This window comes from Apteryx mantelli, chromosome 1 (genome assembly GCF_036417845.1).
Source record: "Apteryx mantelli isolate bAptMan1 chromosome 1, bAptMan1.hap1, whole genome shotgun sequence".
In the NCBI taxonomy this organism is placed as follows: Eukaryota; Metazoa; Chordata; class Aves; order Apterygiformes; family Apterygidae; genus Apteryx; species Apteryx mantelli.
The window spans coordinates 184,353,507-184,467,784 of NC_089978.1; the positions used below are offsets into that span (position 1 = coordinate 184,353,507).

The 114,278-nt window shown below is 40.3% G+C and overlaps 1 protein-coding gene across 1 annotated transcript; it reads right to left on the minus strand.

Moving 5' to 3' along the window:
- Window positions 1-18,661: 18,661 nt before the first annotated feature.
- Window positions 18,662-113,909, minus strand: MSRB3 (methionine sulfoxide reductase B3). The gene is given in 8 exon segments (XM_067313933.1): window positions 18,662-19,606; window positions 24,603-24,700; window positions 60,744-60,772; window positions 74,390-74,467; window positions 76,240-76,348; window positions 89,979-90,105; window positions 113,702-113,813; window positions 113,815-113,909. Coding segments are annotated over 8 exon segments (813 nt in total). The 3' UTR covers window positions 18,662-19,441.
- Window positions 113,910-114,278: the final 369 nt, after the last annotated feature.

Genomic DNA, 114,278 nt, shown 5'->3' on the forward strand with positions numbered 1-114,278 from the left:
TCATCTGTTTATGCTTCTTTGGTTTATATTTCTTGGGACTGGGCTACGTGCCAGAGGGCTGGGGGCTGTAATTGGCAAACGCGCCCAGACCTGGGGACCTCAGCGGGACCCTCTGCAGCAGCCGCCCCAGCCCCATGCGGAAACGGGCACCCCGGGCCCTCCTGCCCCGGCACCTTTCCCGCGCCGCTCCAGTCCCATGGTGGGGGCTCAGAGGGGTTCGGGGCCTTGGGGGATAAGTGCTTGTTTTTTCCTCTCAGCCCTTTTTGCACTGGAACAACAGACTCAACATGCACATGTAAAGACATCCATATACACTGTTTATTCCACATTTTAACCAAAAAACGCACAGTACCACAGGCGAGCTCAATTAGGAGGCAAAGACAGCGATGGAGACACGTGTCTGCACTTGTTTCCAAAAAGTCCTGTTTTCCCGAACAGTTGGCACCCACCCCAGCCACGGGCAGCCTAGGGGATGTGCCGTGGCCGCCCCGTAGAGCTGGGTGTCCCGGAGAGTCGCCGCCGTGGGGCAGCCCCACCGCAGCTGCCAGTGGGGCCTGAAAAAAAAATCCAAATCCAATCCTCGTGCCTCTTCCCATCCCCACCGTCCGCGGCTCATCCCATAAGTCCTTGATATACAAAACTCACTGGGAATCTCCTACCAGAGACCTCAAAGCAAAAGACTCTTCAACCTAATGCCTGGTTCGGCTCCCCGGTTGCCTGCTCTCTGGCCCTGCCTCTCTCACCCCTGATCCTGGCTCCAAACAAAAAGCCATGAAAGCCTGCTAAAACCCTTCCTCCAGGGTGCTCCTTCCAAAAGTACAGTCACAGCAGCAGCCTACTGCTATTTATACAATCAGATCACTGAAGCTGAAGAAACGAAGCGACAGTGAAATTTTGGCTAAGCAGCTCTTAAAAACATTGGAAATAGGCTGGCTGCAAGCAAGAGCTCTCATTTCTCTCCCATAGAGGGAGCACAGCTTTTCCAGAAAATGCTGAAGCAGCTGCACTCCTATAGACATTGCAAGTTAGATGTCAAAGGAACTGGAAAATAGGCAAATGACGGCATATGCCTCCAGCTCAAGGGAGAGATTTTTTTCGAAGTGTTACTTTTGCCTGTCTGGTCTCCAGCTGGGATGCAGCAAGAATGGGGTGTTCTCAACATTGCAACACTTCTGCCAGGTGTTGTCAGCAGTCAGGAGGGTTCAGTTCAATATACTTAGGATGATTTTATTCTTGGCAAAGGAGTAAGTGTCTTTGAGCCCCTGCCCAAAGTTGCTGGGATCACTATGTACCTTTGCAGGCTATGGCATTTCCCTGCAAGCACAGGTCTGCCTGTGGCACAAAGAGAAACGTACCAAGGAAAAGGAAATGCAGAATGAACCTGGATAAGCCCAGGAATGTGCAGCCCTGTAACAGGGAAATGCACTTTTCTTGGCTGAATTTACTCTATTTCCTGATTAACAGGCAAATAATATCATGTTGCTTCTTTCTTCTCCAACCACTCATTCTCATTTCTCAGTCCCAGCATAGCCCTCCAGCCCCACTGTTCACACAGCAGAGCCATGTCTAGTCCTCAAGGGAGTGCTGCCAGCTTTAGCCTCAAGGCACAACCCAGCAAGCCATGGTGCCACGGTGAGGGGTCCCTTGCTGTTGCTGCTCTTCCCTCAGCTGGAGCCAGGAAGCCCCTTCATGCTGCTTCAGCAGCCGCTCTCACTGCGAGGAGTGCTGGAAGGGCACTGTCCTTGCCCTGCCTCGCCACTCTGTGCAAAGCCCTCTCAGCACATGTCTTCCACAGTCGGAGAGCCATGATTGCACCCAACCTATGAAGCAGTTGTGCTGCACTTCTGGTTAGGAATTGGGAGCCCTGGGGGGTTTTTCACTGTTCAGCTCCATTTCTCAGCTACAGCTGCATTTGTACAATGGTCCTGAAAGCCTGCTGTTGCCTTGAGTAGGTGGATGGAGTGAGAGGAAGCCAGAAAGACCTCCAAGGCACGAACTAGGTACCCTTGCCCTTGTAATATTTTCAACCTGTAACCACATCCTCTCAAGCTGTGACCTCAGCAGCTCTCATGGCAGAAACAGAGTGCTTCAGGCTCACTACTTGGGTGGCTTGTCCCTTGGGAAAGCTGACAGGACAAGTGAATAAGGGGCTGACAACATGGCAGTGCCACGTGTCCTCCTGAGGTACTTCGTCTTGTGTCTCGGCCTGACGTTGGGAGCTTGCCAGGATTGCCAGCTCTCCCAAGTGAAGCTTTAGCTGGGATTTTGACTTTCACCTTGACAGGGACCAGAGATCCCATCGTTCCTTCTGTACAAATGGACTTGCTGACACTAATGGTCTGGCAGATAACAATATGGGTCATTATACCCTGCTGGATTTCAGAGCACTTTAAGATTTTGTTGAACAAACATCACCTCAGAGCTCAGAAGACCATAAGAGGAAGCTGTGATGATCTAATCTGACCCCTTGCATGATTTGAGCCATCAAATGAATGAAACAGCTCCTCCTAACATCCCATAACTGGGAGAAATTCATCCAAAATCTCAATATGTAGCAGCCTGCTCATCTGGAGACAAATGTGTCTGTACTTTTTAAATGCCTCAAAGTTAAAAGCCCGTTCCACATGGGTGGAGATGATGAAGGATGTGCAGAACAGAAGTTGTAACTGGAAGGAACTCAGAGGCGTTATTAACTTCTGTGGCTCTCAACAAATAGAGAAAGGGCAATTCTGGAAGCAGGACTGTTATGCAAAGCTAAAAGGACAGTATATCTAGTTCAAAAGGGCAGATGAGTGCTTCTCAGTATGCTCTCTACCCTCCTGAAGACGTTTGCTTTGCTCCTTGTGCTTCCCCTCTATTTCTTTCCCCTCCGTTTCACACCATTTATACATTATGCATAGACTGGCAGCAAAACTGAAGCAATAAAAATCCTGTCACTGCAGAAATAGCTCTTACATTATGCTAGGTGGAGAAGAGTAAATAAAATGGGTAGCTGAGGGACTGCATTTGTCTGGGTTTTAGGTTCCTAAAAGGAATCTCAAATGCAACCAGCTCTTCTTTCCTTACATCTCAATGGCATAATACTCAAGTCTGGAAGAATATCTTGTAGATTCACCATGTGGTAGTGTGAGCAATGCAAATTCAATCCTAGTGCAATCAACTGCAACCAAAACTGCTGGTGTGTGTTCTCGTTACCATGCAGTGAGGCCAAGAAGTAAGATGAGGAGGCACAGTGAAAAGCACACTGCCTGTCGGTAGGAAGTCCACCTCACAGGCTGGGATGTCCCAGCTCATAAACTTTTGCAGGGAAATGATTTTCATCATGTTTAAAGTTGGTTGCACAGTGTGAATCCTCTTCCCCCTGTTTCGCTAGTATCATCAAATCTTTCAGCAAGAGCTTGGAGGCCTGCTCCCCATTTTGGACATGTTAAGTCCCATGAAAGTGGCAGAGATGGTTGAATGAGAGCAGGGTTGGCTGCGAGAGAGAAGTCTGATGCTTGATAGCTTAGCAATTTCTCCTTTCACCAGTCACTTTCAGGCAAGTCAGGGTGTTCCTATCTCTCAGATCTCTGTCTAAAAGCACAAGCTTCAGGTTGCTTAATATTCTGACTTTTGAGGGAAATTCAGATCTCTACAGGGGGATACATGTCTACAGAAACTCTTCGTAGTGTTTGACTCTTTGCAATATTTGAGTGGATTCAATTTTTCTCTGTCCTTTGAAAATAGCAACATGAGAAAGTGTGAAGCCTTACATATTTGATGATTATGAGGGGGATTTTTTTGGAGGAAAATTATTTCAGTCTGATTTTTCTCCATAATTTCTTATTTAACGCTGCATTCCTCAGTTCAGCTCTATTTAAACCAAAAGGGAAAACAAAAGAGATGGCCATTGTGCTTATAACAACACTTCAGAGAAGCAGTCCCTGGGAGAGGCAGGTGCTGGTGGCACCCACAGACCTGGGTTTGCCTCCACGTGTGGGGAGAGGCATGGCCTTTTTTACCCCAACAGTGACTGAGCTCCACCAGAGTCTGGCAATGCCAAGTCTATTAATATGAAAAATAAATCTCATACGAAATAAGTGCTTTCATGGATCATCTAGTAAATGGGAACATTTTTTTTATACCATATTGCACACTGGGAAATAAAAAGCAAACTACAATTGACAGTATGCATTGACAGTGCCCTCTCTATGGCAGATTTTATGTGTTTTCCAGAGTCTTTAATTCTCTTACTTCAGAGTCCTCCTCTCTGTGGATTTATGACATGTTTCCTGCCTCCCTCCTCCTCATCTATTCCCCCATCTCTCTTATTTGAACTACTTTAAAGTGACATGTTGACATATATCCATATGATGAAAACTAGCACATAGCTCCAGATGCAAAAGTATGCATTTCTCTGTGACTCAGAGATCCACAGACCAGTTAATACACTCAGCAAATGCCTGAAAGTCAATGCAGAAGACAGACAGTGGGAAGACAGTCAGGTGGGGAAAGGCCACAAACCAGGAGGTGGAAAGGTTTCCACCTGCTCAGATCTGGTCAGCACACAGATACTGCTCTTCTTGCGGGAGACCCCACGAGCGACGGGTGCTGCAACACCAGCAGACTTCCCTCCTCGCCCCGTCCTCGACTGGGTGGCTGCAGAGCTGAGCCCGGGCTGCCCTCACTTGCTCAGTCTTTCCAAACACACAAGAAAAACAGGCAAACTGTAAAATGTATGAGTCCATCTGTTTCCATTTATGTGGCTTTTAATTTTTTTTCCTTCTCACTGTGTTCCTCCTTCCTCCTCCAGTTTTACAGGCAAAGCTTACCACCCAAGAGCATCCGCGTTTATTAATAATTTGAGATGAAATCATGTGAAGCATGTTTTGAAGTCCTTGTGCTTCTCTCAGTGCACAGAACTTCTAAAAGTAGTGTGCGATCCTAGAGCTGCATACAGGCTCACAAATCAAGTACATCAAATGCTGTAGAAGATCACTTCCCTCCCCCACCAGTCCTCATCCACCTTCCCCTTCTAACCCAGGGAAGCTAACTGTGAAATCCTCTGTCTCAGATCCTCACTAAGAAATGTTATCTTAGGGCAGCCTCTAGACTCTCTACAAAAAAAACAAAAAACAACAACAACAAAAAAGTTTTATAAATACAGTGCTCCTTAGTGACTTCCTTGTCTGGGCAGCCTCTCAGGAACATGTCTTGACCACCAGAGACCACGTGTCCAGCAGAAACATCAGGGAGCAGCGAGTTGCCTGTTTCAGGGCAGAGGCTTTGGGAGGCTTCACAGTTTTAAGGGCCATGTTCACTTACCTTTGAAATGATGCAGTGGCTTCCTGTAGATTGAAGAGGCTACCTCACATGATTAGATCATTGTAGATCACTGCTGCCCACTTGTTCCTTGTTGGTACAACCATAAGTTAAAGTCTCAGGTGTTCTCCATGTAAACATGGAATTAGATGCAGAAAAGCTTTACAGTGCTAGAGTCTGGAGTTTCTGTATCCCATAATTATCACATTCAGGATGCCAGTGCCATGTAATGCCACAGCTATTAAAGCCCTTTCCCTATTGCTAGAGTAAGAAAAGAGTATTTTCAGCATAAAGCTCTTCAAACATTTATATGAAAATATATAGATCTGTTTGTAAACGCCCCTGCAAGAAGGTGTGAAAAAGGCTATTAAAATATTTTCCATTATTAGCATGACTTACAGAACTCACTATCTACTAACATTAGCACGGGAACATTTTTTAAAGAGGGCCCTTGAAAACCATTGCAAAACTTCAGTGCTGTGGGATCCAACCCTCACACACCTTTGCAAAGCATTGCGTATATTCGGATTAGTTTAAACATCTGCCAGCTGGGCTAGAAATATTCATTGATAAAAACAAAAACAGTGCAATGTGTTTTGGTCCTTTTATTTTGCAGTACAGACCAGCCATTATTTTAAAAAGATCAAGCACGCATTCCAGAGCTGTAAAGCGAATACAATGCTGGCATAGTCAGGTACAGGGATGACGTTCAGTGATTAATATGCTTGCTTAGGAAAAAAGGCTATGAGCATGGAACGGCAGTCCTTCAGCAAGGCTGGCACAAAGCTCACCAACATTTGTCCTGAGCCAACAGTGCTCAGCATCTCGCCAAATTACATTCCTCTCCTCAAGCCTTCAACACCCCTCTCACTTAGTCCCTCTCTCCCACCAGTGCCAGTGGTGGCTGCTTAAAGAACATTTGTAAGAAATGAGGAAACTTATCATCCTTTTTCCACTCTAACCTCCCAACTTCCAGCAGTCAGTGGCTTAGAGAATGTCTCAGCTCGTGTTTGCACCTGTATCACTGTTTTTAAATCGTTCATACCTGAATTTATGCTCCATAATTTTACCTAATCCCTTTGGAATTCATGTGTGCTTGTGTCCCCACAACATCCCACAGCAGTGAGTCCCACAGAGCAGCTCTGCGTTGGATGGAAAGGTCCTGCCTCTTGTTTCCACTAAACCTTCTTCTAGTGCTTGTACTGTAAGAAACAGTGAACCACTGTCCCCTAGCCATCTTCTCAGTATCATCTTGATTTAACAAATCTCACAGGAACCAGGCCATCTGTCAGGACACTTTGGCTTTTGACAAAGAAGCAGTTTGAGATGAAAACAGATAAAATCTTACTCTGATAGCTACACAGATGGGAAGCAGCCTGTTCATTTGAAAGTGTGAGAAACAAGCCTGCTGTACACAGAAAGGCAGATATTTGAATGATTTCTCAGGTTAGTCCCAGTCCCCCCAGGGCCCTGTTTGCCGCTGTTACACCAGGTCTAAAGGGCTTTGGAGCAGTTATTTTCAAAGGTTCCTTAACTCAGGTAAACCCACTGATGTGTTCCTGACCCAGAAAATACTGGTCCATTTAAATACAATAGCTTTGTTCTTAGCTCAGGTCCGAGCAAATAGTGCTTGGAGTTAAGCATATTAAAAAAACTAAGAAATGACAGAATGAGTGAGCTTCTAATTCTAGGGACATCTCATAGGAGTCCTGTCACCATCTAATGTCATTTGACTGCCAGCCAACACCTCTAATTCACAGGCAGTGTGTGTGTGGAGCCTCTCCTTTCCCAGCTTGGAAAGTGGCTGTGAGCACTCTGCTGCCAAGCTTCAGCCTTTGTCTTTTCTCTTAAAGATACTCAAACTTTCACAGCATACTTTTACTACCAAAGAACCAAGAATAAACCTACTTTCAAAGGAATCATAAAATCCAAGAGGTGAACAGTCTACCTGAAATCTCCTAAGTGCATCATGGTGGTAGTCACAGCTTTGTGAGGCAAAAGCTTCTTTCTTTCATGCTTCTTGGCCAACCGAAGTTAGATTGTTGTACACGTGTATTAATTCAGAGGGAAAAATTTCCAAAGGATTTTCTTATGTAGCCAGCAGGGTTTGTCTTTCCCGTGAGCACCAGATGGAGGGAAATGCTCAAGAGGTAGATGCTGATACCTACCCAGGATCATCAGTAACTGTGGGCTGGACCACACAGAGCTTATAGCGCAAATCTTTGCACAGCAGTGGCTTTCAGGTATGAATGGCTGAAGCCAGATAAAGATTTTTCACATCATGCAGACCTGATAGTATAGAGCTGGCATATGTCTGGAGTGCATGTACCTTTCTTGAACTCACTGAAGGGACACTCGCTTTTGCAATTAACACCAGGTTTACACTCTCATTGGACGCTTTCAAATTATCTTTCAAAATATCTTTCAAGATATTTTATTAGCATGAGGGAGAAGGGTTTTGCTAGCTCTTTATATAGATGGGTGAAAGAGAAGCAGAGGGTCTAAGGGTAAAGTTATGTCTTACAGCACGGCAACTTATCACTAACATTAGGAGTGACCTGTCCTCTCCCCTGTCCTCTCCTGTCTCCCTGGCCCTGCTCCTCCTTCCCTCTGCACTGGGCCACCAGATCAAGTGCTCATCTCACCACACTGGCGGGTCAGTTCAGCTCAGCTGTCCAAACGACTCACTCCTTTTTTGTGGGGTTAGTCTTCTGTGGCTTCAGAAAGCGAAATTGCTCAAAGTACCAGCAGGCTGGAAGAGGCAGGCGGGAGCGGGGGCAGGACAAGGGGAGCAGGACCTCCTGCTGACAGCCATAGGGAGGTGGTGCTCACTGCCCACACACTGATGTTTCACCCCGGGGTGAAGCTCAGCCTAAGCAAGGCCAATAGGGCAGATCTCCCTTTTCTTTCTCCCCTTCCCCTTCCCTTGCCCTTGCCTGCTCTCTTTCTTTTTCCTCTTCTGTCCTCTTGGGAAGAGGCCAGTCCTGCTCCAGTGCACACTTTGCCCAGTGACAGCCAGGCACTGGCAGGGTGTGTAGAGTTGTCCACAAGTAGGGCAGCCTGAATGGCACTCTTTGAATCATAAACTTTCATGTCTCTGGCAAATGGAAAAGCAGACATCGATCTATGATGAATATAGTGAGAATTGTATTCTATTTGGAAATAAGACATATATTACCTTGTACTGGATCAAATAACACGAAGAATTAAAATGGCTGTGCTGAATAATTGAGATCCCAGTTGTATAATTTTTCCTATCACTTTAAAGGCATGCCACTGAACCAGCAATATTCCACTAATAAAAAAAGTTTGTTCATAAAAAGAAAAAATATCAAAGACCCATCAGTGAATAGGAACATTAGAGAGAGAAGCAAAGTTTTCCCACTCCTCACCTTTTTGTGTGTGCAAGTACTACTTTATTAAGCTTTGATTCTTTTAAAAAATTACAAACACAAAGAAATTCATGACGAGCAGCTACCGTACTCCTCATGCAAGCACACCAGTTTTATGGTGAGGCTGATAACTTTCTCTTTACCCGTCCACTTCTGCGATGCAATGTACACTTGTGGTGCTGGGCTGCACTAAAGAATTAGCAAGTACCGGTAGGACTTGACCAGATAGTCAGAGTAACATCTACATCCAGTTGTAAATCTGGGGGGCCAGAATCAAAATATTTATAGGGTTCATGCTAATTCTATCTGAAGGGATCATTTTCTGATTCTAGGTGTTAGTAGACAGATTCCTTCCTAACGGGCCTGTTTGTCCCTAGTGCTGCACAAAGCAAGGGGTTGTAACCATACGCATATTTGAAGCCTCTGGGTCATATTACCAGTAGCTTGAAATTCAGACTACAGCCTCTTTTAAAAGATAGTATTTTTCCAGAAATGTTTATTTTAAATGTAGAGCTGTTATTGTTATTTCTTCTCAGTGGTGTAAAAGTCCAGTTGGAAGAGTTTTCTTTCCTCTGCATTGAGGTTGAAAATTCCTGGAAAGCCATGACAATATTCAGCATTCACGATTACGCAGACAGACATATTTCATGAAAATTGCATAGCCTTTTAATACAGAATTATGAATGAGCTCTAATGTTGAAATTATATTAGATTGAATTTCAGAACATATTTAACATATTTCCATACAGCAACCTTGGGATGTCTTTTCAATAACAGTGATTATTATGGGCAGGCTGTTTTTTATGAAAACATTTGTTCAGGGTGGACAAGGCTTCCTGAAAAATGTTGTACATCTTTATGGCTGACATTTTAGTTGTTTTGAATTAACTTTTTTCACAGCCAGAATGAAACGTTTCACCATATAATTCTTCATGCATGTCTTCAAACAAACCTGGAGCCTTTGCTGTGAATTTCTGAAACTGTAATACAATCTTGGGCATGAAAATGCTTTGTGAGCTGGAGGTGAGCATTTTATTCCAAGTTATCTTGTTACTCTCAAAATATAAATATTCTTAGCTAATGTCTGGCTTTTAAAAGCAGTGGTTCCCTCAGCTGATTCAAAGGCATTCTGCAAGTATTATCTTGTAAACAGTCCCAGGCTTCCTCTTTTACAGGCCTCATCCAGCTGACTGCTTGGCCCACTAATTGTGATAAGAACAAGCTGTTTGGTTCCTGGATGGAGTGGAATAGAGTTCAGATTTTTCTTTGCATAATGACAAACACATTGAAATTATACATTACCCAGGACAGCATATGCATTTGGAAAGCAAATGTTGGTGACTTACCTTTGTGATCCATCTGCCAGAGAGGTTTCCCTGACTCTCCTTGGCTGCCTGCGAACCCGGCAGGGTTTGAGGACAGGCTCCCAGACCAGGGGCTTAGTCCTGCCATTTTGCCCTTTCCTCCCTTGCAAAAACTGGCAGAGTTCGTATTTCTTTTTCCGGAGAGTCAGTGGTTTAAAACGTAGTTAATTCAGAAATGTATCCACTAGATAAGGCTCCAGGTAACTGAGCCTATGCGTAGCAGTTTAAATGCGCCTCTCCTAGGGCTGGTGGATTTGCTTCTCCACATTGACTGGCAGCTGTTATGAGCGCTTGGAGCATGGTGTTATACTGATGCTGCGCCTTATTTGCATTGGTGTAAATCAGAAGTAACTCTAGAAGACACTTAAGTTTTACCAATGCAAGGCACTGAAAGGCATTCCCTGAATCATTAGCAAGTTTGATAGCTCTCATTAGTCTCGTTTAGTCATTGGAGAAAAGAGATGTGTGTTTCCTGCATTGGTGGTCTAAATGCTCCCCTCACTTTTACACTCCTGGAAGAAATGTGTATTTTCAGGGGTAAAATAGTACTCCATTCACAGTATGCTTCTAAAATCTATATTATTCACCTTTTTCAAATGGTCAAAATTGTGTAACTGGATGCCACAGACTCTGTACTCCTAACACCTAATAGAGATTCTTTAAAGGGGTGTTTTGAAGACATTTGAAATAGGAAGCTATGTACTCTATCCTCACGGCTGTTGTGAAACTCTAGGTGAGTCTACATAGATGTGGATTTTTATTACAGTTTAACATTTCTAAACACCATTTTATTGGTTAAGAATGGGCTGAATCATCTAAAACTGACTTTTATTTTTGCCCTCTAATTTGACTTACAGAATATATCTACTAATTAAACATCGGCAGGAAACAAATGTCTTCACAGAGTGAAAGTAGCTATCTATGGCAATTTTGGTTTGTGGTGAAAAAGCAAGGATGAAAAAATCCACATACCAAAAGTCACATATATATTTAAACAATGTTATATACTCATGCATGGCCACCCAGATAGGGATGAATATGGCTGGAGACGCATGTTTTCTCCAGAATAAATTCAAGAACCTATAGGAGATGGTGACTTTTCAGCTGCACTGGGTTCTCATATGACAGCTCCTATACCCTTACCAAGAACTGCCTTGGCCAGCGAGCATCGAGAGGTGAAGCTGTGCGTCCCGCTTGGTCAATCCCTGCTCTGCAATGCAATTCAAAAGGGAAACAGAACAGTATACAAAAGCGCCTCCATTTGTACTAATAGTAGGAACTTTTCACACTGTTTTTTTTTTCTTTTCTTGACACTCTATATCAACATTTCAAAGATTCATTTCTTCTATTTTTTTCCACTAATGACTTAGAAGGAAAGCTGGCTTGGAGAAATCTACATAGCCTGAATAGTTCACCCAACTGAAAGATGAAATAAAACACCCAAAAAGCAGAGGAAAACCTACCATCCCACTTGGCATCTGGGTGTAGGAAAAGTGCTGCTCCTGTATGACCAAAATGCTTTTAGATACAACCCACTACTGGGCACTGTTTCAGCCTTTGGAGAAATCACTTTCCACTGTAAACATTGGCTGCAGTTAATGCAAAATATTTATTCCTCTCATTTGAGGATCTCCCACATGCTTTGAGGTATTTGAGTTCATAAGTAAGAATACCAAATATTATTCCTGTTGCATGTACGTCAGTCAGCTCTTGGACTCTCTCCCTCTATGTCATGGTGTCTGTAAGGATGAGTGAAGCTGCCCTTTGGCCAGGCTGGTGTTTGGTTTAAAACATTAGGTTTGGGTGTTGCTTTTAGGGTACCTCCCACCACTGCTGTCCTTGTTTTCCAAAGTAAACAGCCTCTGGCGTCTTGTGACCTGAACAGCCCCAAGTGTCTGACCTTGAAAAACAAAAAATATTTTATTTGAAAAGAAAATCTGCAATATAAATGATTTGAGGCACAGCTTTCCTTCCTCTGCAGGATGCTGGAATGCCCAAGCTCTGCTAGGAGCTGCTTACATGCCACAGAAGTACACTGGAACATATTCTCTCTCTAACGATATATTAGGCAATGATTTTGAGTTGGCAGATTACTAAAAGTTCTAGCCAAACAAAGATAAAATTGTAATTTCTCAACAGAGAATGCTGAATTCATGGTCACTTGTGACTGCTTAAGCTGGTGCTAGCCCGCAGGACTGAAGGTGATACTATGGAGTCAACAAATTCTAGAGATTGTTCAGAATTTGTTCAGATCAGGAAAAAAAGTTCAGATTTTTTTTCCTAGAAATTGTTCAAATTAGTAACACGATAAAATGATCAGTTTCCTCAAAATCCATACAGCAAGGCTGAAGCAGCAAAGGTGTATGAACCCATTGTAATTGTAAGAGTCTTCATCAGCATGTAAAGGAATATGTGAAAATGGGGCACTAATGCATGCATAGAGGCAACCTGGGCAACTGTCTCCCAGCACAGTGCAGGGATCAGCAGTGCTGTGCTTTAGGTGGGCAGATCTCTCCTCTGAGACTTTGGTCCACTGCCTTTAGGATTCTTATTCCTTGTACTTGCTATTTGGGGGAGTGGGATTTTTCCAATGCATCCTATTCCCACAGGAAGTTTTCAATGAGTGTTGAAAATGTTTTATCTCAAGTACTTTGAAGAATCTTACTCAATAGACCGTAGTCCTTTCCATCTCTTCGAATCTATAGTAGCTTTGTTTCACTGAAGTAAAGGCATTACATACCACAATGAAGTTAAGAATTTTCACACTGTTTCAGAGGCCTCTGCTATTTTAACTGTCCTGAGTTGACTGTGATCTGATCATGCCATGGTGGAAATCCATGCAATTCAAGATGAACAGGAGGGGCAAAGAGCAAGGGACAAAATGCAAATTCCTCTTTCCTCTTCCCCACTCTCTACTCTACCTTGCCACCTCTTTACTACTCTCTTTATACAAATGGATTGCCCCTACAGTGAGGAATTCAATCTCCTCATCAGTGCCAGCATTGCTGAGGCTGTCAAGGGTACTTGCACAATGATTTCTGTGAACTGGTACCAGCACCAAATTATTTCACAGAAAACAGTGAAAAGCTAAGAAATCACCAGGGATCCTGGCTGTTACAGACCCAGGCCAAAAATGAAGTGGTGTTCTGGAGGTGAAAGGATCTCTATGCCATTACAGACCTTCGAAGTTTCCCCGTCCCAAGGGTGTACTTTCATGGAAGAAAACCTGTTTCAGATCACACCAGATATTTTCTGCAGTGCCCAGCAGTTATACCTGAAGATGTTCTCCAGATGTTCATGTTTGTATGAAACATACAATAATAAAGCTGTAAACTGGAGGAGACAATACCCAGACTACAAGAAAAAGGCTTTTAGGGCGGCCTGGAAAAACATGAAAATTAACTAGCTCACACACAAAATCAACTTGTCCTCTTTAATGGGATGATAAAGACATATTTTATTTGCTTTTCCAAAGAACTGCTACTTTTCCCAGCCAGAGGGCACAAAAGATTTGGCAAGGTTCTTATATTACCATTAGGCGATTGTTTGTATTTTGGGGAACAGATATTCCTTCCACCTGGGCAGACAGGAAGTGAGAAGTACTGAGTTTGAGGCAGAATATGAAGCCACAGTTTAGACAGATTTTAGACTACAGTGAAAAGAAAAAATAATACATCGTTGTCTGGAATGCCAGCTGTCAAAAAAGAGAAGAGAAGAAAATCCTTGCAGCACCTCAAAATGTAAAGGTGATGGAAACAGACCTGTTGCATTAGGGAAGTAAAAGTTCCTGGCCAAAAGAAGAAGTCATACTGCAGGTATCATCTGCACTGAAACCATAAAGAGCACCAAATGAAACTGCCCTGGCTAAGACAGCTGCGGAGTGAAATGTCTTCAAGTGTTTTAAAGCTGTCTAATAAGAGAGGAATGAAACAGGAGCTTGAAACTGGAAGCCTTTTACTCTCCTATTTTTTGGAACAACTTCTTTTTCTACTGACCTGTGTTGGCTGGGCAAAAGGTCTGAGAAGGCTGGCAATAAGTTCTAGGCAGTCTCTGGGGAACGTTTCTGAGTGTACTATTTCTGCTTAATTTGGGTTGCTCAAGCAGGTTCTGATCCCAAAAACATGTGGACATGACTGAGACCTTTTTGCTTAGTGCATTTAATATTACACTGGTGGCCTGTATAAGCATTTCAGGACGCCGCATGCCTAACCTGCATGGAGTTTGGCTATTTCAGTGATTTCAGAGATTGTGGTGCATTTAGAAGCATTGTTTTGCATTATTTTTTTTTTTTAAGTGAATGTAAAGAAATACAGTCACTGACTGCTGTCATGGCTTTGATCTGAAAAGCATAGTCAGGCACTGTGATGTATCACTTCTCTTTATAACAAAGGGTGACCAAGCTAGACTGGAATGCAGCTATTCAGATACGCAGGATTAAACATTTTTGCAGGTTTATGGTGAGACCTGTAGTTTAATTTACCAAGGAGCTAAGCAACATTTTAGCTTTATCCTACTGAATTTGGAAGTTCATGAATTTGCTTCTACTGCCACTAAATACTCTGCCTTTTGTTCTGTTCACAAATGGATATAGAGCACACTGATTTTAATTCTTAATGTGCTGTCATTTGTGTTATTTCCACCCTTAACATCGCTTCAAGGATGGGAAGAGAGAAGGCATGATTTTGAAACTCTGAATTAGGACCAGAAAAGTCACTTATATTCTCTATTTCACATCGCCTCACAGACCACAGGTGAAGAAGCTGAGAACTGCTGGCCACGCACTGACATTAACTACAGCCATTTTGTAATATTCTGAACAGGAGGAAAAATGAATGTACGTCATGTATTCTGTCAGAGAAGGCCTAACCCCACAGCTGCCCTGTAGGCCAAACTGCTACCAAATTCAGCGGGGTAAATGGACAGCAGAGCAAGGCCAAGTGAGCTAAGAGTGAGACATTTCAGTACAGTCAGTGGAGTACCAACATCCACACTTGGTATCAGGTTTGTGACTATGGGTTCTTCAGTGTCATTCCAGTAGAAATGTTGACTTATTACGCTGTCTTATTTAACAGAGGGGGAAAAAAAAGCCATCCTTTGGGGTAAGGGAGGAAAGGAAGTAAAATAGAGCTTATCTAGTGCCAAGAAAGCTCCACTGTTGTCCTCTGTTAAGGTGGCAAGAATATGTCTCTTGCCTCATGCTAGCAAGTTGGGCAGGCCTGATCCCCTGGCTCGTTATTATCTCTGCCTTGTATTGGGCCACTGGCTGTACGGCTGGGCACTTCAGTTTTATCTTGCCTTTTATCCTGAGAGAAAGCTTTTAGACAAACACTGCTCACCCGCGAGTACAAATAAAGAGGCCGGTGCATTACCCCACAACACGGGCCTCTCTCCTTTCCTGGAGTGATGCATAAATCTAGCTGTCACTGTGTCACCATCTGTGTGGGGACGCATGCTGTAGCCACTGCGGTAGGGCCCCAGGTCTAACCAGTTTCACATACACACACCATATTTTCTGGTGTATGAGAGCTGATAGAGCTCACGAGTAAGGTTTATAGTTATGATGCCTTTAATACATGGAAGCCATGAAGCTACAGTAATAGCACAGTCACAAAGTGGTTAGTTAACTACCTTGTGTCGCTGATCCTGCCGTCGCTGCTTCTCACACTGTGGTCAAGGCACCTCTGGGAGCAGCAGCGAGAGCGATTTCTTACTAGCAGTCTCCCTGGTTTTGGAGCGGCGGCGCATATGTGCATCTTAGACACATGTCCGGGCCATACACTGGAAAACCCAGCTGGCTCTTGCTGCAAAGGCAGCAGCTCACTTGTAAGGGAAGCAAAACCAACGGCAACGCTTCGAACAGCAGCTGAGCCTTAGAGCAGGATGGGACCTCCCCCCTCCCCGCCCCCATGCCTTGTGCTGGGCCAGCAGCAGCCCAAAGGCTGCAGGCCACCTCGCGTCCTCGAGGGTCTGCCTGGAGGGCAGCACCAACCGGCCACAGGACCCCCAGCCCTGGGTCGCCATTTAGTTGGTACCACTTAGTGCCTCATTTCAGAAACATCAGATTATTACAGTTCTGAAATGGGTGACTGGGTGGAAGGCAAAGGGCTGGAAGGGATTCATTTTCTGTGCAATATTAAAGTGGTAAAATAAGTCTTCACTGTGTCAGCTGTCCGAGGATACCCTGTAATATTTGAGAACAGTTAGCACGTGAATGAATCTACCAGTAACTCCCAGGTTCCCAGGAACCTCCCTGGAGCCCTCCCTCGCACCCATCTTGTAAAACCTTGCTGTTGAGCTGATTCATCAAAGCACGTAAATCTGCTCCCAGTGGGGCATTACAAATCTGCGCTCTTAGACACCAGTCCTTGACACAACCCAAGTTTCCAGCCAACTCCTCAGCTGCAGACTAAGTCCAGGCACAGCAGGGCTCCTACAACATATGGGGGACCCACCAAGCCCCGCACCACATCCTTTGGAAGTGGCCAAAGATTTTTGCTAAGGTAAAAACCGAGCCCTTCTCTAAATATTTCCCCTATCTCAATTATACCTGGATCCTTAAAATACTCTCCCAGGGGCTGATAAGAGCAGGGAATCCTAGTGTCCTGCAGTGTTTTGCCCCTACTTCAGAAAGCTGCTTGAGATAAAGGGCTGGATATACAATATTCACAGTTCAGACTGTAAGTTAAGGGGAAGCAAGTGAAAGCAGCTCCCTAAGACATGCTGCAGCTAGGGGCACATCCATAAAGACAGATAAATGAGGAAAAAGAACAAAGTCATGCTTATTTATAAAGAAATTTATTTTATATTTGTGTACAACAAATATATGAAAACAAATTTAATTTGAAAAATGTATACTCGATTTCTTAAAAGTATTGAACTCTTTTAAGGAAAGGTTTATAGTTATTAAAAAGGTTCTGAAGGCTAAAATTATACTTGGATAGATACATGCCTGTGTACATATATATATATAAAAAACATGCAATTTTTTATATATATAATATATATAAATAATATGTGTGACTTTTACATGATATTTTAAGGTTGCTATTTAAACATCTGAGTAACAATAGAGAGAGATTATAAAATATAGTTTGCTATTTCTATATAATTTGCATTCAGTTTTTATAAGCATCTAGACAGTGCAAAATTTTAACATACAGAAATATTCTCTACATTGTGCTCAGCTCCCAACTTTCCTCTGTTATGACCACAACCAGACTGAACTAAATTTGGAGTGTTTAATACCAGCCCTTACTAGCATCTTCTAAGAGCAATAAAAGGAAATCTGTCTTACCTTGCACTGTGCTGTGGTATAGTTTGCACGCAAGAGAGAACAATGCATTTCCTATGTTAAATGGTCTAACTCCCAGAGATCACATACACCTCACCATATTGACTCATTTCACTGCACTCCATATCCTGCAAAAATAAATCTCCTGTAGGACAGCATACATTACTGCGTACTGAAGTTTAAGTAATATATTTCTTTAACATAAGGCAGAAATACACTGAAATTTGATAACACTTAAATCCAACAGCAATCTGGAATTAAACCACATTTATGTACCACATTTTTATAGATGCTGCCTTTTTTATGTTTATGTCAGAAAATGTGGTAGAGAAAACTCACTTTTCTTTAAATAAAGGCAGGGAATAAGAGCAGTCCTTCTGTAAGAAATTGCTAAAAAGCAATGGGACCAGGAGAAACTTGACTGCCTTGAAACACCAAAGGTCAGTCTGCCCAGCCTTTCCTGTTGCTGATGAGCAATTGCTTGCATGACATCTGGGGGAATACTCATGCGAAGAGGTGCTCGCTACCACAGAGCCTGAACGTTTTAGCTCTAAATATTTAGCCTCTTTATTTGCATCTATTCTATGTTAAGGCATTGTATGCGTTTTTTGTGCCTTCCTTATGATGCTAAAAAAGGCAATTTTGACCATTCTGTACGGTTTTACAGTAGCTCTATTTTAACTAAATGATGTTTGTACTTCAGGTAATATGTTTATTATCACTGACAAAAATCTCAGTCCTGCTTCCATTAAAATCAGTCATTGTTTTGCTCCTGCTGGAAAGAAAACTGGATCTAAATATGTCAGTCACAAAGTTTGCTAATACAAGTAAATACTATATCTGAAAAGTCACTCAACACTTAAAGGCAAAGTGGTGTTAGCTAATACTGTATCATTACAGATTAAAGAACAGTATTAAGCACAATTCTAGACTAACATTTATTGAACAAAATCTAAGAGCAGCTGTGAAAAACATCTTGTGAGGCAGCATAATTTGTCACAACGTGAAAATTTCTGGAGCTTTGCCAGGCTTTTTTCATATTCATTTGTTAAATCAGCTCTCTTACTCATGACCCACACTGTAGTTACCCAAAATAAAGGCTGGGGCCATGTAGGCATCACACATCCAGACAGCTTAAATTTAAAATTGGATACTTCAGAAGGGTGTCCCGCTTTCTGTTGCATTCCTAAGATCCCTTTTAGCTGAAACTGTCGTGTTTCTGAACCCTTGTAGTGACCAAGATAAAGAGCCTAGTGTCATCCCTCATCTTCTTCAGTTCTCAAGTTTATCTATCTCTCCACTTGTCTATATAATTACTCCCTGCAGATTTCAACTTTAATTCAGAACTGAGTCATAGTTGCAGAACAGGCCTCACAAAAAAGACAGAGTCTCATTAGTGACCTGCGTAAGTGAGCCTTACTAGTTAAAACCTTGATTTAAATACTGAACAAAGGAGAAAAATAGATGCTGAGACAATGTTTACATCTGTTCAACCACAGCCTTGAAATTTTGGCAGTAAATTAGCCAAAGGATGGGCTTTACATCTCATCTGTCTCTCTAAGTTGGGAAGGAACAGCCATATGTACAAGTTTTTGCAGGGTGCAGTTGATACTGGAAGATGGTTGAATACATATGACCAAGGGCTGCATGCCTCACAAGTCAGAACAAAGCACAGATGTGCTGGCAATTCAGGATTTTCTTATGCCCAGAAGTTTCCTATAGGCTGTTGAGAACCACAGTTCCCATCTCCCTCACAAAAAGGAAAATTGTTCAAACCTAGAGTAACACAGCACTAAAAGAAACTAGTAACTAATGGTGCCAAAGCCTCTTGATTTAAGGATTTCCCAAAGCGATCTCCAAAAAAGAAAAGGAAAACCTGTGGATTCAGTCAACACATTTTTAAATCCAATTACATAGTAAAATGCACTGGCAAGCAAGGCCTCAATTCCAAAAAAGAGAGGAAGAAAAAAGGATGGTGCAAAATGGTTTCAAGCTTTTAAACATTCTTAGGATATAAGATAGCAGGCAATTTAGAAAACATTCTTTGTAAGCTGTGTGGGATCTGAACAGTTTTCTGCAGGCCTTGCTTTGTCCTACAGCTCAGCTTTGCCTGTTTGGGCAGGATGGGTGTCACCACTGCTTTCTCCAGCGTTGTTCTTGTCTAGCGGTTTGAAAGATAATGAAGCAGAGTTTGTGCAGTATCGTTTGCCAGTTGGACGAGGTCCGTCATCAAAAATATGCCCCAGGTGAGCACCGCACTGAAACAAAACAATAGAGAATCACTGTGTTTCTGCAAAATGTGGTGGCATCACAGCGGTATTGAGCAACGACTAGCAGCCAGTTCCAAGAAAGCTCATAGGTGCCTGCTTTGCCATTTCCAGTGCGATTCAGAGCCTGCATTTACAAGAGCAACGCGGGAAACCTGGGACACCATGGGGGCCTAAGACTGCCAGCCCAGGTTTCCTGGGGTTCCTGTTGTGCTACTGCATATGTCCAGTTGGGTCGTTATTTCTGAAAAGCCACCTGTCTGTGTAATGATCTCATGGTGGGAGTTCAGTTGAAAACATGGTGGTGAGGGCAGCACTGCCCACGTCTCACTTAACACATAATCGCATAGGAAAGGGAGAACCCAAGTTCTAGGCTTTCCTCAGCCCGCGGCCATCTGCTACAACCCTCAGGAGGGAAACATTAAACCCTCTGGCAATCCCCACAAGGACCCAAAGCAGTAAGGATACACTTCGGAGTATGCCCTCATATCTTCTTCTTTCCACAGCTTGTCGTTTTTCCAAACCTAAGAGCATCAGGGTCCTTCTTGGTACTCCTCTGCATCTTGCCCCTCAAGGGGATGGATCATATCTACTACTCATCTCATACTACTTTTTGTAGCATATAGGACAGGTGATTAAAAAACACCCATATTACAGAAATGTAAAATATTTCTGAATGACCACTAGCTGGGAGTAATTTACAAACAGGAATGATGCTGAATTTGTTTTTTGCAAGGAATATGAAACTACAAATGGTCTCATGACAGTTTTGTTCTGTATGAATTGGCTTCAGATACGTGCAGTGGTATACACAGTGAACATTACTGCTCCAGTCTGTAAGAAAGGTAACAGTCTCTTGCTTTACAGAAGAGTACAATATTTGGAAGAAGCTGATGCAGTTGGCCATTATTCAGAAATTAGGATTACTATCACTGCACATTATGGCTGACAACTTAACTGGATAATAAGTGTTTCTTATAATTAATCAATTAAATTCCGCAAGTTCATTTTTACAGCCTGCCATGAGAAATAAAAAAATAAAACTTTGCACTGGAGAAATATTTATCTTGAGCAGGAAAGTCATGCTGCTTTACTAAAGAGCCTTGGTCTTTCAAGTCAGTAGCTGATCTCAGTGAGAACGGGAATAATGTAACTGAGATCACAGAGCTGTTAGTGGGCTTACGGTCAGACAGCAAAAATTAAGGACTGTGAATTATTCCTAACGTTTAATTAATTCATAGTTTCCAAAGTGCATAGAGGCAATACTGATTATTCTGAACTGTGAATGAGTTTCTGAGGGCAACTCTCTACCCTGCAGTTAATATGTTGCTAACGTCATCCTGCTGTTACAGCCTTTAATTCACCAAAGCACTAAGGGTGTCTGCAGAAGCAGGTAAATCTTGGCCTAGGTTATACTCTCTCAAAGTTTGGAGGAGGCTCTCGCACCATCTAGGAGGGACAGAAACCCTTTCTTTATTGAATAATGACAGGTGAAATGCTAAATGTCAGGGACTGCAGGAGTGGGGCAGGCAGGCATGTGAAGACAGGCCTGAACCTTCCTGCAGCACTGGCTCCAACCAAGTCCAGCCTTTCAGCCAGGCGACCCAGCCAGTTTGTGGCCAGGCTGTCGTCCCCATGGCCCCCAAATGGCTGGAGCACCAGCAGCCCGCACAGCCCATGCTGTCTGCAGAGAGAGTCCAGAAGCACCAGGAACAGCATTGGGCTACGAAGTAGCTGCTTGGCTTTGTCAGGAGGGGAAAAAAACACGGCGAATATGAAGAGGCAAGGGAAAGTTGCACAAGAAATATAAATGATGCTGCTTCAAGGCTTGTCTCTGAAAGATGGCTGCCTTGGCACACTTTCCTCCCCTCGTCACCTCTTATTTCCTTTATTTCCTTGTCCTTGAGACTGAAGGCCTTTTGGGGCAGGCCTGAGGTGTTTCTAAGAGTGGAGTCTCTCACAATGCGGCATTTCACCTGATTAGAGCCTTTCCATATCTCAAAAAACAAAACAAAACTTAGTGTCCCAGAAAGAGTATTTTTCTAAATGCTCAGCATCCTAATTAAATCATCTCAACTAATACTGCTTCAAAAACTCCTGGCTAAAAGTGTTAAATAGGTCTTTTTCAGATTAACATTTACACAGAGGTAATCATTCCCTCTCCAATGGATAGAAATGGAACAAAAGAAAAACTGTCAAGAGAAACAGTCTCCAGGAGTAATACTCACAAACACGTCAGCTACGAAGACAATCTGTCAGAAAGGTTTTCCTCACAAAATCTGAAAAGCTGTTCAAGGCAGTCCCATTACACCTCCTTGTGATGGCAGAATCACACCAGGATTGGATTGCTGCAAAATTTGTTACCTTTTGAGATTACCCCTCACTAAAAATTTATGTGGAGATGCTCTCTGTAGAGAACTCCATAATTCATCTGCCCTGAAAGAAATGTAATTCAATTCTTTGTATCACAGTGTAAGAATCCAGGCCCTCAGCTGAGAGTACAAAGGATGAATAGATTTAACCATCCTCCCCACACATTACCCATAGGTGCTGACCATTTTTCTAGGCCATATATAAATGTCTGTAAAGCCTCCTCCCCAAAAAAAACAATCATCTGTTGCAACTCTATACATATATACATATTGGACAGAATGCATCAGGAAGATGAAATGGTTGGAGTAAAGCATCTGAAATACGTGTTTGGGAGCAGAAAAGGCAGGGGGGTCACTGCTAACTGTCAGTATGCTTGGATCTCTCAAGGCTCCAGGTTCTAATATGCTGTCATGAGCCACAGAAAGCAGCTTGCAATAAGTTACAGCAGCTGCTGTAACTTATTCAGAGCTATTGATGTGCAAACAATATTTTGTGACTATAGAATTTTATCGATTTTTACAGGTACAAATAATAGCTAGGGAGACCTCAAGGGGACGAACTCTTGAACGGGAAAGAGGAAAGAGAGAGACATGCAATCACTTTTAGACTATTCCTCAGATGCATTTACAATTAACTTTTAGCTGTCACTAATCATTGACCTTTTAAGTATTTCTATGCTGATGTATTTCCAACAACCTGTAAAAGTTTTTTCTAGGATAACCCTATGGATGCCTTTGTTTTATATTACAGCAGTTTTTCCCCAGTGTTTACTCTCTATAATGGAGAACTTTAAAAGAGAGGTTTTTAACTCTCTCAAACAGGTGGAAGGACATTTAGAAAAAGCAACTACTTTTTCATCTGAAAAAGACTAATAAGGTTTTGAGTGTGGGAGAGGGTATTTCCCCTCAGTTTGACCAAGGCCTGCCATATCAATCCCACTGCATTTCCAGGTTGCAGTAAAACTGTGCTTCTTTTGCAGCTGCATGTGCGATTCACATCCCTAGGGCTCAGAGGAGGGGAGGAAATGGTTTTGTTATGGATACACAATGTGATGGTATTAACTGTGCTGACCAGTGGCTGCAAAGATGTTCACCACTCCTCAAGCTATTTTCCTGAGTGATTCGATCATCTGTGGGGTTACTCTGCCAGGAAGTCAGCATAACTGATATGAAGTTGCCATCAGATTGTCTAGTGGTCATATTTTTTTCTCTATGTTGTAAATTCAGACTTTGGTTTTGCTTTAAGTTTATGGTGTCTGTGCGTGATTGCTGTTAATACTCCTGGTCTCGGGTCTGCTAGCGCTATTTTTTTTTGGCAAAAGGTAAATGACATTCCCAGATTCCTTGGCCTGACCACAGGCTTCCTTGGGCTTCACTAAGGTGAACCCAGGAGCTCCGGCCATCTCTTGAAGGGAGTCATCATATACAGCCTGCTCAGCAGGTTGTCAACGCACTGCTTTTAGCACTGTTCAGCCCTACCAAGCAGAGCTGAAGAAAGTGGTTGCATTTTTGATTATTCCAGTAAATACTGGAAAAGTGAGAAATTCCCAACCTGTGGCCACATTGCAACCTTGCTAGGGAATTTAGGGAAATGGATGTTTCAAACAAGTATTAAATGAATCTTCTAAAGAATGTCACCAATGTAAAAACAATACAATTATCTAATAGACATGACATACTAGCAGACATGCTGATTGGCCATATCTGTGTAGGGCCAAACCCTCTAGCCAGGCAGAAGTTAATGGATTCTCCATAAAGACAATCCTGCCTCTTTGGGGGAAGCTTCTTAACTCGCTCTGAGCGCTTATATATGACAACTGAGTGACTAGTGAGCATGTATAACATCAGTGAAGAAATCATTTATCCTACCAACAATTCTGTCTGGAAACAGAACAGCAAGTTCTCACAGCCCAAATGAAGCTGCTGCTTCTCTCAGGAGGAATTTGAGCATGTGGAGTTAGAGGACCAGCAGCCACTGGGTGTGACTCTAACACCAACGCAGCAGCTTCTCTCTTTGCTAGGTAATGGTTATGCTGTTCCCTTTGCAGAGAAGAGGGCAGCACAAAGGATGAAAGCAAGTAGAATGAGACAGATAACAGAAAATTTTGGTTTGTTTTGAACGGCTACTGACTTTATTATTATGGCAGATGGGATTGTTTGAAGCAACCATTAAGAATGCCCTGGGAATGAGTGTTGGGAACGAGTTAGCACTGCTGCACAGTAATGCGCAGTGATGGAATCAGCACACATTGTCGCTGTAGTGTCTTCCCCTTCTGTCTCAGCTCTTCACGTATGGAAGTAAGTCGGCAAGGCTCAGGGGTTCCTTTGAAGGGACCCCTTTCAGGAAGACAATTTTTGTAGACTCAGCACTGAATCTAACCATTTACATATAGTCTGTTAAATCTTACACTAGACAACAATGTGCACTCCAATGAGCCCTTTGTGCTTTCAGCTTGTTCCACCCAGCTGTTATATCTACGACCCATTGTGCTCTCTTGCAATGATTACTATTTAATGGAACCGAAAGGTTTGCAAATCTTAGGGAAAGTACAGCACACGGTAATGATTTTTGCAGCCTTCACCATCAGAATGGTCTGTATGTGCTATAAACTAACCTGACTGCAGGATGTTTCAATTCTGTGCATCCCATAGGAGAAATCATCAGTGAAAGTAATTGCATTGGGACTGATCACATCATAGAAGGAAGGCCAACCTGGAAAAGGGGAACAAGTAAGAAGAAAAGAGGCTATTGCATCTTTGTGACAGATGACATTGTAAAAATCAGAGAGAGAATAACACTTTGAAAAAATCTTCATGTCACTCCAGAGGCTGAAAATAACTGAAATGGAGATTTTGGATCCTAAATCATATAGGTGCTTTGGAACATTTTACCCTAAACACAAAGTTGTTTACAGGCAAGGATCAAGTTGCCAGTAGCTGCCCATCTTCCATCTCAGTAGAGATTCCTGCACTCCACTGTGAGTAACAGTAGCAGTTTAGCTCAGGCAGGAAGATGGTCTCTCAGGTAAGACAGATTCAGTCTCACATCACTTTAAAAAAGCATAAATTCCACCCAGAAAACAAACAGCAAGACTTTGTGGAACACATGCGTTATGCTTTTGCAGTGTAAAGGTTCTTTAAAAAAAGAGGTGATAAGCCACAAGTTAGAGTTCCACAGCCTACCTTAACCTTTGCCTAAACTAAAGCATGGTTGCCACTAGAAGGATATGCTCAGAGCCTGACCCATCTCACATTAGAAGCAATGAGATGACTCCTACTGTGTCCAATTTCAAAACTGTGATGAGTGCTTCAGATCACCTGCTGTCTGTGGCTTAAGTGGAGTCATAACAATGCCTATATTACAGACCACTAGTAGATGGTCTGCATTACTCTCTGCATCCAGAACAAAAATATTGCACTCATTAACATGCATGTTCAACACAGCTGCTATCTGAGCACTCAGCAGCGTGACCTAATACCAGATGATTACAAGGTTGCACACTTGATTTACAACTAACGGGCACATATTTAAATAATGACCTTCTATTCTTTAACTGCTCCTTGCCAAGTCTCCCACTGTCCACAACACAGGTAAAAAGAAATTTGAATCTATTCAGTGGCCCGGTAGATACTCATTACACAGCTGTAACTTTTCAGCCACCCCTCAAAAAACAGTCATCATAGGCTCCGTTTCTTGAAGCTTGGCTCCCACATAAGAACCTGATACATTTTAAGGTCATGTCAACATCTACCAGTGCCCATCTGACACCCCAACAGATATCTGTCCCTCTCATTTAGTCTCTTGCCAAACACGCACAGATATACTCTTCCTCTCTGTGTATTACATATATGCCCACACATACAGAACTTGTTTCTTCTTCTAGTATCTGCTAAGCTTTTGCTACCGATGATTTCATAAAATGCCTTGCAATAAGTTATTAAGAAACAGCAGCAGCTGTGAATCACTGCATGAAGATGAATAAAGAATATATACAGTTTCCTGTAAGTAAAGGGAGTAAAATTTCTTATTTAGTAAAAGGAGATGTGGAAGCTACCAAGTTTTCTGAATAGGGGTATGGAAAGTGTGTAAATTGGAAAAAAAGTCCATATGTCTTCAGTTATATCTTAAACTATTAAATGTAGAGGAACACTTTTTAGGATGCAAGCAGAGCAGGCATAAATTTTTAAGAAAGAAATGCTCAAAAATGCTTCCTCTCCCTTTTGAGAAACTCTGCACACATATTGTAGCATTCCTAAGCCTGCAACCTGAAGGCATTTCCAGCCCCAAGTCCGATGCCCCAAAGAGCCTACTCACATCAGAAGTGTTCCCCTCAGAACTCACTGCAGAAGCAAGTAGACTCACGTTTTTTTCTTTTCTTTTGCCTCCCCCCAAAACATTGCAAATATTAGAGTTACAGACAGCAGATGGATTGAAGAGCAAGAACTCTGAACCCGGAAAATATCCCATGAAACTGGACCTGAAAAACAGTGCAGCAGTGACATCCTTAAAAAAAAATTATAAATTCTTCCCTTCGTGCAAAATATCCCTGCCAAACAAATACCTTCACAAACAGAAAGGAATAAACATATGACAAATTTTGTAGAAGGGGTTATGCTGTTGACAGAAAAATTGATGTCTCCTAATTGGTGGCTCCTCTCCAACACCATTCATCATCTCCTTAGCTGGGCCTCCGTCTAATGAAAATTGAAGCCTTTTATATAGAGCTGGTCAGACTATTTTTTGATTAAGACTTTTCAGTTTTTCAGATTTAAATGCTTTGCAAAAGAGTGACATATCTAACTGTCAGCTTGCCCTTGCGTGACGGCAGAGGAGTTCTAAAGAGACATGTTCCTTGGGGCAACCAACTATGTCATCGTGTGAAGGCATTTGGAGGAGGAACATTTCACTGCTGCAGAAATTCTCAGAGGCAACCCTCCCTCCTCTGTAACAGCAATAAGGGAGAAGCTTCAAAGGCTGCTACACAGAGATTGAAGCAAACTGCGTCTTGCTGAGAAAATTATCTTGTGAGAAGGGTTTGGAGGAGATGTGTTTATGTCAGCTTTGACATTAAAGAAAGACCATCCATCCTCCTTTCTCCAGACTTTTCCTTTTGGTCTTCCCATTCAACACAGAAAAAAATTATTTGCTTTGGATGAATTCCATGCACTTTTAAAAAATGAAGTCATCTGAAACCTATATAAACAGTCAAGCTCCTCCTAAAGTAGCCTTTGTATCCAACTGGAGTCACTTCAGTTTAGGCTGTTAGTTCCTGCTATATGTGACACATGTTCCAAAGATTCTCCCGCTACCACATATGTTCCCCGAGACAGGACTCTGAAACAGTCTCTGCATCCAGGGGGTAACCTCGAAGATGTACAAGCTTTTATTTCTAAGTCATGCTGTCTCTTCTTGAGTGCCATTGCTGCGCAGGCATCAGCATTTTTGTGACATACTAGTACCTCTGTGGGGGTTGATTGAAGCTGAGAAAACCCTGTGACAGAAAAACTCCTGAAGGGCACTGTGAGACACACTGCCACTCTGTGCACCTTGAAAGGAAGACAAGTGAACCAACCACTCATTGAGTTGATGAGACAAACTCACCAGGAGTATCCACCCCTCTGCTGGCTCATTTCACTTCTCCAAAGTTAAAGTGGAAAACCCATTCGATAGTTTGGTAACCTTCTCATGGCTCTGGCCATTTTCTCTGCTGTGAAAGCTGCCAGGAATAAGCTGTAGAAGCAGTCTGCTTGTCTGCATATCAGGCAGCTCCCAGTGATGCTGGAAAACCAACTAGACCCCTGTGGGTTCTTCGTACAATCTTTCTTTCTTTATAAGTGGCAAATGACACAGCAGTGACCTCCACTTTGCAAGCCCCAGGCTGCTTTTCTTGCCTTTTCTTTATTGGCTTCTGCTCGCCTGCTCCTTTCCTTCAGCCACCTGAGTGCTTGCTTCCCTGCTACTAAAAGACTGCAAAATGGCTGATCCACTGTATGTTTTAGGTTGCTGTCAGCGACACATTAATGCTTCAGCCTGCCTTTTAATATTAAATTTAAACTATTTGGGAATGGGGGCAGGGAGTACTTCCACGGTGAAGTAAGAATGGCAGAGAAGACGTCCATTCTGGATCTGTTCTGCTTCCACTGAGCTGAGAATGAGAGAAACAGTAATCCTGAGTATGGCAGAAACTGTGCTCTGGAACAGACCCTTTATAAATGTTAGTGCTTAGACCCAGACCTCCACAGATTATTGATTTCTGTCAGCTCTAGCTCAGTAAATCTGATGGGCAGCAAGAGCAGGAGCACTATCGTTTGAAGGATGGTAAAACATAATAGCTCAGGAAAAATAGCTGCAGGAGGAAGGGGGCAAAGGATAATTGCAGGAGACAAGATGCAGAGTCTCCTAACAGTGAAAAACTTCAAGTAGCATTTGCACATTTTTTGTGTGAATAGGAGCCAAGATTTGTGAGTACGTTTATCTCTGAATCTAAACTTCAGTTTGAAGGAGAATATTACACTGTAATGGGCAGTAATTTTTATCAAATTAGAGATGTTTAAAATGGGACCATTCTTAATTTCATTATGGTGACTTTACATTACATTGCCAATATAAAAGGGCTTTAAAATAAGAGTTCACTGTATTTGTGCTCACTCTAATGACCCTTTACATGGAAGTCGGGCCTCTACGTCCTAAGGGCCAGTTTCTAGTACATTAATAAGCCAGCCAGAGAGATGAATAGGTATTCAGATATATAGCAGGTATGCTTTCTAAGCCCCAAACTACAAGCAAACAAAACAATGAAACTTCCTACTATCAAGTAGCTAAAGGAAAACTGTGTATAAAATGAACATTACTGACAGATCTTTTCCACTCATCCTGCATGAGTAACAGAAGGGATCTTATGCTGCTGGGTGTTACACATACTGAGTCATGTCCTATTCTTTCTCATTCTGGGACCTCCACCAAGTATTTCATAGAAGTTGCACAGCCTTTATAAACGCCTCCCCCCCTCCCCCAAGCTGAATCTTTTGTTTTTCATAATGGTCCTTATTCTGGCAAAGAGGTGACAGCAGTTGATGCCTTTTTGTCAAAGGACACTTTCTTCAGAACAGAGGACACCTCACACTGCCACAGGCAACAAAAGTGAAGAATAGGAAGGAACAGAAACATGTGCTCTCGTAACATATGTTGGATGTTGCTTTTACTACCCTGGCCATAGGATTTCAAATCATTTAAAAGAGATATTTAGCTGTTACTTTCAGACCTCTTATTCTAGGTACCTAATTTAGTCAGTATTACTAATGAGCTGCCAAAGGTAGATACCTATATAGGGAGCTGGCACAAGATGGGTATCATGAGAGCACAGGCAACCAGCACTTAGCAGTCTCAGATGGCTAGCAAATTGCATAGCTTTCCTCCTTCTTAAATGGAGATGCCAAAGTAGTTGAAATGCCAACTACAGCTACAGCAATTTGTCTACAGTCAAACCTCTTTTGTGCATTCCTGCTAGAGAAATCAAAACCCAGCAAGAGTAGACTGTCTCATTCACATTAGCCCAGGAAATTCTAATGCACCTTTATCTTGTGGCCAACTCCAGGACTGTTTCCTGGGGCAATGCTCATGTAAAAAAGAAAGATATTTTGTTCCCATAAACATCTGGAAAGCAGTCTACCCATTGATTGATTGATCAATTTTAGAAGCATCTCAAACCTCCTTCCAATTTTGCAAGTTTGTACACATTTAGTTGTACTTAGACCTCTAAGTTCCTAATACATGGATGCAAACAGTTAGACATCTAACTGTTAAAATATGAGTCTATAATTATTTGCAGAAGCAAAACTGCAGGCTGCTTTGGAAAATCAGGCCTGATAGGCTATTTTTTCCCCTTTCCTGAACTAATATTCCTTTTGACATTTTTTTGAACAGCAAAATTGCAATCTCAAAGCATCTAATGCTCTGATATTATTCCCATTTCTTACACCTGCTGACTGGAGACCTCCACGGTTCTTCAAGAACTGTGATGTTTGTAGTTATGTTTTTCGTTTTAGAAGCCAAAGAGATCAAATTCAACCTGCATTTTATCATTCTTTGCTGTAATTATTCCAAGCATTTACTTCAGTGAGTTATTTACAGATGGAGATGTAGGGGGAGATGGAAGATGTTAGAACTACCAAATGGCACCAGATGGAAAAGAAAGAGGACCTTGACCTGAAAAATACCTTGTTTCTCTGATGTGCTGTATTTTTAGAATTTTGATTCCCTTTCAACCTAATATGGATTAATGAAAACCCAAAGGCTTTTTAAGGTAGAGTCTTATCGTTTATCTTCACTGAGAAGCTGTATCTGTGTAAAAACATGAAGCATATAGGATTAAAAAAAGATAATAAAGCTTCTACTTTGAAACCACTGTAAAGCTGAAGGGTCTTCACTTTTTTCCTTCACACAGGTTTATTGAAACAGAATCCGACAGACACAGGCATCCACAGCTGTAACTTCTCACATACAAGTTTAATGTAAAACTACAAAGTGACATATTCCTATTATGTACAATGCCTGCACAAATATAGGGCAATTTTTGGCTAACATGCTGGGCTATTTTTCATAATATCTCCATGACGATGAATCCAAAATAAATAGCCTTACTTACAACTATTTTACAATGAGGTAACATTACTTTCAGTGGAGGTTCATCTACTTTACCCAAGTGTAACTAAAACCAAAATGAGGCATAGAAACATTCTTGTTCATCAGCACATGACTGCATAGTAGATATGCATTTCACTGGTAAGAAAATAATCAGTCCTTTCTAGCACCATGCAGGTTTAAGAAGTACTACATGGTACTGGTTTTCAGCAGAACATTCAGACTGTCAGAGTAGTAACAAGGTTGTGTGTGGGAGCGGAAGACAAACTAAAGCTTGATGTTGGAAATAAAAGTAAAGAGAGGGTTCACCTCTAATACACTATCTCCAACAGCAAAGTTGGGCTGCCACAGCGGGTAAATCTCAGTCTGAGAGAACAGTGTGCGAAGGGAATTTTACAAAACAACTGAACTCCTAATAGCAGCTTTTATGAGACAATCATCATCTGTTTTTTCTCTTTATGTTTCTCACTTGGGAAATAAAAAAGTAAAAGCCATAAATAAAGGTGGTATTTGTTTTTTTCCACTAAGGCACTCTGAATGTCAAAACAACTTTCTATGAAACAACATATGCAATCCAGATTTATATCTTTGTTAGCAGGAGAAGGTTATATTTGTTTAAAGTGATTGTTAAGGGAGATCTGAAACTTCACATCCACAATCTCATCTGACATCTGAAGCGTTCAGAACAAGAGTGACCCTGACGTCTCTAGAGCAATGAACACATGGAGCCAGTTCTCTTTAGCAATTAATAACTGTATCACAATACAGCTATTTTCCTAAATGCTTCCTTAATCCCTTGACTGTATTCTAAAATACTGTTAAATACATATTGGCTGTTTTAGAGCTTTCCTCTAAAATACTTTTGACATCTCCAATGTCTGTACTGCTGTTAAAATCAACAGGTAAGCAGGAGCTGGGATCTTCCTCAAGTCTTCTTACAAAGATTGAGTTACTAATGGTTTCTTTTTTGGTTCAGGTTCAACAAAACCACTGAACCTAACTCACTTCCTCCCAAAGGATGGTTTTCTCCCCTCATCTGAACAGTGTCTCTTGTTACTTTAAATCATAGCTAATGTTTTTAAAAATATATCTTACACATAAGTCAGTTGTAGATCTTCAGCATCAAAGGAACCAAACAGAATCATGTGAAGCAGTGTAACCTTAAGCTATAATTTTAAAATGCCATTAAGAAATGTCTCAAATAGTTTTAAAAATTTACTGTTGACCTAGTAACCTCAGTCTAAAGCATTCAATTTTGAATAAATGTTTTTGTTTTCCTTCCAAAAGCAGTATTGGTTAAAAAAAAAAAAAAAAAAAAAGTACGTCTTGCAAAGTAGCTTGTGATCTGTATACTTACAAGCTATCTGCATAATTCATAAACTGCAACTTTCACGTAGGATGAGTAAGTCAGGATAATACTAGAGATGGCAGGCCTTCTGATGGAAGTGATTTGACAAAATTGGAATCCAAATGTAGTGTATTCATGGGGAAAATCAAAAGAACTGTAAAGGCAATCTTGTAATAACAGTGTCCGGCACTGAAATTATGATGAAGACTACTAATTATTAACGACTGTACTGCAGTGCTCAAATTTATCTAGGAACACCAGTCACAGATGAGGTACACATTTGAAAAATGTGTCGTGGGGTGCTTCAAATAACAGACATTATAATTTGTTTTTAAACCTGTCAAAATATTTTCCTATAGTATTATGCATATTGGGGAAATAAATTTTGTAAAGATCAGGCAGAACTCAAATACATATTAAAACTAAAACTACAGAGATGGAATTCTGACAGAAATTGTTTTTAACTCAAAAAAATGCAGCCTGTATTGTCTTCCTTTTGCAGTTATATTCCTTCTGAGCAACGTGCCTACAGCATCGAGTGCCATAGCAGACAAACACCCTCCTCATTACAGCTGGACAAACAGGCTCTCACTGTAGTAGTAAAGTTCTGAAACAAGAGAAAGTTATTACGGTGATTAAAAACAAAAAAAAGACCAAGGTCCCCTTTCTTCTGTTTACTTTAGATATTGAATGAGGTGCCTTGGTAAGAGAACTTAGTCACAGATAACTAAAACGGGACATAATATTCTTGTCCATCAAGAAAATCTTTCTTCAAGATTTGGGCCTAGACCGGGGCAGTTAGCTGACAGCAAAGTCTGCCCAAGGTCCATAAAACAGCATACCGAACAGTGGGCTGAAAACAGATTCAAACCTGTGGTGAGGGAACTTGGTCACGGGACAAGACTCTGCAGGAAGGTGGAGTAGGGTCCCTTCTGACACCACCACGAAGGGATAGTGCAAAACCCTCCTCTTTGCCTAATATTAACAGATTATCAACTAAGTAGTTCTTAAAATGGATAATATTTCCAGAGCAGGGTTTTCCTTCCAGTGAAGGAACAACTTATGCTGAGCAACAGGCTCTCCAGACCCCACTAGGAGCCTTGCCCTGAAGCCGTCGCTGACCTGGGAAGCACCAAAGCTCCACTTTGCAGCTTCACACAAAGCCCACTTGGGCGTGCTACTGCCACATTGTACCTGGCAGCCAGGGTAGTTTTCCACTGCCTTCTGCCTAAGGGTTTGTCTGCACAACATGCATTTGAACATTGCACTGTACAGTACAAAAGGATGCAACAGCAATAGGCACCACCAAAAAAAGAAAAAAAGGCATGATTTCTGGGAACAGATCGTTTGGAGTTGCTGTTGGGTTGGGCGCCCCACACACCTCCTTTCCTTTAAGTTTTCTGTGGAAAACTTCAGCTGCACTTTGAAAACTACTGAAAACTGAAACTATTGAAATGGGAAAAAGTTTAATATTTCAGATTATAATGCTCACCTTCTATTTTGCTTGCTGTTATGGTTTTTAAAGCAAAGCGTGCCCTTTCTGCTAAACCCCACATTTTCCTTCAAGAAGGATCTCAAAGGAAAACTTTTCACAACCTTATGGTGTAGACAGTGATACAGTCCAAGGAAAGGAACAGCTTGGAAAACTGCTTAAAAAATATCTTATGAGGAGCTATTCTCCTTTAATACTCTGCTGGGGGAAAACCAGCTTGCCTGTAGGATCAGCCTAAAGACTGAACAAGCACTAACAAGGCTGCTGCACAGATCAGTTCAGTACAGGTCTCTTATTTGCTCAGGTGCCTATGCTATTCCTGACATGACAGTATCTCTGATTTTCTTTCTTTCTTCTTTTTTTTTTCTCCTGGTTAGCCTTCTATTATATTTTTACTTGAATAAAGAAATTAAATAAACCAAACAAACTGCATACAAACTGCTCCTAATATGGCAGTTATTTTCAACCCGAGCTAAGAGCAGTTATAATTAGGTAAAGTATGAATGGTCACAGTTGAAGTCAATTATATTCACTACATGTTTTTACAGAGAGATAATATCGGTTTAGAAACATCCAACTTGCTTCAGGGTCTTGTTTTCTCTTACCCTAAGTAAAGATATACCTAAAGGGAATAATTGGCTTAGAAAAGAAACATGATGCAATAAGCAAGAGGAGAAATAAGAAAAGGTTTAGAAAGAATTGGCAAAAAGGAAATGGCCCAATGTGCAGGAGAAGATTGGAGGGAGACAAAAGGCTAGGAGTGAAGGTGCAATCATTTCACAGATGCATTCACATGTCTCAAGGAAAACACTCCATACTCATCAGAATTTGTCCCAAGCTTCTCTATTATACAGTGCCTTCCCCTGGGCTGGCCATATCTGTAATTCAGATTGTCAACTATTGGGACATTTTTCAGATGCTGTCTTCTGTAATACCCAGGGCTACCACATATTTATGTTCCCCTGATATCATCTTTATTTCTGCTCAGCTATCCTGACTAGGTGGAATATAAGAATTTGGGATATTTCTCTGGGCCTTCCAGATGCCCCACAACTGAGCTGGAGCAGAAGTCCCACCTCAGAAACATCCACTGCTCATGGACAGATCATCATGTGCTGCCTGTGCACAGGATGCCCAGCACTGCCTGTAGGCCCTGGTCTCCTGCCCCCACACAGCAAATCTGAGGTGCAGGTCATCACACAGCCACTTGTGAGGCGTAGACTCTTTGAACAATGCAAGTATATATATCCCAAAGAAAAATATTGGAGCCCTGCTGACAGTTATCTTCTGTGAGCTACTAAGGCTCTGCTGATCCAAATTTGTTCCTGTTTACTCATTTTCCACTTTGCATTCTTGCAAATGCAGGCTTAAAAATGACACAGGCTGGCTCATAACCATATTTTTCCTTTCAGATAAAACTGTAAGCCTGCAATTAAGTTTTCCCCAGAATAAACGGGCACAAGAGAGATCTGAAAACATCCATGTTAAATTAGTGTTGGCTGATTCACAGTGCCAATGTTTGTCTAATTTCACTACACTTATTTTAAACCAATACAGATGAGCCCAGTGTATCAGTTCTACAAATCCTTGGTCTGAAGGGAATAAGGAGCTACTGTTTTAGTGGAGCTCACAAAAAAATCATCAGCTGCACATGGATTAGCCCTACCAAGGACTGAACTCGTGTCAGAAAGTGAAAAAGGACAAAAGTTTTGTTTCAGTTTAAATGCAATAATGCATTGTTATGCAGGAAGGAGAGAGAGGAAGAAGAGCAAAGGAAATGCACATGGACCATCACTTCTGAGGGAAAAGATGATGAGTAACAGCTGGTGAAGGCATCCCTGTCACTCCCCCTATTTCCAATTGTTCGAGGATAAGCTGCTTGTCCTAAAATTCAGAAAAGACCATTTTAAAATATTCTATCAATTCCAGATTCCAGCTACGGAGTAAACAAACTGCTCAAAGGTCTACATTGGTAGCCAGAGGATGTGTTTTCACCAGGAGATGAATAGATAGCTTCCAACAAGATCTTCCAGCCTGACTGTCTTTGACTGTCTTTTACACTGAGAAAGACTTTCTACCAGAGTCCAATGGACAGAAAATCTCAGTGGCCCAAATCGGAAAGCCCATCCTAAGGCCCTGCAGGGCAAAGCCCCACTGTTGAGCGCTGGCATGTGACAGGCAGCAACCTCACCTCGTCCTTCAACCAGCAGAGAAAGCCCCATTTGAGAAGGATGGCAGCATGTGGAGGCAGCACTTCATCTGCCCCAGCCTCACAGCTGCCCACACAGGGGATCCCTGCCTGACCCAAATCTTCTCCCTGCCGGAGCAGCCCTCCTGTAAGCAGAAGCCTGACAGACCTAGGAAAAACTCCTGAATTAGCACAGAGCGAGTTCCACCTGGTGGTGACATGAAACAGTCAGGATGGTAACTAGCAAGCATGCTGCAGGAAGAGTGACAATTAATATCTTTGTTCTTGTCTCCACCTGCTGATTTTATAAGTAAATATATTCGTGGAAAGTAGTTTTATAAATAAATATACTTGCTAGTTATTTTAAACCTGCGTTTCAGGATCAAGTTATATTCAAACACCATGATTTGAGAGAAGAATGTGAATGAAAAGACTGTAAAAATAGAATTATCAATGATTTTTTTTCTGCTTTTTAACCAAACTTTTGGAAAACAACAGTGTCATTCTACTCTCTACTTCCTTTCCTTCTTTCTAATATTTCTATATGCCTCTAAAGAGCATGTGGCTGCTGATTGTGCAACACAGGGTTTGTCCCTTTCCAACCATTAAATGTTCTTTATATCCATGTACAAAGTCATTAGCTTATCATTTTGACCTTGAAAATGAAGAATACAGTAACCTGTTAGCTGCATCAGATTTAGCTGTATCAGATTTCTCCCTTCAGAAGCACTGACCCTGCATGTAGTAAGAAATGCCAATACCCACTGTAATTATTCTGAGGTACTGACTATTTAAAATCTGAAACCAGAGCCCTCAGTGTCTTGTTGCAAAATGATTTTGCTATAAATTCTGTCATGAGTCTTCTGTGAACCAGTACACAAACAAGGAGTTTGTACTGGTTGCCGGACCCCTGAAACTCTGCAGTCTGCACTAACCCAAGAATCACTGTGGCACACTGAGAGAGGCTCCCAGCAAGAGCAGGGGAGGCAGCTCAGAAGAAACCTGATTAACTGTACCAACAGTCCACTCTCTTTGCCCTTTTAAATCATGTGTTGCTATATCCATCTCCCAAAGCACAAAATAGTGAGGATTCCTTCCAGCTTTCACATTGCCAAATAAATCTGAGCTCATAGTTAAGCAGCATTCAGGTTCTCTCCTCAGCTCCTCTTGTTCAAAGGTATTCAAATATACCACCTAACCCTGATAACAAATGGCAGCCAAGCACCACCATTTTACACACACAGGGAAACAAACACAGATGAAGCTCTTGTACAAGCAGGCTAGTTCGCACTATCATCACCCTATAAATTTCTGGAACTCACATGTCAAAAAGCATCATCTTCAATTCACTGAACCTTTCAAAAAAGAACACACAAGGGTTCTGGAATTCAAAGCCTAACCTGGCTTTCACCCTCTTCAAAAAGAACAAAAAAAAGACAGGGAAGGGATATACAAAGGCATTTCTCATCAACTGCTAAATGGTCCAATATACTCGTAACCTTAGCTCTCTGCTTTATAGCAAGTGAGTGATGAAAACCTGATGGGACAGGCTTGCAGGCTACACTCTAACATTAAGTCACTGGGGTGCATTCCCAGAATTGGACAAAAGTATGCTTAAGTGGACACCTGGTGAGGGTATGGGCAGCAAGTGGAAATATCATTGTCTGGAAAGAAAGTTTAAAAAGATTAAGAAAATTTCTGATTAAAATTTTAAGAGGTGGAGTGCTGGCATGGTTCAGTTTTCTTGAAAAACAGGAATCAATTCCTGGGCTGACTCCTCAGATACTATTTAGAGACCTCAAAAGTAGAATCATTTAGAAAGCAACTTCTTCAAGGAGTCCAGCTAAATCTACAAAGACATAAAATTCCAGTCAGACACAGGAAATTCTTAGGGGAATACAAGAATTTTATGAGTCAGAAGATAAAAATCCCTCTGAATACCTAACTAAACTAATCTAATGAAGTAGTCACCAGGAAAGGAGCTCGATGAATCTGCATGTCACGAAGGACAAATTTAAACAAACAGGAAATTGAACAACCTGAATCTGTTTTCATTTTTAGTCCCTGTGCCCCCCTCCTTTTTTCTTTTAAGGTGCAAACCAAGTTGATAGCTGCAGAAGCTGCCGTGTGGGTCTGAAGGAACTCTTTTGCTTTAGATGAAGTCTCAACTTAAAATAAATGAATTGCCTGGCTTTCTTTTGCAAAGTCATTTTATTTATGATTCATTATTTGTATTATTGTAGACTCTAGAGGCCCCAGTCCAGTCAAGTCCACTAATCATTGCAAAAGAATACAGGAAAAGACAGTCCTTCATGTGAGGTTTATAACCTAAAATTTCGCTTCTTTCTGGCAAGCAGAAGCAAGGCTAAATTCTTCCTATTAGATAATTTACCCATGCCAGTAGCTAGAGGGTTCAGTCCTAAATGACACAGCTAGATCTCTCCCAGCATCATACTTGTGCATCATACATGCTTAACTTCCGATATAGAGAAGTTCTTACTGCTATCCAGAGGGATCCTCACAGCCCTAAGGGTCATGACATTAGGTACACAGCATTTCAAGACCTACCTGTGTGAAGTAATATTATACACAATGTACCTCCTCTCTGTTATGAAACCAGTCATGGTCTAGATTCAAAAAAGGAAGGGTTTCACATATGCATAGAATTGTATCTTGGATGCCTTTTGTAAGGAGTGAGGAGATTTTTCAGCCTCTTTATTACAAATTCACTGATCTAGAAAACAATTTTTAGCAATTTGCACTTTGCAGAGAGCATGTTAGAATTCTTAAAACTATGAAGACTGCTACTCTTTACAAAATTTTTCCTCTATACCAAAATTATGTTTGCAGGAAATTAAAGCCCTTCTGTTAAGAAGTTGAAGGATGTAAACCTATAGAGAAGTAAGATTTTTTTTGTTTGCTTCACTACATTTTATGATTTCAAAAGTCTTCAGTCCAGAATGAAAAAAAAAGGAAAATTTTCTTTAAACAATTTTTCCTTCAAAACCGGTCTTGGGTTAACTAAAAGGCTTCATTACAAAAAAATCCCAAATACTTCATACTAATTTTGATTTTTTTTTCTTCATTTTATGTGTTGTACTAAAAATTTTAGACTAAAATGTTGTACTAAAATAATTTTATGAAATGAAAAATGAAACCTTCTTTCCAAAAAGACAACCCACTTGTCTCTCAGCTTCCACAGACTAATGTGCTGTGGTAGACAGTATGTTAGGCATAGACTGAACTGATTGCAAACCGCTTTTATATAAATTTAGGACACTGCTTAGTTTCCTATCTGAACTGCCTGTCTGGATCCTCCTATTTTGGGTTGATTCTGGAGTCCACTTAAAATACTAATTGTTTATATTAAACAGACAAGAGAATGTGTGATGTATTTTAACTGTCAAAAGTGTTGTGAACAGCAGCAGCTGGAAGAAGGATGTTTAATTCACTCAGTTCCCCTCCAGCCTTTTAAAATCCTGTATCAGCAGCTAAATCTTACTCTTGCAGGCAAAAAAAAAAAGAAAAAAAAAGAGGGTATAAAGAGGGTAGCACAGCAAAGCTTCCTCTACAGAAAAAAAAAGGGGAGGGGAAATATAAAAAACATAGCATTGTCATTACTAAAGTTTCAAAACAGAGCTTGACTAAATCTACAACAGCATTGATGCATCAGTGGAAGCTGTGCATGTTTTTGTAGGGAGCAACTCACACATTGTGGTTGCTTTCTTATGCTGGTCCACTCCCAGTTAGCTTATTCCAGAGATCTGATCCAGGCAGCAATAGGAGATGTCACTTGAACCACTCACATTATGGTACCCCTAAAAAAGGAGTTTTGATATTATCACTTACTGGAATACTATTAAATCTTCCAGCCAAAGACGAGCAGCATGTGTGGGGCTGTGAACAAGAATAAGTTTCCACTCCTAGGCAATTTATTCTCACAGGGCATCTCAGATCCATGCTCGGGAGACTTCCCCCATTATAATGGTTGCAGCATAAGCTCGTGCTGGAAGCAGTGGGGCCCAAAACAAAGGATAAGTATTATTATTTAAGAGAAATTAATAAAAGCCTTGCTAAGTAACAGGAACAAGTTATTTTTAATACTTATAAAATTTGCAAAAGCAGAAAAGATCCAGCTACAGTGATATTATTTTGCATACTTCCTTGAGGAAATGTTTTGAGTATAACAGCAAATTAGTTGCACACAGACAAATGATTGTTCTAATGCCAAGGGAAAGGAGCATCTGAAATGTAAAATAAAGAGATGCACAAAGCTTGTGCAAGTTGCTGTAGTGCAGGTTTCCTTGGGAGGCCTGACTTGTGCCATGTGGTTTAGTTTTTTTCTTTTTAATGCCACATTTACAGAATGGATTTGGCATGCTCAGGAAAGGAACCTCTCTTTTGTTCATCCCATCAGTCTTTTACTTGTCCAGTTGCCACTGGTGTATAAGTAGGAAAAATTAGACCTAATGAGGTATAAAATAATGCTCTGCATTCAAAGACAGTGCTGTACTTCATTTCACTTTAATATTTATTTCAAAAGTAAACTCTGCTGAAACCTTCCATAAATAGTGCCAAATCAGCTTGCAAGTTGTTCTGAACTTACTGAAGCAAAGTCGATTCACACCTCATACACACAATTGCTTACTTGGTTGCTTACTGTCAAAACTTTTGCCAAAAGATCCCTGAGATGAAGCAAGTGGGGAGAGAGAGGTAGGTCAGGTTAGACTGGAAGAAGAATTGTTAACAAAACAGACCTTAGCCAGGAGAAACATAGTCCATGCCAGCTGATGGTAAGCAAGAATAGCTAAGCTGAAAAGTAGCTGCATGTAGAGAATTTAATTTAATTTGATTTTAATTTCATTTAATTTGTTTTACACCCTATGTGTCCTACTTTTCATTTTTGGCCTTTCCACTTTCTTTCTTCTTTTCATTTATTTTTTCTTACACTACAGGAAATACTTTTTTTCCTTTTCGCTCAGAAAGGCACAGAACTGGGTTTCTGAGCTTTCTCTTGGGCAGTCTGTGCTTAGGAATATAAAGGCAAAGAACCAAAGTTACTGGATTTCAGAGGAAGCTGTACAGAGATTTTGTTTAGGTTTGAAAGACAAGTTTGTGGTTCATTCTAATAGGAAAGTCTTACAGAGACTTTCACCAAAGAAGGCGAAACACAAAATCTCAACAAGGTCTTAATAGGAAATTTCCATAAACATTTTTTTTAAACAAAAGAAACATGAAATGCTTCTTTGCTGAAAGCAAATGTTTTCACGGGGATGTTTCACTTTCACCAAGACCCACTCAACCCAGAACAGCCAGTAATCTGCTGGCCAGGGAACCCCATGGAGGTTGTAGCTCAGAGACATTCACGCTGCTGTTCTAATCTGCTTTTAATACTTTGTTTGCAAAGTGGAGTACCTTTAGCAGGAAAGTAGGGGGAGGTTCCATAAGACAGCTGAAGCAATCAAACCACTTCCTGCCCTTCTCTTCCCCACACTCTCAGTTGTCTTGGTCCTGCTGCTTCCTTAACATTCATCAGCTCTGGTGCTTATCAATTTGTGGGAACAAAATTGAACTCACTAAACTGGCAGAAAATTATTCACCTTTTTTTTCCAGGCTAGCAAGCTGAATCAGCTAACGGAGAGGTCAAACAAGCACTGGAGGCAATGCAAGGAAAGAGGCGAGAATATAGGGCAAGGGGTGGAAGAAAGACAGAAATACTGTTCCTGGTGTCAGCAAGTTGTTAAATTGGCGCAGCCATCTCTTGTTAAACCTCACCTTGAGAGGTGAGGCTAAAGCATGGCTAAAGCATGCCAGTGCTAGGTTCAATGTTCTGTTCTGCCCAGTTTATGGACTAGCATATTCATTAGGTCTCCACCTAATGAGAGCTGTAGCTACCAAAATTTCCCTTGCCCTTTTTTGAAAGCTTTCACTTTCACTGTAATGCAGAAATCTTGAGAAACACTGTCTAGACAACCTAATTCAAGCATTGTGGCAGATCATAATTTGGAGAGATCACCCATAGGAACACAAAGTCAAGCCCCCACCTCATAGTTAAGGTCACCAGAAGGATCAAAAATGGCAGCATGTGACTTTATAGCTACAGTGGGGTCATTTGTGGATGGGGGCTTTCCCTTCTTACCAGCTGGAGGAGATTCCTTCTTCGTTTGGGGCATAACACTAGCACTCACCCACCACCTAAGCTTTCCCAGCCTTTCAGCTATAAATGAAGGAGGTAGCAACAGAGTTATTGGTTCACTTGATGACTTAATGTGATGTCCTTGATTAATAGAAACTCTACAGTTAGAATAAGGGAAGCCTGTGCGTTGAGTAGTGATGCTGCTGCTTTGCACTAACATCACAGAAACATGATTATAAGCTGACCACATGAACAAAGTGTTTGATTAAAAAGCTGCTTGAGGTCAGTGTCTTTTTAATTCAAATAAGCCTTTTGGTTTATCTGAAACAACAGCTATTGGAGTCCCACATCCAAACCCTTCAGGAATTCAGGAAGCAGATTCCATTCCCTGGATTAAAGGACTCCTCAATAGTTTGGTTTCAGGCTGGATCACACAGGTCATGCTTTCTCATCTGCTGCAGCACAAATTGCACAATAGGAACAGATCTCAGGAGATTTCATCCTAAAGACTAACTACGTCTGTAATCCCTCTGCTCCAAAGATCTCCTCTATCTCAGCATTCAAAGTATTTCAATTTAGAATTTGAAATAAATTATCTGGGTTATTATCTCAGCTAAATCTTTTCTCAGAGAACAGGTTGTTGGCACTTTCATGGAAAGGGACTGAAAAGTACTTAACTTTTCATTCACTAAGCATGCTGTGAGCACTTAAAAAAATAAGATTGCTCAAGAAAAGCTACAGTATGTCAGGTCCAAACTCTATGTTGGATTTAACAAAATCTAACCTTTGACACCAAGCTACCCCAATACTGATCCAACTCTATTCCACGAACTCAGACCTTTTAAAATGTCACAATACTCCACAAAGTACAATGCCTGTTTACCCAAGTTCTGAGCGGGAGAGGAGAATTTAGCAGCATTGCAACAATGGAAGTTGCATGGATGGGGAAGGAAAGGAATGCCAGATTTTTGCTAAATTGTCCCGCCTTTACCATTCGCATGTTCATCGGATTGCAACCAAAATAACACACTTTCTGGTTGCAGAGCATTTTTAGCCTCTACAGAAAAGGTCTGCTTTGAGCTGTTTAAAAGGAACTGTTTTAAACTCAAACCTCCACTGAAGTTTACAGGTCACCTAGTACCCCTGAAATGTTGGCAGTCAGCCCCAAAATCTTTGTGTACTTCCCCCCCCCCCCCCCCCACTTCTTCCCAGCTCCCCAAGAAGCTGAGGCATACCACTGATTTTAAATGCTCTCGCTGTAATTGTATCACTCCAGGTGTTCTCAATAGGATTCCTTCCTATAAAACAACTAAAGAGGTAAAATACAGTCCAAATCTCTGCAGTAAAAGAACAGAGCCAAGAGCACAATCAGTTCTGAAAAATGACTTGGTTCCCATACCACAAGCATAAAGCATCTCACGGAAAACCCAAATACACCTTGCTGCAGAGCAAGCAAATACATCTGGCTTTAGAGCAAGAACTAGAAGACCTGGGGACCTCAGATCCACACTCCAAAACGCACCATAAAAATGCACTTCCCTCCCTTGCAGGCAGCTTGAGGACTCACAAATTTTCAGTATCTGACCTCAGTTTCAGAGTCCCATCTGCAACCACATTAAAACAGTTGTACTGTTTTGCATGAAACACCATCACATTTCATGTGGAGGAAGGAAGGATTCTTGTTCCTTTGTATTCAAAGCAGCCTCAGTAGCAAAATTTCGATGTTCAACTTCTATGCTTCAGTGTCCAGTACTGCTATCACTAGATGTAATATTTGTTTTGTGCTAAGTGTTACTTTAAGAAAAAATTTTTTAGCCTATGCTCTAAGAAATGCTAAGTCTAAAATACTTGCAAATTATAGATCATTTTCGAGAAAGACCTGAAACAAGCTGAACACCCTTTAGAGAGATCTGTGTACAGTGACTGATTATCTCTATTGTTGTCATTCCCAGGGGACACAAAGGGGTTCGGCTTCATTGTGCCAGGCATCACAGAAAAGAAAGACTGTCACAGCCCAGTGATTATGCCATCTAGGAAACTAACCTCTGCATGCCAGTAATTAAGTGTCTAATTAAACAGGGCCTGATTTTCTTTCTCAATGATAAAATTATCTTAAAAATGCAGTCTAGAAAACTTTCTACAAATTCTGGTCAAATTTTGTATAAAATTTTGGCTGAAAAAAGTGAAGTATTTGGAGAAGATTCAAAATAACTCAAATGCTTTCCAGTTTTCATTTTAAAGCACATAGTTCAAGCCTTTGTTTGAAAAGTTTCCTCTCCAAATTCAATTTATGTTAAAAAAAATCCAAGGGATATACACCCTACATCAGAACAATACACTGAAAAAACCCCCCAAAATCTTTTATTTCTGCTTGTCAACTTGAAGCAAACTATTCCATACACATGAGCCCCCACCCTGGCCTGCATGTACAGGTATGGCCCTCTAGCAAAAATATCGCATTATTTGCACAGTTCTAGCTGTAGCTACCACAGCTTCTGCGACTAACTTTAGCCACCTCTGTTTAGAACATTTTACCTTTTTATACAGTGAAAATATATAGCAATGGCAAGAAATCCATCCAAATATGTAAACTCGGTGAGCAGGCTAAATGATGATTTTATTTTCAGCTTTGTGCTAGTATATCTTTCTGCTATCCCTGTGTTTAACAATCTACTTTCCTACGCCCATCCCATGATGCTACTTTTCATATTTTTTTCCTCACTGATCTTTATTAGACCTTTTAAAGATGTGCATGGACTTCAGCAAGCATCAGCTGATTTCCTGAAAGTGTAGCATTTTATTGTCTTAACTCTTGTTTTGAATGCTTTTAAAGTGGCTGCTATCACTGCTGTAGTTATCTAATTCCCCATCATTCTTTAGTTTTACAACAGACTTGCGCAAATAAACACATAAAGTTGAACTAACGAGATAAGGGTGGGAAGTTTCTGTAAATACAGTCTAAACTAAAGGTAGAATGTCTGCATACCTTAGATAATTTTATTCTTTATATTGCGCTGAAGATGACACTGAATGCCCTTCATTTATTAATCTTCACAAATTTGAAGAAAACTGCTGTATTCTTTCAGCTTCTTTAACACACTGTCATTTTTTAAAGTATTAAGTAACTCACTCCTATCCAAATGCTATAGCAGAACTGCAGGCTGTCATACATTTGATTACTTACGCATTTTGATGTTATTGTTGTCCACATCCATCTGTGCAAGGTTTAAGCCTTGCACTGGCCAATATAGCTTATGAAAATTTTTAAAAATGTGCCAGAACCACTGGCAAAGGAGCAAAAGAAATATATTGTTACTGCTATTGCTCGTACAAATTATGAGAGACTCATTAAAGCTCAATCATTTGTGGATGAGTAAAAAAATTCTCAGAGGCAATGTGCCAGTGGAATCTCATGAGTTTGAACTTCCAAAGTTTCCCAGTAACCCCTTTGCTGTGAGAAGGAGGGCAGTGGGGGAAGGGATGGACAGAAGGGCTGTACGCTCCACCCCTTTGCTGATCAAGGAGGATCAGATCAACTTAAAGCCAAGGGTGCTGAGATGAAGGTCTGTGTCCTCCTCACTGCTGCCCAGATAGAGTCAAGTTGCCTTCCTATTCTGAGTGCCATATTAGTGAAGACACAGTTCTCAAAAAGAGACCTGTGCAGAGCCTTTCCAGGAGGTGGGGAGGTGGTCACGTACCCTCTTCCTCCTCCACAGAAGCCTGAGGTGAGGAGGAGAGCATGTCCCAGAGGAGAGTCTGCCCTTGTATTTCCTGGCCTGGAGTAGGTCCTTTGGGCACAGACCTTCACTGCATGAGGAACAAAGGAGACCATGAAAGCATATGTTAATTTATCATTAAAGAAATTACTTTTATGGAGACTAGGGCAAGGGAATTGAGATTACAGTTCTGCTGTGTCCATTTCTCTAGGTTTTTAGGAGTGGGAGTTAATTTTTATTTTGTCTATACTGTGATGCCTGGACTCAATGGAGTAAAAGCAACTGCCAGCATACGTTTCAACAGCATGACATTCTTCAGCAGTAAAATGCAGCCCTGCTTAATCATACTGCTACAATGACACAGATGAAGGTATACCACTGCTGCGCAGCAAAAGAAGAATCTCAGACATGCAGAGAGTAAAGAAAATAGAACGTTTTAAATAGAGAGTTCCTATAATTCTCATCTCCAGCTAAAACAGTTAACTGGGTAAGCAATGGCAACATAACTTCAGTTTGCCACCGTCCACTAACACTGACACTAACTCATGATCTAATGTCCAAATCTTTCAGTCCTCTTTCAGTCAGGGATTTCTTCCTATCTTCTAAAGTAGGGGGACTAAATTTCAGTGAAACTCTTTATCTTTCCCTCTTGCCTTTTAAACTTGTTTCCAGAGCCCTAATGCCCTCAACACAGTATTTTACGCAACAGATTTTTTCTACCGCTCCTTAACCTAAATATGTCTTAATCAGTTTCCACACATCAGGATCAGTGCTGACAACTGACATTCCAAATTCCACCCCACTGCAGATCCATATTGCTGGGACTTTATTTAAATCCCTTAAAAATAAAGTATGTGGCAAAAAGAAAAAAATCACCGACTCAACGGGAGATAACAATATGGAACTGAGTATATGAGTACTTTCAAAAACAGAAATCTTATGGGTAAATACTTTTTTAATGACAATATAGAGAGGGGAATTCTGTTCTCCTGACCACCACTTGGAAACTTAAGAGGCAGAGACAGAACACTTCTGTTTCTAAATTTTCACGTTTTAAAAATACACCTTTTGTTTTCCACATCTGCATTTATTGTGTCATGTTTCTTTAACCCAGTTAAAAAGGTTAGCATAGACTAAAAGACTGTGACTTATTAATAGTGCCATAAAACCAGTAAAATCTCTGCCTACCGAATAAGAGCTTTCAGAAAATTTTGCATGCTTTCTGAAACATGCCAAAGACCGACTTATTATTTGGGGCCTGAGTGAAGCTAAATTCCAAAATATTTACAACATTTTTTATACACTCTCATTACTCTTAGGCCATCTCTTTTTCAACTACATATTTCTCTTCCTGCCCAAGAATGGATGATGTATTTAATGATGTATTTAATGATGTATTTACGAAACACACGTCAGCTTTTTCTCTTTTGACAACTCTTGCTCATTATTCAAGAGAAAGCTGAAGAAAATTGATCCAATACTCTGGGGTTACAATAACTGGAGACACAAAGACAAAATCTGTTTTGAAGAAAGATAAGAAAAAGAAGGGAAACAAAAGGAATATAAGGAGGACTGAAACTGAAATAACCACAAGCAAACTCATCCTTCTCATAAATATACTGCACCTAAGCTCTGTGTACAGGTGGTTTGCTGACACCCAGCACAAGAAATTCAAAGTAATTGGGTAGTTTTCTTCTTAAATTTATGAAATTTCTCTACTCCTCCACAGCAGCAGCTGTGCAAAGTGACATGGGGATTACACCCGCTCATCCCCAGGTCTCTGCACATCCATTTCACACAGAGATAATCTCTCCTAACTTAACCATCAAAGTTACATGTCTGGACTCCCTCTAAAGTTAATGAGCAGAGATGGGCACTCAGATGGGTGATTCAGTGGACCCTCAGACAGACTTCTCCAGCAGAAGAAATGAATCCCTCGCTGAGGACATTCATCTCTTCCTACCAACTATAGATGAATCTCAGATTACTATCGTAAGGTAGATAGCTACAGTTAGATAAGATGATCCCACTCCCCTTGATATGGTAATAGCTTGTATAAAATATCCCCCCAAATAAAATACTGCTGTTTTTCCACAGAAAGCTAGATACAGAGATAACCTGAAAAAGAAATTATCTGAATAACCAAAGCATTTTGGTTGCTATAACTGGTAAAGAAAAGCAAAGACAGATAAATAAGATGGACATAGCATTTAATCAGAACAACCAAACATTGAGAACAACAATTTTGTGATGTTGATATGCATCGTGTTTGGAGAGGGACCTACAGTTCTAGGATTGTTTAGTCAGACACCTGGAACAGAGCTGATGAAAAGGGTGGGACTACTTAGTTTGTAAAGAAGAATAGGAGGGAACGACAATGGTATACCAAACAATGGAGAATGGTAATGTAGCCCCCTCACGGAAAACAAGGTTGCCAAGAATTCAGACCAGATCACATAGGGATGCAATTCTTCCCTTGCAAAAATACTTTCAGCCCATGTAATTTAATTCACTGTCATCTGGTTTAAGACCTGATCGTGCTGTCCTTATTCACATAAATCTCAGTGCAAATTTTGTTTGACTTAAACTGGTAGCATTATACTTCATTGGTGTTTTGACTTAGGACTTAATCCTGAGCAGATGGGTGTTCACATGTGCAGTGGCAGTTGCAGTGGTATGACACAAACTTGTCTACCATTACATCTTAAATGCTGTGGTTGCCACTAAATTAAGTCAACAAAAGACAAATTAATGTTCTTTGCTTCATGCTTAGATCAACACTGTAAAGATTTTAATGGTGATCACTGAACATTCTAGTTTGATTAAAAGCAGCTTGCATTTTTCCTTCTACTCTTAGTACTACAAAACCTAAAATCAGTTTTCATAACAGAGACTAAAATATGAAATAGTAAAAGGTGACAGATTTCTCCTATGGTTTCTTACTAGTCATAACTTTACAGCCTTATATCAATGAAAGAAAAGCATGAAATATTTTCATCCTTATTGAATCTTTTGTCATTAATCATTATCACTTGGCTAGTTTGTAGTCTAATGGCTAATGATTTTTTTTTCAAATAACAGATTTTTTCCAGTTTCAGCTAATATTGTATGATATCATTCTCATCAACTTGTACAGAAAAGATTTTAAGCTTCAGTTTCTCATTGACAAATCCAGATGGAAGAAACAGCAAAAGCTCTCATCTCTTTGTTATTCAAATTCATGGTGTTATAAACCATGATAATTGAAATAGAAGATGTGCAATTCTGGACAACATGCACTCAGGAGCAAAAGCCACTGTGCTTAATGAGACATTGCTTAAAACTAAGACATGAAAATGCACTTTATGGTAGCAAGAAATTAATGAGAAAAAGAGTGAACGTATTGGCCATAATCATCCTGTCCTGTTAAATTCATCAAGACACACAGGCAAAAAACACATCAGTGTTCCTCTTTGCTTGGTGTTTGGCTGCGGTCTGGTGCATCCTCTAAGATAAGCTAGTGAAAGCTAAGGAGCCACCTGACACCTGGTGCATTGGAGGGTGTCAGGGGGACAACAATGAATGCCATGGTCTTGTCTTCTTCTCTATCCCAGAGCTGATAAGGCTGGTAGCGTGGCACTTGTCCCAGTGGTTTTACACGGCCCCAGCTTTTCTCTGGGCTGAATTTAGGTCACTGTGAAGGTGCCAAGCACCTCCAAATAGTCACAACTCAGATGACACTGTTGCTTTAATTGTTGCTGTCCTTATCAAAGCTATGGATGCCTCCCAGGGTGGGTAGGGAGAGCCAGCATGGCTGAAGAAAAGCATCCTGTGGAGTTCTCCTTTAACAGTCCATGACTCTGAGCCAGAACAAGGGAGTTAGTTTAGGTTTGGTTTGGTTTTGCTCTGGAACTGGAAAGCCAACATGAAGCAGCTGCTAGGTACTATGTAGTGCAAAAAGCGGAAACAGTCCTCAGCTGAGGAGCCACAACTCTCATCTTCTTCCTTTGGTTTCAGTAGTGTCTCAGATGAACAGAAGAACTGCTGTCCTCCATGGGAAGCCAAGTAGGAGCTGGATTTTAGTATCATCTGCTGGCTGCTCACACAGACTGCTAATCATGCTACCTTGCATTGTGCTACACTGCTCTCTCCTCCTTCGACCTTGCCTATTTTCAAAGAGGCATAACAAAAAGTGCAGTGAGGACAAAGAAATCACAGGATCAAGGGATGCCTTTCCATAGGACAGTGGATGCAGTGGGTCCAGCCAAAAAATGATCTAAGAACTACTGAATTGCTGTTTGATTTCCCAGCACAGCTTTAGTCACTGCTTAAATCAAGGAAGGGCCCCAACCCAACCTTCTCTGCTGCTTGGCCTCCAGTCAAATAAAAGATGAAATTTTTTGTTAGTCACCAGGAAAGAGAGCAGGAGGAATTCTCAGGTGAGTATGAGTGAATGGAAAGGAGATGGAAGTGCTTAAGATAATTTTTTTAAACTTTCCTAAAGGGTGGAGAGGAGACTTTTAGCGGGAACTCAACAGGGATTTTTAGAATGAGTGAGGAATTTACTGATTCAGAGTAAATTCAAACACACTGGGAGGGAGATACAGTTTAAAAAGTAACTATTTCTTAAGTAGGGAACGTGAATTTTGTCTTGAGATTGCATCAGATTGTACCAAATGCAATATACATTAACAAACATCTTATTATGATCTTCAGTGTTCACAAGGTCCCATCTCTCTGATTTCCTCCCTTTTCCCCTCAAAAGCAGTATTATTTCCTCAATAATGGAAAACACTATAGAGCTGAACCCTGACAAATGTGGAGCACCTTCAACTCTAATGGCCTATGGAAGAGATCAGACTGCTCAGCATCTTGCAAGCTTCAAACTGATTTCATAATTGGCATTGACCAGGACACTTAACATTCCCCAGGCCCTACTAGGTTAAATATCATTCACACTTGCAAAAGCAACTTTTTTTCTGAAATTAATGCATGGGTGAATGATCCTAAGATGAACACATTCTGCTTCCTTAGACCATATCACTGACAGGAATATTAGTCTTCAGCATATTTTGGAAGTTTTGTATTCTATCAATATTTTCTGCTCTGTATGCCTAAGCCCTCAGACCATATTTATATTATGCAATGAAAACATAGATGTAGTTTACACTCAACTATTATTACATATTGGACTTCAACAAACAAATTCAGACCTTTATCTATAGCCATACACATGCATTCTGTTGCAGAAATCATGCAGTTCAACTAGGTGAAGGATCTGGGCCTGCAAAGACCATTTGCATTGACTGTATGTCTTCTGCATAAAACTGAGATCCCCTTGACACAAATTTCCTGGTATTGGTGACTGCATAGGCAGAGTGAAAAACTGCAATTCAGTTGAATGCATTTACTGTGCTGCCTTTTATATTACTTTCCAGAGACTCTTCTAACATAACTTCATTTGCTCAGTCTAAAAGGGGGTACTTCAAAAAGGCCACCCATGATTTGATTTATAGTGGCTCTAAGAGGTGATCTCAATTCAGAAAGTGTTTCCATTGCACTAGGTCTTATACATGCTCAATAGTAAGAGACAGCTCTTTCCCTGAAAAGCCTAGCAATGTAAACAAACTAGACAGATGATGGGCGGGAGGAAAAAGGCGTAGAGAAAAAACACTTTGCCCAAGGTAACAGAACCAAAAGACATGCTGGAACAGGGTACAGAATCAGTGGCTGCCCATACTGCCTTAAAAATATTAAGAAGCCATCCAAACTATGCTCAAACATGCACATAGCAGCTACCTATATAAGCCCATTTGGATGCTGATAGCTTCTGCACGAGAAGATAGTAGAAACCTGAAGTATTCTTGTGTCCTACAGAATTCTTATTTCCTGGAACCACGCAGTGAGATAGTATCCCATGTTGGCATTCTTCAAAATCTCTGCCAAAGTATGTATAAGATGCAGACCATAATATTCTACTTACAAACAAATTATAGTTCAGCTACCATATTACAAAGCAGATAGGCAGTTTTCTTTCCCACTTTATGGTTTAAATGAAGAGCACTAATAAAGCAATGAAATAATACAACTGACTTGAACTGTGCATGATGTGGGTAAGTTGCATTTGAGCTATATAAAACTTTCACTGAGCCAGAGCTGTGACCAAAAACCTGTTTGCTTCTCCGTTCTTGTGGTTTCTCTTGCATATATTCCATTTTTGGCTAATTAAATGGAACTGTGGCAAAGTTAATTAGCACATTTAGTCTGTAATAGGTTTAATTCACTAAATGAATTTTCTTTTGAAGAGAACAGAAAAGGTCTTCATACTCTATGAAATTTTTAAGTGTAGGTAATTCAAGCGTATCACCAAAAGTCTTCTAATCCGTCCACTGAACAATACTGCAATGCAAGTAGCTCTTGAAAAGTAATTAGGCAGCCTTGCTCAGTAGAAAACTGCACAATGATTAACAGGTCTAAGCAAGCATCACAACATTTTTGTCTTTAAGAAATCTAGCTCTGCAGGACACTAAAGATGTCACATCACTGCATGATGCTCACTTGAAAGAGAAATTTGCTGACTAACAAAAATAATTTCCATATAGACCAAACCTATCTGAAACAACTGCACTTCTGACAAACAAAAAAATCCTGAGCCAACTTACTTCACAGTTTATATTATAATTTCACTGAGTACTGCGGTCTCCAACTTCATGTAATAAAACCACGATTTATATAATATTCGTGTCTTCTAGAACTACTTTTGCCAAATTGTTTCTCAAGGACAGACTTTTTTAGCTATCTACAATGAAATAAAAAGTAGAAAAGAAGGTTGTCTCTAATATTCTTAAAAAATGATAAGAAAATTCTCCTAGAAAAATCTGATTAATTTGCTTACATTAATGATATTAAAATTAAAAACCTAAATTGAAGTATTTCTGTTACAGGACCAATTTAAATACATCTGCAAGCTTCTTAGCAAGATCCTCAGAGCAAGACAAGAAAAAAGCAGCAATGATTATTGAAGTATATGAAAGAGGAAAATAGCAAATTGTATTTGTCTTTGTTGATATTATATTCCTAGTTCCTTGAGCAAAGCCCTTTGATGCACAGTTCTTACTACATGCCAAAAGGCAGCACTTCATGAAGTAGTGGCAAAATGAATATGTTTGCTAGCTTACAAGGGTGGAGCATTCTTTAGTAGCTGCCCCATTAATAAGCATACAAACAGGATTTTTTGGAGGAAGGGAAGGAATATACTATTCAAGAGAAACTGCAAAGTAGAAATTAAACAAATTATTCACACAGAAGGATTTAAGTCTGTTGCAAGTCTGATCAAGGCTGCTGGCCTTCAGTTGCTGGATTCAAGGATCTAGTTTGTGGAAATGAACAGGCTTCCTATTAAATTACTTGGACAGCTGAGAAGAATCATGCCAGTGATAGCAAGGAATAGCAGAGTTCAGTTATGAATAAGATGAACAGAGAATGTGGGAAAAAGAGACATCTGCAGTTGCAAAGTCAGTTATAAATTTGGAGTCCTCAGGTAACCGGCTGCCTTCTTTAAAAATCCTAGATAAGCAAGCTTCTCTGCAAGCTTACAATGTTTTTAATCAGCCCTCCACAAATTAAGACACTGTTCTATATATTGAACTAATAGCAATATGAGATATGAAAGCAGGGTGATGATCAGTTATCACAGGTTAGGGCTAGTACTGGCACATAATTCATTGCGATGTAGCAGTTAGATGTCCCAGTCATCTATATTCCTAATCGTGTTGTACTATGGCCCTGAAAACATTCAACAGATGGTTCAGCTTGCATCTGGATTTAAGGCCTCATCCCACTGCTTAACAAATATAACAGGCTGTGCTGTCCAGCCATTGCATCCTTAACGATCTGCTTGTAGAGTTGTTAATGCCAAGAACAAAACAGCATTAACAAGTAATGACAAGTAAGATATTCTGAGTTACTGTTCTGTTTAGGTAGTTGCTCTCTCCCCCGTCTCACTGTGCCAGCTTATGCGCCCCTTCAAGAATGTATACATTGGCGGTGCCCAGAGAGAGGGAAATAATTCTTCATAGTAGTAAGAGATTCTGGAAAGGTCATCTGTCCAAGAACCTCCCATCCAAAAAGCAGTGAAGCAGCCCTTTTCTTCAGTAGCTCTGCTGATTTTGCCACTTTCCGTCTTACAGACTTTGCAAGTAATCCTTTTATGCTTTTAAATCATATACTTTGGTTGTAGAGTGACTGATGAACTTGTTGATTTGATTGTTATGAACATCAAATATCTCTTTTTGCCCCTCGTTCCTTGAACTACTCAGCCTTGCTAAGAAGAAATCAAGAATCACTCTCTCACAGCCTGGATGCAGTTCCTGGATGAAGAAGATGACACTGATAAAGTTTAGGAATTGATTTGGCAATCTGCATTTAGATGTACCATCCAGTCAATAGGTGGATGATTACTAAATACCCTGCTGCTTCAAGGTCTTAAGGTTTCAAGCTAGTTAAGTTTCTTTCAGGCTTCCCTAGTAGCAAGGGTCAGTAAGCGATGCTCACTTTCAAGTTGCTTTTTGGTTTTCATTTCTTTTTTACTCAGGAGGAGAGTTCATTGTGTTCTTAATAGTTGTACTGATGACTTTCATATAATGGATCTGATGACAGGCTAGGGGAAATCAGGGCTGATACTGAGAGTTTGGAAAGTCTCTTGCTGAACATCTGGAAGTGTAGCCAAGAGAAATTTATTAGAGGAAAACATCTGACCATCCCCAGTCTTACAATTTTCTTCAGCTGTTCTCTAACACCTGTGCTGAATCATGTAGCCTAGCAAGTTAGTACATTGTAGGAGCCACATTAAGGGAACTGTAGCAGTAAATACAAGAGGAGACAGAGGAAAGGTTGGGAATTTTTATGGGGATAGAGGGGCAGCAGCACTGTGCAGTGCTGAAGACATGAGGAAACAGACACTCTGGTGGAAAAAACGATATGCGGAAAGGAGAAGCAAACAGCAGAGTCACTAGTTGCCACTGTGATTCCAGACAAGGCAGGCAAAGGAAATTCCAGAAACTGTTGGGGGCTCCTTGTCTTGCTTTGTGCTGGGGCGGCAGGGATCCAACAAAAGCTAGCATCCCCCAGAACAGCCTTTAGCTGCATGGATAGCTGTTATAGCTTAATTCCTGATATTAATCAGAATGTTTTCCAACGTCCTTACCCAAAGAGTGATACAGAATTACATAGTTATGCTGTGTATTTCACTTAATCTGTACACAGGCACAGTTCAGCCAAGAAGGGAGACAGAAGAACTGGTTTTGGAGATGTATCTCTTTTTTGAGAGAAATGCAAAGCTGCCTCAGCAAATGATGAAGAATACAGCTGAAGACAGCTGAAGACCCTGGGACACTCCTCTCTTCTGCCAGGGCACAGATGTGTTTCTACAGCATGGTGCTTCCATGACTATCACTTTGTTACATCCTACAGTCTTTGACTTCCTCTGTGCTACCATCTCAACGACACATATACAATAGAGACTCCACTGGAGTCCAAGGGTGTTGTCTGGGGATTTACCTCCTCCTTTTAATACAAACTCACATTTCTTCCCCTTCACAATCTCACTGCCAGCACTATCACTTGTATATCACGTGGCATGCCTCCACAGTAACATGCATGATATATCAAATAATACAGGAGGTTCCCCAAGAAAACTCCTGCCTTCCTTATAGGCAGTAGGAAACTCACCATTATCATTCATGCTGAGACAACTGCTTGAATTTTTATGATTATTTTTCCATTCCTAAAATGGATTTAACAATGTTCAGTGACAGTTTTTGAGACTGACAAGTTCTGAATGTTAAAAATAGCATTATGATTATCATGACTGATTTTTCTCTTAATTAAAAAGTCCTTCTTTAACTGATATACCAATATAGTTCTTACATTGTCAAACTCACTTTCATCAGCCTGTTATTGCTCTGTACCTACAGCAAACCAGAGCTTCTCAAAATTTGCTAACCAAGCACGTAGACTACACACATTTTAGATAATACTAGAATACTACTAATTAGAACAAAATTGTTTCTACTTTGTTTTTTATGGTCTACTTTGTTCCATAACAAATTCCCCCAAAATTCTTTAAAAAGTATATATCTTTCTTATGATTTTTTTTGCTTCCAAGTATTTTTTTTTAATTTATTTTCAGTACTAGTGAAATTCATCATATTATGACAGGAAAGCAAAATTGTTTCATTTCATAAGATCTTCTAACAGCATGAAGCTAACCCCATGGTCTTTGAGAAAGAAATTCTGCCAGCTATAGATGTATAAAGAATCAGCAGAGAAAAAAGTTTCTCAGACAGAACTGTTAGTCATGATGTGAAGAATGTGTGTCCCCTACAGATGTTATAGCTATTTATAAGATAAATCCCAATCATCAATATAGGAATTTTACAGCCTTCTTTTAAGTTAATTCTCAAGTTCAAATTAATCTTCTTTTGACAATGTTTGCCTAATATTTCAGTGCTGAGCAACATTTCCAGGTTTTTCATTTATAGTGAGCCTACTGGGCACTTTTAAAGCTATATTCCAGACTTTGTACTTGCTTCAAAAGGACTTTTTTAATTCTTCAATATTTCACACATATTTCTAGGAATGGCAAGTGCAATAACTATTGAGAAATGCTTAATAAGGACACGTCTAGACTTGCAAGTTACCTGGAATTAACGTTAGGGGTGAATTTAGAGCACAGGACAGATTCTAGAATAGTTCCCTACATGAACACAACCATTCTAGAATAAAATTATTTCATTCTGAGGTTCAACAGTTAGCTTGAACTGCTTTGAGTAGCATGAGCTAAACTAGAACACAGCATGCTTGCTCCAACATGACAGCGTTTACCCTGTAATTAAAAGACAACTGTGTGCACAGTTGTAAGTGAACATCTTCCCATTGTGAACAGAAAAATACAGAAAAAGAGAGGGAGGAAAGCAGGCAGCGCAACAGTCCTATGTTCATATTTCATGTATCTATATGCTGGTGCTGCTGCTGTATATATATATACATATATATAGTATGTATATGTATACCTATACATATGTATACACATTCACACAGAAACATCCATAAAAATCAAAATAAACAAAGACAAAAAGGAGGCTAACTGTTCTCTAGCTTTTGGCAATCAAAATAATTCTAAGCCTACAGATTTCCAGGCTAAACTTCATAAAGTTATACATATGCAGTTCATAACACAGCATATCTTCCTCAAAAGAGATATTCAATACAAACTTTTATTACAGATATATTTCAAGCAAAAGAAATAGTTTACTGCACATCTACTAGTCTCCTTGGTCAGAATGAGCATCCATGCACTCAGAAATGACTCTCTCCTTCAAAGTCCTGAAGCAGGTATAGCTTTCAGGACACATGCATCCAGAGAATGCAGCTGGTATCTTACCTCCAGGGGCAGGAGTCCTTGGAGGTTGACCTCTCCTTCAGGGACACAGACAAAGGCTTTCTCTTCTTCAGTATATCACACCTCAATAAAACCAGTTTCCCTATGAGAAAATTCTGTTTGTCTAGCCCATTTCATGAATCTAAAACCTTAGTGATTATTTTTTTCCCTTCCTTGACCATAGTAGGTGGCTTTTAACTGCAGAGACAACACAGGTTGCTTGCCACGGTTTTCTCCAATGTTGAGCCATAGATTCTCTTGCTCTAGCTGCCCCTTTTAACTGAGGTTGTTTACCATCTACATAAAGTCTAGAAGTACATCTGCCCCACAGACTGCAGGGTAGAGAAGAAGCACTTCAGCTAGCTGTACCTAAGCAGTCTTGCCATGGTAACAAGTTCCATATGGACTAATTTACCCTCTTCTCAGCAAGGTGAAAATATCTCAGCACACTTTATCTCCTTTCTTCTTCTACAGAGCAGAGAGGATTCAGAGACTGAACATGGAAAGTGAGATGCAGCAACAAGAGTGTCACCTGCTTGCAGACTTGCAGGACCATTGGTTTACTCAGGAACCACAGTCCTGGCAATTCAGAAGAAAATGAGGGACATGAAAATGCCTTAAAGTATCCCTAAGGAACTCAAGGTTGCATAGAGTCATTGGTTTCAAATGGCAGCAGTCTTTATAAAACCAATGCCATATTTGCGCATGTCAAAGGCCTGCATTATGCAGAACATGGTGCTACATAGGGTACTTCATCTGTTCATGCCAGAGGAAGATCTGTTCATGAGGATGCCCCTCATCACCAATCCATCTACTGCCTACCTGCCCTCCCCCATTCACTCAGGGGCAGTAGGAGGGCAGCTGGGCTCATAGCCTGGTTTTGGTTAAAACAGGAAAGGGGATTGCAAAATTTTTGGTGGAGAAACAAAGGAAGTGATGTGATACATGGGGATCTCAATTCAACTGTGGGAAAACTTAATCAGGTGATACATGTTGACTTCATCTTAGTGTCGCATCTCACTGCTCTCACCTGAAATCAGTTGGAAACAAACTATAAACTCTAAGTGCTCACACTATTAGTCTATCAAGAAGAGCTTCTTAGTGGAACAACTGAGCCATAAAGGGAAGGCTGCTGCACAAAGATAATGTTTTTTTTAGTCTTGGGATCTCTGGCCATGAACTTCAGTTTGAGGTTATGAACTCTCTGTGATTTCCCCTTTTTAAAATGCTATTTTAACCATATGTTTTATCTGTTTTTGCTACTATCTTTTAACAACTATATTTGGATGTGAGACTCAAAGGGGTAATAGAGAGCTGATAATAATAGATCGCTAAACCTCAATAATTCTTTGTTCCTAATATAACATTCTGGGGGCAAAGAACAAAGCCAGACCAGGGACACAACCTGGTCACACACAGCCACACACACTGGCAATTCATGATGGATCACCAGGAGAGGGGAACATGTTGCAGAGGTGGCCAGGGTCCCATGACAGGAAAGCCTGAAACTATTCAAACCAAGGACTTTTTCAGGGATTTAGGGGAAGAGATCAAAAACAGAAGATGAAAGTGATGCTCTGCAAAAAAATGAGGAATAAATCTACGAAATTCCTCAGCCCCAGACATTCTCACACTGTATTACTGATGGCATACAAAGCACTTTGAAGTGGAAAGCACAAGGCTGAAAACTCCTGTTGACATTCATGGTGCCCGATGTTGACACTCAGCAAAACAAAGTTAGTTAATCACCTGCTGCAGAGAGTTCTGATGCAAGTCCAGAGAATACTTAGGAGAAGCAAAAAATAGCGGAGATAAAGAAGACCCTGGATCTTTTACTGTTCATTTAGATTTATACATTTTTTCGTGTGGCCAACTATAAATGGTCTTTACTTTCAAATCCTATTACAACCTCTATGAGCTCTGTGCTCTTGGGGAGGCAAATTGTATCAACAAGTGTTCATAAGGCCAGAGCTCCAGCCTTGGAAGAATAACGCTTAAGGAGTACCTTCAGGGAAGGCAGGGAGAGTAACTGTAATCCCGCAGTCTTTGGGCCTTCCAGCACCTCTTTGTGAGACAGTCTGCTCCCAGAACACGCACCAACTCAAGGAAAGAAGCATGTGGAGCCCACACAAATGGAAAAAATTTTTTGAAAAGCACATATTCAACCTACAGAGTCCAATCACAGAGGTCTGGCGACAGCTACTGAGCAGGGGTTTGCCTTAGCTGTGATGGTGCCAAAGATCTTTGTGGAAAAGTTTTATAGATGCTATTCGCTTCCTAGGAAATACCATACCCCTGCCTTCACTGCCAAGCTTGTCACCTCAGGAGAATGGCAGGCAGAATACAGCACATAGCTAGAGCGCTGCTTCAAAAGAAAAAGCCAGAAAACAAGAGCCCCTGACTGTAGCTTAATCCACAGAGCAAATGGAAGTTCTGCAGAGAACATTTTCACCCCAACAGAAAAGTGAACTGTTTGACATCTGCTCCATACCATAGTTCTGGCGACTTTATTAAAAAAAAAGAAGTGGGTGATGGCCAAAAGTGTGTGAAGCTATCCTCCCCTTGTAAAACTGTATTGTCAAGATCTAAGAAGCAACCTTAGCATGTAGTTCATTCAAGCAATATTTAAACTGAGTAACCTCAAACTCACAGATTAAAATCACAATAGAAGCAAGATTACTCAAGTATACAAGAAATAGGAACTGGTTCTATAAATGCTTTCTGCTGTAGATTTCACTCCCATAGAGCTCCAAAGATAAAATCTACTGTGGAAAGAAAAGGAAGAATAATACCTCACAGTGCAAACCCAAATCATGCTTTAACTGGGATAAAAGGAAACTATTTCATAAATGCTCTGATTAATATATATTGTAAAATTCGTATCATTATAAGCAACTGCAATCACTGCATTAGGTAAATCCTATAAAGATAACATTGGCCTAAGTAAAAGATTGCCATAATAATATCAGATTTTCTGTTTAAAATAGTCTTATCATCCTAACACAAAATTTATTTTGAATGACCTTTTCAGGCAATGGACATGTCAGCTGGTTTCAGGATGACAGGCTATTCTTAATGTACTACTGTTTAACTTTAAGGAACACCCAAGAACAGTTAACTGTGCAAGTAACAGTCTGGTATTAGGACCTCCGTTTTTCCCCAACTGTTTCCCTGTTTGCTGTCCTGTGTTTTTTGTCTTGTTAGATACACATTAACTTGTTAGACTGACCTTCATTTCCCTCCCAATCCCAACAACACATTAAAATTCTTTAAAAAGACAACTTGAGAGAGATTGCCTTTTGCAAAACCTCCTAGAGAGAACTCTACAGACTGGTCTGGCATACATTGTGTACATGCATCTGTCACGAAAATTTGATGACAAATCATCTGCTTCCTGACAGATAGGCTGCACTGACTTCAAATTTCCATGAAAGGTCTTTGTCCACCAGGAAGAAAAATATTCTTCTTTAAAGCAGTGATCATTCTCAAACTTCACTTCAATCCTCCATTTGCTTTAGTTTGCATTATCATTTATTTGCACTATAATTTTTTTGGATCAATTAAAGCCTGTCACAAGATACATCATCCTGATCATCTTTGGGGAAAAAGTAAGAAGACAGGAACTAATGAAGGGAATGAAAGCAAAGGTTTCAGCAGTAATAATGCTGGTTTTAGATGGTGAGAAGTGAAGATCCTTTTTAAGACTGACCTACCCCAGTCTGTTTAAAATTAAATTGAACTTGAACTGATAAACTACTCTTCTGAGATTAACCTGAGTAGTATACATTCAGCAAAACACTGAAAATCTAAACATACCTGAATTGGAGTCAAACTTTGTTTCTGACCTGCAAAGGAAAATAAAAAGATCATAAGTTACAAGAACTGCTTTATGCTATAAAAGTCATTTGACAGACTGACCCCCCACCCTGCAAATATTGTATTAAACAAGATAGTTTCCCTATGTATGTTAATATTTGATACATTCAAGGACATTTGATCCCTAGTAATAAGTATTATCTTTGATATTTTGATTTTCTTACAAAGTACATCTACAGAGAAGATTTTTTAAAAGACAAATCACAAAATGAATGCAGAAAATAGAATATAAATTTGAAAACAGGATTAAGTTACATGCTGTGAATCATAACAGTTGTTCATATGAAATAAATACTTTTTCATTCATTTTCATTTTTAAAAAGTCATTAGCAGAATTTAATTTATTCATGAATGTTTCCAATCTATTTTTGAAGCAGATACCGTTTCATTAACATCATATGTATTGTATCCAGTGATCTGTACTTAGTTGAACAACATCCAATGAGGGTTTTGTTTGTGTGTCTCTTTAATTTACTCACTCTGTACATATGAATAAGTGGCTTGATTTTCTTAAAAGTGGAAAGTGGTGGGGGGAGGTGGAAAAGAGGGAGAGAGAAAGGGAGCCAGACCTAAATTTTAACTTGTTTTAAAGTCTCTGCAAAAAGACAATGATGTGAGCATTATGCACCATTAGCTTTGGTCGTGCACTGCAGATTTTTCCCTCTCTAACAAGTAGTGTTTTCTTCTAAGGGCTTAGCACTTAGCAAATGAACCCTATAACCTGTATATTTAATAAAGGGGAAAAAAAATTAGCTCTTGTGGGAACATCATGTTTCAGATATAGGTTAATAATACTTGTAAATGTAGAAGCCTTTGAAGATCTCAATTCAACTGTGGGAAAACTTAAGTTGGGTAATTACTCTCAAGATGCTGCTGATGTGCTGTCAAGCAGAATTAACCCTATGACTAGGCCTATCTACACAATCTGCTATAAGACAGCATTGTCTATATCTAGCTCTCAAACCAATTAGTGGGCATGTTCCAGCCAGATTTATATTGCACCCTAACAATCAGTTGTACACATGTTCACGCCTGTCACAGCAGGATACAAGGTCTGACCAGCGGGAGTTTTGTTAAAGGATATTACGTTGGCAGGAAAACGCATTTCCCCAGAAATTCTAAGTAGGAAGTAAAATGTTGGATCCTTTTAGGCTGTATCAGGGAGTGGATGTATCTTTGGAATTTACAGCCCTTCCTTTGGCAAAAAATAACTGAAACTCAAGAACTAAGCATAGATTTGTTTTCTTCTTTTATTTTATAAGTTTGTACATGCAGGTGTATGCCGGTGTATTTTACACATATTCTATATATTTGCATAACTGGCATCCTAGTCCTATAGCAAGGATCTACAATACAGTAAACGAACATCAAATCAATCACAGTCAAGAAAAATGAACAAGCCCACACTATTCATGTAAACAGTTAAAGCCGTCAAAAAGGAAACAACTCCCTTCTCTCCTCCTGTTTGCTCATTCTCCACCTACTCCATTTCTCATTGTCTTTTATGTTTTAAATAAAACTGTCATGTGGTAAAAAGACAGAATGGTAAAACATTCTCTCTCTCCTGGGTTATCTATGTAATTGATATTTATAAATATAGTATAAATACCAAAAGCACTGAACAAAGAAAGTATGTTGCTGACCTGCCTTCAAAATTAACACTGCCAGTAACCTCCCTGGTCACCAGTCCATGCTGCTGCTTGGGAATGTATTTCAGTTCGTATCGATGCGTAGCGGGATAAAGGGCCCACCCTACAAAAAGGTGTCTGCCAGTAACTACGGGGAATTCCATGGAGCTCAAGTCAAAGATACTGTGCCATGTAAAGCTGCTTACTCAGTGTTATTTACAATATTTTCCTCAAGCAGCAGTTTATCTGCCTAGACTGCTCCCTCTTGCTCATCACTGTATCATCAATGCCTCAGCTACCTATATTTGTTTCAATAGATTTGGCCTCAAAACAGCAAATAAAGCTGGGTGTCATTGGCTGAGACAGAATTATCTGCTAAGTCTTTAGCAGTAGATTAAATGGGGCTAGGACATGGGCAGCACAATCAAATTTTTCCTGTCTAAATTCTCGATATTTGGTATTAGTTAGTCAAACAAAGACCCCAGTTCTCAGCCTGCATGGGTGAAAAACTAGACAAAAAAACCTGTACCTGAATATTCTTTCTATCAAGTTGTTGGCTACATTTCACATCTCCTGCTCACCCCTCCGACAGCCCTCTGGCCTTTCACAAAAACCTTCACAAGATGTTGATGCAGAACAGAAGTACTGACATTTCAATCTTTTTCAGGCAAGGAGAGTTTCCCTCCCAGCTCTATTTAAACATCACCTACCACACAGTCGAACTTCCAGCTTTATAAAATACACATAGGACCTTGTAAGTATTCTTCTTTGTTTTTTAACTGAACCATAATTGCGCAATAAACCAATAGAAGGTGAATTACCTCACCATTTATCTCTATTCATCTATTAATTTTTTGGCAACAGACACATTACTCTTCAGCCTGATTAGCCTGTACTACCAAGCGCCTTCTGCTGCAGGCTTTGTTTTTCTTCTGTTGAAACATGTTTCATGGCACGGCCCTGCATAGGCACCATCCTGACCTAGGATGCCACATGCCACGCAAGGTTGGGCTAGTGACCTTCAGTTCACCTTGCCACGGACACAAGCGCTCCGACGTGGGGCATCGGCGACTGGCCCTGGGCGAAGATGGCAGAGTAGGTGGGGAGGAGGGGTCACAAGGGTCACCGGGCAGTGTAATGAGCACCAAAGCTCTAAACAGTCATAAATTACTGGACAACAAATCAGGAAGCTGATACAGGGCGATAAATGAATAGAACTTTGTCTGGCAACAGCAGAATAGCCACAAAAGAAAACACAACATGGGAGGTAGCACTGGGAGCCATCTGAGAGGAGGGTCACCCTTGTTATGGTCACCATGTCACCTTGGGAAAACAACGCAAAATTTAGGGCACAATAGTACAGAAATTGTTAAGATCTAAGAAAGGCATAGGAGAAAGGGGGGAAGATAATGAAGAGTCTTTGGCATTGCAAATAAGCAACAACTAACAGATGAGAGAGAAGTATTTCACAAGAATGTAATGTGTTCAAACATCATCAAGGAGAGTGTGCAGAGAGAAATCCTTATAGTTAGAAATCAGAAATAAAATCTTGACCTACTTGAAGCAATAGCAAAGCTTCCAGTAATTTCAATGGAATCAGCATTTTCCTCTAGATCTTCTAGTATTTACATCTTTCTATTTACAGTACACTAGACAAAGCTATCAGAAACTAGTTGCACGCAGGTGTTAAAAATACGCAACTAAAAAAAAAGCCAATAAAATAAGGAGAATAAAATTAAATACCAAAAGTAAAAGTACCAAAGGCATGTTCCGCTACAAACAAAAACATTCCCTCTACCTCCTTTATATTTTTAAAGCTAATTTAACTAAAAGGAAAAACTCCTCTCTACATTGTTATCATTGTATGTACTCTGATATTCGACCTCAGCATCCCGCCAGACAATATGCACCTTACAGAGCCAGGCACTGACTTTACAAACTGTCTTTTATCATTTATTACATCAAGAGAGAAAAACAAAGAATAGCTCTGTGCATGTTTTCTTTGCTTTTGCCCTGTGGGAGTATTCTGGAAGTCAGGGAATCATTCAGAAATATGTTTGGAAAGGCAGTTATATGAATAAAGATAGTAAAAAAACATTTATAAAGTGCTTTCCATTTCCAACTGTGATATGACTCAAACACATACAACACATGTGGGAACACAGACGCCAAGCAGCTCAACTACCAACACATGGAAGTATGGAAGCATGGAAGTACTGGGCCCCTGGAAAGATTTAGCCAAGGGCAAGGTGCCGAAATACTTTTAAAGATCCCAGAGAGAACTAAATCAAACACAAACAATAAAATATATGATGGTCACTTTATCTGTACTGTAAAGAGGTAGCAGATTTGGACCTGTATCTTTCAAAAGGCACTGTAAACCTGATGTTCAGAATGCCAACTGATGAGAAAGAAAAAGATAATGCTAATCACTGTATGTTCTTGTACTGTGAATTTTCTAATACTGCCTTCCCAAGTATGATTGAACTACAATTGTTCAGTGCCACATACTACAGAATGACCAGATACACCACAGTTAAAGCTAATACAGATCTGCAGTTTGTCAGTGGAGTAGGCTTTTGGTAAAGAGAGGGGGAAGCGGACTTGCTGCAGAATCTCTGCCCTTACATTACAACTTTGGCTTTTTCTTTCGCCCTTCTCAATGCAGTTTTTATTAGTTTCAGGTTTTGTTGAAGCAAAATAAACATTCGAAACAGATTCTGAAGGTACCACAGCTCTCAGAAAGCACTTGATGAAATCTCTGTAGTTCTGATCTTTATAACAATTCCTTCCTTTGCAATACTAAGAGAGCCACTGACTCTTTTGGACTTTCTTTCACCTTTGCACTAGCATTTTATAGCAGGTTGTTCCTTTGCAAGGTCTTGCTTCAAGAATGCTAAACACAGCATTGGTAGGGGCAAACATTCAAAACACTACTCCCCTCTGAAAAAGACTTTGACTGAATATGATCTGTCGCAATTGTAAAGATAATAGCTGCAACTTTGATACACTTTTTTTTTCAAAGAAATTTTATTTCATAGTGGCATCGGCAGTCTGCTGAAGAGACAGGGATCCTAGCAGGTTCCTGAGGCAATCCAAGCCAACCAGTGTCCCAGCCCAGGTGACTAAACAGAATAAAATCATTCCTCTCTCTTTCCAGTTTGTCCCCAACAGTACAGACAATTCTGAGTTGGGGTATGAGCATTCTTGGCTATGGTGTTGTTAATAAGCTAAACAAGGCCAGGACACAACTGTTCAGTTGTGAACATGTCCCTGGACACTGCGTTGGCCCATATCATATTACAAACTAGCACTCACCTAAGCAGGAGCTAGGCAAGATGCAGGAGAGACACGGGCAAGGGACCATTCCCCACAAGCAGATGGACCAGGCCACTCTGTTTCGGAGGAAAGGAGAATTTAGCCCTACAGACAAGAGCCATGCTGTGTCACTTGCCTTTATGCCCAGAGAACAGGCCTTTGTTCATGCTGTTTACATGTATGGACATAGCTCTTGTCTTTTCAAAGCACAAACTGTTAAATGAAAATGTTCACTAATCTTATTCATGAGCACAAGCTCCAAGTAACAAGGCAAGTTTCCAGAAAGAAAAAAATGCAGAAGTATTCCAATGTAAAAATTAATACCTGATGTAACTATATAGGAATTTATGAGATCTTCATCATGAAGGAATTTGAGAAGCCCCTGACCATTAAGCACCAAGTAGTTCCTTGGGCAGCTGAACTAGCAAAGCAGGGTATCCTGCTGGTTTGTGGCCAGTGGGGAGATTCTGTGGTGTCTGATATGGTGAAACTTCTCATAGATATTTCCCAAAGTTGGACATTCATAATGTCTCTCTCTCTTCCACCTTCATGTGGATTTTTCTGGTATAATACAATAATATATATATTATTTAAAATAATATTGTCTGGTATAATCTAATAATATACTTGAACTCTTGTTCAGGCCTCCCCTCAGAGGTGGCGTGAATGGGATCTCTCTCTTGATTTCATGGAACTTATAAGAACTTACTATCTCTGAGGTTTAATATCTATTTCCCTGTCAAATTTAGCTGAAATTGGCCAGTAGATTCAATAATAAGGTTTTCTTATTCCGAAAGTATTGACACACAGCATGATTCCGTGAGCCTTACTTCCTTAGGAAGCCTGGTTAAAAATTAATTTTTAATCTCCCTTTCCTAAACTACAAAAAAAAAAAATTGATTCACTGTGGATGGATGCTGTAATAATTTCTATTCTGCATACTGATGAAAAGTCAAATTGAAAGAAAGTATTTCGATACCTTGTTAGTCAGTGAGTGGACTTGGGTGAGTTCCGGCCAGAGTTTATTTTAATGTGACAGTTATAAAAATATAAAAATAGAAACCTACAGCTTCTGTAGTCATATTCCATGTCAATTCACTGTACCTGATTTTTACTTTAGGTATATACATACACACAGTAAAGCATAACATGGAATAAGACCAACTTTCTTCCAAGAAGGGTGACTGATGCACAATCAATACAAAGGAATGTCAATTTATAGTAGGGGAAATCAAATACTAAACTTAAAAGTTTACAAATAACACAATGAAATTTTACAGTCAAAATATCTATGAAATTCTTAATAAAATCAGTGGAAGTCACCTATACATATCCTTAGGATTATGGAAATCTTTGCATTTATTTCCTCTTATTCCTAAATACTTTCAACAGGGATTTGCAGTACTGTAGATTCAGCAGTGCTCAGCAGTAAGTAAATCAAAACAATCTCACAGGCTTGTCTCAGTGAGGCCTTGAAATATTTAAAACATTACATTTCAAGTCTTCCCCTTTTCCTTCTTTTTTGATCCCTAATACTCACCTTCTATCTACCTCCTAAGAAATCTTTTACCTTCTGGAAATCACACTTGTTGAAATGTCCTCTGCCTAGCAAACTGAGATCCCTGATATTACTGTTCTAGTTCTGACTGCTGAGAACAGTTGTAGCTAGGAAACACAAGCAAAAGGAAACCCCATGTTTACTGCTGTACTGGCTTGTAGCTGGCAGCCTCATCCTACTTGCTCCTTGCACAGTCAACATTAGGCTGTTTTTGCAGCCTAATGCAGTAGCTTGGAGGATGCCTTACCACTTACTACATTTGTGGGCAGCAACCAGCTAACTATGACAGAGCTGATCTACTGGAAAACCAAGACCATGTGGCTTGTGGATCAAGGAAAAGATGAGATGAAATGTTTTTTGTTTTTTTTAAATTAGCTCTCCCTGTCCTAATCCTAAAGCGGAAATCTTCCAGAGTTCAGTACTTATATGAGGGGAGTAAAATGAACATTGAGAATCAGCCAAGAAGCTGCCAGCTAAAGTATATTAAAAATTACCCATGAGCTGATTAGAAGTGCAGAATCATCTATTTGTTATAATGACTGCAACTCCTCTGCGCCGCACTTGCCAAACACACAGTGAATGGAGTCTTTCCCCATGAGCTCTGCAGCTGTGGCCAGCGAATGCCATCCCCCAAGCCTGGGCTGCAGCAGCTGCAGGCCTTGGATCTGCCCAGCCTCTGAACTAAAGGACACAAATGTGCAATTCTTTCACTGAGGAGCTCTTGAGGACCTAGAGGATAAACTGCTCTTCCAAACAGCCACAGAAATTTGTAGCTGCCAGTTGAAGCTCCAGGAACAGCACACTGCTACAGCTGCTGGGCTGACTCTCGCAGTCATGGGCTTGCCTGAAGCGGGTTCATCTGCTGGCACCAAAAGTGAGCATGCAGCAGCGCACCATCCGTGCTCCCACACACCAGTAGCTTCCCTCGGAAAATGCTCGCAGGCGGTGCATTTCTCACCAGCCTCTTGCATAAAGCCATTCCTGCCCACCAGACAATTCAATGCTGCCTCTGCTTCATTAGGCACTCAGGTGCCTGAGGGGACCTGCATTTTAAATCACACAGAGCCTTCCCTTAACTCTGCTTTCCCACAGGCATTAGAGCTACTATCTAGAATTGGAAAAAAATGAAAGACTTTTTGGAATCATAACAAAGATTTTGGTCTTGAGTTCAGCCTCTCCTTTTCTTGTTCCAGGCTGTCCACATTCCCTCTGTCTTTCCATGAGAGGCCTATGAGGGTATGTACAGTTCTTGCAGGTAAAAGAAGCATTGATTTAAACCTGTAAGGTTTTCTGTGATTGAGTTTTCACAAGTTGCCCAAACCTTTAACACCTTTCTTCCCATTTAGAAAGCCTCTTTCATGAGTTTACAGAGAATTTGGATTCCTTCTCCTATTCCTCCAAAAGGCTGCACTCTACCAAACCAGGACTGCTTTTCAGGGCATAACAGGGATACTATGAAATTAATCTTGCGAAGCAAGGCTGGCATGCTGTTGGCTCTGGTGTGTTCACACCAGTGAAAACAAGATGCAGTCAGAGCAGGTCTGCATTTGGTGAGGGGGAACAGCTTCCAGTAGGGGCCATGTGCTGCCACCTTCTCCTGGCTTGGTGCAGGATTTCACGGTTTTCATGATCACAGGACTGCCTAAACTAATCCAACACATAAAACTGATCACAACTCAGGTTCAGTGTTCAGGTAGGTTTAGATGTAGAGGATACTAATAGGTTGTATTCAAAGAGCAACTTCATAAAGTGGCAAAATACATTCATATTGATGGTCCACCCTCAGAGGCGAATTGAACCTCCAGGTTGTAGATGGCTCTGAGGAAGACGAGCACTCTGCTATCTTCATTTCTGTTGAGACAATCAGGAATGCATAACAATTTGTCATTCACCAGTGACAGAGTAGACTTCAAACAAAAGTCGGTTTCAACCATAAACTGATGAAGCAAGAGGAAACCACTGCTTGATGATACGAGCTTTTCTGATTTTTAACTCTTATCAGTCTTTTCTGAGGGAGAGTCACAAAAACTGTAGAAGTTCATGCAAGTTTTAAGGTCACAAGACCTATTACAAATCTGGATTTGGAGTGAGAACTGTTTAGTAACACTGCCTGCTGACCAAGTCCTACACTGGTAAGAGCTAACCTACTCCAAACTGAATTTATTAAACAGAACCAGCTATTTTTGACACATGGAACTACAAATTTTGTTAGGAGACTAAGTCAGTCACAGTGGGTAAAGTTGCTCAAGTAGTTCTATTTGGTCTTACTACCGACACTATGGCAAAGTCATTTCTTAGGGGCTCTCTTAGCTAGATAGCCAGTGCTGATTTGTCATTTGACCTGCTCAAAGGATATAAAGTCAATTAAGGAGGCTGGTGAGTACTACGTGCTAACAGTACTTGCTATTTACTCAATACTAAAATTTCCATTATGTCTGATCTGAGTGAGAAGAGGAACATATAATGTCTTTCTGAAGGCAATGGGACTTGGCTGATTTAGACTAATTTGAGTAAGACCATAATGTGGGGTGGTCACTTGCTGCAGCTGCCAAACCTTGGCAAGGCCAACAGTTGTGTTCTCAATGAACACAATGAAGGCAATGCAGCTACCATTTGTAATTCCTGTTTGCAAACACTGAGCACACCCTATGGGATCCAGACCTGTACAAAACAAATGCACATGTTTTTCCCTCGCAGGAAGAGGAGGAAGAGCTGGGAAGACAAGTTCCTTCCTCCAGCTTGCAAGGAGGTGCTTTGCATCCTAGAAGGTGACACCAGAAATATCTGTATCCTTCTTGTTTCTTATTGACTAGTTGAGGTAACTGCTCTTGGCTTTCTGTTTCTGTGAATCCCATTCCTGGGCACCCAGGCACTGCAGAGGGAGCCCAAGATACCTAAGCCAAGACGGTAGATTTTACAAAGCAGCAAGACCTCTAACAGCATTTAGCACTTGTGGTAGGGAAATACTTTTGTAGATCTAGCCTGGTGATTGAGATCCTCCCTTAAGTTACAGGCACAGAGTGGCACAATTCTCATGGCATTGCAGTATTGCCCAAGCACATTTTACTTTTCTAATGATTTACTTTTGGATGTCTAAGAGATGTTGAGAAGTCCACAAAGATAAAGTTCCACGAAAATCAAATAAATACATGACATGAATAAGGATGTAGCTATTTCTTTTGGTGCATGTTCAGGATAGCCAACACCATTACTGAGAATTCCTTACAGGAAGCAATAAAGGCAACAGTGGGTGATTTATTAAGACTTGGCAACTCTTTCTTTGGCCCTAAAAATTGGAAACTGACAGAACAATAATATTTCTTTTTTAAAAGGAAGTCATTCTCTTAGGCTTCCCAGTTCAACCCATCCACACTACATCTTTCTCACACAGTCTTGTATATGGCCAAGAACATGACTGTAGTTTATTAAATACTGAATAGTTTCTCTTCTATGGAAACAGTGCAAGTCACGGATATACTTCACTCAGATCCATTATGACCTCTTCTTGCCATGGTTGTGGACAGAATGGTATTTTTGCATAATATATAAGAAAATTCCTTGAAAAATTAAGAGTAGGTACAATCCTTCAAATACACTTGGCCCTTAGAAAACATAGCTGTCTCTCTCTGTAAACTGACATGAAGACACACAACCTTGCCCTGGAGGCTGTCCAACCATGATAAACAAGGCACACAAAAACTTAACACAATCAGGTATAGCTCATGAGCACTAAATATTTTTTTCTTTGGTGGGTTAGCTTTCTGTCAGATCGATTTGCTGCATCAAGACACACTGCAGCCACACTATGGCTAGGTCCAATAAAGGGGAAACCATGAAAAAAAGCCTAGAGAATGGTGGGGGGGGAGCAGGGTTGCCCCTTTTAGCACAAGCCAGCAATTAGATTGGAGTAAGTGTAACACAAAACCACACCAGGGCTGTTTTGCAGGAAAGGAGGTTCTTGAGATTAGTTTATTGTCTCTCTCATTTATTGCTTTCTTTAGGCAGCTGCATTGGGATGTAGGAGACTGTCTGGTGTGAAAGTTCAGAGATAGAATAATTAGATTCAATGACATGATTACGGATTTTATGTGTGAGCCACCTTTGATTGTGGAAAAAGTTAAAGCATGTCCTCCATAAAGCTTGGGTGTTTCTCATAACACTAGTACAAGTAGGTAGATGAAGAGATGTTAAATTCCTAATTGTTTCTTTTATCTTTCCTGTGATAGAGACAGAGTTCTGTTTTTAAGACATACCAAAAAACAGGTCTTTCATCTGGAGTGTAAAATTCATGTGTTCCCTGACCTCGTATGTCACATGGTAATGAAACAACATAAATCAGAAATGTTAAAAGTTGAAGTTTGTTAATATTACTGCTGAAGCTCCAGTCTCCTTCCCGGTTAAACTGACAAGTCCGTAGTCCAAATATATATATTTACAGATTACAACGACACAAAGAAAAAAATTAATGGACACCCAATGAGAACCAAATGGAAATGCAAGTTTCAGATGATTATCTGGAAAATTTAAAAAAAGAACTATTTGCATGTATTTTAACTGGGCTATGGACCTTCTTTCTATTGTACTACCATCTTACTCCTAAGATTTAGTAAATAACACACATTTTAAATTTTCTTACCAACATTTTCTCCCCACTTCTTCTGGGCTGAAGCAGTCATCAAGATACAGGAATGAATCTTCCCTAGTTGAAGAATTTGTTATGTTTTGATATTTTGAGTATGAGACCAAGGATTCTGACCTGCCAGTTCTTGAGAATGCTGCAAAACATTTGTATACTTCTGCATGATGACACTGAGGTTACTGCTTGTACATATTAGTTTTTGCCACTAATTCCAGGGCTAGAATATTTTGGAAGTGTGAGATCATTGACTGCATTGTGTATCTTGTGTTCAGACTGCATAGATCAACAGTGCACTGAAGTCAATGGCTTCCATCACTGAGGATTTGGATGGAGAAGACAGAATTGTCTTCATGGCAACAATGCCAAGGCAGGTTTTGTTGAGCTCAGAGAGTTGCCCACCATGGATCTTGCAGGTGAGAGTAGATTTACCAGGGTTCCTGCTTATACTGCAATAGCTGCATTTATACTGCACTGTGCACTCTATTTTATGTAATGGAAAAGACCCCACTACCACTCCTCACCTACCTGGCTGTATCTGGCCCTACAGACAAAATGGATGGGCCTCCCATAATTCTCTCCGTTTGTTCCCATACTTGTCACCCTCTTCAGAGCAACTGGCTGAATTTGATGGAGATCTGAGGTGGTGAGAGCTCATGTCATAAAACAACACAAAGACTTCTGGGAGATTGGACTAAGGCCAGTCCTGGCCTTGGGACACAATTAGCATGGCTTTTTCAGGTGCCCACTGGCCTGGGATTTATTAAAAAAAAACAAAAAAATCTCTTTCCTCCTCTATCCTCCCATAAAATCAATGGGGAGTCTCCAAGAGAATCTGAAAAGAGGGACACTTCCACATAGCTCATTTCACACAGAGAAATCCAACTCATTACCTTTAATTCAAAGAAGTCAAGACTACGCCAAAGTACACTGCACATTTAAGATAATCACAGGTAAATCTCATATTGCAGGTTTTTTCCCATAGAAAACAGATTGTGAAAGCAACTGGAAAGCATTTATATGAACTACTGCTGTCCAAATCTCACCTTGCAAAAAATCTTCTCTTTCTTCAGCAGATGATAGAAAGGAACCCAGTCCTGAAGGTTCAAGGTGAAATCTTGGCTCCATTGTATTCATTTGCCAAATGTGAATTGACTTCAACAGAGCTAGGATTTCCCCCATAAAGATTTAGCCATAGTAAGCAAGAGAATGTCTAAATAGCAGAGTAGAAAAACAGACTATACACCCCTCCTTTGTACCCCCAAGACAAGCACCACAGTAACACATATCATGAGAACATGGCCTTGGCAGAGTTCATAATAATCAGCTTTCCAACTCAAAAAATGCACGTTATGACTGGAGTTTGTGTTGGTGATCCTAACAGAGAAATCAAACATAACAGAGATGGAGTGTTTCTTTCATCTTTACAGACAGTCTCTTGAGAACAACTATCACTGCCAAGTCTGCTGATTCTGGAGCTACATCAATTTTATTTTTCTTTGTAACCTACTACTGACCCAATTTTGTCTACTGTTAGTGCTATCCTGACCATCCTGCTTCATGCTGCTGTAAAGGTCTCTCTTCAACTGAGAAGGACTGAGCCAGTGTGAACTCAAGGAAAAAGAAGCAAGAAATGAAATTCTCCATCAGAATGAAGAAAAATGGCCAGAAATACAAAAATATACATAAACAAAAACTGAAACAAAGCAGAATGATGCAGAGATTGAGAGAATTCAATCAGTATGGCTTCTAGCATGCAATTTAAGACTATCATTCCCTCAGTACTTCTAACAAGTATTTTTCATGCAAGACACCAAAATAATAATTTCTTTCTTAATCCTGGGCTCAGGTCCTAATTCAGCAGCGTATGTGTGTTAATTGGGAAGGATGAAAATCCAGTAAGCAATGTAATTTTCCTGGTTTTTGTTTTCTTAACTGTTTGAATTCTAAAAAAGCATTTATTTCTTTCTCCATGTCAGAGAAAAAATGCTCTAGCCCAGAAGGAGCATTGCCACCCTGAAGCCATACCTTAAAGCAATCTACAAGTAATGCTAACTAGTTTACATCCAGAACTGGAGATCTACCAATGCATTAAAAGACTAAAGGGTTACTATTGCACATTACATAGCCTTGGCATGGCTGTATATGAAAAAAAAAAGGCTAATATTTACAAATTACCCACTCTACCAGAATAAATTATCTTACTATGAAATTTACTATCTTACTATCTAAATATTTATTTATTAAATTTTTATATCTTTACTATAAGAACAATTTTACTATTGCATTATTATTTACATTGCTTTTCATGTATTCCTTATCAGCTTGAATGATTTAAATTATCTTATACAACTACAGTAAGTCCTGGAACAGATGCAGGAATACATTGGAACACAGCATATAAACTAAGAGACAGTAATCTCAAAACTATACTTAGTATACTCACTTGAATAAAGGAGTTCCACAAACAACACATTTGTATATTCCTTGAGCTTTATGATGTGTGTACTCTCCCTCAAAGGCACTGGGAAAACAACAACACTATATTTAAAAAATAAATAAAAGAATTTTGTTTTTTTTTAAATTATTAAATTAGCTAGGACTTTAGAAAAATATTACAGAAAAAAGCACTTAATTTAAAAGTTCACAGTTGTTTTTTATTAAATGAAGCAAATAAAGCAGGCACAGGAAAAAGGGAATGCCCTCATTAGTTTGCCTCAGGAGTTATGTATCATGCGGAAGGAAGCAAATTGTCACACAGTTCAAAGGACAGACAACAACAAAAAAAGATAAAAACTGGAATCTTCCTACATTTGTCCAGAGAAGAACAATTTTTTGTAAACATGGATTGTTTGAAATTTAAATTATCTTAGGCACTTGTCTAGTTTTGTTTTTAAACCATCTTTAGCAATAAGTTCAGATGCTAAGCTAAAAGCATAAAGCACTAGGGTATCTGCCATTTAGAGGACATGAAGAGTTGGCACTTGGTTAGTAGAGGATGGGCTGTCAGGGTGACAGAAGTTTGTAGCTGAAAATGAAATAATTGGTTCACAATTTCAAGCTGTGTGTGCCTTATATTTTTAGTTGAAAAGCAATATTACAGCTTTAAGGGAATATTTTTCTAAGTTAACAATCTAAAAGGCTAGGAGGTCATTCATTTAATACGAATCAGCTGTGCTAGTCCAACAAAAAGCCTATGTGCTCAGCAGCTTGTTTTTATTATCCTTTCACCCTTTTTATGAGATCCAATTTTTTTTATAAACAGGATTTTTAAGAATGACCTAATCTCCGATTGTTTGTGTGCATTAAATCACGTTGTTGGTTCCGTACACAACCGTGAGCTATGCAGGAGAAGGCCATGCCTCCGTGCCCATCCAGCGGTGCGGAGCGATGCAGGGGGCCGGGCAGCAGAAGGGGACTGTCCCAGCGATCCTCATGCCGCAAATGCAGCAGACAGTGTGCTCTGTCAGGAAGGGTGTTGCCTATTAATGAGGGTCCCTGCATGTGTGGCAAAGAGCCCTTTCAGGTCATGAATGAAAACAAGAAGTTACATCATTAGTACATTTGGATCAGAGGTAAAGCTAGGGCCCTATGCCAAGCTCAATGGTATAAATTAGACAACAAAAATGGTTAGGCCTTGGCAAGCTACCTTCATGTTGGAATCAGCTGAGGGAGACTTTATTCACTAAAAACAGTCTTGGAAGCAAGTCCTTTTTTTCCTCCAGGATTCAGGGCTGGCTTCCAACGACTAAAGCCATGTGAGGGCAGTTATTGAAAATTTTTGACATTCCAACCACAAATGAGCCAATAAATACCTTCTCCACATGTTCTTCAAAAAGAAATTGGAGTGGGGTGGAAAATAACTAAATTATGCTACCTTCTTTCTGCAGCCAAATTGTCTATACTTACAATGACCACCTTCAAAACTTCAGCTTCCTGGCACGAAGCCATTTCCCTCGTGGTTCTGCTTACTGTGATGTCTTCCAAAAAGTGTACCTAAACTGCTATTACTTCCACACATTTTGTAGTAAACTAAAAACAGACCCTAAACATAAGCCCTGTGACTTTATAAGACATACAGTGTTCATTAAAAAGTCACACAAGACCCCTGGCCCTGGCCTCCATGCTGCAGATGCTTGTCTTTTCAGTGGTGTTAATTTGTAGGGGTTAATAAACAAGTGCAGAATTCCTGGAAAAAAGGTTGGTGGGGAAGACGAGGAAGCAACAGGAAAAGGAAGGGGAGAAAAAGAAAGATGCCTCTGCCTTGAGGACTGGACTTCCTTCATCCTGCCTTACCTTTCAGTCCCTTTCTCCTGAGTGACATGGTACTGCAAGGGTGTCAGCCGCTTTCTCAGCTCCTCCTGGGAAAAGACCACCTTACAGTCTTTTTTATCCCTACATGACCCTGCAAAGGGAGAGGATATGGGAGAAGGAGCCTTTTTAGCTTAAATCCTGAATAATTGCTTTGGCAGACGGCCACAGCATAGCTTCTGCATTTACTTGTCAATGACCAGACCAGTCCCTAATGCACGAAGAATGGCTCAGCTGAACTGCAGCTGATTATTTCTTCAAATCCAAGTTTAAAAAGAATTTTGCTTGAGAGCCAGGTGATTCCACTGGAGCAGTGACAGTGTGCTACAGCCAAAGCCCTTGTGTGTGTTATGTACTAAACTGTTGCGCACACAATCATTCAAAAGAAAGTAACATTTTCCAATCATTTAAAAAAAATCTGCAAAAATAACTACAACTGAAATGCTCTTTACAAGACATCTATATTGGAGACTTACGGTAATGGGCATATGATGTTTAGCCACAACATGCAACAATTTCATAATCCTTTAAAGTAGCTTAAAATAAGTATAAATCATTAGAATTCCAGTATGGTTGATTTAACTGCTAGAATCCTGGCCCTTTCACTTTATAACATTAACAATTGTATTTTTTCCCCTGTTGAAGCACCAGAATATGACCCCACAACAGCAAGTCATTTCTTCATGCACAAAGTAGAAGCTTCAGCAATGAAACTGCTTTAAAAATTAGGGCTGGCATTGAAATTACTCTCCTTTGAAAATCTCATCTTATATTTTCCTTAATTCACACAGAAAATCGAAGGAGTATATACAGATTACTGTGAAAACCATTTGTATAATGCAAAAATTCTCATCACACCAGAAGAGAAAAATAATACGGTTGCTTTTGAGAATGAAAACTCCCTAAGTAATAACAGAAATTGCCAAATATTGAATTAACTTTGATAATCACTTGCAAAAATGAGCTGACAAAACATAGCAGGTAAAAAGCACTCTAATTATGACAATAATTAAAATATGGTACAATTAGAAATAAACAGTTCTGACAAAAATATTTTTTGCAAGTAATGTATATACACTCATAAAAAGACCAGTTGTGTTCCCAAAGTAGAAGGAACAGAGCTACCCATCTGTATGTCATTTAGTACAGGAGAGGCAATGGCAGGTTTAAATTACATGGTATTGGATTGCAATTTCCTAACATTGGATGCTTTTCTGCTTTTTTACCTTGAGTCATTACTAAGGAGTGTTCATAAAAAGTAGCTTAAAGCACAGATGCTTGCAAATCATTTAAGAAAAGATGTTTCTTTCTTCCTCCCCCTCTTCTCAATTTTTTTTTCTGTGTGAGGGTGGGTGAATAGGGGAGAGAGAAAAAGAATAATGCTGTTGGTCACTACCGACTAACCCTAGGAAGTATTTTCAGGAAGAAAAAAGTAAAATTGAAAACATCTGATTGAAGTAAATAGTGCAAACATAAAAAGCTTTACTAGTGAAAGAAAGGTATTGAAAAGCGACTTTATTTCATAGATTAAAAATTACTTTTGATCTAAACATTCTTAAAAACAGATTGTTTTCCACTCTGAGCCATCTCATTAGCTGTGCTGCAGAGCCTTCATTTTAATGGCAAGCTTTGAAAGAGCGCTGCTGTATGCCTTTGTTAGTTTCAATCTTATTTGGGAGAGGGATAAAGATTTCATTCCAGGTCTCTTTGTTTGTCTTTCAAGAACCACTAAAGCAGTATTCACACAAATTTTGCAGGAATGTGCCCTGTGCCATAGCTTACAAATTATTTGGTTTTGGTGCACTTAAAGGTCACCTTCCAAATTAGCAAAATTTTCCTACATCCTGGCTTTTCAACCTTAAATGTAAATATTGTTTCCTAACTGTAAGTGAGGTTTGTTCTTTATAACATTTGGTTGCTTATTTAAAGATGTCAAACTTTGGAGGTTTTTATTCTCAGAACGTGCTGGGCTTTGGACTAATAAGTCTTTCAAAGTATAGCTAACAGTGAAAAAAAGCATACGCATTATATAAATAACTATTGTTATGTTGTATTATGCAACTCAGAAAGAAACTTTTTGAGAGCTGGTCCTTCATCTAAAATTTCAATATTAAAAATTGGTCTAGACAGCAGTAATGAATCTTACAAACCAACATTTCCTCACTTTTAAAACCTCCAACTATTTTTTCAGAAGTTCAATTTGCTCTTTAAATGTTCAAAAAAGCAAACTAGGCATAACTTCACTTTCAAAATAATCATGGAAAATACTGAATGTTTTAAAGAACAGTCAGTATTCCCTTTTCACTCTCCTAGAATACTTTCTTGCCTGTTTTAGAAATGTAGCATTCTCCAGTCAATATACTCACTATTACACACAAGGAAATTTCTGTATGCTGCTTGATCCATGACACAGATCAGAAGTAGGAAGCATGTTATAAAAGATTTCTCCCCATTGTCTTTAATAGTTAATTGCATGTTTCACAAGACAGGCAAGTATTTACATCTATAGGGGAATCTTGCTAATCTGCATGTGGGTAAACTGCAACCTACCCTGACGGGGGACTTTTTAGGTTTGCAATTTAGTGGAGCACCAGCAAAAAGCCATAGTTGCAGTACAAATCATGTAGGAAATCTCTGTGCAGCCCTCAGCATTCAAGAACAGCACTCTTCAGTGATTTGCTTCTTGTGAGGGGACAACATAAAGCTACACACATATATGCACACCTATGAGAGAAACAGCAACTAGTAATGCAGCTGTTATGAAACTCATTATTAAAAAAGAGAATAAAGGTGCAATCTCACCACCTTCCTCATTCTGGTTCCCCAAACAAGAAATCCACTACAGGCTGTAAGCAGGGCAGTGAAACTTTGCAAAAATTTTTTGGGCAACTCAGGGATAAAATAAGGCTCACAGTTCATTTGCAAATTATACATTCAAGGCAGAAGAGAAAAAAAGAGTGATGGGTTTTACAAATAGTATGACACCAGTGTGATTACAAAAGAGGTGAGAATAAATTAAAAACACTGTGAGGACAGTAGAGTCCGGTTTCATTAGACCTATATTTGGACACTGAATTGACATTGAATCTAACTTGTTCTTTGGACATGACTCAAGTCTCAACAGTGACTTTAAGAAGAGCCTGGGACAATTTCATTTCTAAATCAGACACCCCAGTTAGATCCTACTGTTAGGAGAAGTGAACATAGGCCTACAAGAGCAGACAAAATTGCATTTACTATTTGTTTTCTTCTGCTCTGCAATTCACCCCAGCCTCCTACAGACATCTTTTACTATACTGCACACATGGATTCCACTGCAAGATCTGAGTCCAAATTAAGCTTTCTAATCAGTGCACCTCAGTGCATTCATTCTTATTGCTGCTCATTAGAAAAGTACCATGCATGCAATTGTGTTCCAAAGACAGGCACTAACATTTCCATTTTAGGCCAGCTATTTTCAGTATTTTGCCAAAAGTTACAGCAGCGCTAAAAGCTGTTAGATCTTGGAACGAGATGGAAGGCTTCTCAATGCAAATGCCAGGCTTACAAATCTTAATGCATAAACATTAAAAAGCTCAGGAGAGTGAAACAAGCAAACAGAAACAGTTTTGGACCCTTCCTTGTGCTTCAGGAATGGCCCTTCTGAAAGCAATGCAGAGCACACTGCAATTTGCTGTTAACCCGAAGACTACCCACATTTTAGAGTTCCACTCTAGAGTCTAGAGTCCCTCTCTATAAAAATGAAGTGAACAGAAAGTATTTACTGGGTGTTGACCTGATAATTAAGACATTAAGCATCTCACCTCACATATAAATTCATATTTCAATTGACCTTTTCGAACCTGTGGTTCATAATGCAGGTGAACACCAGTGCGTGCCATTTCCTTCAATATAACCAATCACAAGAGAACTAGCAACAAGATACATCCAGACACACTGACACAAGTTAGCAGACCATTACCCCTCATCACTCAGCCCTTCGCCTGCTCCAGTGTGCCTGAGGGTGTCGATTAGTGTCTGACATGCCTTGAATTATCTTGGCATTTTGCCTGATGGCTTTCCTTCTTTAAATAGTCTTTTGAACTGTTCTAATGATTTTATGTTTTGTTGCTTCCTATCACTACTTTGAAATTAACTCAACATTCAACTTCATGGAGAACACAGCCTACATTTTCCTCTTTCTACATATGCCTGTGTTCCACTAGCATTAATTGACATTACAGTCATGCGCTGAGCACATACCATTAAGACTTCCTGAATTAAATACAGCAAGACCAAATGTTACAGCAGAGCCCAGCCATATAATAAATCGGGCTTCCAGTTTTCAGTACTACATCTTTTAATATACCCAAGCATTTTTCTAGGGGCCTTCCAGCTCATTTTATTTTTCATATACCACCACAGCCCCAATCCTGCAGTGTGACCTGTGTGGGCAGACCCTGGAGAATATGCAGAGCTCCAATAACTAACTGCATAAGGGTCTATGAATGTAAATCAGATTACAGGATCTGGCTCTAAGTATATGTCTTTCTGCTTCCCAAAGTCTGTCCCTTCATGTACCTTACTCCCCAATGGTAAATTATCTCAAACTGATGCTAAAAAGAATCCTGCAAGGGTAAAAAACATGTGCATACATTTCTTTAAAAAAAAATCCTTACATATGTTATCACTAGTTCTCAGCTTTATTAAAACTGGAATCTCTCATTTTCATTATTTCAAATTTAGTTTCCACAGTTTACATCTCTTGTTTACACTTTTGCCTCTCTCTCCACTTAGGCAAAGGAAAATGGACAAGTCCATTTCCCTTCTGTTTAGTGTGCCCTCCGCAGCCTTTGGTCCACAGCCTTGGGAGAGCGCTGCAGGGTTCTGTTCCTGCAACCAAGCCAGAAACTGCTGGTCTAGTTAAAAAAAAAAAAAAAAAAAAAACTCTTGAAAATGCAAATCGATGGAAACAGTTCTATTGGCTTGTAAGCTTGAAAATATTACTTTTCAAAACCTGTATTTGATACAATAGATCTTTTTATAATTCTATCACAAGCCATTTTAAATTACCTAAGCATGCTGCTGACTAGGATGGATACTGCAAAAGAAGTCTGAAAAGTCAGGAGGTCAAGTTTAAGTAAAATCCAAACTTTGGCATTAAAAAAAACCTGTAAATGTTTTACACACTGAAAAACAGATCTGTGTTTCTTCTCTGTGGGATGGCTCCTTTGGTTTCTAGCTGTAGGTAGCTACCTCCCACCCGCTGTTGAAATACCATTTGCAGTTTCATGCAAGCATTAGGAGTAATGGGGCGAAGACCATTTCCACTATACTGTGCGTTGAAAATCCAAAAGCCGGGTACCAGGACAACAGTTACAATTTTGGGTCAAATGTCATGTCCTATCTTAAAAGAACAACAACAAAAAATTAACTGTCTTTAAAAAAATGATTTACTTAACACCCAGGAGGGTCATACGGCCACAAGGGAAAGGCAAGCCAGCTCTTTGCAAATTCACAAGCTTCCCATGCAATCAAATAACAGAGCTCTCACTTTTTTTTTTTTCCTGGTCATCAGTATGGTTCATATTTTATATAAATGTATATATTTTGAGTCACCATCAGAGATCTCCCACATAAGAAAACAAATTTCTCAAGCACTACCCCCCCCCCCAAAAACCCCCCACCCAACTAATGAATCTCTTTTGTGCACTTGTTTTCTTTTCAAACAAAGTGGTACTGGAATCACTGTTATCCCAGTAAGGCAGAATCTATGGGAATGGAAGCTGACTTGCTGTTCCCTCAGAACTGCAAGTGTTTTTGCTGCAGGTTACATGCAATACACAAGCTAAAGAGACATTCCCTGGAAAAGAAATCTGAAGCTGCCTTCCCTCCCAAACCAGTGTAGAAAACATTCAACAAAAGATTTAAGTGTTTTGCATAGTGGGAAAGGGGGAAAGAAAAGCGGCTTCGTTTATCCTCTCCAGGGTTGTCTACTTCACTTCCTTATCTCACATTAACGAAATAAATGTCATTACCAGCCAAAATCTTGCTCTCACATCCTTTCAAAATTATAACCACTGAGCACTCCAACACCACCCTGCACTGACTGGTGGAGGCGAACAGTTTCCACAGGGGCTTTTCTACCTATCATCTTCATCATTACTGTAGTGCTGGCAGCGTGCAGCTACTCAACAGAGGTCGGTGAATAGAAGCACCTTCAATAAAGTGGAGCAAAAGCTCATTATGTTATAAACTGCCACTATTGTTAGCCTTTCTGCTGGGATGGCCAAAGAGAGAGTGCACAGGGCAGCTGACCTATTCGCCTTGCTCTTAGATGCAAACCAGGCAAGACAAGATCAAGATCTATCAGTGCAGCAGTGGCGGAGGGAACATTTATAGTGATGGATTTCTCTTCCTCTCTTCCCTAACAGATAAAGAGACTTTTATTTTGCTGATATGATCATAGCACCTTTCACAGGCACTACATTTGTTTAAATTAAAAACAAGAAAGGCAGAAACACTGAGCACTGTATCTGGTCAGTAGATTTCTGTCAGAATCAATAAAAGGGTGCACAACATATGGAAAGGCATTTTATTAATGGCAGAATTAAGCTGAATTTAATAAAAGTGACTTATGCTACCTTTTGCATTTAAAATATTTCAGTGAGCCATCAAAATAAGTTTATTCACACAGCTTTAATAAAGGTTTAACGCTACAGCGGAAACAATTAAAAAGTCAGTGGTTACCACAGTGGTGTGTAGCTTATTGTAGCATTCAGGCTGTTGCTAAATCCTCCTGCTGCTTCCTCTACAATAGTGATGTGTGGCCTGTGAAATGAACACTGCATTTCAAAGAATCAAGGTGCCACAATCTGTACTTGGGTTGGGGGTGGAGAAAAGGAGAGGGAAGGAGGAGGGAGAGTATCTGCTCTCCTCCAGTGCATTGCAACAGCCCAGATCTAACCCCATATGCAACACTCAGCCTGACTCCAACTGTGCAGGAACCCGTTTAGCAAAGACACAAGCAGGCACAGCCTACTCGGTAGCCTTCCTCCTCCATCTCCAAGCACTGAGGGATGTACCAGGCATGAGGACAGGAGCAGTAGGAACATGCTGTGCTCCAGCTGCTATCCTGCTACAGCCACCATGGAGAACATTGCAGCTCCCTCCCTTCCCAACCTGCATCAGGACTAAAGGTAGAAAAACAGCCCAAATGGTTGGTAACTGCCAACTTCTTTCCCTAGCGGGCCTCCTAGACTGCCCCATCTATAAAATTCAGCCAGGCTTTACGGATCAGGAAGGCATGGTCAAGGCTTTTTATAGCCTTAGGAGGACTTGGTTGAGCCCTTCCCCTGCTCTGTCCTCTGTGGGACTCCTAGACCTGGAAGAGGGAGTAAAGCACCACTGTGCACTGCCTTCCCTGCAGTGCACAAAGCTGCCAGCACTGCACAGGAGCTGCCAGCAGGTGCAGCGGGCAAGCGGCCTTGCTGTCCAGAGCAGCCCCAGGGCCCACAAGAACCTCTCTTCCGGCTGGAGGGTACCTTCTTACCCCAGCCACGGGCCGTGTCCAAACAGAATTTCATTTGAAAGAAATCACAGGATGAGGCACATGTTTACCTGGCAATTAAGAACAAATATTTTCTGCTTCTTAGAAACCTCTGGGACACAATTTCTCTCCCACTCCTGGTTTCCCCCCAAACTGTGATCTGTGCTGTGGTTAACCTAACAACTCAGTTATGATAACTTTCACATCCCTGGTGCCTGACCCCCAGTCTGTACTCTCCAGGTGCATTCAAGGTACCATCAAATTCTAAGCACACATATCCCCTTAGAGACCCATTGGATCACCTCCTCCATCAACTCCAAAGATATTCCTACTGACTTGAAGGGGTCACATAGCCGTGGTCCAAACTTGCACCTCTTCTTGCTTGCCCTCCTTCAGCTTAGCAATGCATAAAATCTCCTTCCTTTTTGTGGGCTGTCATCTCTCCTTTACATCTCATTCTTCTCTGTAACCCTGGTTATGTACTCTGCAGAAAAATGACAAAGCTGGTTGTTGCTTTTAATTGAAGGGGAAAAAGTGAAGGCAGTCCTTAAAGGACTTCTCAGACCTCCTGTTACATGCAGTCTAATAACTAAAACAGTAGCTTTTCATGGGAGCCTTTAAAACACAGAAACACAGTTAAGGCTGAAACCTCATCTTTTACATACCCAACTTCAGCAGAAAAAGCAGGAAGCCTGAGTTGCATGGGGCACAGGAATGGAACACAGGAAATTTATGAGCTCCCAGAATTAAAACATTCTTGCAAGAAAGGAAAAAATGGTTTGTGGTGGGTCCTTTATGGGAGTAGGAAGGGAAGGCAAATGACCTTAAGAGATCCTTCAGGGAATACATTAAGGAACTGGGGCTGTGCATAATGCTGGGAGCACAAGAAACATCTTACCATCCTGCGCTACTCCATACTACAGAATCACAGAGAAGCTTCGACGCAGACGAGGCTCTTCCCAGAGCCTTTGTTAAGTAAGTGAACGAGGAAGAGGGCAAAACGCCACTAGGGTGGATGTTAAAAAGAAGGCAGAAAGGGAAGAGGAAAGAGACGGCAAAGGAAAGCACTGAGCAGAACTGACTACCTCTCCACTCTTCTAAAGGGGACAGAAAGGGTACGTTAACAAAGGATTTCTGGTTTTTTATACCATCCCAATTTTTGCAAGCATCAGGCACAATAAGTGTATTACTCCCAAAGGGATACTCTGCAAATACATTTCACTCCTTCCTAAAGTGTATTAAGTAAGATCTTCTAGATCAAATATTAGTGTACAAAACCAACATTTGTAAATAGAGTTTGTTTTTTTTTAAGCAAACATAACATTGAATATACTCCTATTAAGATATCTTTAGAAAGGTGCTTTTTTCAAGACATTCCACAAATATGATAACATGTGAGATTACAGCAGCATTCCACTATCATAGCCCTAAGAGGCAACACAGAGATATAAACAGACATTTATATATTAATGACACATGAACAATTTAACATACTATTTCCTGTTGTGCTCACATTGTGCTCATCTTCAACACTCTGTTCAAGCATGTACCAAATAACTGTCATGATTTCTGGGAGGTAGTGAAGTAGGTAACATGTATTTTAAGTAAAAATTCTATTTTTGTTGCAAACTGATATTTGCTTTTTATTTAGCTTCTTAGAAATAAGTTTTGATTTTTGCCTTCCCCAATCAGTTCTGAAGAAAAAGTACATCCAGCTTAGACGTTGTATAACAAATTTAAACCCATAGCAAATTTTTATGTTCAAGTTATAAACCCCAGAAAATAGGGATTTATAATGAAAACATTGACAGGCACTTAACCATAGCTGTACTAGTGGGTCTTGCTGTAAAACATATCAGTCTCACTTTTATATTCTTTCAAACCATGTGAAGAGATATCCATAGTATTACATCTTTGGTGATACATGTTATTTAAAGCTATGGGAAAGTTACAACATATATTATGGAAATTATAGTTCTGAACACACAAACATACAATATAAAAACATTTAGACATACTTAGTTACACAAAGTATAATAAGTACAAGTAAATACAGTATTTTGAACATACTACACTAAATTTTTTTCTAGACTTTTCATTGTTAAAGACAGATCTGGCAAGCACTATGCACACAGATAATTTCACTGCTACGAGCAGTCTGAGAGTTCAGAGGGACTAATGAATATGAATAACTCATGTATGTAAGTGTTTGCAAGATCTGCTCCTAAAAATAATCCTTTATGTTAACAGATTACCACTAAAAATCCGATTTTCAGACCCAGTAATTTTCTGTTCACTAACTATTCATTTTGATTTTATGGAAAGACATTACACTGTAACTTGGAATTAACAAAGATTTAATACAATTTTTAATAAAATAATAAAATAATAAAATTTAACAAATTATTTAATAATAAAAATTAATAAAATATTTAATAAAATAGGCTATGAGAAACTATAGGCTATAGAAACTATAGGCTATAGATATTTATTTAATACAGACTTACACCATATGCCCAGCACCATCTTCATACAGATGTATTGTAGCTTAATCTAATCCTAGAAAAGTATGGTTTCTTACTGATAGTTATTCTAGTAATTAAACACTTCACAACAATTTAATATTACCTATGACTTTATTATTTCACACACCTCCTGGAAAAAATACAACCTAAGTCTGCCCCTGTACTTTCTTCATCGTTACTTTTACTTAATTTTACAACTACCATAATTTTCCTTGATCTACAAAAGAGGAAAAGCCAAATTATCTCATGCAAAAAATGTGATGTTAGGAGCACAACATTCAAAGTGTTAAATAAATAAAGGATTTTTTTTTTAAGAAATGAGAGCCCATAATAATTAAAAGACACAGCAAAGCAAAATAAGATATTCTTTTACTTTATATCTTGGTGGTCTGCTACAGAAAACATATGTACAGGGAATCTGCATAATCATTATTTGTATCAGTTACTTGCTGGTATGTACTAAAGTACAGAGCAGCTGAAGTAGTTTTTAAATTAAAAGGTTCTGGGCTTTTTTTTTTTTTAATTTAATTCCTATGAGCTAAATCCTGGTAGGTGCATCCTATGTTTCCAAAGAAATTCAGAGCATTCAACTCTAACACAGAGCAGGCTCAAGGAGTGACACTTCTAAATCACACGAAAAACACAACAGAGCTGCAATCATTGCTAGAAATGAAGAAATCTTGAACCAATATGAATATAGTTTGCGTATGAGCAAAACAGACTTATGTGATTTTTCCCAATGCTCCTGCTTTTTTTTTAAATAACTTAAAATGTTCATAAGGTCTCAGGGAGTACTTATGTACGAATAACTCCTAAAGGGGAAGCTTTTCATATAGCTCTAGGCATGCAAAACAATATATGATTAGTGCCATCTACTGGAAATGTATGGTACTAGTCTGTCTTTATAGTATCATACATAAAAGCATGGGTTTAGGTCAAACCGTGCACTAGATTTGCACATATTGAAATATTTAGTCCTAACTTCAGAAAAGGAATATTTTAAAAAAACAATTTGGAAAAATAGATCCACACTTCAGGTATTAATATACAAATAGAAAAAGAGTAAGTAAAAACACTTCCTTATCACAACAGTTAATTCGATTTATGAATAGATTTTCTAGCCTAACTCACACATACTTATTAAGTACAGTGATCCAGAGAAGAGACAGAAGGTTACCCCTATCCTAAGATATTTCTTAGCATTCTAAGAAGGACATTATTTCATTCATCTTCTTGAAATAATATTTTCATTTGCTTCTGATCTACAAATACGACTTTATATATTAAAATAAATATAATATCAAATAAATTTGTTACAGCATAAGCAAATCTTACAGGAAGAAATGAAACAACATAATTCTAGGTACCATTCCAAATGTAAAAATTGAAATGATACTTCCATTTAAGTCCTTGTCCTGAAAATATTTAAATGCCTGGAATTTAAAACTGTGTAAAGAAGCTCAATTTACAGCTAGAAAATATTTTAAAACATACAACACTGGCCAGAGCCTTTGGCTTTATATCTAAGCTCAAGGATGAGATCTCTGCCAGCACTTTTCTCCCTTACACTAAATTGACAGGGTGTCCAGACTGTTAGAAAGTCTCCTTTCCTAGAAAATTTGCTATCCAACCAGAAGACGACCAAATTCTGTACCATTTGAGACTTGGTTTGTACACAGCACGACGTGGTACGGTTGCCTAGTCACAATTTGCACAGAACTGGATGGTGGGAAAAGCATTAATACAATGTGTTATGTTATAAAAAAAGTCATGAGAACTTGGGGCATTTTCCATATATTCAAAAGTTAAAGTCACAGTGGATTGTGGCATTCAAACAGATGTTGTCTCTAGATCTCATTCCCATGTTTAATTTGATACATGCTTTACCATTTACTTGTAACCCCCTCAATACACCACACACAGAAAAACAAACCAAAGGCAAAGCTAGCCTACATTAATTTATAAGCATCTGGGGAATTTAGATTCCTCTTAAAATATGTGAAATATGTGATTGTATATTATTCCACTGTTAGCAGATGAATTTTGGTTTATAATTTATATATATAAAGTAGCCAGTCAGTGGAACTCAATCTGTTAATGTTTGCACAGTTATGGATCAAACAGGCAGGAATAAACAGTAGTGTTATTAGCTTTTTACTACAAAATGTGACCACTGGATTTTGCCAGAAAAGCAAGTTGACAAAAATGCTAACATAATGCTTTGCAAACAGGTACGCAAAAGAAAAACCTCCTGCAGACTGCGTTTCTAGCTGGCCAACTTTGAGATCTCCTTTTTGGGGTAAGAACAAAATGGACAAAACACTGTGAAAGCCCCATTTTAAGGCATGCACCAGCAGTGTGAGCGCATATCAAAAAGTGCATAATGAGGGCTAAGGAAATTTGCTTATCCTATATTTTTAGGATTTTAAATCTGGCTCAGCAGCACATACAAAAGGAAACAAAGGTCAGGCTGACACAATGTGGGCTATTCTCTCTCTTCCTCAATATGTTTGCAGCTCCTATCTAGGTTAATGGGAGTTTTGTGCACATGTGGGGGGAAGGAGAACACAAATGCTGCAAAAATTGGACTCAGATTTAGTTCAAATAAAGTGTAATCAGCTTCAGAAAATCCATCAGCTTGAAAACTGATGTCTTATCACTGAAAGAATCTTTAGAACATCACCTCCATATGCTTGTTAAATACATCTCTGGAAGAAAAGTGCTTATAACATTTTGCACTCTTAGGAAACAGTTGTGAGTGTATTAATTACAAACACTCAAGCTGATTCTTATTCCATGTTTCAAATATTGATCAGCCAAGATTGTATCTTTTTTATTTAGGTGTCAAAAAAATTCCTAGTAACTTTCTAATTAACTCACTGAAGCTTTTATTTTCACTCACATAACTATGTACACTGACATTATTATGCAGACACTGCACATGCTGTTGCTGTTTAAGTGAAACACAAAATACTTAGGTTTAAGGTTTTAATCATATAACCAGTTCATAGAGATGGGGTCTTATGGCAGTCCTCACAGATCTAACTTCAGACCTAGGACATTACCTGGGAAGTGCAGCTGTGTCTGAGCATTATGTTGCTTGTTTTCATATTCATTTACTTATTTAGAGAAATGTCTAAATAATACGCTGTTGGAGGAAAGAAAGAATTATGTTTTAAGTTCTGCACACTTTTTGTACATACCTTTCAGTGAAACATACTTAATTTATAATAAAATTGTAAAAAGGGACACATTAGTGTAAGGACAGTACACTTGCACAGATTTCGGAAATTATTTTTAAGTCATATGATTTAACAGTAATCTATATGCTAAATTCTGTTAAGTATCTTTTTTAATGATAAATGACATTGAACACAACCGATTTGCAGTTTAATTGCACTATTTTTGCCAAGAACGAGGAAAACACTATAAAATTTAAGAGAGAATATGTTGGACAAGGAAGCTGGATAGCATTTCCAAGCATCTTAAAATCTAGGATATGAAAACTCTAAACCAAGCCAGTGACTTATAAAAAAGCAAACAAACTTCTGGTTCAAGGGAGAATTTAAACAAACCAGAGCAGCCCAAAGCACGCTGTTTCCTGCAGCAGAGACACCCGTTCCTAAAAGGGCCTTCATTACGCATGACACAACAAGCAGCACCCATTCAACCTGAGGGAAGCCCACAGGCTCGCAGGGCCACTGGCTGGCTCTTTGTCACCAAATGCAGCAGGTTGAATGCAGACATCACTGTGATATCCTCACCAACAAAACCAGAGGCAAAGAACAGGGGCAAGAGCTGAGTAGGGAAGAAAAAGAAAAAAAAAAAAAAGATGAGAACAAATTAAAACATCAAAAATGTTAAAATACATTCACAGAAAAACAAACGCTCACAATTTTATCTAAGACCGCCACATGGGAGTACAATTCTGAATGCACCTTTCTCAATGGGTTTAACCTATTTCTCATCCCCCCTTCAAGTTTTGATACAGAGTACATAATATTCAGTGATGCAGCTTTCTGTGCTACCAGGTGGGAGGGAGAGGGCATGTTTATAGGGACCATTCACATCATCTGCTTTAGCTACCTAACTTTGAGCAACTCAAGGTAGCAACCTACTTAGTGGAAAGTGAGGGGGTACTAAAGGGTAAGCCACAGCACCTAAGTTAGATAGCAGGAATCTCTCTTTTAACATCTAGTGATGCAGGACAGATCAAATGTGCAGGCTTTTCTTTTTTTTTTTTTTAAACAAAATCAAACTCCACAACATTTCTGAATGGTGAATGCTGGAAACCAGTCATTGCTAAAAATTGTTCTTTTGATGACTTGTTTAAAGAACATGACATTTGATTGCAATAAACTTGCCAGATACCTTAAAACCATGACTTTTTTAAAAAGACAGGAAATAATTCGCATTGTAAACTGTCCATGAGATATATTTAAACAATCTTCCGGCCAGTTTAAATATAGCAAACAGAGAGATAGCAGTGGCAAGATTTTATTTTAGAAGGATTTCATGCATGAATACTAATTGTTTCATTTACTCTGTGATGGGAAAGAGGAAACGCAGCTGCCTTATAGCACAGTCATTCATAGCTGCAGCCTGCTTCAGAAGATTATGTGACATGAGGGACTCGAGCCAACCTCCACCGAAGTCAGTAACGAAGCTCTCATTGACTCCAGTGGAAGCAGGATTAGGCGCCAGGTGGCTAATGAGCCATACTGCACCACTCCCCAGCTCCTACAAGGCACCTTCTTTCTTTTTTTGAATATCAAAGCAACAGAGCTGCAGGATGCAAATGTCCAGAAAAGTACTAAGGAATGGTTTTGTCTTGGACATTTCCTGAGTCAGACAGAAGTTGATCATGGTCTCTTCCAACCCCCTAAAGAACAAACACATAATACAGAGTAATATATATTACCAAATTACTCTGGAGTATATCTGATAGAAAACTGCTTGTATTAGCATGCCTGAACTCTGACTTCTCCAAACTAAACTCACTACAAAACCAAAACAATTTTGTGTTACTAAATGGAGACAAAAAAGCACTACACAAGGAACAGCCTGAGCGAACCATTAAACATAAATAAACATGTCATTTTCACGAGTGACTGCAGAACCGGTTAAAAAAAAAACAAAACTCCAGAGCAGACTACTGACTAATAAAAGATTAAAGATCTATACGTAACAAGCCCCACAAATAAAAATGTAATTTTTTTCCTAGTGACCTTCACCGTGAGGAATAAAGTGTGCAGTGCAAATGCAATTACCTAGCAAAGCTGCAGCCTTACTGTGCTCCCGCAGCTGACCATAAAACGTCTTCCTATTCTGTCTCGCGGAGCGCAGTGCCAGGCGGCCCGCGCGCCGCCAGGCCGCGGCCATCTGGCTTGTGTCAGGGCCTGCGAGGCAGGCAGCTACGGCGCAACAGGAAGCGCTGCAGTGATGTCACTCCGCAGGTCAGGCCAAGAACAAAGATGTATTCTGCAATTAAGAAGCCTGGGTGCCCCGAGAGCGGGGGCCTCCAGCATGTGCCGACGGCTGATTTATGGTTCACGCTGGTTTTGCTGCTCCCTAAATAGGCGGGCACCATCTAGCGGCAAAAAGAAGGGCCTCAGAGAGGAAACCGGAGGGCAGCAGTGGTTGTGGCGAGGTTGGACGCCGCTGTCCCAGCCCACAAGCCCTGGGCCGTGGGGCTTGCTGTCAGCGCGTGGCCCACCGCTCAGCACGGCTCCCCCAGCAAGGCGAGACGTTGAGTGTCTGCCGAGCGGGGGAGCGGCGGTCAGAGCCCTTCCACCAGCTCCCGCAGCTCAATGCAGCTACAGAGAGCTGAGCCACCGCAACCTGCCCATGGAGATGCCAAGCGGGAGCTAGTCAGGGGTTTCAGAGCTTCTCCTCCCTGCATAGCTGAGGCTGGCAGAGACACACGAGCCAGAAATTCCCCGTCAGTATATGGGCTGCTGGCGAAGTATTTGCCCTTTGGCCACTGGCCACCCGATGGCACAGGCTCCTTGCGGTCTGCCACTAAGCCACCTGGAAGCCACCGTGCTTTGAAAACGAAGATGGATGGCGTGGGATCGTCCTCGAGTTTGGGAAACTTGTGTTCTGCTCTGCATGTGTGTGTGGACAGACTATAGCACAGTACAAGTATGACTAGAATGAAATCTTAATTAAAAGCACAGAAACAACATCTGGTCTCCAATGCTTACATTTACTTCATTCATATCACAGCCCTGCGCTTATTTCTCAGTTAAAGACTGCCAATAACTTCAATGGGAACTTTGTTTCCTGTAGAGTTCACCAGACAGTTCTGTGAAAGCTTGGCGTAGGCAGAAACTCCCAGCATAGTAATTTTTTGTAGCTGTTGTTTCAAATTAAGAATATTCTTAGCTAGTTCGGAGTTCAGAGTGCCAAGGGACAGACAGATCAATCCTTATATGGCTAGGTTTTTACAGAAGCTGCCTATATGATGTCTTACGCATAGTTATGAAAAGTCTCCCAGTGCAGCCAGACACAAGTATCTGATGAAGACAGAGTGCACGACGTGGACATGAAGGGACTCATCATTTTTCTGCGCTTCATTTTTCCTGTTGTGCACTCTGTCAGCCTAACAAATGTGCTTCTTAATGATTTTGGATTTACCTCTCCAGACCAAAACCATTTCCCTGCTCTCTTTTGTTAGAAGTAAACAGGATCATAACTCCCTCAAGTGCAAACAATTTAAAGGAAATTATCTGAAATCCCCAAGGATTATAAAATAGATCCTGACCTCTTGAAAACGTCAAATATTTCAGTGTTCACCAAAATGTTGTTATTTAGTCTCAAGTATTCATGAAGACTTCAAGGATATATAAGTCCTGAAAGCCCAATAAAATATAACTGAGCAATCATGAAAGTATTTTATTGAAGTTAACAGATTTTTTTCTTTTATTACTGATGTTTTGATCGCTATTTTTATTTACTCTGTATATTACAGCAATGCCCAGTAGTTTCAAGTAGCACCAGGACCTCCTGGTGTTAGGTACTGTACATACATACATATGAAATCCCTGCTGAAGGGTGCTCACAGTCCAAGATTAAGAACTGCTTATAAAGAACGGGCAAAGAGAAGAACAAAGTTAAAATAATTACAATTTTCACCATCTACTAAAGCATTTGGTTTGAAGGTGCTTTTCTTCTTTGTCTGCTAATTCTGTGGGTACAGAGAACAGTTTGATGGAGAACAACAGTAACCTAGTTGTGTCAGATGAAATGTTTACTCTGCTCTTTCTGCAGCAAATGAAAGCTTAGCCATATACTTCAATAAATCCAGGAACTGGCTTTGCAGCTCAGATTTATTCAACATGAAGACTCAGAGCATAACAAGGAACATGGAAAGAAAACACCATTTTGGAAATATGAGTGTCAGTGGTTTAACCCGGACCTTTGTAGGGCTAAGCAGGGATCCCCACACCAGCACTGAAGGCAGATGCCCCAGCCTCCTGGGCAATGTCACCAAGCCGGCACAGCGCTCCACCCCGGCTGAATTTCCCTGGTAGGCGCCAGAGTGAGCAGCCTGCGCCCAGCAGCACGCTAACTCGACTGTGGCATGTAGTGCTGCCACCACGCAGACCTGTCACCCCGCGATCTGCGCTACAGCACCACAATGTGCCCATTTTCTTGACAGATGAATGCACCAGAAAGAGCCCAGCACACAACTTGCAGTCCAGGGAGGCGAAGGGAGCTGCTTTTATAAATCACTTGAAGACCACTCCCAACTCTGTCACAGGTCTGGGTGTGCTGCTCAGGGCACCCTGTCTCCCTGCCAACCCTCGTGGTCAAGGCCAAGCCTCTCAGGCCCCTGCCCCACACTCCCCCCTGCAATCCAGCACCAAAGGTGCCATCGTGCAACTTTCATCTGCCTGGCACTTGTAATATGGACGCTATGCACGGAGGTAGCTTGTAAATCTTGTAAATCATATAAATGTAGTAGTAACTATGTGATTAGGTGGGATTTGGATGCCTTTCACTCAGATTATAAACATCGTAACTCCAGGAAAGCCTTCCTTTTAGGATGTTGATATCCTAATGTCGACGTATGTCGAAGTACTGCCAGCTCTCAAGAGCTTCCATATTGTCAATTGCAAAGGTTCAAAAATCACAAGTTAGGCCTCAAAATAAATAAGATTTGTTAAAAAATAACGTAAGGGTCTTCCAAATTTGTCCTTCAGAAGTTAAGAATTTTGTATGTACTCAGGTTATGTTTTCTCAACCTCGGTCTGCAACTGCAAAAATGTCTTTGGGAGAGGGACAACTTGAGAGCTAAAATTCTGATATTACCACATCTTGCTTTTAGGAGCTGTAAGGAAAACATCAAGGGTCTCAAGAATTGATAACACTACTGTTTTATTTCAAGTTTTTCTATATTTGGTGCTTTCCTGACAACTCAGATCCAGAAATCCCACAATTACACAAGAATCCCAGCTCTCACTCACAAGAAAAATGGGAAGTTTTAGCCCTTTACTAGTAAATTAAAAAAAACAGTAAGGCAACTGGACCCAAATTCTTAAGGGAACGATTATTTCTTCCTTGCGCCAATAATGAGAACTTAATAGTGTGAGGCTTCTACTTTTTTTTCAATTTCCCTCTCCCCTCCCCGAGTCTGTGGCCCCATTTTGAGGACAGGAAACAATTACAGATACATACACACTAGCCAGAGAGGCAGCCTCTTATGTCAGGAATTTCTACGCCACTGAAAAAAGCAAAAGAGCAAAAATATTGCCATATTGGAGAAAACCAAATAACCAGAAATAAGAAGACAGTAAAAGCCTGTGAGTCTTATATACCCAAGTGTTACATTAAAAGTTTAATTTTAATTAGTATTTGTTTTGTTAAGTTTCTCCAGCCCAGCAGTAAGTTCAAATAGTTGTTTTCTAAAGGTTTTTTTTTCCTTTTTTGATTTCTGACATAAATCAAATTATAACCAAATGTTTAATTGATAAAACAAAGTGAAATATTTAATATATACATTCATTCCAGCCTTACTATTTGTATTTTTATTATTATTATTTTGCTTTTGCTCACACAAAGCTGCTCCTAATCAGACTCAGCACCCAGAGCGCTGCTGGAACAGCAAGTACCGCCTAGAGACCCACACGAGTGGAGTAAGTACTTCAGTACATCATGGACTTTTGTGTCTAAAGTGTTACTTACTACCTTTGCTATGAACAAAAAACATTTTTGCTCAAAAAATTCTCTGCTACTGCTGAAGCCCTTGGTCTCTCCTGCTCCCCCTGTTGCACTTAGTGATTTTTAGGGTCTTCATCATTTGAGGTAAATGTCTTAGGTTTGTTATGGTATATGCTACGGTGGGGGGTAAGGGGAATGGTTAATGGCTTATGGGGAGTTGTTTAATGGGTTCCGGTCTAATACCATTACAGAGCTGCCAGCAGGAGACCGGTGCACTGAAGAGTTTTCAGAAGGGGAATAAGGACTCTTGGTCACTTACTGGAGAAAGAAGAAGGGAAGAGTTCCAGTTCCTTCTTCAGATCCAAGAAGGTCTCTGATCTTTCACTAAGCATGTAGTCCTAAATTCCTAAACTAACACCTTTTCGTAGGGCACACAGTACTCTCCCCATGCACATATACCTCACTGCCTGGACTGACAATCCCCTCCTGCCCTGGCCTCCTACAAGCCAGCAAGAATGAGGAGGAGGCAGTCTGCAGAGCTCAAAAGACGCAAATCTTGTGTACATGCATTTAATTATGTTTTTAGACAATTGCATGCTTCTGTGCTTCTTACCCTATTTATAGCATTCAGCACAGAATTGTAACATTAACTGCCAAAACCTTTGGAAATTCATCTCTAAAAAGAGATTTTAGGCTCTAGATTTTAATGCGCTTGTAAAATATTATCAGTTGATATTGTAAACTGAACATGTGTTTTCAGAAGTTCCTGATTTACTATTAAAATACCCTGCAAGAGCTCACTGCCTGTTGAGATACTCTAGATACTCTAATCATTAACAGGTAAAAACATGCAGCAAAACATCATACATGATGTTTCTCAAACATGAATGATGAAACTTCATGTCTCAAACATATATGATGAGACTCTCAAAAGCTTATTAGATAGTCATAAAACATTTTAAAAGAAGCTAATCTTGTTAGTCTTACAGGTATACAAAAGAACTGCAGCATTTAACTTGCAAGCTTATCTGTAGTACACACGTTTATTTTTTTTCCTCACACAATACTAGTTTCCTAATTAAAGCCACAGAAATCAGGAGTATTAAGTCTGAATTCCCACTTCCCTTTGAACACTCACAATTAAAGCAAGTTTCACCCAGCTGTTTGTGCTGGAATGTGCAAACTGAATGTCAATCCAGTCTACTTTTAGGAACTTTATATTGTACCCTGATAAAAGAGGTAATTACTGCCATATCCAGAATCACAGAATCACAGAATCGCTGAGGTTGGAAGGGACCTCTGGAGATCATCTAGTCCAACCCCCCTGCTCAAGCAGGGTCACCTAGAGCACATTGCACAGGATTGCATCCAGGCGGGTTTTGAATATCTCCAGAGAAGGAGACTCCACTACCTCTCGGGGCAACCTGTTCCAGTGCTCTGTCACCCTCACAGTGAAGAAGTTTTTCCTCATATTCAGATGGGACTGTCTGTGTTTCGGTTTGTGCCTGTTGCCTCGCGTCCTGTTGCTGGGCACCACTGAAAAGAGTCTGGCCCCGTCCTCTCTACACCCTCCCTACAGATATTTATACACATTGATAAGATCCCCTCTCAGCCTTCTCTTCTCCAGGCTGAACAGCCCCAGCTCTCTCAGTCTTTCCTAATAGAAGAGATGCTCCAGTCCTTTAACCATCTTAGTAGCCCTTCGCTGGACTCTCTCCAGTAGTGCCATGTCTCTCTTGTACTGGGGAGCCCAGAACTGGACACATCCAATAATATTTGAGTGAAAAAACAGGAAATGTAAAGCTTTACACTTCAGGATAGTATTACTGTTAGAAAGAAGCCTAAACAGGGAAGTTCAAAACTTTTTGTTTTTTTTGAATTTTATATGAAATACATTTAATGTCTCAAAATGCAAACTATAGCAGTTGTTTCTGTACCCACAGAGCAAGCAGCCCTGGACTGCATGCCCCCTGCACAGCACCCAAGCGCAGCACACACCACTGCCACAAGCTCGAGGGGCGCAGAAGCCCACTGCCAGGGGCTAACAGTTTCCACCACAGTGCCCACAAGCCAGTCCTCTTTCTCATGTAAAAACTGCTAATATAGCCCAATCTAGTAATTTTACTGACGTATCATCTTTACATTCTAGCTGGGAAATTTCAGTAGCAATGTTGTCTATACTTCATTGACAAAATAAAAGATTTTAGCTGGAGTAGGGGAGAAAGCAGAAAAGGCTAAAGACTGAGAACAGACAAAGAAATCGAGGAAAACAGGAAAAGAAGATGGGGAAGGAGCAGAAAGAGTGGAAGCAGTGCTACCTGTACAGAGGGAGCCTACAGTCTCGCCTGCTCATCCTGAGGGCAACTCTGTGACACAACGTGACAACTAAATCCTTAAGGACTAACTACATTCCATATTTTATCCTTAGACTGTGTATAAATATCCCAAACAGGTTAATGAAAGATTGTTTTATGAGTGCAGCCTTTAGCACAGCTTTATTCCCCAAACTTTGCCCCTCCATCTAACAGAGATGAGATTCCCACAACAAACTACAGATACTCATGCAGGCTAAAATGATCATCCTTTCAACCAAAGAACTCTCTAAAATCTTGTAACATAAGCCAGATTCTGAAACCTTCACTCGCAATTCCCGGATAATTTCACTGATTTCAAGTTTTAAAAAAATGCAGTCTAAGTAAGGAAGTAGGACTCTCTGTGTCTGCAAGTCTTTGCATTTCTATTCTGGATAACCATTCTAATATAATATAAAAGTCATATATAAGAGAAAAACACTACATTTCAGCAGAGAACAAAAAGCTACGTTCAGTTTTAATTTCATTAATGAATTTAGCTAACCTTTTCTCTTGTATCAGCTGCCAAAGACGGGAAGCTCACACCTGTTACCAGAACACTCATTCTTGTATGCTAAACTGGCCACTTAAATTGTGCCTCTCTCTAGCTAGTGAAAGACCAGCTTGGCTATATACATTTTATACACCAGTATAACAAAATCCCATAAAGGTGGGTCCAGGGACCAAACTAAATGGCATGGGACAAGAGAGGATAACCAAAACAAATACTCTCTTGGGTATTAGACCATTATGAGAAACAAGAGGGGAAAAAGCACTAATTCTCCCTGTTCCACAACTGCTCCCCACTGGAGAAGAGAACTGCGACATTCAAACCGCCTTATTTTCTTACTTAACATTTGCACACAGCATTACGGTGGTATTGGTCCTCTCCGAAAGGTGGGGACATCCAAAGGAGAGAGTTTGCAACAAGGCCTGGCACAATGGGTGAGGAGGGGACTAAGTGGCCACTAGAAGAAGCTGGGAGAGACCAGCCTGGGCAAGAGCAATGCACACGCAGGCAGACCACAGCCAGGGAACCATGCAGAGACCGTGCAGGCTAGTAGCTGCGGGAAAGAAGAACGGGCAGTTTGGAAGGAGGAAGTCAAAATGAATTCTTAGAAAAGTGAATTGAGTGATTAACAGTTTTAAAGACAAACCTGCATGCCCTGCCTTGAAAACAGCTAAAAATACTGAGATGTTACCTTAATGTCACCTTTTCATAACTACTGTTCTTCCTCCAGCCACATTATAGATCCGCAAATAGGAGAATCTGAGAGCTGATCTGTACTACTGGTCCATTTGAGATTATTTAAGATTACTTAAGTAATCTCAAGATTACTTGAGATTACCTGAGATTACCTACTTTCTTACAGAGCAAGAAAGCATCAGGAGAAAGAGAAAGAATTAACAAAAATAAAATGGGGAACTATTTGGCTAGTATAATAATGAATCACATCAGTTCTACACTTTGAGTACTTGAAGGGGGGGACTTAATTCTCCTGTAAGTAATACAAAAGTTAAGAGGGTCCTTGCTCAAGGGACTCCAGCTTCATCTTTAAGGAGAGGTGTAAAATGGAAGGAGATTTCATTAGTGTTCAGAGAGGCAGGACACTGCAAGCCTAGTGGGCAACAAAAGAAATGAGAAGAGAAATTGGAGTGTAAGGACAAGAAAAAACAGTGACTGCAAGGAGAGGAAGAGACTAGTCACGCAAGGAATCCCCAAAGCCTAGAATGAAAGAGGATCCACGGCTAAAAGCAGAAGCTGGAGTCTCTGAGCCCTGCAAGTGCTCACACATCTTTCACTTGCAGATTGTTTCTCAACAGTTATAACTGGTGATGCTTCCCAAAGGAGAGTAAATGTAGGTCAACTGGGATTTTCCCCCATCTATTCCTGTCCCTCCCAGATCTCCATGCACTAAAATAGAGCTCTGCTACACTTTGGTTTTCCCAAACTTGGTAGCCTGCCAAACATACAGCACATTCCTTTTATGGCAGTAAGTTTATAACTACAACAGCCATAAACTATTCTTAAATGGGTCTTTTTTGAGAATCTCAGTCCTTTCAACATCTTGAAAAATATCTAATCTTTTCCATTCCAGGACAGGCCTCTCCTGTGTAGTGGTAAAGATTTAATTGCTTCTGGTGCTCAGATGATGAGATACAAGCATTCAGGAAATTACCTTTTAATTTAACAATTCGTTCTGGCAAGCCTGAAAGCTTTTTGCTTTGCTCACCAATGAAGAATTGCTTTTCACTACTAACAGAAAAAAAAGTAAAAAAAAAAAACCCTTTTGCATTACTGCTGTATATGGAGCTATCCAAAAGTCACTCTAACAATGAAGATATGATATTTATTTTTACAATCAGATAAATTTGAGGAGGGCTGCTCTCCCTCTCCACCACTATTTGCTTTGTCAGGCTTACCAGCACAGTAGAACTAACAGGCTTTCTTTTCTCTATATTTTTAATTCAGGACAAATCACATGTATCAATTACCATGACATGAAACACAATCTTCTTTTTTAGCAGTGAACAGAAGCCCCTCAACTGAAATTTCTATTCTACTTTTAAGAAACAATTTCATATGAGTTTTTACTTCTCAGAGAAAAAAGACTAATTTTGAAGATTAAACCAAGGCATTATTTGGAATTGGAGTTCTTTTAGACTGTATTATTATTTACCCAGAACTCTGTGCTCCTTTACTTCATGGTCTTCTTCCTCAACTTACAATGCTTATTTGCCTAGGTAATGATACACAATAGATACGTGATATGAGCTGCATCTCTTGTGGAGAATAGCACATAAAGAAATGAAGCAAAAAGAAAGTCTCCAGCTGAGAATCGTAAGACATAAACAGGACTTCCAAGTCCGGTTTAAACATGAGAAAATTCCACTCTTTTGAAAAGTCGCCCTTGAACATTGTCTTACTTATTCCTAAAGTGAGACAAGTGAAAGCTTGCTATAAAAATGGCTTTACAGTAGTTTGCTGAATGTGCACTCATAAACCTAACAGCACAGTCACTCAAAGGCTTGCTCTCAGTGCAGGAGGTGTTGAGGCAGCTGTAACTCCTACTGCTCAGATAAGCTGAATCCTGAAACACAGATAGCTTCTGAAACATTGACAAGTTTAATCTGATGACCCTAATTCATGAAGCACCGTAAGGAAATGTAGCAATGACACTTCTTAGTCCGCTGAAGGAAACAAGGTCCCTAAATTCCTCAGAGCTGAGAAGAGTTACAGGTCCTGCCACCCTTGTGGCCTCTGATTTAATGAGCTCTCAGAGCAAAATTTGTGTAAGGAATAAGAACCCCCCAAAAAGCACTGCTGTCAATTGCAACAGCTCACTAACGCATCCTCTACGAAGGGCCAGGTGCCATGCAGTTATTACAGTGTATATGGGAAATGACCAACAAATAATCACTAATATACGGCCAGCAGGTTTTTAAGATATTTAAAACTCTTTCAATTGAAAAAGTGATTCATTGGTACTAATATCTATTTATATGCATATGCTCACAATATACCCATATGCACCCTACTACAAAAATAAGCTTTTCTAGTGTAAAAGACATACATAGACCCACACCCTACCCAAACGTCAGCCTGTGCCATTTCATTCAGCATTCAGGTCTTTAGCACAAGCCATTTGAAAACTGAGTTATTTCCTTGCATTTTTGTAATTTACTACAGTAGAAAATGCAATTTTTAAAGTAGACTGTGAACCAGACTTCAATATGATATCCTACTTCACAAAAAAACCTTACAAGTAAAGCACAGGTTTTGTAAAATTTAGTCACGATTTCTCCATTAGCTAGTATAACAGCATTTCAGTCTAACTCAAGTTATTTATTTCTTTTTTATCATCTCAGCTACTAGAAAAACATTTCAAGTTAAAGACATTGTAGCTGCCACTCTCTCTGCAGCAGTCTCCCTTACATGGAAATTTTCTACATGGCTTTGTTTAAAAACCCATACCACTCGTAACCACAGAGAGGAGCCACCTCCCTTCTCTAAAAATATATATTGAACAGTATCATGAGTTATCCTTCAAGCAATCTCCTTCAAATAACATCCTGAGCACACAGAAGTCTGTGCATCTGTCAACAGAATAAAAGTACTCTTTAAAAAAGTACCTTTGACCACACAAATTGTGTCATCCTGGTACTTAGAACAGTGTTATGAATATACAAGAAAACCTTCAATCTTTTTATCCAAAAATAGTTTATAAAAATTATAGCACACAGAAATTTTAATACTGCACAAAGACCAAGGATTTGCTGGCACACTGTAATAGTAAATTAACCACCCTAAAAACAAATGACCTCTATACAGTTAAAAAGGCATTTTAAAACACATGTAACTCATACCATTAAAAAATCCCACAAAATTTAACTGAAATACATGTCTTACCTAGTCAGAGATGTCCTTTTACTTTATATGAATAATAAAATTTTAAGAAGATAATAAATACAATGAATAAGGAAAAAAGAATATTAATCTTTAGAACTTATATCTTCTTTGAACTTCGAGTACAATCAGATGAGTTCATATTGAATGTCAATCACAGAAAAATGGGAGAGCAAAGAAAATGATTTCTGTCCTAAGAGCAACAAATCTGACTAAAATAGAAAGATTATTCAATTTTAACCCACTGCCAAGGCTAGATTAACTTAACAAAAACTTCGCTTAAATTTCTGTAACATATTTTCTAAAACAAATCTTCACTTGGTTAGGTAACTATTAAGTATCTTGATTACCAAAAAAAAAAATTTATACAAATTTTTCTGCTACTATTTAATAACAAAGATTATATTTGTGTCTACCTGCATTTAGGAAATTAGAAGGATAAATATACTTACTCAGGTTTTCTTTATTTTTTGTGCAAGAGAAAATGTCCAAAGACAAACTTTTTTTTATTTAATGAAAAATTTTACTTGGAATCTGTGTCAGCTGAATTCTGATTTGCATTCCAATGTAATTTAAAAATGCACAAATACAGCACTTTTTAATTAGTTAAATATACTTATATCAAATGTGCTGCATATAAATTTGCACCTCTGGGCATCCAAAAGCTATTTTTCAATTCATGAACAAAAGAAGTATTAATTCTATCTATATAAATCAGCTAGTTTTAAACCTGTTTTGATAATTTCCCTCCCTTTTAACTGTCTCTCAAATGTCCAGAAAAAGATGTCTCATCTCTCTCTCTTAATAGACAGAAAATATTTAACAAACCTTATGGTTTTTTTTCAGTCTATACTTCCCCAACCCCAAGTGAATTCAAAAATGCTCATACTATGCCTGCCAGCTGAGCCGCAACCAACAGCAATTACGCAAAAACTTCCTGCACAGCAGAAACTGAAGTACTTACCTTCGGAAAAAACCATACATACATCCCCCTGCTCTATTAGGAGCGGTCGCATCATAGGGCTGATACTGGAGCTACTCCCGGGGGCAGTGCCTGCGACCCCAAGCACTACTGGAGCTACCTGCCAGCCTCGTGTTCTTGCCAGGCTGCTGCTGTCGCAGCTCCGGAGCAGCCCCACAGCCGCACATCAAAGGCCTGCCGCTCTCCTTGCAGCTGGCAGTGTAAAGAAAGAGCTAGCTAAGGGGGTACACACGCCACAGTGATGGCCAACCTTTCCTTTTTTTCATTTTTTCTTGTTTGCAGGGTCACTGGGAGAACAAATAGAGCAGCCAAGTTAGTTCTCTTATTCCCTTGGCCTTTTGCTAATTTCAAGGTTTGCAGTTCATTTTCCCATGTGGATCAATACTTAATCAAAGTTAAATTTGGACTTTTTTTTTGCATAATCTGTTCCATTTCCTTGAACAGAGGCAGCAACACAGTATGTGTGCACAGCTCCCCCCTGCATGAGCCTCCTGTCAGGAACTTAAGCCTTGCCCCAAAATGCAGTTTGTTTCTGTCCCACTCGCACTCCAAAAGAGGGAACCCTACCATTTAAACATGGTGAGTCCTTATTTCTCCTCCCTGTCCTGACATTTCACACAACTCACACAAACACATTAAAAGTTCCTTGGTGAATCAGCCATGTCCCACATGGCTTCCTTGGTTTTCTGTACCAGAGTGCTGTTCTGACTGGCTGCTTTAACGCATGCCAATGCTGAACGTGCAAGCCTTCAGCATCCTTTCTCAAAATACAACACAGGACTTATCAGCTGTATGTCCTTCCACTTTAATATATATATATTTTTAAATTACTGGTTACAAGTCTATTCGTTTGTTTGGTATGTTATTTTTACAGCATGGATTTAAAAATACAGAAAGATTCCCATACATTTGTATGTGTATTTAAATGGATAGATATACATTCACAGATATAACTCTCTAGATGTTTGGAAATTTTATGCAGTTGCCTTAGCAAACAAATAAGAAAATGGATAAATAAACCATAACGAAGGACTATGATCAGTTAACTCCATCTGCAAATGTCACTCTTCGCAAGCAAATACAAACAAAGCAGCACACACAACAGATTACCAGTTTGAAAATAGTCTGTCTAGACGACCTTCCATGTCAGTAAATTTGACAGGTTTTTTAAGAAACAACAGAGGTAATCATCCAAAGTAGTTGCAATGACTAACTTCAAAGTTTTCTACCTCTGTTGCCCAGATCTTTCTGCTCACAAAACAGCAGTGGGACATGACAGTCACCAAGACCTTCAATGAACTGTCCTGTCAACAAAACTGCTGAAGCTGCATGTTTCAGTCCATAAATCCATAACCACTGGGGGAAATACAGAGGGTCTTAAGAAGTTCTGTGCATGTAAAAATGCCATAAACTGTAAAAGGTAGGTTTAGATATTTTACGTTTAAATTGTGAAGATACTAAATAAATACTGATCCTTGGCAAAAATCTGAGAGGCAGCACTGTCCTAGTTCCTATCAGCAAAGCTAATTCCCAGCAAGAATATTTAACCTTAGCATGTCTTAATGATGGCAGCACAAGGAATGTTATCCTGGATGATATATATAAACATATACACATTACACACTCAAACTTGGTGCAGTGGACACTATTAAAGCATAGTACTTATCTCCGCATATATGAATAGTTCATTCTACACAGGAACTACCACATAGAGCCATGGTCCAGCATGTGTATATTCCCAGTGTGTATGTACAGAGGACCCTGAAATGAAGCAGAGTGCAGAGGTCTCTGTGCTACACAGTCCACACGGAGTCCGAATGCAACCAGGAACCATGTATCTACCTTCACAAAGGTTTGTTCATTCATGGATAACACCACATGAACACAGGCATACTGCTTCTGGACCAAGCAGCAAACTAGATGATGAGACGGGGAAATGTACTAGTATCACACGTATCTACTACGCAGTATCAGTTGTTACCAAAATTAAGCATGACTGGAATTAGTCTTCTGCTAGACTGTCCATGGTCTGGTCCTGCTCTAGAATACGCCGAGCTTCTGTCTGACCGCTACCTCTTTTTCCAAGGCTAAGAGGGTTACTTGTCCCTGCTCCAACTGCAGAGAAGGTGGGTTAGAGGCTGGACGCACAAGATGGCCCTCTTGTTTTCCCTCACCTCAAAGTTGCTCCCTAAGGGACTGCTGGAGTCTAACAGGGCTGCTGCAGGGATGGGTCAGGGAGGGCGGCAGCCCAGGCCTGAGGAAAGACTTACCCTGGAGCAGGGAGCACGGACCACGGGAAAGAAGGAGGGTGTCCCAGGGGCTCCCGAGTAACGCCTTGCACTGCATGTTCCTCTAGGAGGCAAATACTCCAGGAAGAGGTCCCAGGCCCCGCAAATAAATCACATGAACAAGGAGGAAGAAAGATAAGCAGATTGGGATACGTAATCCCCACCCCACGGACCTTTGAAATCTGAATGGCTTTTTGTCTAGAGGATTAGCAGTACTTGGTTTTACAAAGTTTCTGGTATGAGCATTGTGAAAGTTTCTAATAGTATCACCCATGCTCCCAGGTCCAAGGCTGACTTCTGCAGAGCCAGCTCAAGGGCATCTCAATCCGTGACACAGAATACCCCTGATCTGGATTAAACAAGATAGGATGGGCAGAAGTTTGAATCACAAGAATAATGGGTAGTACCCTCTATTCCAAACTTCACATAACTCTCCCACTGCAATGTCATAGGCTTGATAACTGGCTCTGTTCTGTACTTAATTTGTATCGATTTCACATTCTGATCAAAGGTTAAAGACTCAGTCAGGTTAAATCTTCCCTTTCCTACAGCCAGAATTTCAGAGGACAGTAACAATGCTGGAAAGACTCATCTTCTCTCTCAAAAGCTGAGTAATTACTTCACATTTTTCCTCAAAGACCACCTAAAATACTTTGCAAAAGTAACTTCCCTGAACTTCTGCTTAGGAAGCATTTATTACACAAATTCTGTATAAAACTTGGGATGATCATCATTTTTCTCCCATTAATTTTCTATCAACAAAAGGTGCACTGAGGATGGTCTGCTTTCCCAGAGTGTTTGCCTCTCTTCTCTGACATTTATCTGGATAAATATGAGACTATTATTAGAAATTAGTCACACTGATGTTGAATCACCTATATTCCTGGATGATGGAGCTATTGGGTGTCTACAACCTTTGTCTGGGGTTCCACTTCCTCCCTGACAGGTTATGAAATTTACCCTAGAGCACGTGCGAAACGAGCCAAGACAATCATTCAGAAAAGAGCAAGTATCTCTGAGAATTTATGAAAGGCAAGTACCAAAAGTTCAAGAAGAAGCAGACAATGCCCATTTTTAAAAAGGGAGGAAAAAGCAATCAGTGAACTACGAGATCTATGAGCCTATGTTCAACATCCAGAAAGCTTTTGAAACAAATTATTAAATAATCCATAAATAGGCAATTGAAGCAATAAGCAATAAGCCTATTAAGCAATAAGCAACCAAGATGGATTTGCCAAAAACTAATCCCATCAAGCCAATGTACTTTTCTTCTTTCCTTCCAGTCTACAGGAAGGAGGAAAGCAGTAAATCCAATAGATCTCAACTATAATACAGTTTTTGACAGAGCCCCAAATGGTATTTTTATAAGCAAACTAGAAAAACACCTTCCTTCTGGATTAGGGTACTATAATGTGGGTACGTAACTGAAAAACAACACTCAGAGAAACAAGCGATTGCTCACTGTCAAGCTGGGAGAATACTTAAAGTGATATGTCAAGGGTCCAGCACTATTCAGCACTTCTCTTACAAAGGTGAAAAAACAGCAAGTACTCTTATAAAATTTGCAGATGGCACCAGTCTGGAAGGAATGTGAAATACTCTAAAGAACTGGACAGAAGTCAAGATGATCTCAAGAAACTGGAGAAATGGCCAAAAATCAGTAAGATGAAATTCAATAAAGTCAAGGGCAAAAAAACCACATTTGGAATGAAAGAAAAAATCAAATCCATGAAAACAAGATGAGGAATAAGAAACCAGCAGCAGTACTGCAGAAAGGATCTCAAGGTTACAACGCCCATAAATTGAGTCAACAATGTGACACTATTGCAAAGGAAGGCAAATGACAATCTGTGGAGTTTATTAAAAAGAGAAGCATGATACCTAATTGCAGGGATTTGGGGGGGATCTGCTCTCCTCAGGAGCAGTATCAGCTGGAATACTGTGCTGGTTTGGGGCATAAAACACAGAAGAAACTGGGGAGAAGAAACACAAAGGAGAGAGAAAAATCAAGAGTGGTTCAGAAAAATCTAACCTCTTCAAAGAACTTTCAAAGAACAGGAAACGTTTAGTCTATAAGAGTGGGGGAGATAAGATAATGCTCTGACAACTTGCATCTTGTCTTAAATAGTATTACATTACAAAGCTATTACAGTGACTGTCTATATTACTACCATAGTTATTTCTTGATTTTGTCATATTTTAGATAAAATGTATTGTTCTGTACTTCATATGTAACAAAGCAACAAAAAAGGCCTTTTTTCCAGACGACGACTTTATTTCACGTTCTAAAGGACTTCAAGGGCAGTGTCTGAGAGACCTGCAAAGTATCTGTTGTAATCCTACCCAGCATGGTACAACTGCTAAAATAGTTTGGTACAGTTCAGCACCTCTCTAAAGTTCACAGGCAAGCAGCAAAGCTGCCTCGACTTTCTGATATGGGATGCCAGGTTCTGTGGTAGTCCAGAAACCAAGGTTTCCTGGGTGCCCGGTGGTTCCCTTCCAAAGCGAGACACTAACTCTCTACACAAGTCAGTGCAAATCACTTCCCTTGTGTATGCCTGGTTTCAAGCAAAAGCAAGAGCACCCTGAACAAGCGTGAACACAGACAATTTTTTTTTTCTTATAAAAAGAGATTTTAAAAAGTGCACCGTCAGCAGCGTGTCTCTCCGCTGTACATACAAAGCAGTTAATGAAATACTGATTTTAATCCTGAAAAAAGTAGGAAGCTAAAGACACAGTCTAAAAATAGAGTTCCCACAGCAAGCAGTTATATACTAAGACTCATTCTCTTTTCCTGCAGCTATTAGAAAGCAGAGATGATTAAGCTACAGAAAACCAAGATCACCTTATTTGTGATTGGGAGTTTCTGCATTTGCATTTCAGGGCTCTAACTTCACACACATGGCTGATTCACTTTGACTTCTGTGTGTGTCCCCAAGCTGACAGCCTAGCATCTGTTCCTTTCTTACTTCCTTTCCTTCCACAAACTTGTCCTGTGGCTGCTGCTGGTGCTGCTAGTGTGGAAATAACAGAAGCCAAGCCAATCCGATCTGCAAGCCTTGGTTTCAGGATCATTTATGCTGGATCAGCATGCTGCTGGATCACTCAGCAGTATGAATTTGATTCGAATCAGGTGTGGACCATGACTGCACATCATCAGGACATACAATGAGAGATTTGCATCGGTTTTACGCTTCCATATCAAACTTCCTGCGAGACACAGAACAGCGACAATCTGATCCTTGTGATAAAGCCTGCTTGTACAAACCTAACCAATCTTTTCTTTAGCTGATTTAAACAAGTACAATCACTTTACATCAAATCAATGCTTTGCTTTATGTTGCCACAATGTACTTGAACCAGTCACAGGAAATCTAAGGCCAGATTCACTATAATGTCAAGTAACTGCCACAGGAACGGGAAGAGGCATCTGTACATGAATCTGACCCCAGACAACCAACTTCAGAGATGCTTGAAAAGTACAAATGGTTAAAATTGCCTACTTTCCCTGACTGCATTTTGAGGCACAGCATAGCCAGTGAATTTCCTTGAGAACCACATACTGGGAAATACAGTAGAACAAGAATGGGGAAATCTCTTAGCCAGACTGAAAATTTTCTGGACTGTTTTCTTTTGACTATGACTGGCACAAATAACTTCCTCAGGAAGCTTCTAAGATTCCTTGTGTTGATATTTTTTCCATTTTCATTGTGCAGTCTGAGTGAAATTGATGGCATTTGGTGGTTACTTTCCATCAGCGTTATTGTTTCCTGGTAGTACTGCTTTGTTTCCATCAGGTGAAACTCACAGGCGTTGTCCCTGCTTGGGCGAACACGGAGCTAAAGGGTTCCCTTGGGAAGTACTTCCAATTGCCATGCATGAAGTTACCCTCAGATTTCTTGGACATGTTAAAACTTCCCAACAAAACAATGCATTAGCACAGTCTGTATGTTTTGCTAAATTGCTGCCTACATGTCAAATAAATCATTAATCCTGATGTTTGGATGCTACAGAAAGGGAATAGCAAGCTGAGAAGCTCCACAGTAGTCTTGTCCTTAAACCTGTCTGTACTACACTCAGAAGTTGAATCATATTTAAATATAAAATGTACTGGAAAGATCATTTCCACTGCTCACTATAAATAAAGATGGCCTATGCTATTAATCATATTACAAAACAATGTTGAACTATAATGTAAGTCTATGAAGACAGCAAAACCATATTAGCACCTTTTAAGTTTAAATACTGTTCTTGTCTGTTTTGGGCTAGCATTGTTTCAGTTCTTCAAGCCTTAAAGTCCTTATTAAGAAAAGCTTCTTTACTCCCAGTAACAGTTGCTAGATTGTGTGGTTTTCAGATAATGTTCTGGGAATTGAGGTTGTTACATGACAACCAGAAGGCTGAAGCTAAGTAGATAATTTACAATTACCTCATCATAAATGGGGTTCCCAAAGAATTCTTGCACCCTATTTTCAGACAAAACATAAGGATCACCATCCTTCCAGACAGAAGACACAAAACACCCCTTTCAAACCTGCAAAGACATTCTTCATCTGCTAGTAGAAGTCAATAACACAGTTTGTGCTCCCTTCCTTTTCCTAAGTGGTTGATTGGAAATTAGTTTTAAAACACTTCTAGTTGGTTATGCATTCACAGATTTCCACAGAGGAGGACTTTAATCTTTAATTTTGTGGGTTTGTTGTACCTAAAACATATTAATAGTTTACTGAGAACCTAAGATCTTTTCCAGACAAATGAAGTATTGCAAAGATAATAATAAAACCTTGTAAAAGTGACAGGAGCGAGGGAAGGGAAAGCTAACCTATGGCTCCTTCTTACTCTATAAGACACTAAAAAAAAGAATGCCCCAAAAGCTGACAGGTTTTTTTTGTTTTTTTCTCTTTTAAAGACCTTTGGCTTGGGTAGAGAGAATTGCCTCTAAATAACTCCATGTATGGACAGAATTATTCCAGAGCAAGAAACACCCTATATCCATTTAGCCTTGGACTTCATTCCAAAATAAGCATGCTAACTTCAGAGTTACTGAGCAAAAGCTTTAATCCATACCTCCTTATTCCACTTTAGCTCTTACGCACAACATCATAAATATACCAAGAATTTGAGGTTCCATTTTTCTGGGTGATTTTTGGCTTGAGGAATCCTTAAACAATTCATGGCTAGACTGAGCTATAATTAGGCTGAGAGTTTATCCCACCTCCCCATCAGTTAAACTCTCTACAGTGAGTTAATTAGTTACCTGAATGCCATCAAAGCTTGAGCTTTTACTGCAAAAAAAAAAAAAAAAAACATATTCTCTGCCTACCACTAATACAAATGTTGGGTGTTGCTGAAGTGTTGCTCTGTAATGAGGAATTATGCAACTTGAGAGATATCTCAAAATTGGATGGCTTTACTGCATCACTAGCTTGTAGTGATGCCAGTCGGATGCAGACGGGCAGACTTCTTAATCTTCTGGCTGAGAAGATTAAACTCTTAACAGAATGATCTCTTCTCTTCCCCTTCTCCCTCACATTCCCCCATCTTCTAAAATACACCAGACAACATAACAAAGAAACTCTTAACAATCTACCTGAAAATGAAATTTCATTTTCTAGCATTTCTAATGTAATAAATAGCCTGGCCTTTCAATCACACAGAAACAAGTATTACCTTGCAAAGTTGACAAAATCCAAGTAGGTAAACAAAATCATCCCATACCTTCATTAAATATCAGGACAAAGGGCCAGTATCTTCTTCATGTGCATGTTTCCCTTATCAAACAGCTGTTAAGAATTCTTATGGTATGTAAATGTAAAAATCTATATGAACCAAATTTCTGTGAGACTGTTTAAACACCATCAGTTGGAAAAATCAGCAAGGTCATTCAGTCAAGGGATTTTATTTTTGTCTAGAATCAACTGCTTTATATGACTTTGTTACCAAATTTAGAAACATCACTCCATATACATAGGCAACATTTTTAAAGATTGTGCTTTTGGGGAAAAAATATAATTCTTTTTTCCTCTTCAAAAGTCTTTTCAAATTTGTACTATAAAGATTCAAGAAACATTAGACAGGAAAAGGAAAAACAGACCACATTCTGGACTGAACTATACATAGTTTAACTCCACTAACTTTAGTGGTTTTGAGAAATCACTGCAGAATTTTATCCAAAAATCTTCCTTCATCTAAGAACGATAGGATTACTTAGTAACCCTGATTAAACTATTCACTATATTTGACTCCCTACATAAATTTAAAAAGACAATCAACGAATTCTGTTGTTCTAAAATAAGACATGATTACAGCAACACGGGCAATTCTTTCAGAAACTATGAGCAAGCATCTGATTAGGATGACAAGCCACATGGAAACTACTTCCAGAATGAGACTTAAAGGGCACTGTTACCAACCAAATTTGGCAGACAAGGAATCATGACAAACTGCAAAGGCATGCAGCAGTGCAATAAAAAGTTGGGAATCATCAGGAAATAAGATTGTAAGCACTTGTGTCAATTCAGCAAAGACAGGAACACAAACAAGACAAATTCTAAGCATTAAACACTGGCTTCAAAATAAATGGCACTACGCCATAGTGGGAGTGGATCTGGGTCTTCCATTTACAGACTGTTTGTCATAAACAAGCCGTATCAGTATGGCAAAATATCTGCTTATTGCAGATATCTCATTCTGATGTCTTTCAAAACAGCATACTTTCAGAACCATTTTGATTATAAAAATAGGAAGGTTAAAAGAGAAAGAACTGAAAGCATGGCACATGTAAGGCTCTGTGCTTTCTTAAAAGATTATATATAAGCTTAGAAATCTTACAAATATCTAGTATTTGTTATTGGATAACAGCAGATATCTAACATAATCTATAGATATCCATCATTAGATTTTATATTGTTAGTACACAGTTACCCTTTATATAAGATCACTGTGCCTTCAGACAGTCTTTACGCTAAGGAGACAATAGTTAGAATCTTGGCTAAAGCAGAAAAGCCAGCAATTGTAGCAAATTGGTCAAATATTACAGGGAAATTAATTTAAGTCTCATTTCTATTTCCAGGAAGATTAAGGTGTACCAAGTACAGCTATATTAACTGGAAGAGAGTAAGAAATAAATTATACTTTAGCCTTTGTATCTACTGTATTTGTTAATAGCATAACACAAAATAAATACAGTGAGTGAGCATGCTAAACTCCCTCTAGAGAACTATGACCAAATTCTGAGAGCATGTATCAAGTCTAAGCTCTGCTTCTGATCAATAAAGCTAAATTTACCAAGCAGACAAGCATAACAGAACTGAACTAATATTTATTTGATCAAGAACTGCTGCATCAAGTCAACTGTTTTGTTCTACATTGTAGCAAATATTTTCCTGGTTTCTAAGGCTTAAGAAGATGCTGCAGCAAAGGCATCTAAAACCTACAGTCTTCATACTATATCCGTGCATTCACATGATACATCGGCACAAGGATGTTACAGCAGCACAAAAAAAAAAAAAAAGATGAAAGTAAGTCTGTGAAATTTGAAGAGACGTGGAGACGGCGAATAGTTTTCCTATGAGATGCTAAAACTTCATCCCAAAGCAGAGAAAGCGAGGCTGGCCAGGTAAGCGGCGTCTGGTTCTCAGGCCACGAAACGGGGATGCCACGGAGCGACCTACTTCAGAGGGCTCAGCGAGCCCCGCCGGCCTCGGGCGCACAAAACGCTTATGAGCGCCGCGTATTACGTTTCCTATCGGGGCAAGGCAGCGTTGCGGCGGACCTTTACACACGATCAATCCCTTGGCAGCCTGCGCTCCGCCGCCTCGCGCCGCGCTCGAGCACAAAGCCGCGGCGGATCCGTTACCGGCCTCCCGCCTTCCCGCTGCGCCCCGCAGGCCGCTGCGCGGGGTCGGGTAACGTCTCCCCGCCGCGGGCCAAGCGGCAGCAAAGCGGCCCCCGGCGCGGCGCCGCTCCCCGAGGCGCTGCCCGCTCCCCGCCGCCGCCGCAGCCGCCCCCAGGGCGACGGCCCCGCGCGGCAGGTGCGGCCCGGCCCCAACGGCCGCCCGCGCCCCTCGGCGCCGGGGCCGCCCCGCCCCCGGCCCCTCGCCGCAGCCCCCGGCCCGCCCTCCCCGCCGCGGCCCGGCCCCAGCGCGGGGCAGAGCGGAGCGGAGCGGGGCGGGCTGCCGGCCGCGGCGGCGGCTCCTACCTGCGGCTCCTGCGGCGGCCGCCAGGAAGAGCGCGGAGAGGAGCAGCGGCGGCGGCGGCGGCGGCGGCGCGGCGCGGCGCGCACGGGGAGGGAGGCCCGAGGGAGCGCGCGCCCCGGCCCCCCCGGGATGGCAGGGACGGGCCCCGGCGGCGAGGGAGGCATGACGGGAAATTCCTGGGCACCGGCCGCCAACGCCAAATATGAGCATGGAGCCGGGAGCGCGGGGCCGCCCCGGGAGCCGCCGCTGAGGCCCCCCCAGCTCGCTCTTGGCCCTTTGCCTTGAAAGCAAATTTAAGCAGAACTGCCCTGTGGTATTTAATGCTTAAAAAGAAGTGGGGAGAAAAGCAGACGAGCGCTGACGGCTTACGTGTTTTTATTCCGCTGACAGGAAGGAGAGCAGCCAGCAGACCCCCGTCCCAGGAGAGAAGCCGCCAAGGGGCGCCCTGGTAGGCGCCGAGGTCGCGGCCTGCCTGCGCCCTGCCACCGGAGGGGCAGGCGGGAAGGCAGCCCTGCCGCAGGAACCAGGGGCTCGCCGGGGGCAGCGTGGTGCCCACCAGCTACTCCCGCTCGTGGCCAG